This window comes from Melopsittacus undulatus, chromosome 6 (genome assembly GCF_012275295.1).
Source record: "Melopsittacus undulatus isolate bMelUnd1 chromosome 6, bMelUnd1.mat.Z, whole genome shotgun sequence".
In the NCBI taxonomy this organism is placed as follows: domain Eukaryota; kingdom Metazoa; phylum Chordata; class Aves; order Psittaciformes; family Psittaculidae; genus Melopsittacus; species Melopsittacus undulatus.
The window spans coordinates 6,538,064-6,659,110 of NC_047532.1; the positions used below are offsets into that span (position 1 = coordinate 6,538,064).

At 55.8% G+C, this 121,047-nt stretch overlaps 11 protein-coding genes across 14 annotated transcripts; 4 read left to right on the plus strand and 7 right to left on the minus strand.

Moving 5' to 3' along the window:
• Window positions 1–13,277: 13,277 nt before the first annotated feature.
• DRP2 (dystrophin related protein 2) lies at window positions 13,278–31,548 on the plus strand. Of its 3 annotated transcripts, none has more exons than XM_013129541.3 (23): window positions 13,278–13,385; window positions 18,201–18,334; window positions 19,089–19,245; window positions 19,825–19,945; window positions 20,378–20,646; window positions 21,122–21,268; window positions 21,758–21,836; window positions 22,962–23,022; window positions 23,416–23,477; window positions 23,717–23,791; window positions 24,451–24,652; window positions 24,806–24,891; window positions 25,580–25,737; window positions 25,820–25,986; window positions 26,275–26,386; window positions 26,763–26,899; window positions 27,159–27,224; window positions 27,840–27,905; window positions 28,163–28,306; window positions 28,848–29,085; window positions 29,219–29,339; window positions 29,479–29,565; window positions 30,352–31,548. In XM_013129541.3, the coding sequence occupies exons 1-23, from the start codon at window positions 13,278–13,280 to the stop codon at window positions 30,369–30,371; spliced, it is 2,817 nt and encodes a 938-aa protein (XP_012984995.2). In that variant the 3' UTR covers window positions 30,372–31,548. The 3 variants fall into 3 exon arrangements, with proteins under 3 accessions (XP_012984995.2, XP_033919769.1, XP_005151275.2); XM_034063878.1 differs by lacking the exon at window positions 30,352–31,548 and adding an exon at window positions 14,593–14,650 and having other exon boundaries at window positions 13,278–13,373; window positions 18,208–18,334; window positions 29,479–29,999; XM_005151218.3 differs by lacking the exon at window positions 30,352–31,548 and having other exon boundaries at window positions 29,479–29,999.
• Window positions 31,549–31,739: 191 nt separating this feature from the next.
• LOC101874380 (aryl-hydrocarbon-interacting protein-like 1) lies at window positions 31,740–36,592 on the minus strand. Its single transcript, XM_034063503.1, has 7 exons — window positions 36,497–36,592; window positions 35,783–35,962; window positions 35,396–35,584; window positions 35,155–35,331; window positions 34,908–35,049; window positions 34,120–34,389; window positions 31,740–31,864 (listed from the first exon to the last, which is right to left on the minus strand). The coding sequence occupies exons 1-7, from the start codon at window positions 36,590–36,592 to the stop codon at window positions 31,740–31,742; spliced, it is 1,179 nt and encodes a 392-aa protein (XP_033919394.1).
• A 513-nt stretch (window positions 36,593–37,105) lies between these two features.
• On the minus strand, window positions 37,106–43,234 carry TAF7L (TATA-box binding protein associated factor 7 like). The gene is made up of 11 exons (XM_034063681.1): window positions 43,014–43,234; window positions 42,061–42,139; window positions 41,769–41,902; window positions 41,263–41,389; window positions 40,994–41,052; window positions 39,939–40,011; window positions 39,434–39,544; window positions 39,056–39,244; window positions 38,843–38,955; window positions 38,017–38,076; window positions 37,106–37,483 (listed from the first exon to the last, which is right to left on the minus strand). The coding sequence occupies exons 1-11, from the start codon at window positions 43,077–43,079 to the stop codon at window positions 37,439–37,441; spliced, it is 1,056 nt and encodes a 351-aa protein (XP_033919572.1). The 5' UTR covers window positions 43,080–43,234; the 3' UTR covers window positions 37,106–37,438.
• On the plus strand, window positions 43,224–46,889 carry LOC101877745 (magnesium transporter NIPA2-like). The gene is made up of 5 exons (XM_034063680.1): window positions 43,224–43,421; window positions 44,067–44,123; window positions 44,794–44,884; window positions 45,025–45,185; window positions 45,650–46,889. The coding sequence occupies exons 1-5, from the start codon at window positions 43,283–43,285 to the stop codon at window positions 46,276–46,278; spliced, it is 1,077 nt and encodes a 358-aa protein (XP_033919571.1). The 5' UTR covers window positions 43,224–43,282; the 3' UTR covers window positions 46,279–46,889.
• An 845-nt stretch (window positions 46,890–47,734) lies between these two features.
• TIMM8A (translocase of inner mitochondrial membrane 8A) lies at window positions 47,735–48,969 on the minus strand. The gene is made up of 2 exons (XM_034063682.1): window positions 48,780–48,969; window positions 47,735–48,535 (listed from the first exon to the last, which is right to left on the minus strand). The coding sequence occupies exons 1-2, from the start codon at window positions 48,897–48,899 to the stop codon at window positions 48,374–48,376; spliced, it is 282 nt and encodes a 93-aa protein (XP_033919573.1). The 5' UTR covers window positions 48,900–48,969; the 3' UTR covers window positions 47,735–48,373.
• Window positions 48,970–49,134: 165 nt separating this feature from the next.
• On the minus strand, window positions 49,135–56,830 carry BTK (Bruton tyrosine kinase). The gene is made up of 18 exons (XM_034063604.1): window positions 56,472–56,830; window positions 56,250–56,348; window positions 55,948–56,016; window positions 55,384–55,465; window positions 53,817–53,945; window positions 53,666–53,733; window positions 52,984–53,159; window positions 52,656–52,718; window positions 52,387–52,441; window positions 52,054–52,136; window positions 51,828–51,955; window positions 51,614–51,688; window positions 51,133–51,304; window positions 50,677–50,893; window positions 50,118–50,182; window positions 49,575–49,693; window positions 49,336–49,493; window positions 49,135–49,261 (listed from the first exon to the last, which is right to left on the minus strand). The coding sequence occupies exons 1-18, from the start codon at window positions 56,610–56,612 to the stop codon at window positions 49,190–49,192; spliced, it is 1,971 nt and encodes a 656-aa protein (XP_033919495.1). The 5' UTR covers window positions 56,613–56,830; the 3' UTR covers window positions 49,135–49,189.
• A 2,364-nt stretch (window positions 56,831–59,194) lies between these two features.
• Window positions 59,195–62,371, plus strand: RPL36A (ribosomal protein L36a). The gene is made up of 6 exons (XM_034063504.1): window positions 59,195–59,306; window positions 59,831–59,937; window positions 60,204–60,309; window positions 60,420–60,487; window positions 62,106–62,228; window positions 62,309–62,371. Exons 1-6 carry the CDS (start codon window positions 59,195–59,197, stop codon window positions 62,327–62,329), a joined length of 537 nt encoding a protein of 178 aa, XP_033919395.1. The 3' UTR covers window positions 62,330–62,371.
• Window positions 62,372–62,779: 408 nt separating this feature from the next.
• Window positions 62,780–68,297, minus strand: GLA (galactosidase alpha). Its single transcript, XM_034063605.1, has 7 exons — window positions 68,128–68,297; window positions 67,715–67,889; window positions 67,347–67,524; window positions 65,871–65,962; window positions 64,824–64,985; window positions 64,095–64,292; window positions 62,780–63,925 (listed from the first exon to the last, which is right to left on the minus strand). Exons 1-7 carry the CDS (start codon window positions 68,295–68,297, stop codon window positions 63,662–63,664), a joined length of 1,239 nt encoding a protein of 412 aa, XP_033919496.1. The 3' UTR covers window positions 62,780–63,661.
• A 6,113-nt stretch (window positions 68,298–74,410) lies between these two features.
• On the minus strand, window positions 74,411–80,406 carry LOC101875410 (glycine receptor subunit alpha-4). Its single transcript, XM_034063965.1, has 8 exons — window positions 80,279–80,406; window positions 79,892–79,959; window positions 79,039–79,262; window positions 78,840–78,922; window positions 78,543–78,683; window positions 78,246–78,460; window positions 77,849–77,998; window positions 74,411–74,782 (listed from the first exon to the last, which is right to left on the minus strand). Exons 1-8 carry the CDS (start codon window positions 80,355–80,357, stop codon window positions 74,495–74,497), a joined length of 1,248 nt encoding a protein of 415 aa, XP_033919856.1. The 5' UTR covers window positions 80,358–80,406; the 3' UTR covers window positions 74,411–74,494.
• A 14,120-nt stretch (window positions 80,407–94,526) lies between these two features.
• Window positions 94,527–100,969, plus strand: PLP1 (proteolipid protein 1). Of its 2 annotated transcripts, none has more exons than XM_034064040.1 (7): window positions 94,527–94,659; window positions 96,827–97,013; window positions 97,408–97,669; window positions 98,400–98,568; window positions 98,741–98,814; window positions 98,910–98,975; window positions 99,422–100,969. In XM_034064040.1, the coding sequence occupies exons 1-7, from the start codon at window positions 94,656–94,658 to the stop codon at window positions 99,491–99,493; spliced, it is 834 nt and encodes a 277-aa protein (XP_033919931.1). In that variant the 5' UTR covers window positions 94,527–94,655; the 3' UTR covers window positions 99,494–100,969. The 2 variants fall into 2 exon arrangements, with proteins under 2 accessions (XP_033919931.1, XP_030906652.2); XM_031050792.2 differs by having other exon boundaries at window positions 97,408–97,564.
• A 5,278-nt stretch (window positions 100,970–106,247) lies between these two features.
• Window positions 106,248–111,753, minus strand: RAB9B (RAB9B, member RAS oncogene family). Its single transcript, XM_031050871.2, has 2 exons — window positions 111,696–111,753; window positions 106,248–109,319 (listed from the first exon to the last, which is right to left on the minus strand). Exon 2 carries the CDS (start codon window positions 109,282–109,284, stop codon window positions 108,679–108,681), a length of 606 nt encoding a protein of 201 aa, XP_030906731.1. The 5' UTR covers window positions 109,285–109,319; window positions 111,696–111,753; the 3' UTR covers window positions 106,248–108,678.
• Between the last annotated feature and the right edge of the window lie 9,294 nt (window positions 111,754–121,047).

Below are 121,047 nucleotides of genomic sequence, written 5' to 3' on the forward strand. Positions count from 1 at the left end.
CTGCCAATATGTGTGCTACTGAGCTCTTCTAATAACATCTCACTGGTACTAAAGTAAAATTCACTTTGCCCTTTTTAGATGGTTAAGGTTTTTGTGCCTCTACCCAGCGTCTCCTCATGTGGCTCCCTTTGTCTTATGGGTAAAGCTCAGTTATAAACCCCAGCTGCTGTGTCAAAGTGGTTTATCACAAATCTTTGCATAGGGGAGAAAAGAGTGAGGGGAAAGTGAGGGATCTGACCTGGCTGAGGGTTCATCTTCTCTAAAGAATCACAGCACAGCCAAGCTCCTGTCTGGCTGCAGCCTGGGATCCTCTGATAACTACTCATTAATAATACATGTTGGACAGCTTCTATATGTAGTGCTATGGCTCCTGAGAGAGTATGTGAGTGAGCTCTTGATGTGCTCTTTAGTCAGAGGATACATCCAGTCTGAGTGAAGAACAACAGGCATCAGTAAGAGGCTTGCTCTGGAGGGTATCTTGAAAGAACAAAGTCTCCAAGTATTTTCTTCCAGGAAAGATGGTTTATGTTGTGCCAAAGGTTTTCCCTCATTATGGAGTTTAGTATAAAAGCCATAATGTGATTTTAGTCTGATGATGGTTTGATTTCATTGAACTTTGCTTTTGACTAGAAGGTCTTTTATGACTTTAGCATATGATGATGTGGTTTTCAGCACAGGATTCCTGAGATCTGTACCTGGCTGTGAGACCTTCCCAAGTTACTCCCAGCTGGCAAGGGAGGTACTGAAGTACATAAATAATGCTCAGTGAAGCATGTGTCTTATGATGCTGCTTCATTTCTCTCAGTTTCCTGTTGTAGGAGTAAAATGTCTGCATAGCAGAAGGTAAGATTAAAAAACCAAACCCAACCTTAATTATTTTGGCATCTAATTTCCATTTTCAGGCTCACCACAGACAGAAACTGACACAGTTGGGCTTTAAAAAAACCTGCAGGTGCCTTACACAGACTCTAAACACTACTTTAACCTTGACAGCATTCAGAGATGTGTAGGCTCAGACATGATCATCCCATTCCACAGCTTAATGAGTGAGCTTGCACCAGGCAAGCTGTGGTACCTGCCAGCAATGTGGCACAAAATGGACTGTTCTAGCCCAGGCTGGGTAATGGCACGTTAAGTCACTGTAATGTGGCTGAGCTTCTGAGCCTCAGGCACTGGATTTATGTGCAAATTGCCACAGATGCACATTTATTCTCTGCCTAAATCATTTGGGCTCTTCCTTTAAAGGATTCAGTGGTAAGCTGCTTGTGTATTTCATATGCAGCTCTATCCCCATGCAGTTTGACTTGCTCTCCTCTAGCATCTGTGCTGCCTGTAAGTCTTGAGTGTGCTCTCTGCAGAGAGAGGCTGCTCGTTGCAGGTTTCCTCCCAACCCTCTAGAGTCTCTAGGCCTGTAACATTCCCATCATGGTTTGCTGTACACGGATCACCAAGCAGTTTCCTTTCTCTTAGGGCACCTCTGTTCTATGTCGGAGTGAATCTTCAGCAGCTCCTGTGTGATTGCTTTCCTGCTCCTTTGTGTGCACAGCCCAGTAAATAAGCAGGGGGATGGAAAGCACATTGTAAATGTGTTGACAGCTTTTGGAGAATAAACAGCCCTGAAAGCCGCCTCTCTGCCTTCTCCCCTGCTGCTTTTGCTTTCTTTTCTATCATTTTCTCTATTTTCTTCTTTTTTTCTCTCTCCCCCCTAAATTCTTATGCACCCTTTTGACACCCACCCCTGTTTCCTTTGGTGCTCACTGCTCTCTCCCCTGTAGTCCTCATTTCTCACCAGGGTGCTGTTTCAATCCCTATGCAGGAACAAATGAAAAGGGGGATTCATCCTGTTTCTGAGTGTGTCTGTTTGTATGTGTTCTCTCCCCATTCTTCTCTCTCACCCCAGGTCCATGCTTTCAGTGAGTGTCCTGCTGTTTTCCTAAATGCTTTCAGCAGGATAGAGTGTGCAGGGGGTATTTCTGTGCTTACAGATGCTAGCAAAGGAGGTGTTGTTATTTATTTGGCATCAGGATGATACAATATCTGAGCAACTGTTAGATTCTGCTCAGGCTGTAAATGAGTCCCTAATTCTAGTTTTACTCCTTCTTGTTGAAAAAAGGCTTTTTGTGCTTTGCTTACAAACGTGCTTGCTTATCTAATACATTGGAATTGATGGGCAGGTCTGTCCCTTTGTGTGAGATCTCTTCCTTCTGGCTTTTCCTTCACAGCATAACCACTGAGACCAGCGATCCTGCATCAAAACTGAGTAACTGTGGTTTTGGTATGGATGGCTGTGTGAGAACTCAGTCTCACCTGCTACTTCAATCAGGACAAGACCCAGATGATGGAGCCCTGTGTTTTAGGGAAACATAGATTCTCAGGTTCTTGGGGAGAAATGGGATTTCCTCAAGCTGTAAAGAATCTTAGCCTGGCTCAAAAGCCTTTCACCAAACCCTTCTGCAGCAGCTGGATCCACAAGGATACTGTTGGTGTTGTGTCTCTTCCTGTATTCTCCTTTTAGCAAAGAGATGCACTTTCATATATAATCTCAGTCAATCTGTGTTCTTTGGTTGACGTATTTGAATGTGTTTAGGTGTTTGGTTGAGGCTATAAAAGATGTCTTTCCTTATGTATGGAACTTCATAATCTCCAAGTGCTTCTCCAGCACTACATTTGGGCATCAAACTCCATCAGGCTTCACCGGGGGCTTTTCTGCTTACAATGTTGTGTTGGTTCCTTATCACAGGTTGGCTGACAGAATGCTGCAGCACATAGTCCATGAATACCAGCTGAAATTCAGGTGTATGAACATGCCTTAACCTACTGCCTCCCTTGCTGCTGCGGTGTTTGAATCAATGTAAACTGTGTTCCCTGAAGCTGCTTCGCATTCTCAGTGTGTATCCTTGGTATTGCTCTATAATGAGGGACTTCCGAGAACTTCACACTGGTAGACTGTAATCTTCCTTGCACTACCTGTGTAGTTCCTAGGTAAAGCATCGCTCTCTGAATTACTTTAATTGGGATACACTGGGATAAAATGAGCTTTACTTAGAAAGGGAAAGAATCAGGCGAAGTTTCCAAGGGAAAACAAGAGAAATGAGATTGTAAAGGAGGGAAGTTGCAGTGTTTGAAGGGGAGAAAGTGTGTGCATTTTGGGAAACAGTTCTCTGCAGTAATGACTCTTTTAGAAGAGAAAGTTAATGAGTGGGAGGTTATGAGAAGCAAAAGAAGTACAAGTGGGAGCCGTTACCTGTACTCGCACCAGAAGTATTGTGATGGAGGTGCAGATGCTAGGATTTACTTCATGTTTTTATTGGCTGGTAATGCAAAGCACTTGGTGTTATGGGTGTTCCACTTACAAGTGATTAGGCCAAACACAGCCCTTCCAGCTCTGTGAAGTTTTCAAGCTACAAACACTGTTGGTGCATCTCCATATAGCCCAGTGTTCACCAGTCATCCTCAGCAAAGGTGTTTGTATTGAGGGCATTCCTTTTGTGTCTTCATGTGTTCTGATTTCACAAGTTTAAACTGGAGGCTGTTGCAATGAGTTAAACTGATTTAAACTTTAGTGTTTTAAAGGGAGAGATTCTGCTGTAAACCTGAATCTGACTTCAAAATCATGCCCATGCTTTATGAAACCTGTCTTGAGTTTTATCTGTCCTATGTACGCTGTGTTTAGCACTGTGCATACTGAGGTGCTCCTGTTGGGTAGGTGGAGGGAGTTCTGCTAACAAGGTACGTATTTGCCACTGCAATGTTCTGTTAGGGCAAGGCAGACAGCAGGTACCACCGTGCTTCTGGAAGCTGGCTTCTGGAAATGCCCTGGGAAGTTTCTTGGACTAAGTTCTCTTCAGAACTCAAAGCACACGGAATTCAGCATCCTGCCTCCTCAGCCATCCCATACGCTTCAAAAAGGTGTAGTTCTGTGAGAAGCTGTGTTTATCACAGATCTGAGTTTGTCTCCCTGATTTCCTCGGAGTCCTGAATTGCTCAGCTGTTTGTCCTAATTATATCCTTAAACCAGGAAGTATTGGGAGACTCGGGAAGATGCTCTCAGCCGCGGAAGCAGCTCTTTCACCAGAGATTCTGGTTTGTCTCAGAATGTATCTGAACTGACACGAGAGACATTCTCCTGCTGAGCTTCACTGTCCCCAAACTATCAATAATTGAGGATTCATGTACTGCAAAGCACCTTCATTTTGTGATTCATCCTATCTGTTCATGTCTCCGTGCTGAAGTCTGTCTTGTGTGCGTGTGCATCTTGGCTTGATAGGGCTCCTGTTGTTTATCCATGTTGTCATGTCCCTCATGGATACTGTTGGTGACAGATGCATGCTGCGATTGGATTTGGTCATGTGTAGAATGGTATTTGGAGTTGCTGGATATCCCTTCCAGCATTGTTTTTCCCCTTCACTCTCCTTACTTAACCCAGGGTGTATTATTTTTGTGTGTGTGTATGCACAGAAATAACCCAGCAGAGCCCCTGCTTGTTTCTGTCTTCCAACCCAGGTTTCTTTTTGGTCTAAATACAGCTTTCCAGAATGAGTTTTGTTGCATCAGTACAGCTGTGGTGTAAACAGAAGCTATTGAAGAAGCTTTTAAAAGTGGAAGGTGTGTGGAGTGAGAGCGTATCCTTGGGTTGGTACTTGAAGTATCCAGCATTAATGCTTTTAGAACCACCTATAAAGGGGTCTTCATTTAGAAAGCTCCTTTCAGTGTAGGTACCTGAGGTTTCTGTGCATCTTACATCACTGTGTGCTCAGCTCCTCACTCCTGGGTCACCTGCCTCGGTTCCTCAGTGTCAGCGGTGACCACCATGGGGAGCACACTGGTTTCTTGGGAGCTCTCTCAAACTGGGTTTTGCTGAAGATGAACTACATTTTGACTTCTTTCTCCAGGTTTAAATTGGTGACCTAGGAAAGCTTTTGATCTGCCCACATCCACCTTCCAACAGTGCTGTGGGATTAGAAAGCTTCGCTCTTAGGGTCCCCAAACTGGCAATGAACCTGCATTGAGGGACACCCGACCTACTGTTTGTGAGGAGTAAATGGATGGAAGCAGGCAGCATTTAGAAGCAGCGGTGAGGTTCATGTAGAACATGACTGTGTGAGCAGGAAATGAGCATCTTCAGCCTGTCAGCTCTGGGAAAAGGAGGGCTCATTAAAGGTTGTTCTGACAAGCACCACGCTGGTGTTTCCCAAGTTCTGATTTTCCCAGGGAGAGGCTGTGAGACATCTCATGGGCTGGGATCAGATTTGAATCCTTTTTCTAACCAAGTCACTTATCTCTGTTCCTTTTTGTGTGATAACATCACTGGCACCTTGAGCAGTTTGAAATCCTCGGGTGGAATGAGCTGAACAAGTGCAAACTGTAATGTATGGACTGAAATCCTAATGCCAGGTCTGCCTGTGTCCTCAGCCAAGGTAGGAGCTCAAATCCTTCTGGTTTTCATTAACTGAGATGGGATAACTTGACATTTAAAAGATCTTGGATCAGGATTTCTCCCCAGCTTGGAGAACTGCCTCTTCCTTTACTTATCCTTGTTTCCTGAGACCAATAGGAAGCATATCCAAAATGAAATTATTATCCTATTTTGCTCCTTAACTTTAATTTTTAAATGGGCTATTTCTAAATTACCACAGCATGCACCAGACACCCAAATTGCTATTAAAGGAGGTGAATGTGTCTGGCATTTTCCAGCACATGCATGGCCATATCTAACCTAAAATGAGAGCCACCAGTCCTGAAAGGCAATGAGGAGATGTCTGCAAGCAGTGGGAAGCATGTCTGAGCCCAGCAGCCTGTGTCGGGTCTCTGCAGGTCAGACCACAGTGCCTTTTGTGCATCTCTGTTTCTCTCCCCCTCCCTTTTCTTTCTCCCTTTCCATGTGTGTTTTGTCTCCTCCTCCTGTGTCTGTCTTTGCATCTCCCCTCTTCTCCCTCCCCTCCTCTGGATCGATTGCTGGCCAAGGAGACCTCCAAAGGGCCGGGCACTTTGTGGGATCGTCCTTGTTCCGCCTGCGTTTTCCGAGTCAAGGGTATCTCTTTGGAGGCTCGGAGGGATGCTGTTACTCCTGGTGATGTGATTGCATAGCAACACAGCAGCGCGGTCGGTGGAGGAGGAGAGGCAGGGAGCGTGCAGACAGCAGCCTCAGCATGCATCCCTGTCACAGGGACTCCTTTGCTGCTGATTCACAGGCAGCCCCAGTCCCTGCTCCTGAAGCCTGGCATCCGCTGCTCCCGCGTCTCAGACCCGGTGGACTCGGAAGGTAGGCCATGACTAGGATTTGTTTCCCACTCGGATCTTAGTTGGGCTGGGAAAAGGGAATGTATTGACAGATTGATAACCTTGGAAATGCGCTCTTTGGGTGTGTGTGTGTGTACATCCCTTCATGGTAACACTGTGTATGTGTGGGTGAGGAAACTTGCAGAGAAGAATAGAAGGGTGTCAGGGGGACACAGTGGGAGCAAGAGAGGTGGACAAGGCTGATTCCACAAGGGAGAGGTTGGGAAGCAGTAAGTGATGCGGGTTCCCAAGGCAAACAATAGTAACCAGCATCCCGGTTTCACCAGCTTTGATTCTTTGCACATGGAGGCTCATTCACTCTGAGCTCTGGGGAGGGTGTGTGGTGGCCTTCCAGCATCCTCCTGGGAGGATCAGGCAGCAGGGCAAGGCAGGGACCTGAACATAAGCTGGGATCAGTCTCTAGCCCCAGTCTGCCCTTTCCATTCCCTACCTTTCCCAGTCCAGCCTTGCTCCTTTGTGTCTGCCCTCCCCTCCCCCAGCTTCTCCCTAATCCCTTTCACTTGCTCATCCTCCTCCTCCTCTCTCAAGGCCTTATATTGCCACCGCTGACCTTCCCTTTGATGGGGTTGGCTGCAGAACCACCTGCAGGAAGCATGGGACCTCTCCTGCTCCCCAGGACTCCGCAGCCTCCCTCCCTCTCCATGCCAGACAGGGCAGTGCTTCCCCAGGGTTCAGTGCTGCAGGACAGGTTATTACTGGTTCCCAGTCCAGCCCATTCCCTTCAGTCTTCCCTCTGGCATGGCAGGGAGGGGGCTGCACTGGTGGCATTGCCAGCATCCTGTCCATGGGGTCTCAGTGCTGAGGTTGCCCATCCATGCAGGGTGTGGAGCAGTTACCCTTAAACACTGGCCTTTACTGCCCAGCCACAGCACCCTGCACCATGAGGAGTCCCAGTTACAAGGCTCAGCTGTGCTGGGAGCATTCCTGCTTTCCCAGCTGTGTGCCTGCCATGGCTCTGGTGCTGTCTCGCATCCTCCCCTGCCAGCTCCCTGTGTTCAAAGCTGCTTTCTCCTCTGCTGCAGGAATGGGCCAGGCAGGGCTCTGGTGACAACAAGCGTGTGCTGGCACTTTGGGAAGGGATGGAACTATAGACATGAGATTCCAAACTATCTTGGTTCACAGCACTGGGCCCAGGAACGTGGGTGCCTGGAGCGCTGGGTGGGAAAGTGTTGGAGTGGGTGCTGTGATGTGATGCTGTGTTCAGGTCTTCTTGGTTAACTGGAGTAACTAAGACGAGGACCAGCTCTGTCTGGATTAGTACCCGAGATGGATCAGAGTTGGATCTGAGATGGATCCATCCAACCCGCTTGCCCATGACAGGGGGGTTGGAACTGGATGATCTTAAGATCCTTTCCAATCCTAACTATTCTATGATTCTATGACTGTAACCATGAATGGGGTTGCTCAGGTTGGAGTGACTCTTTCCAAAACTAAACACAGTGAGATAGGGAAGGGATTAAATGAATGGGTTCAAACAAAAGCCCTGAGTTCTGGAGGCATACGGTGAATTTGTGATTATAAACCTACTTCTAGAAACATATTCCAGGCCTCCTCTTTAGGCTGGATGATAGAAGAGGAATTTTAAGTCTCCTAAACCAAGACAGAATTCAGACTTCAAAAGCCCCTCATTTTCACAGGTGTATAAAGGTGAAATGGGGCTTTTCACAACTGAGCCAAGAGCCCCATCCCATTTTCCTGTTCTGTTTCCCTTGGCATAAGAAAAAGGTCGCTGTGATACATCTCGAGAAAGGAAAGGAAATGTGACTTCATGTGTCACACAGAAGGCCAGAGAACCCCACGCTTTGACAGGGAGGTTATTATAAAGACAAGCTTGTTGTGGGCAAGGCAGAATATTCAGTACAGAGAAAGAGATGTCAGTTTGACACTGAGAATGAGGAACAAAGCATGAAGGAAGCCAAGAGTTAGGACAACGTTACCTCTGCTATCACTGTGAGATGGGTGGGCTCTTCCCACTGCTGCTCCTCAGTTATATGGGGTGGTGAATGGGTGATGTGTTTTCCACAGTGCAGCAAGGTTTGTTTCCTGCCTCTAGCAGCAGGGAAGGAAAAGTTCAGCTTCTTGGAGGAGAAAGACAAAGACAAAACTCGAGGGTTTCAGTGGGTTTGTTTGGGCAGGTTTCAGGGCTACAACTGAACCTGAAGAACTGGGTTCAGTTTGTATGGCTGGTGCAACCTTCTTTTACTTACTAACCAAGTTATTCCTCCCTCTCCACTGCCCCTTTTGGAAGGCTGGAAGATGTTTGCTCCTTTTGTCTGTCAGGTCTATCAGACAGCAGCTCTTCTGTGTCCAACACAGCAGGGCTTTGTGTTTGCAGCTGGGTCCTCAAGGTGCCCAGGTGATCATCTGCAGTACTTCTCTAATGGAAAGAGGAGGGGAAAGGATGGGAAGAGTTTGCTGGCAAAGTGAGTTTTGGAGAGAGCAGCTTAAAACCCAGCACATGGAAACATGTGAAAGACATTTACACTGCAGCCTTCCTAACTGAATTCCCACAGGTTATTGTTAAGCAGAGCAAGAAGCAGTCAGCTCTGCATGGCCATGCTGGGGCTGTGGCCTCACCTGGTTAGCTGGGCACATCATCATCCCAGGTTCCTGGTGCAAGGCTGACTGGTGACATCTTTCAGCTTCAGTTTTTGTGTGCAGCTTGCTTGGAAAATGGCAAGGGAATGAGCCAGTGGGAGGGATGCTGCTTCTATGGCACCTCTGTATCCATAGAGCTAAAATGACATTTGGCCATGAACTCAAAGTCCAAGTGGTCATTTAAGAATGCAGTTTGTTCAGTGTGAGTGCCCCACATCACCCACACACAGTGAAGGGGGCATCTCCTGTGACACTTGCTCCCTACCAGATACAGCAAAGGTTTTGTGTCACTTCTTAAGGTTTGCTACTTAACTGAAGGACCTTTCATTGTAACACAAGAGGGGCCCTTAGGTGACAGAGGCCCAGCTGCAGCTTTGGCATCTGGGTGTTTTAGCCCTTGGATGACAGGGTTGTGCATGCCCACTGATGTGGAAGGTTGCTGATAGTCCTGTACCCCTTGCACAGAGGAGCAAGCAAGAACCTGTGTTTGGGTATCTGCTTCTGGTTTGTAAAGAGATGGAGACCAAGAGCCCATGTTCCAAGAGGGTTGTGCTGTGTGTATGCTTGGTCCCAGTGGGACGAAGACTTCTCTTCCTTCTCTCTCAAGAAACCTTGACCTAATGGGGTCTTGGGAAGTAGGTCTGCTGGCCCTCAATCCCAGGCTTAAGCTGTTTACTTAACATGTGTAGGAGACAACTTTTGCTGGGACAGGATGTGCACTGTTGAGGGAGTCCTGCTGTCTGCCAGCTTGGGAATGCTCCCTTTGTAAGCATTTACATGGGAGCTGAACTTTGAAATATCCACAAGCCTCCCACCTTTCCCCTCAAAGGACAGGGAGCACACTGAGCCTTAGCTTCTCTTGTACAGGGAGTTAAACAACAACAAGGCCATTAACATTTCTAGCAGCAGGGAATGTGTTTGTATTTCCATTCCCCTCGTGGGGATAAAGGCTAAGCTGCCTTTCCTTAGAGCACTGCCATATTCTTTCCTTGAAGGCCAAGATCTGAAGTGGAAAGTTTCCATATGGAAAGAACATTTTGGGGGAAATTCGCAATTCAAAGCATAAACTTTGCGATTGAGAGACCTCTCGACCTAAATGTCACATCAGACATTGGGCTTCCTTGGGTTACCTTTAGTGATGGAGGTCAGCTGCAGCGTGGATTCCCTTGGTGTCTGGGAGAGTTTGTATCAGGAGGGTTTTAACCAAACGCAGTGAACCAGCAGGAATACCCAATGCAGGATGTGCACTGGTGGGGAGCTGTCCCCTTCCTGCTGGCTGGGATGCAGAAGAGATGCTGCAGGAGATGGGACACAACCCATACACCTGAGCGCTGCCTCTCCAGCCAGTGCTGCTGCTATGATGGGTCTGTAGGAAGAAAGCAAGAGGACACTGAGCACTAGGTTGTGTGATAGGGCTGAAGCAGGATGGGCAGTGGCCATTCCAGCTGCATTTGTCAGACTGGCTGGAAAGCAGAGCCGGGATCTCCAGTGCTGAATTAGTAACAGGTACAGCTCAGGTAGGAAGAGGAGAAAGGCAACTGCTGTGTTTTGAATGCACCCTAATGCCCAGTACCCCCTAAAGCATTCAGCTGTTGAAATGTAACAGTAAGGTTTTTGGCTTTCTTATTTTTCAGCCAAGGGTTCATTGTGGTCTCCAGTTGTGTCCTGGTTAATAAACTGGGAGCTGTAACACAGCACTGTGAAATGCTTTGTTTCCTAAGGTGTAATGGGAGCAGAGGCAGGAGCTGGGTGTTTTTCATGGGCTGGTTTGCATTCTCCCACCTTCCAATGAGGGATTAGAACCTTCTGAGGAGGTCACCTTTGGGCCTGGAGTGGGAACCTGCAGCAAAGACCATGTGAGGGACACCATTGGGAAAGGTTTCAGTTCTTGCTGCCTCCACTGTAGGGGTGTAACGCCTCAGTGCCTGCTCTGTGGTCACTCCTTGTGATGTCCTCCTCCTTCTGCTCACACGGGCCCTGAGGTTTTAGCTATTCACACAGGAACGTGCCAGGGGATCAATGGCACTGTCACCCTGATGGCACTGCCTGCTTACACCCAGCCCTCAAGGAGGAGGTTCCAGCTCCTGTTCAACTACAGGCCTGTGTCAGGCTGCAGTGATGGCAGTTCCAGTTGCCAGCACTCTCCTCTTTTTGTGGTTGATGCTGTCCCTTGGCTCTAGCTCCCTCAGTCTCCAGCACCAACCTAGAGCAGGGTGCAGAGGGGAAAGCTGCCTTGGGAGAAGCAAGGTCCTGTTCTCGACAGCTGTATGCATCAGGCAATAGCTGGGAAGCACCCACAAAAGGTCCATCCACAGCTGCAGTGCCCAGACATGGTGCTGTGCTGAAGCATTGAAATAGCAGTGCAAGAGCTGGAGCTCTTTTGTGTGTTGTGGCAGAGGAGCAGAGCAGATCAAGAGCCTGGCTCCTGTAATGGCAGGGAATTTGGCAAGGGATCATGCGTATCTGATGCTTTGCTTGCAATCGTGCCTCACCAACTGGTTGTTTGTCTCTCTCCCACCAAATGCCCTCTTTTGCTGCTGTGTGTGGTGCTGGAGACCAATGGCATTCCTCTAATGGAGGTTTTGAGTAACTTTTCATGTCCTGAGAATTGTATCTCTGCTGGGTTGAGCCTCATCTAGAGGTCATTTAGAGCATCAGGCTCAGCTCAGACCCCAAATGGTACAAGCGCTGGAGGAACAGGACATGGCATTACCTGCTGTCAAAGGCAGAAATCACCTGCTGTGCCCTTGGAGCTGCCCTATGAGGTTGGGAGGCTTTGAAGTCCCTGGAGTCTATAACTGTTCATATGCCTGCATGGGGAAGGAGCAGAGCAAGGGTGCTGCCTTGCACCGTCTGCGATGTTCATGTTGCCAACAGGCAGGAGGGGTAGGAGACTAGACTTGGATTAACAGTGTGTTGTTGGAGAGCTCAACACAGGCTGCTCTGCTGGAGAGGGAGAGAATTATGGCTGTGCAAATTGCTCAGGGATTAAAACCACCCATCACAGGATAAGCTGTGCTCTTAATGTGTGTAATGGAAGGGGAGAGGCAGGGAAAGCTCAGGCAGGGGAGGGAGGATGTGACAGTGTGAGAGATGGACAACGTGCACCATGGCCTGAGGCTTTCTCAGTGTGACTGCAGGACACGCTGCCTGCTCCTGCCCTGCCAGGAACAATCAGGAGGTTTCTCAGCTGGTCCAAGGGGTATGAAGGAGCCAGTGACCTTCTTCCAGCATGTGTACCTTGGAAGCAGCCCTGTCTCCACATGGACAGGAGGTCTGGCCATAGAGCCAGGTGGCAGTCACCAGGTTAGGCAGTGTGTTGGGTAGGAGACAGCACAGTCCCTCAGCACTGCCCTGTGACCCATCACAGGCAGTACCCAGAGCATCACTCATGAGGTCAGATGAGCAAATCAGATGTGCTGAGTCTGGTTGGGCAAAGCCCTGCACGGTGGTCACTGCTTTAGGTGCCCATCCTGCCGTGAACATGCTGGTGCTTAGCTCCTTTCACAGCACTGCCATTGGCCAGATGTAGAGTGGAGGGATTGTGGTTTGCCAGATTCAGGTAAATATCCTGCACCATTTTCTCTGGGCTTTATTGTCTTATGGCTTTCTGTAAAGCTGGGGTGATGCTGGCAGTGGGATAAATCACTGTGTATTCAGAGTCCAAACACCACAAAAAGCAGCACTGTGACCAAAGGTCGTGTTTCCCATCCATAGAATAGACAAGGGGCCACAGCTAAGGGGCTTTTTGGGCAATTCTACAAATGGAGTTAAAAAGAGAGTTTCATAATGAGCTCAAACTCCTAACAAGGCAGATGATGACAGTGTGAGATACACGCATGGGGACTGTGCAGCTCCAGGCAGATTTCCTTCTGAACATAAAAGGAAAAAATGATGTGTTTGAAAATATTGTTTGCTATGTAAATGTATCTCTTTTGTCTCCACATAAGTGGTTGTCCTGGATTAAAAAAGCCCCACAGTAGCATAGCAGCTATTAGGAAGCAAATTGACTCTCCAGGCTGGAACCAGGACAGTGGTCATGGCAGTGAGACCCTCCCTCCCCTCTTCCATTAAACCCTGGGTATCTCCTGTAGTTCCAGAAACCCAACCCTCTTAAAACTGCAATGTGGGCCTGGCTGACACCAAATCCAGTCATAGCCAGTTGTGTAACTGGATGCACATAAAAGAGCTGGACATTTAAAAAGGCTGCAACATTAGTACAAATGTGTTAAGAAACAGCATCCTTTAGGCTTTGTGAAGGCAGCACAAAGGGAGGGGGTCAACTCCATGAGGAGGTGCAAGCTGACCCTGGCACTCTGATGCTGCTTTTCAGGTGCTCGTGCCCAGAGCTGTCTCCATCCCCATGAACATCGGTTCTGATGCAGCCCCTGGTGATGCAGGAATGGCCCTATGCCCTCCCACAATGTCCTGAGTGGCACGGCACAGAGCAGGTACAGCACAGCAGCACTGCCCGTGTGCTGTCTCAGGTAAGAGCTGGGTCTGGGAGCCTTCCTTGCTGCAAGTGTATGTGGAGCAAACTGGGACCTCTGTTCCTGGTGGAAGGGAAAGCTGCTAGCTCCAGGCCCCCATCTGCTTGCACTTAATGAGAGCATTGGCTCTCCTCAAGCATTTTGGCTGCCAAGCGTTTCCCAAAGTAGATGAAGAGAGGCAACCTGCAGAGCTGCATTTCAAGCCTCCTTCAAAATAAAGAGGAAGAGGCCTCTGTTTGCAGCTCTTTGTTGGGTTTATTCTGTTCCTGGAAGTCTGGGAGAGCATCGGCTCCTTCTGAAAATGTAGGTTTCTCACTTCCCTGCTTGCAGAGAACAGCTTGGAAACCAGCCCCTGGCAAACGCTGTGTGCAGAGGAGGAATCTGACCTCTTTCTGGTCTAATGTCTTGAGGAATGGCGAGTGGGTGCTCACACTGTTGGTCTCCCTCCTCCGAGCCAGCCCAGGCTCCTCACCGAAGCCAGGCAGGGAGGTGAAGGTCCCTGGGTGAACGGCAGTGCAGAGGGAAGGGGAAGGGGCTGTGAGTGTCTGCAGAGCTGCCCATGCTCCGCACTGAGCAGCCACACGCTGGCTGAGCACCTTGCTCTGGGGCACTCAGGACAGCAAGGCTGTGGGAATGCTGGAGCATGGAGCATTCCCCTTTGCTGCCTGCAGCTGTTGCCCCAGGGTACCTCTTGCCTGACAAGAGACTGATGGATGGAGCTGAAGTTCTCCTTGGATGCTGGCTCATAGGGGGAATGAGGGGCCTGGCTCTGCCTCTTTTCCTTCATTGTGCTTCACACATGAAGAGCGAAGGCTGAGGCTGGGTTTCCTGCCTGGCTTCCATCAGCATGGATTCATCCTGCCCCAGAGAGCTGCGGTCTGCAGGAGGGAGGCAGAGGTGTCTCTGGAGTGGCTCCAGCATGTAAGGATGAGGCTTGCAACTGGGGCAGGATCTTGACAGCTGAGCCAGGGCTTATTTGCCCTGTGTTGGAGAGCTGCTACCAGGCCAGTGCATAGGTGGTTAATGAACAGCCCAGCAGCTGAAGCGAGAAGGGAATGGGATACAACAAGATGAGTAAATGCCCTCCTGAGCTGCCTGAGGAGTCCAAGCCTCTAACAATGGGGTCAGAACCCTATGGGGTCTGCTGGGAGAGGGGTGATGGTACAGAGCACCCTGTGGGACCCACCAGCAAGACAGAACACAGGGAGGGTGCAGACAGCCTCAGCTCGGGTCATATCCAGCACTGGTTTCCCCCAGTCCCTGCCTGGGCCTGGCTTTGTGCTGTGTGGGTATCGGTGTGCTGGGTGCTGTGCACCATGTGCCTGCTGGCTCCTGCAATGGTAATGACAGCTCGACTCATGCAAAGGGCCTGCAGTGCCCTCCTGCTCACAGGTGAAGGTGTTGCCAGGGTGCAGCCCTCTCCTCTTGTCCTTGCTTGTCCTGAAAATTCCCTGCAGAATATAGAATTATAGAATCATGGAATAGTTAGGGTTGGAAAGGACCTCAAGATCATCCAGTTCCAACCCCCCTGCCGTGGGCAGGGACACCTCACACTAAACCATATCACCCAAGGCTTCATCCAACCTGGTCTTGAACACTGCCAGGGATGGAGCATTCACAACCTCCCTGGGCAACCCATTCCAGTACCTCACCACCCTCACAGTAAAGAATTTCTTCCTCATATCCAATCTAAACCTCTGCTGTTTCAGTTTGAACCCGTTACCCCTTGTCCTATCACTACAGTCCCTAATGAATAGTCCCTCCCCAGCATCCCTATAGGCCCCCTTCAGATACTGGAAGGCTGCTATGAGGTCTCCACGCAGCCTTCTCTTCTCCAGGCTGAACAGCCCCAACTTTCTCAGCCTGTCTTCATACAGGAGGTGCTCCAGTCCCTGATCATCCTCGTGGCCTCCTCTGGACTTGTTCCAACAGTTCCATGTCCTTTTTATATTGAGGACACCAGAACTGCACACAATGCTCCAGGTGAGGTCTCACAAGAGCAGAGTAGAGGGGCAGGATCACCTCCTTTGACCTGCTGGTCACACTTTTGGTGCAGCCCAGGATACAAGGATCCCATCCTTAGTTGTGTCCTGGCCTTGCTGGAGCCTCTTTCCCCAGTCTGGGAGCTGGTTCTCCATCAGCCTGAGAGGTGGTGGGAGAGGAGGCTGGTGCTGGTCCCAGAGGGAGGGACAGCAGCTGCCAGATGTGCAGGCAGGGAAGGAGGGGAAGAGAAGGAGAGATAGAGGGAGCTTTTGATTCCCTCCCTGTAGGTGGAGGAGAGCATGGGAACAATGCGGGCGTCAGGACTGCGGGGGGCACAAGGAGCCAGCCCAGAGCCTTCTGGCAAAAACAAACCATTTGCACCCAGTCCAGGCAGGCAGAAACATCTGGGCTGGGGCACGTGGGGGCATCTTCACTTCTTGGGTGTCAAGAATGTGACTATTTCTCTTCCAAGCAGCCAAAGCTCGATGGGGACCACTCCCTGGGTCAATCTCTTCCCTGCCAAACACCCCATCTGCCCTGTGTGTGCTCCAGCACCTGAGGGCAAGGTCTCTGCTTGTACCCCCACCCCAGCCCCACCATCACCGCTGCAGGGATGGATTCCCCCTAGCTCCCGGCGCACCCCACCCGGGCCAGCTTCCTGCACGGAGCCTTCCCAGGCTGGGATGCCCTGCAGCCCTGTCCCCTTGGTGCTGTGCAGGCAGCCCCGGTGGCAGCAGCGGGTTAAGGCAGGTTGGAGGCTGCCGGAATGCCACCGGACAAAGCTGGGATTGAGGCTGGCTGCGAGGCGCTGCCGCCCCCCTCCACATTCCTGGGGGGTCAGTGCTCGGGCTGCTCTGCCGAGCACACGGTGACCGGCTCCTTCCCTGCCGGGTGCTGCCTGGCAGCACCCGGAGGGGTGGGAGGCGATGCCCGCTCTCCTAAGGGAGCTGAGTGGTCCTGCGGCGGATCTGAGGCTAAGCACAGGTAGATGCGCCTGGAATTGCGTTCAAGGGTGGAGAGGGAATGCGGCTCCCGGCGCTCTGGGGAACGGATGCTTCAGGGATGCTTCAGGGATGCTCGGATGCTTTTCCCCTCTGCTCGCTTGCAGGGGCTTTGTGCTAGGGGAGCAGATGCTTGGCCACTGCTATTGGCTCATCTACTGGGCATGGTCTGTGAGCTGTAGGCTTGGTAGGCTTTTAGCTTCTTAAATGAGGCTGGGAGGGCTGTGTTGTTTGCTGAGCTGTGCACTTGCACCCAGGTAGAGCTGATCCCTCCTTTGGTTTCCCCTGGGACAGAGGGGAGGGCTGGGTGTCCACTGGCAGTGCTGTGAGGATAACCTGCTTCAGGGTCGGGAGGATCTGCCCATGCACAGTATTGATTTTTCTATGTGCCAGCAGCAGTTTTAGCTGGAGCAGTTTGTTATTCACGGCCCCAAGGTTCCTGTGAGTTCTGTGGGTCACAGTTTTCTCTGTTTCCTCGATGCTCCCGGAGCAGCAGGATGGCAAGGCAGAGAACAGGCTGGTGTTTGGTGCTTTGGGATGAATCAAACCCAGAACCAGTCTTGGGGACCATTTGATCTGAGAACTATTGTGGAGGGGGTATTGGTTTAGTGGGCAAGCTCCTTGTCTGGTGGGTACCTCCTGCCTGTTGTCCTCCTTGGCTTAGCTGGATTTGTCCCCTTGTCATCTCTGGGAGCCCTTGGACAGGACAAGTATCTGCACAAGAGCTGCTGCTCTTCCCCAGCGGCAGCTGCCCTTCGCTGGCAAAGGGGTGCCTGTTGTATGCGCTGTTTCGAAAGCGCTAATGCAGTTAATTACGGCTGATTAATCACCTGGGGATAATTATCACAAATGAGCTCTACTATCAAAGCAGCATTAGATCGAAGCGCTGCCATTTCCCTAACAAAGCACATCAACGTCTCACTTGTGGGGATGAGACGTGTCCCTGTGCTTTGCACTAGTGCTTTCCGAGAGGAAATCCCCCCTCACTCGCTGAGTCCATGTGAGATGCTGCTTGTCCTGCTGGTGTGCGGTGCTGTTGCCAGCCAGTACAATGATGTCTTCATTGGCATCATGAGCAGGAGCATGACAGAGTGCTATGGGCTTAGGGGAAGATTTCTCCCCCATCCCCTGAGGGTTTGTTATCCAGGGATCAGCACCCGGTTTTCCAGGCTGACTGATGAGCTTCCATTGTGTGGCTGGGTTAGGGTTTGCTGCCATCTGCTCAGAGCATCCTTCTCACCACTGCCCGTTCTGGAGAGCTGCAAGGGAGAAGCAGCATCTGGGGAGGAATAGGAGCATCTGAGATCTCCTGTGCAGGCAGGGAATATCCTTGTGCTTGTGTAGAGGAGCAGGTGGCAGCTCCCAGTACTGGAGATGGCGCAGAAGAGGTTGGCAGGTCCCCTTGGTCCTAGGAATAACAGGATCCATGGTTCTTTCCTTTTCTCAAAGGCACAGCAGTCTGTATGGCATGGAAAGACATCCCTTTTAGCCCTGCAGGGACTGTGACACACAAGGGGCAGCTCTGATTTAATCCTTAGCAGTGAGATAAGTTCATTGCTGGATAAGTGATGAGCAGAGATCCTGCAGAAGGGAGATATACACTGAGCCCTTCCTTCAGCCTTTGCTTTTGGTGCTGCTGGAGCTGGCCCTGCATCCTTCTTCCACCAGCTTCCCTGGAGCTGCTCACAGACCCCTCTGGGAGCAGGACATCCCCTTGCCGGTTGGAAAGCCAGGCAGGGTCAGAATGAGCAGGGTCCGTGTCCCCAGGCAAGTGCCATAAGCATAAGCCAGCGCTCTCTGGATGCAGCCTGGTTCTGTTTCTGCCCAGGTTGAAGCCCCACAGGATGGTGCAGGACCCTCGTGTGTAACCCCCTGGGCTGTGAGTGGTGCTGCAGGGCCCAGGGCCCCTCTGGAGATGAATCTTTGCTGGAACGAGATCAAGAAGAAATCCCAGAGCCTGCGGTAAGAGCTCCTGCCCGGAGCTAAGCCTGGGGCTGTGCTGGGCTCCCAGTGCTGCCTGCTGCAGGTGCTTGGCAGGAGGGCTTGAGCCTGTTTGCTTGATGAGCCACATGAGTTCAGTGACCTTGGCTTGGTCTTCCCTCTTGTCCGCAGACCTCTGGGTCTTTCTCCTTGTGCTGAAAAGCATCCCCTCAATTTCCGCCCATCCCATCCTTTCCTTCACTCCTGCTCTTGCTTTCCTCTCCTTTCTCCATCTTCTGCCGCTGCTGTCTTGTCTCTTTCTGCCCCATTGCCTTGCTGCCACCTCCACTGCACTTGTCCCTTTGCTGGGAGCCATCTCCACTGCACATGGGGATCGTGACTTCCAGGCCACCAGAGGCTGCGGCTCCAGAGCCAGCACAAACACAGCCCTTAACTGGGGCATGTTAATTGTCTCCTGCCTCAATGCAAAGCTCCTGGGAGCTGCCCAGTCATGTAAATGCTGAGCCAAGCCCTCCGTGTTAGACCCACAGGCAAATGCAGTCACTCTGCCCCTTGCTCTGGAATCCAGGGAATAGCCTTAGGGTTTCCTCTCCCCACTGCATGCTTCACCCTACCTGGTGGTGCAGTGTCTGTGCTCACTGAGGGTCATGCACAGCCCATGCCGGTCCCTGGTGGGGTTGTGTGTGTCCTGAGATCACCCCAGCTGTGGTGCTGTGCTTCCCAGGGAGCCTGCTCCTTTCCTGTCCATCTGACCACTGTCCTGCTCTGCTGCCAGGGCTCGGCTGGAGGCCTTTTCCGACCACAGTGGGAAGCTGCAGGTGCCTCTGCAGGAGATCATAGACTGGCTGGGGCAGAAGGATGAGGAGCTCTCGGCACAGCTGCCCCTGCGAGGGGACGTCGTCCTGGTGCAGCAGGAGAAGGAGACCCATGCGGTACGTACGCCTGCACCTCCCCTGACACCGGTCACTGCTGTGATGGGCTGCAGGTCCCATGGCACTGGGACCCCCGCTTCATGTCACTGCCGATGCCCACAGCCATGAGCCCACCAGGCTGTGGACAGGACATCCCAAAGCAGCCTGTCTCTGAAGCCATCTGTCCCGGCAGATCCATGCTGCTTTGGCACATCCTGCTGGTCCCCCCCTTGCTCCTCCAGCAGCTGAACAGCTGCTGGGATGAATGTTTGCATGACCATGCTCTTGCTGCATAAGGAGTCTCCAAGCAGTGCCTATGAGGCATCATCAATAAAGCACTTCATTTTGCACAGCCCTGGCTCAACAAACCCTCCTGAGCTCCCTGTTCTGCCGCCCCCCTCCAGCAAAGCTGCAGTGCAGAGCTCTGCAGCAGCCACCTTCTTGCAGGTGGTCATTCCTTCCCCAGACTGCAGGAACACTTCTCTGTTACCTCCTCCATGTGTCTCCAGTGGGGTTTGGGCTCTGCAGGGAATGACTCCCAGCAGCACTTGGCTGTCCATTCTCCATCTGAGCCTGCTGTCTCTGTGCTCTGCTCCCCAGGCTTTCATGGAAGAGGTGAAGTCTCGGGGACCATACATTTACTCTGTCCTGGAGTCAGCACAGGCTTTCCTTTCCCAGCATCCCTTTGAGGAATTGGAAGAACCAACTTCAGAAAGCAAAGGTCTGTGGAGAGCCCCTTTCCTTGTTCTCCGGGAGCACAGCTCCTCCTGGGTTGGGCTGAAGAGGATGGAGTGGAAGTGGTTGGTTGGTTGGTGTGGCACGAAGCGGCACATCAGTGCTCTGCTCCCAATCCCCTGGCCAAATGACAGGCTGGCAGAGAGCAGTGCTTCTGTCCTAGACAAAGGCAGAGGCTGTTGATGGAGCCCATGGTGGGTACATCTCATTGGGCAGTATCAGATGTGCTCTGGGGTAGGTGTTTGAGGAGCTGGTGCAGAGATGGATCCTATTATTACTTGGTTTCCCTCCCTCTTCCCAGTTTTCCTTAGGTTTGTTTAACCTCCCTTTCCCCTGCCCTCCCTCCATCTCTTGCCCACTCTCCTTTGGGCTGAGCTCTCACTTTTCTCTCTGTTCCCCATCTGTTTTGCCTTCACAGATGTGTCTCCCCGGCACCGCATCCAGAACATCAGCCGCTTTGTCTGGAAGCAGGCGAACGTGGCCAGCGAGCTATGGGAGAAGCTCACAGCGCGTTGTGTGGACCAGCACCGACACATCGAACGGACACTGGAGCAGCTCCTGGAGATTAAAGGGGCCATGGAGGAGCTCAGCACTACACTGGACCAGGCTGAAAGCGTGCATGAAACCTGGGAGCCCATTGGGGACCTCTTCATTGACTCCTTGCCAGAGCACATCCAGTCGACCAAGGTACTTCTGGCTCCAGCCTTCACTGCAGAGGGGTGAGATGCTGCTTCCCAGGAGGGCAATGTTGCTTTTCCTGACGTCTCAGCCCAATGCAGCCTCATTACTTGGGGTCTCAGGGAGCAGGTCCTCCCTTTGACAGCTCCATAGCTTTGTGAGGGTGGATTTGTCCCACAGTGTCCAGGCAATTGGCTGTGCTGAGCCCCTTGTCAAGGCACAGGCCTTCCACAGTACAGTGGCTCAGCATAGGTGAGCTACTGCTCATATTCCACTTCTCATCCAATGTGGGTGATGTCCAGACTGGCTGGGCTTTGGTTTTCCTCTGCTAAGGTACTTAGTGGAGGGTCGGTCAGCAGTGTCCTGACACCCACTCGCCCACCCTAGCTTGTACACATCAATCAGATCCAAGTCCTGATTGTTCTCCTGCTTCTTCTCCTTCTTGCCCTACTCTGTGCCTGTTGCCCTGGGCCTGGGGCTCCAGCTGTTCAAAGAGGAGCTGTCCCCCGTGAAGGATGGGGTGAAAGTGGTCAATGACCTTGCACACCAACTTGCCATCTCAGATGTCCACTTATCCATGGAGAATTCCCGTACCCTGGAGCAGATCAACACGCGCTGGAAGCAGCTGCAGGTGGGAAGGAGTCAGGACCAAGCACTGCAAATAAAACACAGGTGGGAGGATGCTGGGGAAGGGCTGATGCTGCTGAGCTTCAGGGATGATGAGTAAGGCTTGACATAGCAGGGATGGCATAGCTGGTGCTCCCAGAGGGAGAGCATCAGTTTAGTGTGAGGAAAGGTGCTGGTAAATCTATAGAGGTCTTGAGCAGGAAAAGGAAATGGGAGGAATAAGGATGTTCTCTGAGGAGAATCAGGATCTGATGGGGATGAGTCAGCACCAACTGTGGCTGTTTTGATGTCTGTCAAGATATGGATACAGGTGAGCTGGAGATGTGGCTTGTGCTGCCTCAGTCTGTGGGAGGAGGTGTAGAGGGCTGAGCAGACTGGGGAGTGCAGATACCAATGCAGGTGAGGAAGGAAGAGGACCTGCCTGCTGGGGCATGTCTGAGCCCATCCACAAGCACAATGGGTGACCACTGAGTTCTTCTGTCCCATTCTCCAGGCCTCCATAAACGAACGCCTGAAACAGCTCCAAGATGCCCATCGGGACTTCGGACCAGGCTCCCAGCACTTCCTCTCCTGTACGTGAGTGGGTCTTCCTGGCTTCCCACCTTGAGGCTGCCTCTGCAGGGTGGCTCAGCATGGGCTGTGGCACAGGAGAATGGGATACAGAGCCCTGTTGCTGAGCCCAGAGCCACACACACAGCTGGAAAAGGGCTCAGTGCCTGTTGCACAGGAACCAGAGCAGGAAGCATCTCCCAGAGTTAGCATTGTGCAACCTCACCTTGCGGGACCAAGGGTGGGACATGAGTGTGGTTCCCCTTCAGAATGCAGCTCCCAGATGATGCTATGACCGTGCCAGCCTCAGAGATTGGGTAGGCAGACAACAGGTATCAGAAAGGGGCAGAGCCCTATGGTGTTAATCGTTTGGAGGCCAAGAATGTGCGTGTTAAGGAGGTTTTCGTTCACATGTCAAGGCAGAGGGATGCTGTTCCCACAGGTCTGAGCTGCTGGTGGCTCTCAGACCTGCAAAGGATGGGTAGCAGGTTGTGGAGGCCACCCTTGGAAATACTGAGCCCTGCGGGGTCTCCAGGTATCAGTGGGGTTTGTTGGCCTGTGTTTGTATGCAGACCATGTCTTCCTATCTGAAAATAAGAACAACTTTCCTAGTTGCTGGAATTGGTAAGCTGCCTGTGACAAGGGAAAATAGCTGAGGGTGATAAAAGGGCTTTCATCCTCTAGATAACAAACATAGGGTGGCAGGCAACTGGTACGGGATGAATCCTCATCTTCCTGAGATACTGCAGCTGACACACATAGCATGAGTAATGGGAACAGCAGATGCTGTGGGTGCCCAAGCCTGGCCATAACAGGCAGTGCTGCGTGTGTGCCCAGATCCCACTGGTGACCACAGCATTGCCTTGGGCACCACCAAAAGCATCGTGAAGTGTCTCTTGCTGAGTTCTGAGCTCAGCCAGACTAAGAGCCCATCTCAAGAGAGGCAAGATGCCTCTACCAAGGCCAGCAGTCTTGTGTCTCTTATAGGTAGCATCTTCTCCAGCCCCCCCAGGTGGTGATTTGGGAAGGCAAAGCCTCTTCAGAGGCACCTTCCTGCTGACAAGGTCCCGTTGGGCTTTCATCAGAAACAGCATCAGCCTAAAGGAGCATTTGGTGTTGGTCTGAGACCTGTGTCTTTCCCGTTGCAGCCTCCGTGCAGGTTCCCTGGGAGCGAGCCATTTCCCCCAACAAAGTGCCATACTACATCAAGTGAGTGTGCTCCCAGCCCGTGGGCTGCTCTGCTCCAGTGGGAACAGGAACTGGGGACCAATGAGGACGGGGGGGGCAGTGAGCAGGCTGCCCTGAGCACTGAGCTCTGGTGAAGTGTGTTGCCCCAGCCAGGCAGAACCAGGCTTACCCTGCCTGCAGAGGGGCCCCAGAGGATGGGGAACAATGACTGGAAGGGGTGGGGGGCTGGTAGCCAGTGGGGGCCTCCTCCTGTGGGCATCCTGCATGGTGCTGTGTGTGGTGCAGCAGCCCCAGCATCTGCAGGCACTGGGGGACTCACTCCTGGGGCTGGTTGGGTCCCTTGAGCAATCTACTTAATTAAGCAGCTGCTTAATTCCCAGTTTGACTTTTGGCTTCCTTCTATTCCCCTTCCAGCCACCAGGCCCAGACAACGTGCTGGGACCACCCAAAGATGACGGAGCTGTACCAGACGCTGGGTAAGGAGCCTGCCACAAAGCCATTCACTGTGGGGTGCTATGAGAGATCCCCCCTGCTCTCTGTGGCACTGGGACCCCCAAAGCCATGGGGAGCATCCCCCTGCCAGGCTCTGCCTCTCCTTCTCCCACACACACTCTGCTTCTGCTGGTGGGGCTGGTGCCTGGGACCTGCAGCTGCTCATTGCCCTGGAGATGAGGATGTGGAGCTGCAAGTTCATTCTTTTCCTGTGTTATTGCAGCGGATTTGAACAACATCAAGTTCTCAGCCTATCGGACAGCTATGAAACTGCGACGGGTACAAAAAGCCTTGAGATGTGAGTGCTGGAAGCATTTTCCTCCTGCTGGGTTTCACTCGATAAAGGCATTAAACTAACACAAGCTTTTAACAGCACATCAAAGGCAGGAGCCCACCAGGGGACAGGTAGCTGAGGCGAGAAGTGCTAGGAAGATGAGCCTGTGGCTGGGAAGCTGAGCAAATCAACTGTGCCAGTGCCTTTCTTTGCAGGCTTAGGGTGGAAATGCCTCAAGGGCAGGTGTTAGTGAAAGGTATTTGAGAACAAAGTGATCCAGCTCCGAGTTACAAAAGCTGTGGGATCAGGCAGGAGCTCATCCAGGAGCTCTAAGAGAAGCCATGGATGTAACTGAGAACAGAAACCAACCTTGCTGGCAGGGGCAGGGAGGGCTCCGTTAGTTAAAGAGGAGGAAGGGAACCAGTAAACCTCACTCTGGTAAAACTCCAGTTAAAAGGTGTCCCAGCCTGTGGCAGGAGGTTGGAGCTGGATGAGCTTTAAGGTCCTTTCCAAACCCTTCTATGATTCTATGTGGGTGTTTTAGGAGGGCTTTATGTGTAAGAGCAATTCTGGGAGCTGTGCCCATCCTGCAGTGGGTCTCACACTGCTCAGGACAGGGCTGCCTCTCCCCTCTCCTGTTTCCCTCTCTGTCTCTGATCCTTCTGCCCATGCTTTCTGCACAGTGGATATGGTGACCCTGGCCACAGCCTTGGAAATCTTCAATGAGCACGACCTGCAGCCCAGCGACCGAGCGATGGACGTGGTGGAGGTCATCCACTGCCTGACCACCCTCTATGAGAGGCTGGAGGAGGAGCGGGGCATCCTGGTCAACGTGCCGCTCTGTGTGGACATGAGCCTCAACTGGCTCCTCAATGTCTTTGACAGGTACTGGTCTGCATCCCCCTGTGCTGCTCTTGCAGCTGGCAGTGCTGCAGGATGGCCCTGGCCACTGGTGAGGTCCATGCTTGCCTCACTGACCCCCTGCCATCCAAACCCATCCGGAACAGCAGCAAACCTGTGCAATGTCTCCCCTTGCAGTGGCCGCAGTGGGAAGATGAGGGCTCTCTCCTTCAAGACGGGCATCGCATGTCTGTGCGGGACAGAGGTCAAGGAGAAGTTCCAGTGTGAGTCCCTGCCTGCCTCCCGCAGGATCCAATGTGCAGTAACATGGGGAAAGCAGGAATGCTTTTGTTTCCTGGCTTAGCCCTTGTTTGCCCACAAAGAGCAGAGCAGCAGCTATCCTGCAGTTACTAATATGCTTGCATCACCACCTTTGTCTCCCTTCCTCCTATGCCACCTAAATCAGAAGGCATTTGTGCAGACTAACTGCTGCTCTGGTGATGTTGCTTGATTGCACTATAAGGAACAGTGCAGAGAAGGCAAACAGGCAACACTTAGCCAGTGCTTCCCAGAAGGAATACACCTGGGGCTGCACAGTTGGGGTTTCAACCAAGGAAGCAGCTTTGCTCACTGCATTTTAAGCATGTCACTTTCTGCTGTGGGATACTACAGAGGGGTTAGCACAGGAAGCATCAGGGGGTTAAATAAAGGGATTGGGCAGCTTCATAGAGGACAGGCCAGCTGTGGCTCCTAAAGAAGTGATGTATGTAATCTCAAGAAGACTCTAAGGTCCTGGTTGTTGGGAGCTGGAAGGGTACTGGTAAAGGTTATTCAACCATAGATCAGTTTCTGTCTCTTATGTGAGCTCCCTGGTCTAATCCACGCATCCCACCCCCCGTGCCAGCATCCTGCCCATTGTGTCGGGCATCTCCCATGTATCTAACAGGGCTCTGTGTGTGTGTCCTGCGGCAGATCTCTTCAGCCAAGTGGCCAATGCTGGGGGGCTGTGTGACCAGCGGCACCTCGGTGTCCTGCTGCACGAGGCCATCCAGGTCCCACGCCAGCTGGGGGAAGTGGCAGCGTTCGGAGGCAGCAACGTGGAGCCCAGCATCCGCAGCTGCTTCCGCTTTGTGAGTAGGGTGATGGGACAGGCTCCAGAGGTGGTGAGGAGCTTGCACCCTATCACAGCAGCCCCTTCCTCTCCCCTCACAGAACAATGGGAAGCCCACCATCGAGGTATCCCAGTTCCTGGAGTGGGCCAACCTGGAGCCGCAGTCCATGGTGTGGCTGGCGGTGCTGCATCGGGTCACCATGGCTGAGCAGGTGAAGCACCAGACCAAGTGCTCAATCTGCCGGCAGTGCCCCATCAAAGGCTTCAGGTAGGGGCTGTGATACCTCGGTCCCCAAGGGAAGTGTGTGCTGTCCTGCAGGATGGAGCTGAATTTGCTCTCTGCTGTTGAGGGGACCTATTGCTCTGCAGCAGCAGGGCTTCAGGCAGGGTGCCAGTGGAGGGGAGGGAGCAGGATGTTCTTTTGGGCACTTCAGCCATCAGTACTGTGGGTTTAATGGGGTGCAAGAGCAAAACAAATCATCTTTGCCTCCTGCTGATCCAAAATGAGGTGGTTTTGCTGCCTCCCTGCCTCCCTACGGTCTCTTGATCTCCCCAGGTATCGGAGCCTGAAGCAATTCAATGTGGATATCTGCCAGACTTGCTTCCTCACTGGACGAGCCAGCAAGGGCAACAAGCTGCACTACCCCATCATGGAATACTACACCCCGGTATGGAGCAGGGCTGGGCTGGTCTTGACTCAGAGCAGGTCCCTATTGACAGCAGCAGCCTTGTGGTGTTGAGGCTGGTGCAGCCCCAGAAGTGGATCCCTTTGTATGTTTCTGCTCCCCTCTGCATGCAGAAGGCTGCCTGTGTCCCTACTGTGCTGGGGCTCCTGGTGAGCACAATGGGCACCCAACAATGTCCAGCTTGGCTTGTGCCAGGCCCAATGACAGGCTGAGAGAACTGCCATGTGCCCTCCTTGCTTCCTCGGTTGTGTCTGCCTCTTCCTCTGTGGAGCTCATGCGCAGCCTGAAGGGACTTCTCCCCTGCTGTGGTCCCCACTTTACGTTAAGCAGCACCTTGGCAATGTCTGTGTCTCTGCAGACCACATCCAGTGAGAACATGAGGGACTTTGCCACAACGCTGAAGAACAAGTTTCGCTCCAAGCAGTACTTCAGCAAGCACCCACAGAGAGGTTACCTGCCCGTCCAGTCCGTCCTCGAGGCTGACTTCTCCGAGACGTGAGCTGGCTGCACCCGGGCTGTGTCTCTTGATCCTGTCTGATACATGGGCTCTATAGATGGAAGCAGCATCTCAGCTGCAAGACAGGGCTCCCATGGGAGGGTTGGAGCGGGCACTTGCTCTTGGGGTGATACAGCTCCTAGCTCTTGCTGGAGCAGAGATTGCAGTCTCCCTCTCCAGCCTGTCCCTGGCTCTTCTCAGTCCTGAGCTCTGAGGGAGGGCTGCCAGGCCTTGCTGACCAGTGTGCATCTCTTCCAGACCAGCCTCCTCCCCGATGCTGCCGCATGCCGATACCCACTCCCGCATCGAGCACTTTGCCAGCAGGTATCACCATGGGCACTGCTGCCACGCCAGGGCATGGACTGTGGCCCTGATGGGTGCAGAGCGGTTTCAGGGCATACATACAGTGAGCTCCTGCTGCCTGCATTCCCCTTCATGCTTCCCAGCACATGGGGTTGGCTGCAGTGTGATGGGAAGAGGCAGCTCCGGGGCCAGGCAGACCTGCCTGCACCGCTTTGCTCCTGCCTGGGATGCGGCTGATGCCACACAAATTGGCAGCAAACACCATGCATTTGACAGCAGATGTCTTAGTGCTGAAGCAGCCTCCATGCACCCTCCTGCTCTTTCCTCAATATGAGCTGCTGGATGGGTTCCTCAGCACCTTGCTCTGCCCATGTGCTCCCCCGTGCTGCTGCCTTGAGGTCTGTAACACCTCTGCCCTCAGCATGGGTCCAGGCAGAGTGTGGGGAGCTGAGGAGCACAGGGAACATGCAGCTCATGTAGCTCAGGGCACACTTCCACCCCTCTGGTTATGTGAGAAGATGCTGAGCTGGCTGCATGGCAGAGAGGGGGCTGGCAGGGGCTGCTGTAAGTAGGGCGCATTAAGCAGACATTCAGGGTGTCTGTCACCACATCTGAACCTGTTTCTCTTTCCTCCAGGCTTGCAGAGATGGAAAACCAGAATTGTTCCTTCTTCAGTGACAGCCTGTCCCCTGACGATAGCCTGTGAGTTCTGCCTCCTTTCCTTCCTGCTGAATCAGGGCTCCTGTGGCTCCATCCCTGCCTAGCCAGGGCACAGAGATGCTTTTCTTCCCAGCTCCTTTGAGTCTGAGGTCCTTGGCTACCAAAGGTCCACTTGTGGTAGCAGCCACAACAAGTTTCCATATGGAACCACCTCCCTCCAGCCTGTCCTTCCCCACGAGCACACAAATCCTATGTGACTGATGTTTCTCACTAAGGTGCTTCTCCCCCTGCTGCTACAGGGATGAGGACCAGTACCTGCTGCGCCATTCCAGCCCCATCACTGATAGAGAGCCTGGGGGCAGTCAGCCTGTGCCGGGAAGCCTGAACATGGATGACAAGGGAGAGCTGGAGCGAATCCTGGCTCACTTAGAGGATGAGAACAGGTAGGGGCATGGGCAACTCTGAAAGGGGGGTTATAGCCTAAGGGAAAGGGGCTGGGGGAGCCTGACAGAGCTCAGAGTGGAGCTGGAGATAGATACTGGGGCCGGAGGAGGGATTGGAGGAGCTGGTTTGGAGCCCTGAAACCTTCACTGGAGCACTCAGGGTGTGCTCTGAGGGAGGTGGAAGACCCAAAACATTCCTGCCCCATGCCCAGAACCTGCTCCCCTCCTGAACCCCAAAGTGGCTGAAGTGAGCCCAGGGCACTGCTGTCTTCCCCTGAGCCCCTCACAGGCAGTGGTGCTGCTGCTCTGGATCACAGGCAGGGCAGCTCGACTCAGAAGGAGGTGATGCTTTCCCTTGCTCTCAGTCTCTTAGGAAGCAGTTGCATGGCCCTTTGTTAGGGGGGCAGAGCTGCAGGAAGGCTACCCTGTGGTGGCAGGGATAGGGTCCAGGAGCATGCAGGTCCTCCAGCTTCACAGCAACGGCTCCAGGTGTGCCTTGTCTCTGAGGAGAGCAGTGATGCTGATGCAGGTTATCCCGCAGGATCCTCCAGGGAGAGCTGAGACGTTTGAAGTGGCAGCATGATGAGGCAGTGGAGTCTCCAACCTTGGCTACAAGCTCCCCTGAATCCATGCAAGACCCATGTAACGATGAGCTCCTGGCGGAAGCACGAATCCTCCGGCAGCACAAGAGCCGCCTGGAGACCCGCATGCAGATCCTGGAGGACCACAACAAGCAGCTGGAATCCCAACTGCACCGGCTGAGGGAGCTGCTGCTGCAGGTACTGTCGGAGCAAGGATGCAGGGAAGCCCATCCTTGGGGTGGGCTTTGCCATAATGGAGCTGGCAGAAAGGGATGGTTGGAACTGGGGCAGGACAAGGACAGAGTTGTGACGATACCCCTTCTCTCACCAGCCTCCAGCAGAGTCAGAGGGCAACGGTTCAGCACCCTCTTCCTTGGCTTCATCTCCACATCAGTCTGAAGGCAGCCAGGCAAAGGAGAGAGATCACAACACCCCTGACACTGAGACTGCAGGTGAGGGCTGGGGCTGGGCTGAGCTCCCCCTTGGTTCAACGCTGCAGGAAGCTGCCCGGGCCCTGCCATCCTGCAGGAATGCTGGTCAGAGGTGGATGCCCATGGAGCTGCTCACCCCCTGCCCTCTTTCCTGCTGCAGATGAGGTGGAAGCCAAAACCCAGGAGGTCAGCGTGTGCCTGGAGGACATCATGGAGAAGCTGCGCAGCGCCTTCCCCAACGCTCGAGGTACCCGAGTGAAATCCCCCTCTCTGGCCTCTTACTGCTCCCTCAGATGAGGTTTTCCCTCGGAGCCCTGTCCCGATCCCAGCTTCCCTGTGATGGCCGATCCCCTGCAGCACCTAAAGCCAAGAGCTCTGCTGCCACAGTGCTGCTGGGACTGGTGTGCAGCCTGGGCACAGAGAGGATGAGGAGGAGGTTTTATACCCGCAAGGAGATGCTGCCAAGAGTATGGACCAAACAGACCCCTAATAAGCCACAAGGCAGCCTCTGCCCTGCTGGGGACCCTGCACCCTGCAGGGCTCCCATGGCAGGGATGGACGGACCTGCCAGCATCGAGTCTGCAGTGACCACCTTGAGCCACCTCTTTGCTCCATCCCTGTCCAGACCCTTCTCCAGGACACGTCGAGGCCCTGGTTACTGGGCGAGATGGAAGCAGTGGTGCGAGCTCCCCTCGGTGCTCATGGACATCTCTGCACAGCAGGGATGAGGACTGGGGGATGTGTGTGTGGATGGCACTTAACTTGCCAGTGGGTTTTGGTGTTGGTTTTACTGCTGTTCCTCTGTTCCATCCCAGGAGCAGTACTTGGTCCTGCGCCCAAGCTGCCCATGCGTGTGCTGAGGGAGGCACTGCTTGGTGCCAGCACTAACACACACAGGGGAGAGCTTCCCTCTCTGCCCATCCCCTGGCCTGCTTTCTGCCACCCCTGAGCCCGATCCTCCTTGGCTCTGCAGCAGCCCAGTTCTAACCAGGTGGCTCCAGGTCTTGTCCTGACCTCTGTGTTTCTCTTCCAGGTATGACCTCCCTTATCTAACACCTCCCGTGAGCCAGAGGCTTTTCCTAACCAGCTGCCTGGCTGCTTTCCTCCCCTTCCCCTCCCTGCCACGCTCCTTGTGCTGCAGCAGACCTCGCACAGACTCCCTGCGAGCCGGTTGTGTGGGATACTTGCCATTCCCAGAAGATCTCAGGGGAACACAGGCCAGGCAGGAGTGGGACTGGGATCCCAGGAGGTTGGCTTGGTCACAGCCACAGTGCCCAGGCCTGGGTGGGAAGGGTCAGAAGGAAGAACTGAAGCAGCAGCAGCTGCCTGTCTCCCCTGGCACTTGCAGGCTGCTGCCTTTCCCTGCAGCCCTTGGGGGATGCAGAGCTCAGCATCCCACTGCTCTTCAGCTCTGCTCTGGGTTTATGGGCACCAAAACACTCCTGGAGGCACCCAGGTTTTACAAGAGCTCTCTCTAACAGCATCCAGCTGCCAGCCTTATGGATTGAACTCTTTCTGCCAGCCAGGGCTCTGCAGCCAGCCAGGAACGTGCTGCCTGGTGGGGAGAGGCTGGGAGGTTTATGGAGTAGGGATGAGTCCATGTGAGAGCTTCAGCCCAGCTAGTAGCCTTATCTTGAGATGGTCTTTATAACAGAGCCTTATCATCTAATTTGCATATATTTCTGTATGTTATATATATATATTCTGTACTTAAATACTCTCATGGACTCACTCCATTAAATTCTAATACTGTAAGTGCAGCTGCCCTTCACTTTCAGTCCAGCCCAGGCTCTGCTCCTGCGGGGACCAGCACCCCCCCTGATGCTGCTTTGGAGCAGGGCTGCTGTGAGGGGAGCTCAGTGCAGGGCTGGACCAGCAGCAGTCCCCAGTCCTGCCTGGTTTGCTGGGGAGCTGTGCCTTTGCTGTGACACAGAGAGCGTGTCCTGCCTGGAGGCACTCGGAGCCAGGCAGCAGGGAGGAGGATGCTCTGCAATGGGCAGCAGTGCAGTGGTGCTGCTGGTCCCAAAGCTCCCTCAGGCTGACTGTCTCTTGCTGTGTTATGTCGAGGAAGAGGTAGAGGCAGGTGCTGAGGGGTGCCCAGAGTGGGGCTGAGGTGGCCCTGGTGCTCTGGGGACACAGTGATGTGATGTCTGAGCCCTCGGGATAGGGCAGGGCAAGGCAGGTGCTGGTGTGAAGCATCCTGCCCAGAGCAGGGCTTGCTGGGAGGAAGGGATGGGGCTGTTGTAGTGCACTGGGGTGGGATGTGGTGTGAGCTGTTTGGGAGGTGTGGACCAAGGCAGTGCTGGCAGAGGTGTGAAGCGGTGGGGATTGGGCAGTGTGAGCCCTATGGCCCCGTTTTTGGGGTGTTGTGCTGCAGTGTCCACTGGCAGCAGTGTGAGTTGCTGTCCCTGCTGTCCCCTATCACACCCAGGTGGGCAGCAGCCATGCAGTAGTGGTGGCATTGACGCTAGGCTGGCTGTAAGCATGCTGTGTGTTCGGCTGCAGTGAAGGACGGTATTCCAGCCTGTGAGACCGGGCTGGATCTCCTATTATTCCAATGGCAGGAGTGGGGGATAGGGGGAGGAACAAGGTTTTGGCCTGAGGATGAGGTCAGGAGTATCCATCCAGAGGGGAGCTGAGGGAAGGAAAAGGCAGGATGAGGGCAGAGCAGCCGGCCCTGGTGCCAGGTGCTGGGTACCACAGGGCTGGGAGCTGGGATGCGGCAGGGAGGGGAGCAGGCTGGCTAACGCTCTGGTAACCACGGTGCTGCTGTCCTCTCTGCTTCGTGCATCTCTGCTCTGGAAGGAGAATAAATTTGTACTCATCCTGAGACCCGGATCAGTGCTCTGGCCTCTTCTATCCATGCACCTCGGCTGAGTCAGGGCAGCTGCCAGCACTGTGCCACCCTGGCACTGCTCCTGCAGGGCTGCTGGGACACAGATGTCCCTGTGTCCACACCATTGGGAGCACAGCAGGAGCCCTGGGCTCCCCGGACACAGATGTGTCCTCCAGCCACCATCTTCCTTCATCCCCTTCCAGCAAGATCTGCTCAGGGCCATGTGGCAGCCTGGGACAGGGGCTGTGTGGGGACAGTCCTTCCTCAGCTGGGAATATGTGCTGTGGGAAACCCTTCAGCCCCAGGAAGGATGCAGGCAGCAGAGGGATGCAGGGTGGGCAGTCCTCTCCCTCCGTGTTTTCTCCTTGGAGCCCCATCAGGTCTCCAGGGCCCAGAGGTGTCCGGGTGCTTCTGCCCCATGTTCCCTGTGTCTCCACTGCACAGTGAGGGCTCAGCTGGTTCATAGCCCAGGGCAGGGCTGGGGGCTCCCTGCCCCACAGGGTGAAGCCCAGCCTCAGCTGCCATATGGAGCCTGGCCAGGACTGACCCTTGTAGGGCTGGACCTGCTCTCCCCCCTGCCTGGAAGGACTGGTGCTGCTGTGCCAAGGCCTGACCCGATGCTACTGCACGGGGACAGCTCTCACCCAGGAGACTTCTGGAGCTTAAACAGTGGTGAACCGCAGCCTCCATGAAGGGTGGCACAAACTGCCCCATCCCTGCGCGCAGGCTCCAGGGCAAGGCAGGAGGTGATCAGGGAAGCTGGTCCCAGCCAGGAACAGATCCAGGCCATGGTGCCAGGGAAGAGCTTTTATTCCCGAGCCAGCAGCGCTCAGTGGTGCCCGGTGCTGGAGCCGGTGAGTCGGACAGGGCGACAGGGAGAGCACAGCTTTGTTCCCGTGTCAGTGCCCGGCCATGCCCCAGCCCTGGGGCTCCCCTCTCAGTGTACAGCATCCCCACCGCCTGTGCTGTGCCCCTGCTCAGCGCTGCCCCCGAGCTCTCTGCTCTCGCTGCAGGGCCCTGGGGGTGCATCCTCCCCTTCCCTGGCTGCTGTGGGGCAGGGGGGTAGCCCTGTACTTCCATGCAGCGCATCCCCTGCCCCTGTGTGCCCAGCCTGGAGCTCTGCCCCTGCGGGGATGGTGTCTGTGGGGACGGCACCATCCCCTCTGGCAGTGCCTGCTGCCTGCTCCCTGCTGCTCCCCCCTGCCAGCACCTCCCCGGCTGCTCCATCCAGCTCTGGGGCTCTGCCTGGCTCAGCCCTGCCCACGGTCCCTGTGCCAGTGTCCCGTGCCCCAGCGGGTCCCTGCTGCAGCCCCTGCCCGAGCCCTGCTGCCTCTGGCCCCCGCGCTGCCCCGCAGTGCCCTGCAGGCAGCTCTGCTTGTGGGCTCTGTTCCTCTCTGTCCTCCTCTACCTTCCTTTCGTTTTCTTCCTCTCTGTCCTCTTTTACTTCCTCTTCAATCTTCTCTACTTTTCCTCCCTCCTCTTCTTCCTCTTTCCCCTTCTCCTTTTTCTCTGCTTGTGGAGTCTCTTTCTTATTGTCCTCCTCTTCCTTCCCTTCTCTGTCCTCTTTTTCTTCCTCCTCCATCTTCTTCCCTTCCTCTTTCCTCTCCTCTTTCTCTGCTTGTGGGCTCTCTTGGTCCTCCTCTGTCTTCTTTTCCTTCCCTTCCCCTCCTTCCTCTTCTTTCTCCACCTTCTCTCCCTCCTCTTCTTCCCCTTCCCTCTCTTCTTTCTCACCTCTCTCCTCTGCTCCCCTCTCTGCTCCCCAACTTCCTGGCTCTGCCCCAGAGGTGCCCAGGTTCTCTTCTTCCCCCTCTGCTGTCCCATCCCTCCCCTCCACCTCTGCAGCCTGCCCTTGGGTCACATCTGGTGCTGCCCCTTCACCCTCAGCCCTGGGGGTGCCTTGTTCTGCTTCTCCCATCCCTGTGCCCCACTCCTGCTGCCCAGGGGTCTCTGGGACCCCAACCTCACCATGGGGTGCCCCTTCCTGCAGCACCTCCCCGTTCCCCTGCCCCTTGCTGTCCTGTGGCCCCCGGGGTGTCTGGAAGAGCCCTTGGTAACGCTTCCGATCCTCCACGTGCTTCTTCCTCATCCTCTCCCCGAGCTGCTTCAGCTCCTTCTTCACAGCAGCAGCCATGGAGGGGTCGAGATGAGCCACCCGCAGGAAGTCCTCCCGCGCCTCCCGCTCGTTCCACACAGCAGCATGAGCCTTCGCCCGCTTGAAATAGGCCTTGGCATTGTCTGCCAGGAGAGGAGAGCCTGGGGGGTCTGCAGCTCAGGGCCACCAGCCACAGGAGCTGGAGACCATGGGAACCCAGGGGACACGGAGCACGTGGAGCAGGGGTGGGTGCTGCTGGAGGTAGGGGCAGGGTTACCTGTGCCACTGGGGGTAGAGGGTGCAGGGATCATCATGGGAAAGGGGAATCATGGTGGGCGGGGGGATGTGGATGATGTGGGATGTCATGGGTTAGAGATAGAGAATACAGCAGGGTGCAGATGCCATCATGGGCAGGGAGACCTGGGACATGGGTTCTGCAGTGGCCATGGGGATCCAGATGACATGGGCACCATCACAAGCAGAGGGATATGGGATGAGCATTGTTACGATTGGGAGATCCATAGAATCATAGAATAGTTAGGATTGGAAAGGACCTCAAGATCATCTATTTCCAACCCCCCTGCCATGGGCAGGGACACCTCACACTAAACAGAGTGCCTGGGGTGTGTTCACAGCAGGGTGGGATGCAGGGCGCAGGTACCTTTGTGTTTCTGCAGGAGCTCTGTTGTGTGCTCCAGCACCTCGTAGTACTCGCCCAGCTCCAGCTGGCACTGGCAGTAGTTGAGCACCAGTGGTGTGACCAACCTCTCCAGCTTCAGCCAGCCCTCCTCCCATGGCTTCTCCTGCCCCGGGGAGCCACAGTCAGTGGTTCATGGCTGTGCCCATCCCCTCCCTGGCACACTGAGGGAACCAAGCAGGGAGCACAGGAGGTGCCTGGTGCTGCTCACCTTGGCCTGCAGGTTCCTCAGGCAGATAACAGCCTCCTGGTACTTGGCTGCTGCCTGTGCGAACTGCTTGCGGAGCACGAGGCGGTTGCCCTCGCTGTGCAGTACGGGCACTGCCGCCAGCTTCTCCTCCTTGCTCATGGCCCACGTGTCCCGTTTGTAAGCCGAGGGCTCCTCTACCTGCATGGGCAGTGGGAGCTGAGCTGCTGCCCCGGCCATCCCCCCATCCCCACATCCCCCTTACCCGGAACAGCTCCATGATGAAGATGAGGGGCTGTGGTGTCCGCTGCAGCTCATCCAGGTCATCGTAGCCCGTGCTATGGTAGTCAAACATGTTGCCCATGCCACAGCGGTGCTTCTGCCCTTCCAGGGGGTCCCGGCCCTCGGCGATCCTCCGCATGCCCCTGGAGACCAGGGCATACATCCCTGTGTGCTGCAAGGAGAGGGGGGACCCTGCTCAGCCGCATGGGACACCTGCACCCATTCCCCTGCAGGTAGCCCACTGGTGCGATGGGGACACCTGAGTGCTTGTGCTTGCACCAGGCAAGGCTGGGGTATCTCTGGGTACATGGTCCTGTGCCCTGGCCCTGCAGAAAGGAGGGGGGTAGGTGCCTATGGGCCCCTCACTCACAATGGCATCGCACCAGAACTCGGCCACTTCCCCTGTTCTCATGGAGCTGAGCAGCGTCTCCCAGATCTCCAGCTTGAACATCTTGCCCACGATGATCTCCATGGGGATACCAGCTTCCCGGCTGTCATCGATGACCGTCCGCTCAAAGTCATCCTTCAGGGTCTGGAAGTGGAAGGTGATCTGCCCCAGAGAGGGCTCAGTGTTGAGCAGTGAGAGACCTCCAGCCCCTCACCAGCCCCAAACCCTCTGCCATGGGACCAGGATCTATGGCCAAGCTTGCTCCCAGCAACATGCTGGGTTGACTGGCAGCTCTCTGTTCACAGCAGGAGATTGTGCCTCCTTCCCTCCCGTGCCTCTTACGACAGCAAGCAGATGGTGGAGTGTCTTAACACCCATCAGTGATGTATCTTGCTGTTCCCTTTGGATCCCACTTTATAATCCACAAAGCTCCCACAGGATACACCAGGAGCTGGCAGAACCCACACCCATGGACTGGGCAATATCAGAGACCCCCATCAGCTCCCCACTGGCACCCTGTGGCTGTCTGTGCCCAAAACAGCCCTTCCTGCACCTTGCCCTTGAGAGATGTCCTGAAGATGGGATCTCCCCATACCACAGACCCAAAGCAGAGGATCTAACCATAATGGGCAGGGATGGTGCTGTTGGGCCCACTCCCCTCTCCAAGGGCTTTGGTGTAACAACAAGGCACCTTACCTTGCTCCCATCCTGCAGCTTTGGCAGCTCCCCTTGGCCTCCATGAAGAATCTTCTTCCTGACCCCTTCCACGTTCAGCAGGTAGGTTTCCTCCATGGCTGCTCCTGCTGGTCCTCAGGAGCAGGTCACAGGCACACGGCCACGCTCAGGCCCTTCCTGAGCTCCACGTCTGCTTCAGGGTCTCCCCCTTTCCTATCTGCACACACATGTCATCTCCCAGGGCTGCTGCTGGTGTTCCCAGCTCTGTGCTGGAGCAGAGCTTGGAAGCCTTCTCCCCTTCCCTTGCGCTTTAGGTTGACAGAGGGGTGTCCTACCGTGGCACACCCTTGGTGCCCTCTGCTGCATTCTGGAGCTGCCTTTCTAATCCTCTTCCCACCCTGCCAGGTTAATCTGGGATTTGCCTGCCCAGTCTGTGAGGAATTAAGGAAACTCCCTTATCAGGAGGGCTTCGGTCCTTCCGCAGCCTGACAGCCACAGGGCTCCCTTCCCCAGGCTTCCTTTACCCAGCCACTGAAGGAGCACCTCAGTGAAGGAGCCCAGAACTGCTGTGTGTGGTCAGAGGCAGTCACAGGCTCTGTGCTCTGCAGACCACAGAAGAGCAGACAAGGGTTGGAAACAGTCCTTTATTGAGTCGGATTTGCTATTCCTTGAACACAAGAACAAGTTCCTACCTGGCCACAGCCCATCAAGATGCAGAAAGCTGCCCCACGGAGGGCCCTCTGGCACAATGGTGCTGAATATTTACAGTAAATCCTATATTCTGGTTGCTCTCACAGGCATAGTTCAATTCTTTAGCTCCACAAACCAAGCCCAGAAAAATACATGTGAGACCAGCACTGGACATGCCCAGCAGCAGAGGTGTGTGACTAGAGCACCGACTTCAGCGTGGCAGATAACACCACTTCCTGCTCTGCTCCAGGTACAAGGACCCTGTCCTGCTCCTCACTTCTCCATGAGGGACTCCAGCTGCTCCTGCAGGGATGTCATCTGGGAAGAGAGAATGAGGCATTGCAATATGGCATGGCAGGGACTCCTGGTACCTCCAGCCCAAGCACTTGTTTCTGTGGATCTTCCACCTAGGTTGGTGCTGCTTTGCCTGTACATTGCAGGGAGGCATCCCTGGGCACCTCTGGGGCACAATAGGAACATGGGAGTGGGAACCTCCTGCCTTGGTACCTGGCTGAAACTCAGTAGAGCTGCTCAGGCAGGAAATGTGCCCAGACCCTACAGCTACTGCCCTTCTTGTACATGGCTTTCTGTGCCAGGTTTTACCCCAGGCAGCAATCCTGGCAGCCTTGGACTGTTTGTCCATGGTTCTGGGTCACTGCTTCTCCAGAAGAAAGGCTGTAATCAACCCCATCTCCTACACCTCCTTGTGCTTGGAAGCTCTTGCAACTACACATAAGGTACAGGCACAGCTGACCCGGTGTAGTACAAGATTCAGGAAACTTCATCATAGGTCAAGCCTAGAACCACATCATGTCCCAGTCCTTCCCCCTCCACTGGGGGAGCTTCCTCACCTGCTGCTTCTCTCGCTCCTCCTGCTGCTTGAACTCATCCAGCACAGCTTGGAGACGTGTCTGCAGACACAAACATGAGACACCACAGTCACCCGTCTGTTCTCAACTGAGTGGGTGCCAGTACATCATGTCAAATAGTGCGGCCAGCCCCAGGCTGCACGGACAGCCAGCCCTGCAGTTGTGTGCAGTCCCAACCCCTAAAAATGGATGGGCCCTGACAATATCTTCCGAGGGTGTTAAGAGAGCTGGCTGATGTTGAAGACCACTCTCCATAGTCTTTGAGAAGCCGTGGAGATGAGAGCACATCCCAGGAGACTGGAAGAAGGCAAATGTCACCTCCATCTATGAGGAGGCTTAAAGGTTTTTTCAGCCTAGAGGAAAGGTGGCTCAGGGGAGACCTTATCACCATGGTTAAATTTAAAGGGTTGCTACAAAGAAGATGGAAACTTCCTTTTTACAAGGAGCCACAAGGAAAAGACAAGGGTTAATGGGTACAGGTTAGTCCCAGGGACATTCCGGTTGGGCACAAGGGGAAATTTTTTCCCAGTGAGAACCATCAGCCATTGGAACAATCTCCCCAGGGAAGTGGTGGATTCCCCAAAACCTTTAAGACTCAGCTGGATGGGGTGCTGGGCATCTTGCTTAGACTGCTTTTGCCAAGAAAGATTGGATCAGATGATCCTTGAGATCCCTTCCAGCACAGGATTCCATTATTTTAAGCCCAGACCCATGCCTTTCCCAGGCCAGCAGCAGATTCAGTCTGCTGGATCTAATGGCAATCCAGTGCTAAGCAGAAGACCTGAAGAGCCCCCAGGAGAGCTCTCACCTTGAGGGCCAGGTTCTCCACTTTCATGATGAGATCTTCCTGGCGCTTCCTCCTGTCCTGGGTCTCCTGGAGTTTACTTTTCAGGTTGTCAATCTGTTTCTGGATCCCCATGACTGGAAGAGAGAGAGAGCTCAGACCCACAGCAGCAACAGAGCAGGGCAGTGCAGGCTGCCTGGCACCCTGCTGATCCTACTGTGCTCTGCATCCACTCACCTATCTGGTTGGAGCCCTCATTCTCCTGTTGCTGCCCATCAGACTCATTCAGCTTGTCCTGCAGCTGCCTCTCCAAGTCATCCTCAGTGTCCATGATGTTCAGGTCTTCGTCGTCATGATGATCCCTCTCATCTTCATCTTCACTGCTGCTGCTGATGTCATTAAATATCTCCCTTAGTTCATCATGTTCTAAGGGGAAGAGAAAAGGCACAGCTGATGACCTCCTCACACCCTCTGCCTGCCAGGGACCATGTCAGTACTGGTTGTCTCTCTCTACACCCTCTCTCCTTCGCTCTGGTTAGGGCTTACCCCAGAGAGAATGGGGCCAACTGATTTACTTAGTGGCTAGAAAGAAAACAACAGCCTTGCCCACTGCACCTGAGGAGCCTTGCTTATGTCCTGACATCCCTGGGGAGGAGATGTCCAGGCTGGTGAGTGAACCATGGTTGTCTACTTCTTTTGTTTCATCTTCAGCAATGACTTCCCAGCCTGACAGCAGGAACAGATGAGTCAAGGGAAAAAGAGGAACATGAAAGATGCAGTGTGATGGAAGAATGCTAAAACCTGCAGCGGATCACTGCCCCTCCAGCAAGTCTGGCCTTGCAGCTATGGTTACCCAGCACAAACCACCCCAGCCCCTTTGTTTGATGCCTTCTCCTCTGCCATTACCTGCTCAGTACAATACAGTCCAAGGAAGGTCACCATGAAGAAACAATGAGCTCTGAACAAGGCCAAGATGAAGCTCCAAAACTTCAGTGCCTCTTGCACCCCTGTCTCACAGCCTCTCACACCCATACTAAGCTGAACTCTCCTTGCCAGGACCCCCACGTCACACACAGTGCCCTGTCCCCCACTTAGGCTTTTTTGTCTCCTAAAAGGATACGGACACTGACAGCTTCAGCATCTGTGCTCAGGAGACGCTTCACCTCTTTTTCCACATCAGGAGACTCTATATACTGGCCAGAGAGGGGAAAGAGAACAGAGAAATTGTTAAATGCCTTATGCACGCTGCTGCTGTTGGCCAACTCCAACCCTCCACCTCTGCACAGAGCTGTTTCAAGCCTCTCTTATGCTTTCTGCTCAGCCTTTGCTCATCCTCACCCTAGAAGTAATTTATGCTCCTCTTGAAGGCAGCCCATCTATTTTGTACAGGGCTCCTTGGTGCGCTGTGTGCTCTCACTTTTGTACTGGGCTATGAAGTAAGACTTCAGGTGTGTATGCAGAGAGTCTTTGAGGAGCTGTACCTTGATGGATGGTCAGCTCAGCTCCTTCCTGCCTCAGTCAAAAGCAGGTTTAACTTTTCACGTTTCAATAGGCCAGGAATCTCAGTGCAGTGACATCAAATCTTTCCTGTGCGCTATAAGAATGTCTTGAGTAATTCGTTTCCCAAATGTCATGCAAAATAGCATGGAATAGTGCTCAGGAACTGCAAAGCAGAGAAGAACAAGTCTTCTCAAGCTCACAGCGCTGCCTCTCCCCAGCACCTTGCCTGGTTTGTGCATATGCACAGAGACAGTCTCTGAGCTCCATCTGTTGTCACTCCCCCAGCTGAAATGCCAGTTATTCTATTTGTAGCATTGCCTGTTGGGGAAGGGAACAGGTTATGCATAGAGAGAAGATTTCAGCTGGGAAAGCAGGAATGAGCGGGGCTTCATTTCCATGCAAGTCTTCCTTCCTTCTATAGGAGCAGGAAGAGATGCACTGTGGCAAGGCAGACACAGGAATGGGGTCCAGCAGCTCTCTGTAAAGAGGATCTTCCCTTTAGGAGCATCTTGGAAAACACAGAAGAAGCACTCAAAGAAGTGTTTAAAACTACTACTGATCCTTCACCCTCATCTTGGGCAAGGAAATACGTGAAGCAATGTTCTCTGGGCTCATAGAGAGGCACAGCCCTAATGTCTCTGCCTGGTTACTGTATCTGTGTGAGAAGCAACTCACCTTCTTCTTAGCTGTCTTCCGGAATCGTCTCTTCCGTACGTTTTTCAGGGGAAGAGTGACTGTGACAGAGGAAACAGATTGCATGTGTCAGGCAGACGGCCTAATGGGAGAGCTGTGTGCCAACAGGGAGAAGATCCCTTCGGGAACAGAGACAGCACTGAAAAGAGCAGCACCACAGGCGAGACGTGGCATTGGTGAGTGCCCTCAATAGCTGTGGGGACCCTGGGGTGGTGGGATGGAGCTGTTTGTTTGGCACAGCCTCTACTCACTGCCATGGTTCCAGATGAATTTCTTCTCTCTGTCCTTGTCCTTCTTCTTGTTTGCCTTGGGGTCAGTGCTCACAGTTTGCTCTTCCAAAGGGGGGTACAGATCACCATCCACAGTGCAAACAAGCATCTGGAATCCCCACATAGACACAAAGGGTGCTTATTGTTACACAAGGACAAAAGGATGTGAAAGCTTCTGTGCAAAATTAAGTGGCTGCCCACTGCATGGGTGAGCCAAAGGGATTCCCAGGCACGGGGTACGAGGAACACAGTATTCCACACCCAGCTCACTTCATACCCAAGCACAGCAGCAGTTAGGCTGTTACAAGGACAGTCACGTTTCATGCTTTGCAAATGGGATTTCTAAACGAATTTTAAGCTGCTGATAGTGTGAGAGTCCCAGAATTGGCAATGTTATAGTGGGTGTTCAGCTGCCAAAGTGTACAGGGGTTTTCCTGGAGACAGGAGCAAGGAATTAAGCTTCTGGGGCAGACGAGGACAGCCCATACCTGGCATATATCTGCTGTCTTATAGAAGGTTTTCTTATCAATGGTTTTTAAGCTCTCAATGATGCAGGGCAGATCCACCAGCTTGGCTGCCAGCGGCACCCGGTCCACACGGACAATCCCATGGCGCCCATCCCCTGTGGAAAGCCATGGGACAGGTTAGCGCTGCCACTGAACAGTCAAACCGAGCAACACATTCCCGGGCAGCAAAGACATCAAGGGAAGACACAGGCAAGTCACACAGCTTCACTTGTGGACTGTCAGAGGAGTTATAAGATGCCCTGATCCCACTCACCGTGTAGCTCAATGGTGAGCCTGTCCTTCAAGTTGACATTCCCAGACTGTACCGCTCGCCGCACAGTGGAAGCATATTCCTGGGAAGGTTGGAAAGCCTCATGTCAGGACTGGATGGGCTTCTGAGAATGCCCAGCTTCAAGCACCCCTCCATGCCAACACAGACAACTGCAAGAGCTGCAATGAAAACGGCACCCTCCTCCCAGTGCATTATCCCTGTGGCTCTGCTATTCCCAGTGCCCTTCACACCCCAGGCCATGATGCAGCGTTGGCAGCAGGGTGAAGACCCGGACTTCAGCATGATTCCTGCCGGGGACACAGCTCTGGGGGCAGTTACAGCTCCCATCACCGAGCTCTTGTGGTCCCAGCATGACACGGGCTCGGCTTCAAGCATCCAACCCACAGCACCGAGCGCACTGACAGCCACAGCAGCTGCAGAGCCAGCACCCGCCGTGCCTCCCCTGATCCTCTGCATGGCCATGGAAAACCAGCCCAAAGCAGTGGGAACGGGCTGCCCAAAGCAATGGGAACGGGCTGCCCAAAGCAATGGGAACGGGCTGCCCAAAGCAGTGGGAACGGGCTGCCCAAAGCAGTGGGAACGGGCTGCCCAAAGCAGTGGGAACGGGCTGCCCAAAGCAGTGGGAACGGGCTGCCCAAAGCAATGGGAACGGGCTGCCCAAAGCAGTGGGAACGGGCTGCCCAAAGCAATGGGAACGGGCTGCCCAAAGCAGTGGGAACGGGCTGCCCAAAGCAGTGGGAACGGGCTGCCCAAAGCAGTGGGAACGGGCTGCCCAAAGCAGTGGGAACGGGCTGCCCAAAGCATCCAGCCCGTTCCTAGGTCCCTTTCCGGCCCCACCTGCCTATCGAACCCGTGTCTCCAGCCCGCTGCTCCCCCAGGAAACGGGAATGAACCGCACGTAACGCGATGGCTGTCCCGGACCGAACGGCTCTTACCGGCGGCAGCCGCAGCACGAACTGGCTCTCCAGCTCATGCGGAGCATCGTCCTTGCCCTTACTCATCTCCCCCTCTTCGCCTGCAACACGGAGCCTGAAGCCCAGGCTGCCGGCAGCCCCGCGGGGGGGACCTGCGGCCTGTCCGAGCCCCGGGGCCGCGATCAGTGCCCTGTCAGCCGGGCGGAAGCCAGGCTCGGTGCGCCGGCATCAGCCCTCCCCCGGAACGGAGCCTGCGCCGAGCACCGGAAGGAGCGGGCGGCGGCGCTGCCATGGGGCTGGAGGGCGGGCGGCCCCGGTTCTATGTGGGGCTGGGGCTGGCGCTGGCCTCCAGCGCCTTCATCGGCGGCAGCTTCATCCTCAAGAAGAAGGGGCTGCTCCGGCTGTGCCGCCGCGGCCGCACCAGGGCAGGTACCTGCGGGCCGGGAGGGACGGGGAGCGCTGAACTGTCTGCCCCTTGCTTGTGGGGCTGCTTGGTCCAAAGGGAGGCTTCTTCCATCCATAGCCACACAGGCGCGGTCATAGAACGGACCTTGGAACGGCTCTTTCAAAAGCAAAATCGGGGTAAACTCTGCTTTTAGGGTAAAGGAATCAGTGCTGGCCGTGGCCGGTGTGGGACAAGGCAGCCTTGGGCTTGGAGATCAGGCTGATCCCACTTGCTCGCTTCCCCACGGCTGTTCTGCCATGATAATCCTGTTGGGTAACTTATGGAGTCATAGAACCAGCCAGGTTGGAAAACACGTTTAAGATCAGGTCCAACCTTTACCCCAGCACCGCCGAGGCCACCACTGACCTATGGCACTGAGGGCCTCGTCTACACGGTGTGTGAATGCTTCCAGGGACTGGTGCCCTGAGCAGCCTGTTCCATACCCGATCACCCTCTGGGGAAGGAATTGTTCCTAATGTCCAACCTAAACCTCCTCGGTGCAGCTTGAGGCCATTTCCTCTTGTCCTGTCTTGTTACTTGGGAGACCAACCCCCACCTTGCTACAACCTCCTTTCAGGTACCTGTGGAGAGCGATGATCTGAGGTTTCTTGTTGCTCTGTCTTCCCTAGGACAAGGAGGCCACGCGTACCTGCAGGAATGGCTTTGGTGGGCAGGACTGCTCTGCAGTAAGTACCTGCTCCAAAGCTGTGCGAGGACACACGTACGAGTGCTTTAGTCATGGTTTCCTTGTGTTCTATTTATTATGAACATTGCTTGATTTTTATCTGAGGATGCTGTTGATCCAATCATAGCTCTGTGTAGTCTAAATTCTCCTGCAGTACCAGGTTTCTTTGCTTAAACAGGAGTTGAGGAGCTCGTCTGAGTTAAGTGCTTCTGACGTGGCCTGCCCAGACAATGTAGTTATAACTGCACATCCAGCACTGTGGGTTTAGTGCCACAGCAGTTTCAGCAGCTCTGGTTTACACTTTTCAACGTTAGGAACCAATTTTACTTGAGTTACCCTTTACAAAGCTGTAAAAACTTGTCCTGGAAGGACAAGAACATGACTTAGAAACATGGCTCAAAACTCCTTTTAGCTTTGAGAACATTATGGAACTATTTTCCTGTGGTTCCTGCTAATGGGAGCAAAGATCACCATGCAAAACCACAAAGCCTTTGCAGGAGAACCTGTATCAGGCTTGTTCCTGCTGGTGCTGTGCTGTCCTGGTTGCACAACATAACCTCAGAGAAACATGGGCTGCTCAGGTAGGAACAGAGGCTCTCTTCTGACTGCTCTCAGACTGTACTGTGCTGAATTGCTCCTCTGATGCTCACCTGACAGTGTCTCTCTTGCAGTGGGAGTTGGAGAAGCAGCAAATTTTGCTGCTTATGCCTTTGCCCCTGCAACTCTGGTAACTCCACTGGGTGCTCTGAGTGTCCTGGTTAGGTAAGCAGCCTCAGAAACACCCTGACCTCCCTCACCTTCCAGCCCTGAGTGCTGAAAGCAGCTGCTCTGCTCTGCTCTCTCCCCTCAGGTACCCCATCTCTTGGCCTCATTGGTTTGGGGTGTTTTTTACTACCTTTCAGTGCAGTTTTGTCTTCCACCTTCCTGAATGAACAGCTGAATGTTCATGGGAAGATCGGCTGCATCCTGAGTATGCTGGGCTCCACAGTGATGGTGATCCATGCTCCGCAGGAAGAGGAGGTTTCCAGCCTGGAGTCAATGGCAGAGAAGCTGAAAGATCCAGGTACTTAAAGGGTCCTATCAATTCAGGCTTGGAAATTACAGTAGAAGGTAGGATACAACTTGGATTGGGAAGTACTGAACTAAAGAGTAATTGAGCTGTTTCTTATTCTGTACCTCAATGGAGGAAACATTCCCCTGTGTCAAGGATAGCTTGTGGGTTGCCTTCTGTGGTGGGAAAAGACTGGGGTCTCCACACTTTAAATGTGAAAGAAACAGCACAGGAAAGGAACAAAGCAAACTAACAGGTAGATGCTGCTGCTCATTAGAGGAAGTTCTGTGGCAGGGCCACGTACTCCTGTTATCTGGTGCTTTCCTCTTTATCCCACCACAGCCCACAGAATTCAGGTAGGGCTTCCCAAGCCTTCTGCCACCTCCCTAGACCTCCATCTCTACTTGCTGTTCAGCTACAGCTGTCACTGGTGCTGCTGTTCTCTGCTAGAGATCTTTAATTCTTCTTTCCCCAAGGATTCATTGTATTTGCTGTCTGTGTCCTGGTGAGCACCCTTCTGCTTATCTTTGTGGCCGGCCCCCGTTACGGACAGAACAACGTCCTGGTTTATGTCCTGGTGTGTTCCTCCATCGGCTCGCTTTCTGTGTCCTGTGTCAAAGGCTTGGGAATTGCCCTGAAAGAGTTGTTTTCTGGGAAGCCAGTGCTGAAAGAACCACTGGGCTGGGTGCTCCTTGTGTGCCTGGTGATCTGCATCAGCATCCAGATCAACTACCTGAACAAAGCCTTGGACATCTTCAACACATCTGTGGTCACACCCATTTACTACGTGCTGTTCACCACAGCAGTCATGATGTGCTCTGCCATCCTCTTCAAGGAGTGGCAACACATGGTACTGGACAACATCATCGGCACCATCAGCGGCTTTCTCACCATCGTGTCTGGCATCTTCCTCCTGCACGCCTTCAGGGACATGCCCTTCAGCCCCAGCCTCCTGCCCCTCTTCCTCCAGCAGGGCAGGACAGACCTGCATGCCTCATGGAGGAGTGCAGACAGACATCAGTCGTGTTCGCACCAGCCTCTGCTGCCCTCAGAGGACAAAGGTGCTCAGAGCACAGAAGAGGAGGAGGAAGGTGAGGGCATGTAAGGAAGCCTCTGAACTGCCAGCTTCTGCTGCCTCAGCTGCTGCTACAGCAGCCTCAGGTGTGATGGGGGAGCTGCCACTGCCAGGAGGCAGACAGGGACAGCAGCTTCCTGTGGCTACACACAGGAGCCTTGGGAACTGCCCAGCTCCTGGGATCTGGTGCCTTTTCACTGTTCTTACATGTGAAGGATCCATCTGTCCGTTATCAGGACACAGGCTTCAGCTGCCCAGGGGCCTGCAGCACTAACACAGTGCTAACCCTTACCGAGTGTGGACACCACACATGTGGGGAGGCCTCACAGCCCTTTCTAAAGAGTAGATTAACAGGTACAAACTAATCTAAGCTGATGCTGAGATGGCAGGGAGAGAAGGTGGCTGGCTGGCCTGAAAAGATGACATACCCAGAGTATTCATTCAAGCACTTGTTTTGCTCACTCTGCTAGAATTTATTTACAGATTCACATCCAAGAACAGAGTACAGCCAAAACGGGAAAACTGTGGTGCTGCCACTGCTGTGGCTCTTACAGAAGGACCAACCTCTTCATACAGTATCTGCTGTGCAGGTGATGCAGCACCTGCTGCCTGTGTTCTATTAAAAACCATTCAGTTACTGAGTGGCTCATGTTCCATTTGTACTGAGAGCTGGGCCATGCTGAAAGGCCTGAGGGGTTACAGGGGAGGAAGAACCGTGCCGATGCTCCAGGGAAACTCAAGATGGGGACAGGAGAGGGAATCACTTTGGGAACAGGAGCGACCTAAGAGTCCTTAGCTATTGAGGTAAGTTTCTTAAAGATAACTAGACAGCCATGTCCTCACTTACGTGGGTTTGTATCTGCATAGCTCTGCTGAACACATCCTGAAGTTGTTCCCAAGCCACCCGTGCTAGGTACTCACACACCATGTCCAGCCACCCAGGGCAGATGGACACTTGCAGAACTGCTTTAGCAGGTTCCTGTATAGAGCCCCAAGCCACTGCCAGTGGTCATGCCAGGCTTCCCAGAGGCATGCAGTATGTAAGCGCTGCTGAAACGCCATGCTGCCTTTCCATAGCGCAGGTGAGGAGTTTGCTGTTTTTCCAGTTAGAAGCTACTCTCTGTGCCTGGGGGACAGAGGTCAAGAAGACACAGCCACAGGCTTCCCTCCAGTCACCTCCACAGGTAAAGGTGCATGAGGTTATAAAGTACCTGGTTCCTTATTTCCTGCATTTAGTCTAAAGAAACTACTTTACAAGGCAGCAGAAGAGGAAAAGCCACAGCCTCTCCCACAGACAAGTTTAGATTCATGAGATCAAACTAATTGAGCAACAGGTCCCAATTCAGAACTACCTTCTAGCCAAGAGATAATTATACCCCTCCCTACTAATTGTACAATAAGCAGGATCACTGGGAAGGAGGGGGAGTAGCAAGGCCAGATTTTCTGTCCTCAGTGGCCATCTACCTGAACAAAGGAGAATCTCATGTTAGAAATTGACCCAGTTAATATTTATTACGTTGACCAGGGGAAAGCAGTTAATGGAGCGAGTCAGTATTGACAGAGTTGTGCTGCAGCGTGAAAACCTGTCGCTTTGGCCACATGAATGATTTACCTGTGGAAAGTAGTCCCCAGTAGTGATACTGCCTGGGATGCTCACTGTGCCCAGCAAGCTCTTCTCACTAAGGGTACCTTTCCCAGATTGAGCAGCGATGACACCTACAGGGCTCATGTCTACCCAGGAGGGTCCGTTTTGTTCAGCACCATTAAGGCAGCGGTCACGGGCTGGCCTCATGCAGCACTGACGTTCACATCAGCACTGGGAGCACCCCCAAACGTGAGCATCACCGCCCCTCCATTCAGCCGAATGGGTGCATTCCAAACGCTCCCTGCGGAGCACCGGGAGCCCTGGAGTCCCAGCACAGAGCCGGCTGCTGGCCCGAGGAGCCGGGAGCAGCGCATTGCCCCGGGGAGCAGCGACTGTGCCTCTGCCGTGGGCTCTCATCTGCCTGCAACTTCCCCGAGCCTGGCATTGAATTAACCCCTAACCCCCGGAGCCTCCGTGGGCTCATTCGGGGACCAGGAGCCGGCGGGGGGTGGCCGGTGACCCCCGGGGCGCGGGTCCCGCTCAGTCGGACAGGCTCTCCGAGAAGGCCGACTTGGACTTCTGCGTCTGCTCCAGCCGGTTCAGGATGAACTGGCTCGTGTCGATGAATCGCTCCACGCAGTTCACGAAGCAGGTCTCGGCCCGGCTGTCCAGCTTCGGGCCCGGCTTGTCCATGCACTTCTCCTGCACACAGCGGGGGGGACCCGTTGGTCCCGGACTTACCGCGGCCCGACACCCACCCCCCCCCAGGGCCCTCCTCCAGCCCATCCAGGCCCGGGACTCCCGTTCCCCACGAGCTCCCCCCGGGACCACAACGCTCCCATAGCATCTCCATTTTGTCCCCGTCTCCCTTCTCCCTCTGGGGACAAGGGTCCACCCGCCCGCCCCACCACCACCACCACCGCGACCGGAACCGGGCGGCCCGTACCCAGCAGAGCTCGGTCATCTGGTGCACCAGCTGCTGGAACCGCTGCTTCTGCGTCTCCACCTCGATGAAGCGCTGCAGCTGCGGGTCGGCAGCGCCCAGCCCTGGGGCGGACCCGTCCATCCCGATACCGGTGCTACCGGTACCACCGGCGGCCGCCGCGCCGCGACCTTCACGTGCCGCGCCACGCCGCAGCCACCGCGCCTGCGCCGCGCCCGCCCCTTCCGCGCCTGGCGCGCCCCCTGCCGGCGGGGCGGTATCAGCGAGGAGCCAGCGTTCGGAACGGTTTATTGAGCGGTCCCAGCACCACGGTTCGGTCCTGGGCTCGGTGGGGGGCGGCCCTGAGGGCCCCTCCGGTGCCGTGTCCCGTATCCCGTATCCCGTTGCCGCAGCCCCGTGGTACCGGCCCGCGGTCAGGGCTCCTCGTCCGTGATGTCCCGGATGCCGGCCAGCAGCGCGGAGAAGGTCGGACGCTCCTCCGGCTTCTGCAGGGAGACGGGAGAGCTGCGGAGCCGGGTCCCGGCAGCCCTGCGGTGGGCGCCGGGCTGGGGCCGCTTACCTCATGCCAGCAGCTGTACATGATGGTGTAGACCCGCTCCGAAGCCTGCTGCGGGCGGTAGAGGCGCAGCCCCTGGATGACGTGCTCCGTTGTCTCGCTGTTGTTGAAGCGCTCGTAAGGCATCTTTCCCAGCGAGTACACTTCCCACATGAGAACGCCTGGCACAGGGAACGGCAGGGACGGTTCACGGCATGGAAGCAGCGGTGGCTGAAGCTGCTCCGAGTCATTCACGCTCTTACCGAAAGCCCAGACATCGGACTTGCTGCTGAACTTGCTGTACAGGAGCACTTCAGGGGGAGACCACCGCACTGGGAACTTCGACCCCATGGAGCTTGTATACTCATCATCTAGGACGTACCTGCGGGAGGTAAATGGATCAGGGTGCCTGCCTTGCACTTCATAGTTTACTGCTACATGCAATCAACGAAGCCCAAATGGACCTGGCAGCTCTCGGAGTGACAACAGGTTGGCCTCCACATGGGTTTCAACAGGGAGAAATAGGGTGACACAAAAGCATAGCCACAAAAAAGGGGATGTGGAGAGAAAGCTGCATTCAGGAGACTAGAGGTGGGAGAAAGAAGCAGCAAAGAGAGGGGGATAAGGGACAGGGGAAGTAAGAAAGGGATGGTGGAAAGTGGAGAGGTGGGAGGCTGAGGCAGATAGATGAAACAGAAAGACAGAAGACAAAGGAAAACCAGAGCTGAAGAACTAAGATGTAGAAGAGACTGAAGGAGGAGCTGCAGGATTGGGACAGGAAGGTGACACAGACACATCCACCAGACCTGGAAAGGCCAAAATCCGACACTTTCACAATTCCTTGCTCGTTCACCAAGCAGTTGCGAGCAGCCTGTGGGTGGAGAGATGGAGGCAGTCACTCCTACCTGCTCCTGCCTCCAGCATCCTGCTTATCTATAGAGGGGCAACTTCTCTGCTGGCACTCTGAACAAAGCAGCACCAAGAGGAGATCAGGTACAGCACCCAGCAGCACCACAAGCTAGTGATGCCAGCCCAAGGCTGACAAAAGCAGGCTCAGCTTTTGATGGGGATTAAGAGGTCCCTTTCATGTCTGAGCCAACGATGCTGGCTAACACACACCTTGCCCTAGCCACAGACTGATTTCCCATCTGCTGGAAAACTCTCCAGTCCTGCCCTTTCTGCAATCACTGCTAACTCACTGCAGTGACTTCACAGCATCCTGCCCATGCTCAGGTGGGCAGGGAAAGCTTAGGGGGATGTGCTGCAGAGCTGCCTCTCCTCATCCTGATGAGCTGGACCCTGTCTGTCCAGGACATGCTGTGGCTGCTGCTCAGTTGGAGATGTGTCCTTCAGCCACAGGCCTACCAGGTCCCGGTGCAGGAACTGCTTGGATTCCAGGTACTCCATAGCTTCACAGACATCCTTGCACATCTCCAGCAGCTCGGCAGGCTGGAACCGCCTCCGAGGTTCCTTCAGGAAGTTCAGGAGGCAGCCGTTGGCCATGTACTCGGTGATGATGAAGATGGGATGCTGCTTGGTGCAGACCCCATAGAGCTGCACGAGCTTCTCATGAGACAGGTTCCTGTGTTGGGGATGAGAAGTTCTGAGCATCTAGAAGGCCAAGCAGCAAAAGCAGCATCCATGAATAAAGAGTGTGGGAAGGGAAGGTGCTCCTGGCCCAGGTGATGGTGGAAAAGCTCACCAGGGAATCAGGACAAAGGCAGTAGGTTCTTGGATGCATCTTGCATCCACGTCACCCAGGGGTGCAGCTGTTCTGGCAAGGCAGGTCCAGCAGTGACCTGCAGGCTGCTCACTACTTACATCATGACTTTGGCTTCATCGATGAACTCGTCCTCTGACATGGAGCCCTCCCTGATCATCTTGATAGCAACGTTGAACTGGCCTCTCCACTTCCCGTACTTCACCACACCGAACTGCCCCGTCCCCAGTTCCTTCAGGAAGGTCAGATCCTTTGGGTCAATCTCCCATGACCCTGGGATAGAGAGAACAAGCATAATGTGGGTGCGGGTGGCCTCCCTGATCTAGCAAGCTCAAGAACAGCTCACAAGCATTTGCTGCCTGAAAAAGCATCCCAAAAATCCCTGAAATCTGAGACTTGTTCCTCCATGGGATGGGGAGCAAAGTAGTTTATGGCATCTCTTGGTCAGAACCATCACCAGAGGGCCAGTGAGTGCTGGGACGTGATTCCTGGGAAGGCTGTGAGCCCTTGTGCCAGGAGACAGGCAGGATCCCAGCCTCAGAAAGCCAGTGTGGCAACCAGGGAAGTGTGAGGCCAGCTTACCATAGCCGAGGCCTGCTGTGGAAGGAGCACTTCTCTGGTGCTGAGACACGGGGTACTTCAGTCTGGATATGAGCCCTGAGACACAAGAAGGTCAGATTGCCACACCACACTTATCTAGCAGGGAACACGAGCCTCCTGCCTTCAGTGTGGGAAGGTGGGGATACTGTTGTGTCAGTAAACGCACTGCTGGCCCCACTGTGTCCCCAGTACTGACCGGCAGAGTTGTGCTGGTGGTAGGTGATGAGCTCCGGGATGGTGTTGAACACGTGCTTTTCTGCCAGGTAATACTGATTCTGGGGGGTGCAGCACACAACATAGTGGCGGATCATGCCTTGGGGGTCACTGGAGAGACAGTATGAGGGGTCAGCAGTGTGGGGAGGACAGGCAGAGGGTGAGGGGTGCCTCTGAGGTAGGAACAAGCTGTTCTCGGACCCACTTACACAGAGGACTTGGCATAGACGGACACAGTGTATTTCCCCATCTTGCTGGTCGAATCTCGGACAATGAAGCCTCCTTCCTTACCCTAAAAGGGTATAATGACAGGGTGGTTATGGGGTGGTGTAATGTAACAGGCAAGACATAAAGGGAGTGGAGTCCTACTTCCAGTCCCTGCCTGAGGGGACGTATCCTGAAGAGGTCACGCTGGGGTACAGATGGTTCCTGGGGCTGTCGGGGTGATGCTCACCTCCCAGCACAAGCCAGGCTGGTCCCATGCAACACAACGTGAGAGCTGCCCATGGTGTGCAGAACCAAGCCAGGGAGTCAGCACTTACCTCCTGTTTGAGCAGCTGCTCTGCTTGACTCCGGGTGATGTTCTTTGAGTACCACCTGCAACATGGACACGTGTCAGGGAGAGCACTGCAGCCACTGCTGTCCCAGCCTGCTCTGAGCCTGGCCCACAACAGGGATGGCTCTAGGCTCTCAACGGGTAGGGAAGAGGGAGAGGGACCCAGCTGGGCTTGCAGGCTGCGTGTGTTTAACAGAACTGCATGTAAAAAACTGACCATGTGCAGCTTGCACCATCCTTGGGCCCTCTACTCACTCAAAGATCTCCAGGGAATTGCTGGTTTCAGTGACATAGTTGCTGGGGATGTATCCTTCCCTCCTGCAGAAGAAAAAGGGCCAGTCACGCACTGATGGAGGGGGCCAAGGGGAAAGCAGGTTTCTTCTACTCAGAAACGGGCTCAAAAACCTTGGTGCAAACCCATTTGGGTTCATGCTACCACAGCCTGCTTTAGTCTCCTTCACTGTCCTCATGTGCCACCCCACACGGCAGCCTGCTGACTGTCCTCACCCCCAGGCTGCTGAAGAGGTGTGCTTGTCACCAGTGCCATGGCACCGTGAGAGGCCACTGCAATGGGAGCTCTTACCCGTTCTTGTCACGAGCCTTCCACCAGGGCAGGTGGCTCTCCTCCAGGATGAGGTACTCCTCACCCTTCTGCAGCTGCAGGTCCTGTGTGGTCATGGGCACGTAGCTGTACAGGGCCACCACCTTCTTCATCTCTCCTGCTGTGCTGGGGGCTGGCTCGGGAGGCAGCGGCTTCATCTTCCCAGAGCAAGGGAGAGCATGGGACAGGTGAGGCTGGCACACACACAGTGCCCATGAGACCCTCCCCAGGCCTGCTGGGCATGGGCTCAGGCCAGTCAGTGCAGTGATTGTCTCAGCTCCCCCATCTATCTCCAACAGGAGACCAATCCCCCCCCAACCCAGCACTTCTCATTGCAACATTTCCACCTTGGAGACCCGTCCTCACTAATGATAAGCGTTTTCTCTCTACCTTTTGGCTCAATCTGTGACTCCTCCACCCTATCCTAGGGCTTCTCCATCCTCCCAGCTCCCCCTGCGGAACCTCAGGGGTGAGATCACTTGCTTTTCCTACAGGCTTTTGATTCAAGCTCCTTCTCCCTCAGGGTACCCCCTGACACCCCTCTCCAGAGCAGGGCCCTGGCCTGTACATCTCCGAGCAATGCCATTGAACATGTTGGCTTTTCCCAGTTAGTCCGTTCCCTAAACAGCTCGGAGCAAACCCACATGATGCTGCTGGCCCCTACCTGGTCCTCCTCAGGAGTGGGGGGAAGAGGCTTCTTTGTCTTGCGATGCGACCGCCCAACTTTTAAACCTTCCGAACAGAAAAGGGACTTAAAGTGAGGAAAGATGCCCTGGCCTGGGGACAGGGCAAGGGGAGGGTGCCCAGTGTCTTACTGCCATTCCTGCTCTCCAGGATCTGGCAGCCCATGGCATTCTTGGCTGTCTGGGAGCAGCACAGGTACTGGCCATCGATCCAGAAGCAAGGGTGATACTTCTGTACCAGGTCACTGTTGTACCGGATCACTGTGGCAGAGAAGGGGGGATGAGTGCTGTGTCCCTGGCTCACTACAGAGAGCTCTGTGCTCCCTCCATGCAGATGATCAGCCCTGTCAAGTCATTCCAGCCTCTGCTGTGCTGCTGATACACAGCCACATGAGCCCTGCTGAGGGTTCACCTCAGCTCATTGCTCCTGCAGCCAGAATGTCCAGCATCCCCCAGGCTCTTGAGGTTTGCAGCTGTTTTGAACCCTTGATCTTCAGATGTGGGGAGGGAGGGAGGCCAGTGCTGTGCCTGGCTTGTCCAAGGGGACAGCAGGGCACTGCCACCATCCCTGCTTGCTCAGGCTCTTCCCCTGCTGGGATACCGCTCCTTTGCTAGGAGACAACCAGCTTCCTTGTGCCTCTCCCCACGCTAGTAGGACAACTGGATGTGCCTGAACACCACAAGAGCCCCATGCTGGCCCACGGCAGCTCTGTGGGGATGAGGGCAGGATGAGGGCATCCTGGCACCAAAAGACCAGCATTTCCTCCCCCCTTTTCCCTGTGGATTTCCCACTGTTTCAGCTGCCCCAGCAGCCCCCCTGCTGCAGCAGGGAAGGGGGAGAGAGCTGCTGCCTGCTGGGGAAGAGCTGCAGGGCTCTTGTGAAGGAACCGACTTCCCCGTTATCAGCCTGCATGGCTTCCGCTTGGCTGGGGCGAACTTCCCTCTGTCAATTGAAGCAGCTAATCACCCACCAGCACGAAGCCACAGAGATGCACGCACACCAAGAGGCAGCTCCAGCCCCGGGCCGTGAGCAGTGAGTCCCTCAGTGGGGCTGTGTATCAGGAGAGCAGCAGAGGCTGAAATGATTTAACAGGGCTGATCGTTGCATTCAGGGAGCAGAGAGAGCTCTCCGGAGTGGGCTGGGAGATCCTGGCCAGCGTTAAGCACCCCAGCAGTGCTGCTGCAGTGCTCAGCTCAAGCAGGTAGCACCTCATGCGGCAGTGTTAGCTTGGCAAAGCTCGGGGTGGGTTGGGAGGGATGCTCCCTGGCTTCCCGCAGGCTCTGGGGGCACTGGGGGCTCTACCCTTGTGTTCCATGCCAGTACAGCTGGGTGGCCACATCTGCTATTTCCTTTTGCCCTCAGTAACTTCTGAGCCTGCTCAAGCTCATTTGGAGCAGGCTCGTGAGAGGACAAGAAGCCTGAGCCGTGGTGGCTATGGTGGAGCCGAAGTCAGAGGGTGATAGAGGCGAGTGTTCATGTCCCCAGGCAGGAGCAGCTCAGGGATGCTAAGCAGTGGATGTGGGGCAGGGTTTTAGGAGTGCTATGGTCACAGGAGAAGTTTCTGATTGCTCTTCTGCAGCCACGGGACAGCGGAACCACGAGATAACAACCCCGGAAGCCTGGTGCTCTGGGTCACAGCACGCACACAGCTCCTGCCTTGGGTTTGCTTGGGGGGGGCTGCAGAGCCCCCAAACTCACCACTCTTCAGCTGATGGATCCAGCGCCTGCGCAGCTCCTCCGTCGGGGAGAAGACGTAGAGGGGCCCTTCATCATAGACCACCTGCAGGACCACACAGCTCAGCACCCACCGGGGGGTCTCTGGGGAGGATGGGGGGGAGCTGAGGCTTATGGCAGAGCACAAACTGTGCTGCCCTGCACGCTGCTCGCGGGACCGTGACACAGAAGTTCTAAATAAGCCCCTTCCCCTGAGACTTTCCACTTCCTTCTCTGACTTTCAGTGTGTCCAGAAGGGGCAGGCAGCTGGGCTGGGCACCCTGCAGACAGCATCCCTCCAGCCATGGGGCCGAAAGAGGCACAGCATTGCTCGGAAGGTGGTTTGCATGTAAGCAGCCCCCCTTATAGAACTGCCCAACCCCCCCGGGGCTCACAGTGCTCACCTGCCTGCCCTATGCAGCACTGACTGCAGCAGGGTGTCCCCAGATGGGTGAGTGATGCCTGACATGGGGGCAGTGATGCTGGGTTGGGCACCAGGTCCCCCTCTGCAGTCAGAGTGGACCCACAAAGGGGGCAGTGAGGACTCACCTGGAAGGGGTAAGGGAACCGTTCAATGATGGAGATCTGCTCCATGTTGGTGCAATCCTCTCCTTTCCTCTGGAAGAGAGAGGCAGAGACATGCTGGCATCCTGCTGCTCGGCTGCTGCCGTCTCCCATGGCACCCACAGCCTTTGGCATCCCCCTGCCCTGCATCAAGCCAGACCCCTGGTATGGGCTATGGGTGCAGAGCCCCCATGCCAAGTAGGGCTGTCCCCCATTCCCACCAGCCCAGAGCAGGGTCCCTCTCCCTATTTCCTCAGTGATGGGACACAAGTGGGGCCCCTCCTCACCGGGACCTGGCGCTCAGGGGGAGGGTTGTGCTCAGGCACCACTGTCTCCACACAGGTGATCTTCTCAATGTCCACTGAGCCCTTCTTGCTGCCCCGGCGCTGCAAGACACAGGCTTGGTTTGAATGATCATCAAGGGAGGCTCAAGCCAACTACTGTCCCTGTCCAACCACCCCTTGGGCTGGCAGAGGGACAACTGGTGAGCCCTGTGGCTGCCGACTCACCCCCCGTTCAAAGTCATACTCGTAGTAGGACAGCTTGCTCTCTGTCAGCAGGAACAGGCGCTTCTTGAAGTTGAGGGGAGAAGTCTTCTTCTTCTGCTGCGAGCGCTTCAAGAAGATGCTCTCCAGGATGACACTGGCCATGTCAGCCCTGCCGTCCTCCTCTGTGCCGTGCACCAGCACAGTGCTCGCTGCTGGAGCTCACTTGGGGCACTGCCTCCGCCGACCAAGGGGAGCCTGGAGGTGCTGGGACCACCACGGCAGGGAATCAGCTGCAGAGGTGTGCGGGCAGGTCAGTGTGGAGGGGCTGGGATGGGACCTCTCCCTCTCCTGTCTCCTCTCCAGTGCCAGGCTCTGAACCAAGCCACCACCCGGATGGCTTCTGATGGATGCTGGAGGGGCTCCGCTGGTGTGCCTATGGACAGACAGACATAGATAGAGAGGGAGGAGCGCAGAGCCTGAGCAGCAACACCCAGAGGGCTCCCTCCTCCCCTCCAGCATCATGTGTGTTTGTGTGGGCCGTTTCCTCCTGCCATAGCACAGGCACTTTGTGCAGGGATGTGCTGAACTGCCTCTGTGGACACCAGACCCTAAAAACTGTGGGTCGGTGCTGGCCTCAACTGGCTGCTGAGAGCACAGAGTAGCCCTAAAGGCATCCTTCCCACTGTGTGCATGGAGCCTGCAGGAGAGCAAGGATGATGCTCAACATTCCTCCTCCTCCAGGCTTGAAGGGCTGCCTGCAGCCAGCAACCAGAGGGGTTTGATCCCCTCCTCAGCAAAGCTCTTCCCTTGAGCCTCTCCAGGGATGGTCCAGGCAGAGAAGGGCACAATTCAGAGCACTACATTCCACTGCTGCCCTGCCTCCAGGGTGGCTGGAACTGCCCCTGGCCCATCTCTTGGAGCATCCTGTACCCTTTCATGCTGCACTGCAGCACACAGATGGTTCCAACACCACACAGAGCTCCGGGCTTCTCCTCGGAGGGCTGTAACCAGTGCTTCATTCCAGACTGGATGTATCAGGGAGTTCATGAGCTACATGGGCCACTGCTGAACTGTGACCTGGAGCTCTCCTCCATGTCTCCTGCCCTGCCCACCTATGTGCCCTGCTCCTGCTTCACCTCCACCTTCTTCCTGTTTGCTCCTACAAACATGGCTTTAGAGGGTATCCCAGGAGAAGTGGTTTCCCTCCCTGCTGCCCTCATCTCCTCTGGGGCAGGCTCAGAGGAGAGCTGGAGGTAAGGGTTGAGCTCCCTGATACCCAGCCAGGCAGCACGTCCCTTCCCCTCACACATGCTCAGCCATGAGAGGGACCAGGTGGGGATCAAATAGGCCAGGGACTAGTCCCCATAGCTGTGCCTCTCTGTGGGGCATGCCCAGCCTGGGGGGCAGAAGCAGGGGTGTTCCCCCATGCGCTGTTGATGCCCAGACCCTTCCAGCATAGATCCTGCAATCCTGCCTCACTGCAGTGGCTGTAGCCAGAAAGACTGGGAACAAGCAAGGTTCCTGCTCCTAGCATCCCCTTTCCCTACCCTTCTGGCCCTCACAGGTCTTTTCTGCTTGTTTGGGTGGTTTAACAAACAAAATAAAGCAAAAACCCCTTAAGCAATGAGTTGTTACCCCCCTGTAGCCCCATGCCTCAGTTTCTCTAGCTATAAAATGTGTCTGCCATTGTTTGTCCCCCCTGACACAGCCACAGGGGCTGAGCAGAGCAGCCTTTGGGCTCCATCCCATCTGCAGTGCTGGGTCTCCAGAAGCTTTGCCTTGATTCACAGAGCCAGGTCACCACCAGCAGTGCTGGGCAGATGGGGCACATCCCATGTCCTCTAGGACAGCACTGACATGGGTATCTCAGGGCATGGCACAGCCTCCCTGTCCCTGGCCCTGCCACCAGTGCTGCTCTGTGTCTGGGGCTGGTGGGCTCCCAGTGGGACTCATCCTGCAGCCACAGCCGCTGTGCTGTGACAGAGCAGAGGTGGGAAGTGGGTGGCTGGAAGCATGTCCTGTGCGTGTCCCCAGTGTGTGTGACTTCCTGCTGCTGTCACACCCCAGCCAACATGCTCTGACCCCCCCACCAGCCCCAGCACACGCGGTGGGTGCTGTGCCCCACCATGCTCCCTGCACATGTCCTGATAAGGAGCCGAGCCTCTTGGCCACCACTGTTTGATGGGGGCTGGCATACCCAGAGCAAGTGGGAAGGGTGACAGTGAATGACAAACACCACAGTCTCTGTGTGTGAGGTGCAGCCTGGAGGGTGAGAACAGTGAAGAGAGGGAATCTCCTGCGTGGGACAGGCTGGGGAACAAACCCAGAGCTGTGCTCCATCAGCATCTACTGCAAAATGCACAGGCAAAGAGTGCTCAAAGGCACTGCCAGCACCACGACACCCGGCTCTGCAGCACTGCTGGGTCCCTGGCACTCACCCCCCACCCTGATCCCATGCTCTGGAGCCCCGCTGGGGTCCATAGCACACACACCACCCTGATCCCATGCTCTGGAGCCCCACTGGGATCCATAGCACACACACCACCCTGATCCCATGCTCTGGAGCCCCGCTGGGGTCCATAGCACACACACCACCCTGATCCCATGCTCTGGGTCCATAGCACACACACCACCCTGATCCCATGCTCTGGAGCCCCAGTAGGGTCCATAGCACACACACCACCCTGATCCCATGCTCCCCTGCAGCCCCAGAGCCCCCCGCACCCACCACCCTGCTCTGCCTCATGGTACCTGTCTCCTCCTCGTCCTGCCCGGAGCCGTCGGGGCTGCGGGACAAGGCTGACCCTTCCCAGCCCACCCGCTGCTCGCAGCGTGCTGCCTGTGCCCAGGACAGAGGTGCGAGGCCACCAGCAGGCACCACCCGGCTCCCTCCTCCCTACGCTGGCAGCAGGGCACCGCCACCCTCGTGTTCCAGCCCTGTCCCCACACGGCATTCCCGGCCCCCCGCCGTGCCCCACCGCACTCACCCGTCCCTCCCACCGCCGCTCCGGCCCGCAGGGGTCCGGCCGTGCCCGCTGCCCGCCCGGGGTGGCCCAGCGGGGCCGGTGGGGTGGCTGCAGCGGCGGGGACGCGCAGGGGGTCGGGTGCGCAGGAGGAAGGACGGCCCCGGCCAACAGCCCCGTTTCAGTTCCCCTTTCCCTGCTCCCTGACTCAAGCAGCAGATGGGTTTCCTCCTGGGGCAGCCAGGGCTGCTCCGCACCGAGGGGACGAGGGGCACCCACATGGCACAGGGCAGAGGTGCGGGGCAGCGCCATGTGCCCCCTTCACACCCCGCACTGTGCGCACCGCTCAGGGTCACCCCGTGTACCCGCACCCCCCGCACCCCCAATCCCCCTGCCCCGCTCTCCTCCGGCCGCAAGGTGGCGCCGCTCTCGCTCCCTGCGCTCCTCCTCTCTATAGTTCACCCCCTCCCATCCGCTTCCGCTTCCCGGCCGCTCCTCCTCTTCGGGCCGCAGCCGGCAAGATGGTGAGTGCAGGCCGCAGCCGCCCTGTTCTATCCGGTGCCATCCGCCTCCATCCGCCCCGGGAGAGGCTCGCTCCGCCCGCCCGAGGCGCCTGCCGCTGCGGGGGGTGCTCGGCCAGCGGTTAGGGCAGGGTAGGGCGGCGGGGGGAGGTCGTAGGTCCGGGGTGACGGCGCGGGGCCTTACCGAGGGGAGGGGAAGGGCGGCCGGGCTGAGCTGCAGGCCCCGGCCATTCGTGGCCCCGGTGACCGGGTTCCCCCGTCCCCTGCAGGTGAACGTCCCGAAAACCCGGCGGACATACTGCAAGAAGTGCGGCAAGCACCAGCCGCACAAAGTCACCCAGTACAAGAAGGGGAAGGACTCGCTCTACGCCCAGGGTAGGACTGGGGGCACTGGGGCACGGCTTGAGGGAGGTGGTGTGGGACCCGGGTGGTGCTTTGTTGGTTGTCTTGAATCATTGCCTAAAGAGAACCATTTCTGCCTATAGGAAAAAGACGCTACGATAGGAAGCAGAGCGGCTATGGGGGCCAGACAAAGCCCATCTTCCGTAAGAAGGTGAGTGCTGCTTCTGGAAGGAGGACCTGAAGTGTTCATGGTAATCCACATACCAGTTAAAGAGAGAGGCTTCAGCCTCCTGCAGCCTTGTGCTGGTCCTGTGCTCAAGCCATGTTATGGCAGCTCTGCGGGTAGTGGTGTCGGGGAGTGTAAATTCCTCATCCACAACTTCCCTGCTGCTCCTGTTCTGTGTGATGCTCCTTTTGTTTTCAGGAGTGACGATGCAGCATGTGTTTGCACAGCAGGTTGTGCTGGGAGCCTTGATGCTGGAGGGGAGCAGGATCTTACTGGGAGTGATGCTTTTAATGAAAGGAGGGTTTTCTTCATTGCTTGCCGGTACAGCAAGGGGAAAGGGAGGCTGCTGCTTGCTCTCATTGTGATCTTGGAAGTGGCAGTAGTTTCTCATTGAAACTTGCTGGGTTTGTCAGGCTCTGCACAGTGATGGTGCTGTCTGCAAGGGTATGGTAGAAGCAAAGCATGTGCAGCTCCTGGGGCACTGCAGGACACAACATGGTTTTCTTGCAGCCTGCTGGCTCCAGGGAAATCCGTATCATTGAGCCAGTACAAGAGAGCTGCTGTGTTAAGCCTTCCCTGAGAGTTTCAGAGCAGCAGTGCATCCTGTTACAGATAAGCTGCAGGGAGCTGCTGCAGTCATCCTCTGTCCTTTGCAGTGTGTGGATACTTGGGGCTGTGGTCTTGCCTGTTTTCCTTCTGTGCCTCTATGCACATCCTGCCAGGGAGTTGTAGGGGCCCAAAATCTGTGGTATTTGCAGCAGGGAAGCAGAACCCAATGGCTGATTTGCTATAGTTTTTGTGTGAATTGTTCAGTTACTTAAGGAGCTGCTTGGCTCATTGCTGGAAGGTCCTGGTGTTGTGCTGGAGATGTTCAGGAAGTCTTCCATCAAGAAGAAAATGAGATAGCAGTTCTCCCAAGTTGATTTTCTGCCAGGAGGTGGGGAGACCTTGTAGAAAACCCTGCTGCAATAGGTACACAGAGCAGCTGTACTGCTGCTGTGCTCTTTGGCACTCTGCTGCTATGCCCTGCCATCCCCATTCCTGTTTCTTTCTAGTCAGTGTTATATGGGTGATTGGGTGAAGCTGGTAACCGGTGATTACAGGTCTGTGTAGCTGCTACAGCAGCTCTGGGTTCTTCCCTCTGTAGTCTTGGAAGTTTCATGTGACTTGTCAGTAGCTGCAGGTCTGCACTGAGCACATTGTGTTCTGGGGAAAGTTGGTGCTGCTTCCAGATGTGTCTGCCCAGGATTCTGCTGAACTCCTGAGTGCTGCTGGTCTGTTCTCCCACACTATCAAGTGCGTGTTCCCAGTGCCTTCACTGGCATGGGCTTGGAGCATGGCTGAACCCTGCAAAAGCCAGCCCTGCCCCACTGAACCAGTGTTCTTTATTGTGAAGTACCGATCCAGTGTATTCCTATACTGGTCCTTACGGTGCTGCCTGGTTTTTAATGGAGGGAGCTTAACTCTGTTGGTAGTCTTTTTATCTGCACTGCAAGAACAAGCTGCTGAATCTTCAGTAGTGCAGATAACATGCTTTTCCTGACAGCAGCAGTTTGCTTGTGGATGTTTTGTGCATTGATACACTCTGCTCCTCTTGTCCCAGGCTAAGACTACAAAGAAGATTGTGCTGAGGCTGGAGTGTGTGGAGCCCAATTGCAGGTCCAAGAGGATGCTGGCAATTAAGAGGTGCAAGCACTTTGAGCTGGGAGGAGACAAGAAGAGAAAGGTAGGTTTGCGTACCACGGGTAGATGAGGGTGGCAGCATTCAGTGGTGAATAAACTTACTCCATCTCTTCACTCTTACAGGGCCAGGTGATCCAGTTCTAACCTGCTCGTTGTTATGGACCATATTAAAGTATTTGGAAGTGATCTGTTGGTTTGGCTTTGTATCTTCTCCTGGTGGTAGGGTTGAACTCACACCTACATCATCCCAGCAGGAAGGCACTGCTTGCAGAGCTGCTTAGTAAGTGAACAGTTGCTATCTAAAAGCCCTGCCAATGGCTGGAATCTCCTGACTGTCTTCCCAAGAGCTCTTCTAGAATGTATGTAGAGCCTGAGGCTCTGATGGATTTTTGCACCCATGGCTTCTCAGTGTGACCTCTGCCTGCAACAGGGGCTGTATGGCTGCATTGTGTCAGCTTTACTGAGTGCTCTTTGTAGTGAATCATTACAAATCCTACAAGAACCTAGTGACTGGAACAGCTGTGCTGCCATCTAAAACCTGGTTTCATTTCAGATACTAAGCTGCACTCCTGTATAGTGGAACTCAGAAAAAGCTTGGCCTTTAACAGGGGTATTTTAATCAAAATTATTGATCACAGAAGTAAGAACAAATCAATATACCCTGATTGTGCAGTAATCAGAAGAGAACATACTTGTACATGATAGCTGCAAAAGTGATTAAGTATCCATCTCCTGTCCCAGAGGGACCTGTGTTATTGAACCTAAAGGTTACTGCAGCAGTGGAAAGCAAGCACACAGGTACTTCTGGGAGGCACCTCACATGATAGTATCTCAGTTGCATCATGGAGTTGTCATCTAAAGGGCAGTGTCCATCCCTGGTGAGAGACTCCTGAGTAAGGAGAAACCTCCAACAGCTGAGTCCCAAGACATGATACTTACATTTTCACTAAGCAGGCAGCTGTTAAGAAAGCAGTTGCTAAGAAGTGCAATGATTTAAGCCAGTCCCTGAGTGGTAAGAAGGTAGATGTCCATGCCTGGAAGGAGTGTTGGGTTTCTTGTTCCTGAACTCTACGCCAGCCTGGCAAAGCAAGAGCAAGGCGGCCAGGGTGTTTCCCTGTTGTCCCTGAAATGCTTAAGGAGAGCTGTAAGATGCTGCATGTGTCCTCTGCATTTCCTTGGTAGTGGCAGTAGGTATGACCAGTTGCTACCCTGCTGCAGTCCTTAAAGCCCCTTGGGGAAAGAATTAGGTGGGTGAGATATGAGAGAAAGGGTAAATGAGAAGCAGCACCCCTTTCTCTGCTACCTCTTGGTAATGGAGTGATGGGTATTTGTCACCTTAGGCTGAAGGTTTAAAGTCCATGTAGAAGCACTTGAGTAGCAAATGCCTGAGGAGAGAACAAAGGCACCCACCCCACTTCTTTTGACAAGAAGTTTAGAAAGAGCCTGAGGCTTACAAAGAGATTGCCTTTGTGCCTCCTATACTGCCATGACTTTGAGCAGCACAGTGCCTGTTGGGTTGACCTCCACGCTCAGCGAGGACACCCAGCTGTACACCCCGCAGTCCCTGCTGGCTGGCAGGACCTGCCACACGGAGCATGCTGGGTTGCAGGCCAGCCCGTTGCCAAGGAGGGTGAGGGGGAAGGTGAAGTTTCGGGGTCCCCCAATCTCCTGCTGGTTCAGCACTGCCACGGCATAGGCTTGGCCAGACAGGGGCCGCTCCCACAGCTCAAAGTTTTTGTCCTGCCAAGGAGAAAATAAACATGTCAGGGGAGGCAAAATTGATGCTCTTCCTGCCTGACTAAGAAGGCTTCAGGAATGAGTGGGCTCACTTGGCTCCTGTTCCCAAACCCTAGCACTCCCCTATAACCCAATGTATCCCCTTTATGAGGAGAGTGGCTGCCTGCTGTACCTTGGTGATCTGGTATCCCTGCTTGCCCAACGGATCCTGGTTGATGGCGATCACCTCTTTGTTCTGGAGCAGCCACTTGGCCTCAGGACTAATGTGCCGCAGGTCGTTGGACATGAAGAGGGGAGCTGCCATGATAGCCCACATGGCCATTTGAGTCACTGCCTGGTCCCAGCTCAGCCCGAAGTTTCCAATCACCAGCTGTGACAAGAACACAAAAGCACCTGGTAACACTGCTTGTCAAGGAGAAACTGGGCCACCAACATAAGCACTGGTAAATGGCCGGATGCTGAGGGTGGGACCCCTGTTTGGGAACTGGTTATATAGTATGAGTGCCAGGAGCAGGTTGGGGAAGGCAAGGCATGACTACTGGGGCAATTCAGGATGAACCACTGGTAGGTACAAGCAAAGAAAGATCCTCAACTTGCTAGGCAGCATTTCAAAATCTGCTATTGGATGCAGCTATTCCTTCCTTACAATGCAGGGGATTCCCTCTATTGGGAGATGAGCACTTTAGAGACTGTTTCCCACTGCCACACTTCTTGCTGAGGCTGCATTACAGAGACAGCACTTCCTTGGTAATGTCTGTAGCTATAGTTCTCTTTCCCTTTCCAGCCAGGGATGCTCTCATCAAGCTCCTGATCCTGGAGCCCTGTTAGAGACCCTCCCCTCAGTGTTTCCCCCTTCCCATCCCTCTCAGCCTACACCCGAGGCGGGTATTGCCCTACTTACCATGTCAGGATCGTTCCAGCCCCCTGGCCCAGCTATCTTCACAATGCTGTCCTGGTGAAGTGCTGTCCAGTCCAAGATACTCTTGATGCTGCTCCAGGAATCATAGACATCAAAAAAGTTCCTCCAGTGATTGCAGTACTGTTTGATCTCTGTGTAATTGGGCTGCCAGAACAATGAGTGTGATTAGCCACAGAGCCTGACTGTACAAGACCACACACAAGGCTAGATCAGATGAGGGATAATCTGGGGAAGAACTGTGATAACACATCAGCAACCATCTGGATGATCTAGTTGACTCCCTAGGTTGCCTTATGCCGAGTAATTCCAGGCTGCCGTGCTCCAGGCAACACTATTGCCTCTCTTGGGAGAACAGTTGTGGCCATCCAGCTCTGTTAGAAAATTCCTTTGAGCACTATTTAACTGAAGGTAGGATGAGGCCAGTGGAATTCAACTGTGACATCCCTGTAATTACTGTCATTTCTGGGGTTTCCACCCTTTGGTGACTAATGCATTAATTAGGATGGAATGGCACCATCCTGTCATAGTGGCACAGGGGAAGCCAGCTATGGGTGGAGAGTCTGTCATGGATCCTGGGTGGCAGAAATCTGTTGGTAAACAGTGTGGAAAATTCATGTTGAATAGGCTTTCCTAAAGTCTCTTTCCTGGTCCCCAGAGGTGATGGTATGGCTGAGTCCTTACACTTATTCCTTCCACTCTGTCCAGAAGGAATAACTCCAAACTATCTGCTAGCTGTGTCTGCACTACCAGTGTTTTCATGCTTGGCTCCTTGGAGACAAAGCAGATGAATGCTGCTGTGCTCTCTGGCATGCTCCAACTGGGCTGGGTCTTCATGCTGCAGGATCCTATTGAATTCAGCAGGGTAATGACTTGCCTCAGGTACACTTCAGGGCTCTTAGAGGAAAACATGGTTTTCCTACACTTCACAGTCTTGTTCTCTGTCAGATGGGCAACAAGTTTCTCAGGAGGCTGTTCTGCAGTCTTAATGGTTAATTTCTCCCAGGATAAGCCTTGAAAAACACTCCTTACCTGCTTCACAGGCCTCAGATAGAAAGGCCACTCACAGGAGTACACAATGCTCCTTCCAGTCCTGTTCAGGGCCAGAGACATGCGTCTGTAACCTAAAGGAAGAAGACAGACAGAGGTTACACAATCTCCCCGGTCAAACAGAGAAACTTAATCTGACATTACAGGTTCAGGTTTCAGTTTAACTCTTGCTAAATCAAGGCTGAACCCATTGCAGCAGGAACACCCTGGGGGGGACAGGGGAGCTTATAGTCTGCAGCCTTCCAAGGACAGCTGAGCTCCTTCACAGCTTTGCTACAGGTCATGGGCAGGCTTATTGCTCTGATTGCTGATCTCTGTACATCCAGCCATGATAAGAAGCTGGGGTTTTGCTGTATGGCTTTTTTAACTCTAGATACCTGGGAAATAGAAGTCTGTATCTATCAAGCTGCTGGGTACAGCTGCACTGGGTTAATCTTGTCGGAGTATGTTCTTATGAGGCACTTGTGCCAGTAGGAATGCAAAACCACTTGTTTTTCCTGTCTTTGTCCCCAGACCGCCCCGTTAAGTCCTTTTGAATCAGCAGAGAGGGAATGAAAAGTTTGCTTTCTCCCCTGGAACTGCTTCAATACAACTGGATTGTAGCTTGGTTACATCTGATCCAACAAAAGCTTTGAGTTCCACTATCATGGTGCTGAGCTGTGCTCCCAGCTGCAGCAGCTGGCATATGCCCCACTAACTGGCTCCTATGGGATTGTTACTTGGGCAGGTTGTCCCTGCCAGGCTGAGTGTGCAGGATTCCTGCTGCCAAGCACCATGGTGCTGACTGTGACAGCAGCGAGAGCCCAGGCGGAAGAAAATCACGGTCTGAGTTGCACCACACTTCCCACAAACCTGCTCCTGTGGCACTGGATTCGCTTGTGCTTGCAGGAAGTCTGTACCAAGCCCCCCCAGTAGAGTGAACTATGGAGCTTTCAGCTGCTGACTTGCCAGCCTGTGTGCAAATAACTTCTGCACTAGGATTCGCACTGCTGGGCTTTAAAATCCAAACCCCATCAGGAGCTTAATGCCAGAATTCCCTTTATTTTCTCCTGTTAAAAGCCCTGGTAATTGCCCTCTTTATGGCTGACACATGCTGCTCTTGCTTCAAGCTGTTCTACACTGGCACAGCCTCAGCAAAGGGATTAAGGGTTAAGTGTGCGGAACATTCTGAGCTTTCCAGTAAAAGCACTGCAGAAGGTCAAAGCCTTTGCTGTGCTTAGAGCTGAGGCAGCATTCTGTACAGAGAGCCCCCAGGAGGGTGAGCAGGTAAAAAACACTAGTGCCAGCAACATTCACTACCTTGGGAACAAAGTCTCATACCTGCTTCTGTAAGCATATTCCTCAAATGAGTACACGCAGGGAAAAACAACTCCCTGAAGCCCACCCTGGGCCTGGAATTGCTGCTGCCTGCAGAACATTCCCACCTGTGGTGCACTGCAGCCTTGAGCCCATGCCTACCTTCTGCCAGCAGCTCCAGCGTGTCAGAGTTGCAGCCGTCAAACTTCAACAGGTCCACACCCCAGGAGGCAAAAGTTTGTGCGTCCAGGTCATAGTGGTTGTAGCTGCCAGGGAAGCCAGCACACGTCTTGTTCCCAACATCACTGTAGATTCCCAGCTTGAGGCCCTTGGAATGGACCTGCGCTTGCAGACAGAAAGAGAACTGGGGATGATGCAGGTGTAAGGCAGGAGGGAGTGAAGCAAACCCCACTCAGCAGCTACACAGCCATTCCCCACCCAGCCTTCCCTCTCCTCCCCTGCTCCCAGCACAGCTGCAGGTCAGGTCCCTGCCTGCCATCACTGCCTGCACGGTGACGGGTGGCACTCACGTAGTCAGCCAGCTTGCGGATCCCACTGGGGAACCGCTTTGGGTCAGCCTGGAGCCTGCCGTGCTCATCCCGTGTCGGAGCCATCCAGCAGTCATCAATGCAGATGAACTCATAGCCTGCATCCCTCCAGCCCTCAGCAGCCATCACATCGGCCATCTCCACAAACAGCCGCTCGCTGGGCACAGGGAACGAAAGCAGAGAACGTGGCAGCCCCATGTCAAGCATCGGTACCTCAAACGTGCCGCCCTTCCACGGCAGGGGTTTGGTACCGGGTGATCTTACGGTCCCTTCCAACCCACACCCTTCCATGCCCCCCCAAGGGACAACTGCGGAGCAGTGAGGGCAGGCCCGCAGAGCACCGCACCGTCCCTGCCCCCGCGGTGCCGGTACCGGCGCTCCGGGGCCGGCCGTACCTGACGCATCGGTGCGGGTCGGAGCCGCAGTCGGTGCCGCAGAGGAAGCGCTCCCAGTGCAGCCAGCCCATCGGCGGTGTCCGTGCCAGCCCGTTGTCCAGCGCCAGCACCGCCGCCATGGCCGCGGCTGCCAGCAGCACCCACCGCACCGCCGCCATCGCCGCCGCCATCACCGCCGCTGCACTGACGCGCTGTCCCGACAGCCAATCACGCCGCGGCGCCCTCCGCCCTTCCGCCAATCACAGGGGAGAGCGGCGCACAGCGGCCCACCCCCTACCCGGCAGTCATGTGGGTTGGCGGTCACATGAGGGAGGTGAAGGGGTGCGGTGCTTGGCTCCTGCGGTGGTGCTGGGTTAAGTCCGTGTTTCAGTGTATAACCGGTACCGGATTACGTTAGTGTTCCACTGAATGTAGCCTTGGACTGAGGTACTGGTAAATGGCTGCAAACTGGGGAGCCTTTCAGGGTTGTGAATTACACCAAGTGAGAACCTGTGAGGACTAAACATGCACCCCAGTGTCCTTAACTAATGCATTTCCATCAAAGGATGCAATGAGTGGGGGTATTTCTCCCCAGACGACCATCTATGACCTCCAGAGACCAGTCCTCAAAATTTACCGTGCCTGCACCACAGTTGTATCTACACAGATTACCATATGCAGCAGGTAACATTCCATTGAATTATAATGGATGTATATATAATAAAGACACAAACTGTCTCTTCTCAGTGTGCATGGTAGGCACTGCTGCCCCAGTCTGCCTTCACCCCTCCAAGACACACTGCTGGGTTCGTCTTCCTTGCTTTGCCTTTTACCTTGAGCACTCCCACTCCTGACCGTGGCAGCTTGTCCAGCAGCAGTGGAGGAGGAAGGCTTTGGTGTCACAGTGTTTCTGCAGACAGCACCCTGCAGCCCGGCTGTGGGAGGTGCTGGAGCACAGGGCTGTCCAGTGCACTGAGGGGCTGGAGGGGTCTCTGCCATGAGCTCAGGGTGGTTTATGGTGCTGTAGGATGGGAGGTAAGGAAGGGGAATGGGGTTTCTGCAGAGCTTGGCTCTCCTCTTGAAGTGATCCAGCACTGGCAAGTGGCTGATGCATGGGGTATGGGTATGGTCAGGCTGTTTGCTGCTGCTTTGCCTGCTTATAGGATCCTTGTGGGGCAGGATCCAGCGCATCTGCTTGGGGTGCCTGGGCCCATGCAGATCTTTGCACTCAAATACTGTGGTCCCTCTTCACGCAATCACAGTAATTGGGAATTGCCCCTTTTTGTACCAGCTTGAGTGGGAGCTGAGATGTGAACCTCTAGGACTGGGCAGTGCTGGTGTCAGCAGGACTCAGGAAGCTGTAAGGGGGCACCTGCATCCCCATCCGTGTTTCTGAGATGAGCTCCATATGTAATGCTTGTGTCTGTAGGATTCACACAGCAGCAGCATGCGTGGCCTATTGGGAGCATGGAGGCTCTCACTGCCGGGGCAGCAGTGAGAGCAATGGGAAATGGGACAGGAGCTGATTCTTCACCCCTGTGGATCTCACCCAGGGCTGGATCAGCCCCTGCAGCCCTGCTGGAGCTCCCATCGTGGCTCCTGCCACAGCAGGAAGATGGGAGCAGGATGCGGCCGCTGCAGGGCCGGGGCTGCCACAGCTCTGGCCTCTGGGTGCCGCTGGTGTGTGAGGCCATGGAGGCACCTCGCTAGATGTCCTCCGATCCCTGCGCTGCAGCAGCCGGGGAACAAAAGCTCTTCAGAGCCCGTGGCTTGAGAATTGCTCCTTGTTTCAGTGCTGGGGTCCTCCCCCTGCCCCTTGAGGGGCTGAAGCGCAGAGGCTGCTCAGAGTCGGCCAAAACAAGGCACTTTGGGGCTGGAAAACCTCATCGCTTTGTCTTTAATGGTGTAAAACCACAGCCCAGAGCCATGCAGTTGTCCTCTATTCCCATATCCCAGAGTTTAGGAGCACCGCAAGGCTGATCCCTGCTGGTTTCCACGTTCCAGCCTTCCCTCACTGCCCCTTCCCAGCAGTCCTGCTTGCCCATGGAGGTACCTGTCTCACAAGCACCCCTTGGGCTGGGGAGCATTGGGGTGCCCCATGGCCTGTGTATGTGCAGGCTGATCCCAGAGCGATGCCAGGGGTGTGGATGTGGCTGTGGGGTTTAGCAGAGCGCTGGTGAAGCCCCTCTGTGCAGGTGGAGGTGATGGGCTATAGTGATGATGCTCCAGCTTAGGTGGCAGGGCTGTGCTGGGGCAAAGCGTCCTTAGGCTCCTGGGGCTCATCTGCCTGGGGTCAGCACTGGCAAAGCTGTGAGGAGGACTCGGGGCCGGCACAGCCACACTGTGTGAGTGCCCCACACCTGGACCTTCCCCGTGGTGGATGGATCCTGCCCCACAGCGGGTCTGAGGTCCTCTGAGGACCCCATGCACTGTGGCATGACCACAGCAGCACACGTTGCCAGTGAAGCTCCTGGTGCTCCACTTGCTCCTCACCATCCCTCGGCTCGCTCAGGACTCGTTGCTGCCTTTGGAGCTTGGTGTTTGCTTTTAGGAAACCCAGACCTGGGCAGTGTGTGCAGGGCACGGGGCGCTCAGAGCCCTGGTAACCTCCTGCCTCTTCTGGCTGCAGTGACCTCACTGGGCTCCAGACCTGCTGCCCCACACAGCAGCAGTGGGCATCGTCCATGCGGACAGGGTGGATTGTGGACAGGGCTGGAGCCCCTGCTGAGGGAGGGGACAGGTTTGGCATTCCCGTGCCTCCAAGCACAGCAGCAGAGCTCGGCTCCAGAAGGATCAGAAGGAGCTCAGATCCAGAAGGATCCACTGCTCCATGGTTGGCAGGGGAGCCTGGCTTACATCAGTGTTCAAGGCCAGGTTGGACACAGGGGCTTGGAGCAGCTGCTCCAGTGGAAGGGGTCCCTGCCTGTGGAAATGGGTTGGAGCTGGGTGAGCTTTAAGGCCCTTTCCAACACGAGCCAATCTGTGATTCCTTGGCCCCATGCAGGTGCCCCAGGGAGCCCTGAGGCTGATGGGGGTCTATGCTGCCCAAACCTGTGTGTGCCAGCACTGGGCATGCTGCTGTCGGGAAGCTGCCAGTGCTGATGATGCTCATTTTACTGTCTCGGAATCCCATTACCCTGCTGTAACTCCATTAACTTCTATTTAAACCAACCATTAACCTGGCCATGGCTGTTGGTCCCATGCCCACAGCTGCTTCCCAAGGTAGCTGGGATGTGTCCCCCAGTGCACAGCCTCAGGCAGGAAATGGAAAGCCAAATCCATCCAAAGGCAGGGGACAGAACAACCTGAATTGTCCCCCGGCATTGTTGTGACCTTCAGGAGGGCTTGGGGCTCAGCACCTCCAGCCTGGGCACAGCTGGAGCTGTGTGCTGGAGGGCACTGACAGCCCTACCCAGGGGCTTTATCTTAGGAAAAGGGTGTTCTACCACTGCCATTCCCCAGGAGGTGCCAGTCCCCAGAGCCAGGGGTCTTAGGGCAGACCCCAGCATTTACCCTCAGACAGATGCAGGGTGCCCAGACCTGTTTGGCAAGGAAAAGGTGAGCAGAGAGTGCAGGAACTGAGCACACCTCACTGCTCCTCTCGGCTGCATCCTCTCGATGCTGGGGTGGGTGCAGCACCAAGACCTCATGGGGGGGGGGTTGGTTTGTCCCATTTCGACACCACCACCATGGGTACCCCTTGCTTTCTGTCCTCCCTGCCGCAGCAGAGCCCGGGCGGGCGACAGGGCTGCGAGGTACCAACAGAGCCGGTCTGTGACACTTGGCTGGGAGGACAGAGGGAGATTGATGCTTGCTTGGGTGCGCAGCCCTCAGCTGCGGGCTCCGCCGGCCCCTGCGCCAGCTGGGGACAACAGCGCCGGCCCCGGCTGGCACTGGGGGCACTGTGGGGCTGGCGTAAGCCCCCCGGCACAGCTGGCAGCGCTGTGAGGCTGGCGCCTGCCCAGCGGGATGGCACCAAGGGGCCGTGCAGGGAGGTTCACCCCTTGGGGTGCTCGGCCGTGCTCGGGTGTCTGAGCTCCAGTGCGGAGCTGGAGCCCCCCTTCCAGCCCCACATCTGCCCCATCGTGGGTCCTGTCCCCTGGCCAGGGTGAAGAGAGCTGCGGAAGCACCCCACAGAGCTGGGGTGGGGGGGTGGAGTGATGGAGTTTGGGGGTAGGAGCTCATGGGGGGCTCCTGTCCACCTCTGTGGCATCTCCTATGACAGTCCCCACCAATGGACATGTGTGGAGGTGAGGGCAGCTAGGTGTAATAACAACAACTGCAGGGCTGTCCCCACAGGGCTGTTGTGCCTTCATCCCCACATCCCCCCCACATGTGAGGGATGCTGGAGCTGGCCGCGGGGTCCTTGGCAGACACAAACCCCCAGCACACCACTGAAAATCCCAGAAAGGCTTTATTTATCCATGTCTGTATGTAGGAAGGTTGATGCTGTTTAAAACCCCCCCACTGCTTGCGGCTGCTGGGGTGCCCACTGGCACCCCTCTGCTCAGCACTGCCCCAGGGGGGCTGGGTGAGCCAAGGACAGGGGGTGCACCCCTTCCTCAACCTCCCAATGGAGCCTCTCCCCAAAACCAAGGCTTGAAAGCCTGCCCTGGACTCACAGTGCAGCCCCACCGTGACCCCCATGTTGGCATGCACAGAGGTGGCAATGGGATGGATGGAGATGCCTCAGCCCATCCTGGTGGGTCCTGGGCATGGCCTGGGCTGGTTCTCCTCTGCTCGTTGGGTCTGTGCAATGGGTGCATGCAGCTGAGATTGAGGGGTTGAGGGGAGTGAGGGGGGAGCCGAAGTCATGCAGGGAGAGGGTGATGCCTGCCCGAGGAGTGGGGTCCCTAATGGCCATGGTGGGGGTTTCTGTCCGGGTCTGCCTTCTGCAAGCAGTGCTGGCCTCCTACCCATGTTCCCCTGCCCCACGGAGTCCCTTTGCCATCACAGGTAGGTCACCGAGGCCCTTGCCATGCCAGGGTACAGCCTCCAAGGAAAAGGGTGAATCCCATTTCCATGCTGACCTGCCTGCAAGACCCTGTGCCCTCTCCTGCACTTGGGGCTGCGGAGGGACAGACCCTGCCAGGATGCAGGTCTGCCCAGGCTGGCTGTGAGCAGGGGCAAAGCAGAGCATCAACACATTTCTCTCTGTAGGACCTACATAAACGTCACCTACTGCTTTTATTTCCTGCTAAGCATGGAGGATATCCGGGTCTGGAGGGCTGGCAGCCTTGTTGAGCGTGTCCTGTCGAGGTTTCAGATGCTCTCCTCTCCAGTGGAGGCGCAGCAGGGGTGAACCTGCCCAGGGAATGCTGCACCCGAGCACCAGTGTGTGGAGGAAGCAGGGGAATGGGGTGGTTTTCACCTCAGGCTCTCTGCTGGCACCATGGGGCTGTGGGTCTGGGGATGCCACCACTTACTGTTCCTCCAGAGGCACTGCTCCAGCTACCCCCATTACTTTCATGCCATCACCAGATGTGCTGTGGGCCCTACCCTGCAGGCAGTGCAGTGCCAGCTCTCTGGTGCCAAGTGGTACCCATCAGCAGCTGCAGTGCCCGTCTGTGCCTCTTCACCATCAGCAAGACCTCGGGCCCCCCTCCTGCTGCCCCAGGGCTGGTGTTTTCCCAGCAGAAACAGAGCCTCATGCTCAGTGTCCCTGCCACAGCCATGGGCACCATGGGCAGCCCTGGGCTCTGCAGGGAAGGAAGCATCCCTGACCCACTGCATTGCTGTGTGCTGGGGCTGGGGGCCTGTCTGTTGAGGGACTGGGGGCTATGGAGCCATAGCCAGCACCACACACAGTCCAGGTGCAGACAGGGGTGCTGCTTGCTTTTTCCTCCAACCCACAGAGAACTGCAGCTTCTCATCTGGCTGCTCATGGCCCATGGCCCAGTGATGCAGCCTGGAGAAGCAGCAGCCTGACATGGAAGAGGTGGAGGGTGTTTGATTGGAAGGTGGTGTTTGCTGGCCACCAGCTGTGCAGCATCCCAGAGTATCAGGAGCTCCCCTGTACCATAGCAGCACAGCATCCCTGGGTACCTGAGGCTCCCAGCAGCACAGCATCCCTGGGTACCTGAGGCTCCCCAGCAGCACAGCATCCCTGGGTACCTCAGGCTCCCCAGCAGCACAGCATCCCTGGGTGCCCAGAGTTGATGCCATGCAGGAGGCAAGAGGGGTCCCTCTTTCCAACCTGGGGTTGCTGTCCCTGCCTCCTCAGTGCCCCAGCATCCACAGGGACATGGGGGCTGCCATATGTCCAGGTTCTGAGGCCCAGCCTGGCTGTGCCGCTGCTTCAGGACAGAGGGGAACATGGTTCTGGCTGAGCTCGTGGCACCCGTGCACACTGAGGGGGCAGACAGAGGCAGTCCTGCTTTTCCAGCCCTCAGGGCACCGAGTGGATGTCCTCTGAGCGCAGCACTTTGTAGACGACCCAGTAGAAGATATTGAAGACCAGGAAGGTGAAGGGGAAGACGGCTCTGGAGATGGTGTCGATGCGCTTGGCCCGGTCAATGTAGCGCCGGTGGAGGCTCTCCCCTTCCCGCAGCAGCATCCCGGCTGGGGGGGGGCTGTAGATGCTGGGGCCCTCCCCAGCCCCATCCTTCGGCTGCAGGCAGTGGCTCAGCCCATAGCCTCGCAAGTAAAAGCGGCTCTCACGGACAAGCTCTTCCTCCTGGTGGAGGGAAAGGCTGTCAGCCTGTGGGTGCTGATGCTGCAGGGTGAGCAGGAGCTTGTGGCTGCATGCCCTATGCACCCACCTGCTGGGCAATACAATCACTGAAGTGCACAGCACAAGGTTAAGTGCTTTTTCAGGCATCCCAAACTGAACAGGGATGTCTGAAAGCATGGGGCCAGCAGGCTGCAGGCAGAGGCAGGCAGCAGTGTGCGTGCTGCTCATCCAGCATGTGTTTTAAGGGTGCATCCAAGGGTAACCTGGCAGCCCCACACTGATCCCCCCAGCCTCCTCCCAGCCCTGGCTAGAGGCCTTGGGAAGCCCGGCTCTCCGGCAGCTCGAGGGACAGAGGTAAACTGGAAGGGGTGGTTTGGATACATGGGGGTGCAGGGCATAGGAGTGCAGAGTGCATTGGGGAGCTGGGAGCTTGGGGGTGCAGGCACTGCTGTGACAGCAGGGTGCAAGCGTGCCTGTGCTGGTGAATAGGAGGGGGCAGGCAGTTTGCTGGAGCACAGCTGGGCAGGGATGCAGGAGCCTGGCTACCATCAGGGCTTGCAGGGCCCCCCAGTCACTCCAAGGGCCCAGAACCTGGTTCTCCCTTCAGGAGCTTGGCAGGAGCTGCCCGGTGCAGGAGAGAAGGAAGGATGAGAGAGCTGGACTGCTTGCTGCTTTCTCTGCTATTGCTCACCCCATCCCTGCTCTAAGCTGCTGGGTGCTGCAGGAGGACAGCATGCCCACGGGGCTGCATGCCCATGATCCAGCCCCCAAGAGTGCTGTGAGAGCCGGGTGCCCGTCCTCACCCGTGGGTCACAGCCCATTGCTATCACTCCCAGCACAGCCCTGCTGCCCTCGCAGCCCCTTGGGTACCAGCCACGCTCCTCCCCACTGACAGCCCCTTGCCTCATCACACTCGGTTATCCTCGGGGGAAGCTGCGTGTGCAAAAGGGACCAGCACATCCAAGCCTCCATGTCTGGCTTCTCGCCGAGCCCTCGGGGCACTCATTTGGTCTGTGTCTCATCCCCCCAGCCCTACTGGTGCCGTATGTGGCTGCAGTGGGTCCCTACCCCCAGGGAGTGCTGCAGGCTGGCTCCGTGCCTCATGCCTTGGCCATGCACAGCCCTGGGGCTGGATCCCCAGCGCCATCCGGAGCGGCGCTGAGCCCCCTGGCTGCGCTCAGCCGGAGAGCGTGCGTTCTGGCATCATTTAAGTCAGCAATCCAGCAGGATCTCCCGGTGGGAAGAGCAGCTCCAGCTCAAACTGCTGAGATCAGCTCTCATTTGCAGCAGGGTTTTATTCCCCTGCCCCAGGCTAAGCGCTTGCATCCGCCCGGGGGAAGGCGGTGGGGAGGCTGCCGCTATTCCCTCAGCACAGAGGGAGAGCAGGGCCTGCCAGGGCATCCCGGAGGAGGAGATCCAGGCTGGGAGTGCTGCTCCTCCCACATGGGACCCCCTGCGCTGGGGCAGCCCCACGGTGCTTACTGGGGCTGGAGGCAGGGAGCTTCCTGGGCCTGGCTTTGTGGGTGCATCTCTGGATGCTCCTGGTGCATCCCTGGGATGCTACACCCCAGGGCAGCTGCACTCTGGTCTGGTTTAAGCCCATACATGGTTCCTGTGCTCACTTCCCTGCCCTGGCTGGTGGGTGATCATCTCTGGTAGCCATGCTCAGGGGCTGTGAAAGGCAAGGAGTAAGGGAATATGCTATTGAGAGCTGGGAAACCTCTCCTGGCATCCAAGGGCTACTGATGGTGGAGAGGAGGCTTGGGGCAGCCAAGTGCCTCAAACCTGCCTGTGCCAGACCAGGCAGAGCCCTCACCCTGCTAGAGATGAGCACAGCCCAGGAGCAGCCATCGGTATGCTCCAGCATCACTTGCTCCTCAGCAGAGGGATCTGTGCTGCTCCTGTTTCATGGAAGGGCAAACTGAGGCCCAGCATGGGGATGTCTCCACTGAAATCTGCTCCATCACTCCCTCAAACCTGTTTTCAGCCCAGGGAGCAGCAGCTCCATCCTATGGGCACCTGCTCTGTGCAAACACATCCCTGCCCTGCTTCCTCCGTGCCGCTGGGACCAGCACCCATGGGGAGCTGCTTTGGATGGGGGGTGAGGCTGGCTAGGGGTGCTCTGCCCTATGGGGTGCTTCTGGGGCTCATGCTTTACCCGGGAGCTGGAGGTCAGCGAGAGCGTCGCATAGGTGTGCTCACTGCTGTGCCGGCCGCTCGCCTGCTGCAGGGACTCCAGGCTGCCCGTGCCGCTGCTCAGCACCTTTTGGGGTCCCACAGTGAGCACCGAACAGAAACAGGACATGGGTGACCCCCCAGCCCCGGGGACAGGGGCTCAAGGCCCCGCCAGGATGGGGATGGCGAAGGGAGATGGGGGCTCTGGGTGTCAGGGAAAAGCCCCCCCAGACACTGGGATCCATCTTCAGCATGTGCTGAAGGGGTCTGGCTGCACAGGACGCTGTGAGCCCATGTGGTGTGTGTGTGTACTCGTGTTTTCCATGGAGGTCTGGTGCTTCACAGTGTGGATATGGGAAGGAAATGAGAGTGGGTGAGCTGGGTCTTCCCCTGATGGGCTGGTGGAGGACAGGGCTGTGCTGCAGCATGGAACCCTGCTCTCCAGGCCATGCTGTGTTCCCTTCTGCAGCCCAGACCCTGTCCATGGGTGCTCCTTGGTGCTTCATCACCCTGATGCAGCCATGAGCCCCTGTCGTGGCTGCGGCACAGTGAGGAGCCCAGGTTTGGTGCTGCAGGCAGGGGGAAAGGCTGTTTCACCAGCCCTTGCTGCTCATTGTTCTGCTTCTTTAGAGAAGCAGAACCCGAGGATGTGCTGGCAGGAGGAGGATGGCACCATGGGTGTGTTTGTGCTGGGGCACCCATGGGTGCTCTGAACTGTGCTGCTCAGGCAGGCAGAAGCTCTGTGATGCCCCTGGGTCCCTGCTGTGCCGGAGGGTCTGGCTGCAAGCCCTGGGCAGCAGGACACAGCCCTGTCTGGTGCTCGGCTGTCCCTGCAGCCCCAGGCTGTCCCCTCAGTGTGAGGATGGGCACATGTCCATGGTGGGAAGGACTCACCATTCTCTGCCGCCGCTGGCGCCGGCGCAGGCGCATGAACTCCTTGTGCTGGCGAGAGACGAAGTTGACGGCTGCGTACTCCAACAGGGCAGCGAAGACAAAGAGCAGGCAGATGGCCATCCAGATGTCAATGGCCTTCACATAGGAGACCTGCGGGGATGCGATGGGGCTCAGGGACCTGCTGCCCCCTGACTCCTTTATCCCACCTCATGGCAAGAGACACAGAGTCTCTCTTAGGTAGGACACATGGGTCAGGGCTTGCCCACCAAGCAGCACTGTGCTGGCAAGGCTATGGAGCCAGCCATCCCCAATGGAATGCTATCCTTGGGACACTGGGGTAGCCCATGTTCCCTGGTCAGGCTGCAGTGCAAGAGCCCAGCATGGAGCTGGCACTGACCTTGGGCAGGGAGGCACGGGAGCCAGCGCTCTGTGTGGTCATGGTGAGCACAGTGGTGATGCCCAAGCCCACCCGGGCTGGTGCCGCATCCATGTTGATCCAGAAGGAGACCCAGGAGAGGATGACGATGAGCAGGCTGGGGATGTACATCTGGATCAGGTAATAACCCATCTGTCTCTCCAGGTGGAACTTCACCTCGATGCAGGTGAACTTGCCTATAGGAATGGCAGCCTGATGGGTGAGAGGAACCCTTTGGACACGGTAAGAGGGTGGTAGCAGGTCCCTGAGGTCCCCTACCTGTGTTGTAGTACTTGGTGCAATAGCCCAGGTCCTTCTCATCCCTGAGGATAAACTGCGGGAGCGTCAAGCCCTCTGCCACCTGCACGGCCTCCTGCTCCTCCAGCCACTTGAAGATGAGGTCATTCATGGTGTAGCCAACTGGAGGGGATGGAAGGAGCCATGGGACAAGGTGGAAGATGCACCCTGCTCATCCCCACCCTGAATGACCATTCCTTCCTGCTCACCTCCCTCAGATGGATGGGATGGGAGAGGATGGAGGGGCAAAGCAAAGCTTGACCCCCCCCAGGTACTCACAGCTCTCCAGCTGCATGGTGCAGGTCTGGATGTCCATGGGGAAATTCTTGAGGTCCATGGGGCAGGACAGGATCAGAGTCAGCCTGGAGGAGGCAGAGAAAATGAGGGGGTTGCTGGGGGCTGGGACAGTTGGCAGGGGGAATGAAAGGGAAGCTTCACCTCCCTGCCCAGGCATCGCACCAGGGGAGCAGGGCTCTACCTGATGCTGTAGAGCACGTTGCCGTTCTTGAAGATGCGCAGCAGCTTGTTGTCAGTGGTGACCTCATGGAAGTTGGCCCCTTTCTCGTTGGCGAAGAACAGGTCTGGCTTCCAGATGGAGTCGAGCATGGAGGGGTCGAGGTCCAGGGAATCGTCGGGATACTCACGGTAAGCCAGGCGGGGATCGTTCCATTGCTGCCGCAGGAACACGTTCACCCGGTAGTCCTGGGGTGGAGGGCACCACGTCAGCTGGGAACACCTCACAGGGCCCGAGGAGGAGGAGATGGAATGGGAAGATCGGATGGAGAAGGAGGTGAAAGGGCCTCAGCCCTGCAGGAGCTGCCTGCCTGGCACTAACCACGGCCGGGCAGGGGCAGCTCAGGAGCCTTCCCATGCTGTTGGAAGCCAGATACATTAAAGCCACGGGGGCTGGGAGGAAGAGGAGGACCAGCAGCTGCTGCCTGCAGTGTTTGTTGCAGGGCTCTGCGGGGGGCTGATGTGGCAGTTTATGGTATTAAGGCTTTGCAGCAGCACAGACAGGGAATCTCTAACCCTGGGGCTTCCCCGTGCACAAGGAGAGCTGGGGATGGTGGGGACACAGAGCTCACTGGCACTGTATGGCACCTGCTGAGCCTGCCACACTGTGACCCAGCTCCCACAAAGCCCAGCTCTGGATATGTGATCCCGGAAAAGCCACAGCCGTTTGCTGTGTCCCCACTGTGGTGCCAGGGCTCACAGGACCCCTGTAAACACAGACACAGGCTTGGCCACCGGGATGTGCGCATCCCCATCAGAGCCACTGCCAGCCCCAAGGCACTGGGACAGCAGCCTCCTTGTGCAGGCAAACCCCTCACCATGGTGGTCTCGGTGACGGAGCCGAAGCTGTTGATGAAGATGTTGCAGGTCACGTTGACGGGCGGACCTGAAAAACAGGGTGAAGCCTCCTCTTGCTGCTGGCCATGGAGACACACAGGGCAGAGCACCCCCTCCTGCATGCACTGTGTGAATGGATGCACATGAGCATCCCCTGCCTGCTGAGGGCCCCCCATGGGGTGTCGGTGTGAACCCCACTATACCCAGGCGCAGCGGGCACATGCAGGGTGCTGGGATTGCACACAAGGAGGGTGTTGGGATGGAGGGATGTGGGTCAGGGTCCTACCGACACCTGCCCATTCCCTGGTTTTGGGCAGCCATAAGTGTGGGTCTCTGCCAGGTTTGGGAGCCTCGTGTCCTCCTCTTACCTTTGAAGTTGGGTCGAATCCGGGCATCATACCCTGACGTTCGTCCCATAAGCTTGTCCAGGAAATCAGAGGGTGACATGGGCTGGGATGAGCCTCGGGAAGCAGCTTTGATTTCCTCCCTCCCTGAGACCAGCCTGTGGGGCAGAGGAGGCAGGGGAGCTGCCTGCAGGTGCCTCTCAGCACCCTGCAGTGCCAGCGCCCAAGGAAGCAGCTGTGCCCACATCGCATCCACTCCAGTGCCATCAGTGTGCTGATCCAGGACCTGCTCCCCATGTCCTCCCCTCTCTGCCATAGCCTGAGTGCTACATGCTGGTGTTTTGCCTGTCCCCCTGCCTGCTCTGTCCCCTGACAGGGTGTTTGGGGACAGGTTCCTCCCACCTGCGGGGCTGTGATGGGGACAGGGCACAGCAGCTGGGCTCTGTGCTGGTGCTGGAGGGGCAAAGTGTGGATGGTCCCTCTGGGTTCAATCACCAGCCCTGGCTTGAGCCGCTGAGCAAACATCTGTACCTGGCAAGGACTCGTTGTTTGGAGGGCCTGAGGCTTGGAATGAGTGAGGCAGTGCCCAGGAGCACAGCTGGGCTGTGACACCTTGCCAGGAGCCAAGAGGATGTGGCAGGAGTGGAGCAGCAAAGCCCACCTCCGCACTGGCCGTGGTATGGAACTGACATGATCTCTCCCATGTAGCACTCCCAGAGATGATGGAGTCTTATTTAAACTGACCCTGGGGGCTGTTTCCATGCACACATCTCAGCCTGACAGCTTCTCTCCTTCTGTCAGTCTATAATGATCATTCCAAGAAACAATGTGAGAGACGCTCGCTCACCACATTGCCAGGCATGTGGCGGTGATGGAGAGGAACTGGTCAGAGACCTCAGACACAAAGGGAGCTTTGAGCACGCTGCTGGTGCTGCTGCACACTGCTTCATAACCCCACCAGGGCCATGCCCAGGTGGGTCCTACTCCTGTTTGGAGCTACAACCCCATTATCTCAAGCAAGAGGATGATGCTGAGAGCTGGGACCCCCTGGGGTCCTTCTTCCTACCTCCTTGTTCCTACCAACACACCTCTTCTTACTTCCTCTCAGGGGAGCAGGGCTCATCCTGGAGGGGCTTATGTGCATCCTTTGCCAGACAGAAATGGCCACAAGGGCCATTCCCAAATGATGCAGCTAGGCATGTTTTCCCTTATTGTAGATGGGTGGCAGGGAGAACCTGAGGCTGGTCCTGGCCAAGAGCAAAAGGCAGGAGAAATTCCCCCTCCAGGACCTGCATTAGGAAGCTGCACCTTTGGGAGCAGGGCTGTGAGAGGCCAGGGGAGCAAGGAGTTAAGTCAGACCTCTGCCTGCCACACATCTGTGCAGGCTTCCTCCTCCATTGCAAAGGAGGTTGAGGGCTCTCCCCTGGAGCATGTGGGAGGAAGGCTCCTTGGGGAGGCTCAGCTGAGCTGCAGCCCCAGCCATGCTCGCACCTTGAGGACTGCAGGGGTGCAGGAACACCCCAGTGCAGCCACCTCCAGCGGTGTCACTGGCAGGGCCATGCTGGCACAGAGCCCCTGGGCACAGCTCTGGCTCTCCTCAGTTTCAGCATCGCCTGCTCCGAGGGGACTCTGCCGCTAACGTGGTGCTGGAGCTCAGCACCTTGTGGAGTGAGGGGATGGTGGGGCTGGGAAACACTCACATCTGCCTACAAATGCCACCCCGAGACCAGCAGCTCCCACACGTGAAACGAGGACATTTTGATACCGTTTCCCCCTCCCCACCACAGATGCCGCCGTTCTCCCCCTCGCTGCTCCAACCGTTCTGTCTGGGTAGTGGGGGAGGACGGAAGCAGGGAGAGGGCTCAGCCCAGGAACTCTGCAGCCCCCCAACCCCTCCCTGCCTGGACCCTTTTCCCCTGCATCCCACCTTGCCCCAGGTAGCACCCAACGTGGCCAGAGAGGGAAAAAGGGACCTGGGAGCTTTGGATATTCTATCTAAGTGAGCCAAGAACTGCTCCTGCACCCATGGGATGTGGGGCATCCCCTGGCCTGGGTCACACAGGGGATGGGTCAGGGATTGTCCTGAGCCCCCCCCCCCCCCCGACACCCTAACCCGGTAGAGGATCTGGGCATCACAGGGGCTTTGCCGCACTGGAGAAGGGGCTGCTTGGGCCATCACCCGGCTAGGATCACCCCTTCTCCCACCGTGGCAAAGGTCCCCAGCTTGACTGGGGCCAGAGGGATCAGCAGGGACCCAGCACTGGGGCAGGGGCTGCTTGGGACAGGGCAGAGCCAGTCTGGGGCCGGAGGGGGAAGGTCTGGTGGGTCCATGGGGTGCTGGGTCAGGGTCCCAGGGATATGGGGGCGCTCCGGCAGCCTACGGGGAGGTCCGGATTGGGGCTGTGAGGGTTCTGGGTGCGGGAAGCAGCCCCTGAAGAGAGGTCCGGATCGGGTTTGAGGGGTCTGGGAGGGGATGCCGGGTCCCGCAGGGGATCTGCCTCCGAGAGGGGATGATACCCGGGTCCCGAGGGAAACGTGGCCCCCTGGGAGGGGATGAGGGTCGGGGTGCCGGGGGAGCGGTGCGGAGAGCATCGGTCCCCGCAGCCCCACGGGCCCCCCGCGGGACGCGCAGCTCCGAGCCCCGCTCCGTGCGCTCACCTGAGCGGGCCGCGCCGGGGCAGGAGGCAGCTGAGGAGGAGGAGGAGGAGGAAGGCGAGGGCGCCGGCCCGGAGCGCGCCCATCCCGCCGCAGCCCGCAGCCCCACCGCCCCGGGCGCACGGGCATGACCCGGCCGGCGGAGCCCCCGGTCCCGCTGCACCGGGGCCGCTGCCGCTGCCGCCGCCCCCGGCCCGGTCCCGCTCCTCATAGTCCGAGCGCGCCGCAGGGTGGGTGCGGGCCGGCTGCGGGCCCCGGAGCCGGGCGGAGCCTCGGCCGCCGCGGCGGGGAGGAGGCGGTGCGAGGCGGCGGTGGGGGGCTCCTCTCCGCCCTGCCCAGCGATAGGGGAGCTCCGCCGCCCCGTCGGGGCTGCCCCGGAGCCACACGTCCCGGTGCGGGGCGGCTCTACCCCGGTGCTGTGCAGGGGTCGGGGGTGCGGAGGGGCGCTGGGATCGAGGGATGCGCTGGGTGTTAGGGATGTGGATGGGTTGATGGCTGTGCGGGGATCAGGGGTGTGCAGGGCGGAGGGATGCTCCGGGGAACAAGGATGTGCTGGGATCAGAAGACGTGAAAGGCTGAGGGATGCTCCCGGGGACAAGGAATGTGCTGGGACCAGCGATGTGCTGTGCCGGGGCAGAGGGGTGCTCCGGAGGTACTGCCCGTCCGAGTGCCAGGGGAAAAGCCGGGCCCTGGCTCCTTCCTCCCTCTGCCCGGCCTGGTGGTGCCCGTTTCAGGGCCGCAGCCAGGCTGGGGCTCAGCCCCACTTCTAGGACCCCTTTGATTGCCTTTCCCAGAGGCTCAGCGAGGGGCAACCCTCGGTAGGGGCAGGTAAGCTCCTTGGAGGAGGCAAGAGGAACAGTTGTGTCTGTGTGATGTGGGAAGCTGCAGTGGCTGCGAGGGAAGGGGAAACTGAGGCAGAAGGAGGAGAGCTGCTTGTTAACCAGGGCAGCATAGGCAGGGCTGGGCTGCTTGGCTGCCTTTGCTCTGTTCCCTGGGGCCACCCGGCCCAGCCGCAGTCATCTCTAGTCCTAAGGCAATCTTTGATTAACTTGCAAGGACATGAATAGTATTAAGAAGAGAGAAAAACACAGAATTAATGATTCCGGCAGATTTCTGTGGCTGCCCCATCTCGTTTGTTCGTATCCATTACAGCCTGGTAATGGCTAGGAGCTGCTGTGCAAAGCCATTGCTGCAGGCGTCCACAGAGGAGCATCTCAGTGGAGGAGAAGAGCATGGTGCCCCCAGGGCAAGTGAGGGGTTCAGGGCTGCGCTGGCTTCTCCTCGGCAGAAAGCCAGAGGAGGATTTCCAGAGCTCCGTGCTGAGTTTGCTGTGGGGAGGCAGCATGACCGAGGGCTGGCTGTGTGAAGCTGGGCCTGGGGCACCTTGTCCAGAGCAGGGGAGAAGACAAGGGGCTGTAGGCAGCAAGCACTTAGCTGTGAGGCAGCGTGCAGGAGCCCTCATCCCCACTCACCAGCTCTCCTATCACCAGGAGCTGGGAGAAGTCTCCTCTGATTACCATTGCCATTATGGGGCTGCGGTGCTGGGAGGTGCAGGGCAGGATGTGGAGCCGTGGGGCGTGGAGCCAGCGCACACTGTGTGACAGTTTCTCATCCAGAGGCTGTCCGAGCTAAGTGGACCTGACACCGCAGGAGGAGGGGAGCCAGCTGCATCCTCTCTGCCCTCTGAGGGAAACTGAGGCACCCGCACGGCATCCCTGCATCCGTGCCTGCATCCTCCAGGGGGATGGATGGATGGAGTGGCCATGGGGCTGGTTCTGCGGGTGGCCACGAGCACGGGCTCTCAAGGTAACCATCCACAAGCCTCGGCTGCAGTCAGCAGGGCCCTGGGGCAGTGCTAACGAGACCCGTGGGGAGGCAATGGAGCCGATGCGTCAGCGTGGCTCTTGCTGGGCAGCCCTCCTGCCCTCCCTGCAGCTCTGCAGGCAGCCAGAGCGGTGAGCAGCGAGGCCATGCTGGAAATCAGCTCTGAGACAACGCAGTCGGTGAGCATCCCTTCCCACCGGGAAGGCGAAGGCAGTGCTGATTTGTTGCCAGCACGGTCAGGGGGATGGAGCAGGAGCTGTAAGAGCAGAGCCTGGCTGTGCCCAGGGGACCCCCAGGCACCGTTCTGCATCCCGGACAGGGGGTTTTGGGGGGTGACAAGCACAGGTTTCTCCCCATGTTCCTTAAACAGGAGTGTGGGGTTGTTTTTCTGTAGAGAGCAAAGATTCCAGCCTGCAGGAGCAGGCTCCTGGAGAGTGGATCCAGTGCTGGGCTGCAAGGAGCACATCACAACCAGGCTGGGGGTAGCAGCCGGGTGTAGTGCCCAGGGCTGGGACTGGCATTGCCCTCCCCTGTCCCTGCCCCGAAGCTGTCCCCATCACAGTGCCAGGCTGGGCTACTAGCAGAGGAACAGGTAGCATAGGCTGGGGTTGCTAAGGCAGGGAGGAAAGTGTGATAGATACCTTCTGTTGTCTCTGAGCCCTTGTCAAGCTGTTCCCATAGGGCTTGGACTCTGACCTGCTGCGGATCTGCCTGGATCCAGAGCCTGGAGGAGGCCTGTGCCAGTCCACACAGCCTGCATCCAGACCCTCTCTGCTGCTCAGCCCCCACATTGACACATCTATATATTTAATCCTGCCCGATAAACCCTGTAGTGCTTTTGCAGGCAGTATGATTCCGAAGGGCTGTGTGATTCAACCTCTTGAAAACAGGGTTGTTTTTTTCCTGGAGAAAAGGTTGGGAGGTGCTTGGGCTCCATTTTGGGGTGAACATCCACCTGTAAGATCAGTTTTGTGATATCTGTGTTGGGAGTGGGTTGGAGGGAAGGCAGTGAACGAAGCAACATGCTTTGCTCTTCACCCCAGAGGCAGGAGATCCTGCAGCACCAGGAGGGGCAGAAGCTTCAGGTGGGCACAGATTTGTGATGGGCTTTAATGGGCTTTAAGCAACTTGCTCCAGCTCCTCTCCAGCAGGCACAGAGGGATTGAGGGGCTCTGGGGCACGGGTTGATAGCAGCTTAGGGGCAGGTTTGGGGCTGTCGCATGCTCAGCATCTCACCCACTAAAGACAGGACAATGGCTCTGAGATCCATCAGGCAGAGGCAGCTGCTCTCTGACACTGCTTATTTTAATCAGAGAGCACCACAGCAGGCACCTCCGTTCCCCATCTAACTGCCTCCTGCCTTCCGTCCCCTCTCCCAAGGCTCCCAGCCAACCCAGCTGGCTCTGGGCATCCTCCTCTCCCTTTTACCCTGGGACTGGGATGTTTTTGCAGGAGCCAAGGTGTGAACCGGGTCGCTGAGCGCAGAGGGCTCTGCAGCCAGCGTGCTAGTGCTGCTCTGCGCTGCTGCTCTGCACCGGGTGCTTAAATGCTTAATGAGCACTGGGGAGCAAAGTGTTCCTTGGGAAAGATTCAAGGCCTCTGTGCCTTCAGTTTAGGGATACGCCAGTTCCCCTTCCCGTGTTCTAATCCTCTGAGAGTGAAAGAAGGGAAAGCAGACACAGTCTCTTGGCTGTGCCAAAGGAAAGCAGCAAATCAAACAGGAGCCTCCCTGTGTTCAAGGAGAGGAGAGCCCTGGGGTGGACACGGTGACAAGCTCCCCCCGAACAAACATTGTGAGGCATTAATCAGGTGTGAAACTGATGCCATGGACAATACATTCTCAATGGCACACTGCTGCCAGCCTGCAGCCTTCCCTGGTCACCCAACGTGTGCCCAGCTTGGGTGCTTCATTCTCTTCTAAGGGCGCATTAATCTTGTTCCCCAATGTGGTGCTCATGCCTGTCTTTCCCTGGAGAAGCTGTATAAAGGGCTCTGGGTGCCTTCCTTCCCTAGCAGGAGCAGAAATCAGCTCAGGGTGATAAATGTATGGCTAAAGGATGAATAACTGCGGTGGTGCTCTGCTTGGGAGACTTGGTTTGGCTGGCACCAGGGCATGGGCAGAGAGCCCTACTCCCCTTACATCTCACCATTGGGACCAGGCAGGATGTCCCCACAGTGGTCCAGGAAGGACATTGGAGGCTGCTCCTAGGGAAAGGTGGCACCATAGGAGGGGGACAGGATGGTGGTGATGCTGGGGAGCCCAGTGTGTGCTTGGTGCTTACCCATCGGTGCTGGCAGGGACCCAGTGCCTCAGTGAGGTGGGCAGGGTGACCTGGAGGAGACTGCAAGGTGAACCGAGACGTTGGTCCCCACTCCAGCTAATGTCACTCTGTGATATTGTGGCGCTTTTCCAGGCTAAAAATACCCCTGCCATTGGTGCGGCACGGGGCGGGCAATGCATGCAGCCACTGTGGAGGGATGCTCTGTGCTATGGGACCGGCCAAAGGTGGGGCTGCGGTGGCCCTGCCATAGGGCTGCCATATGGTGGCCCTGCCATAGGGCTGGCCCTTCCTGTGCCCCAAGCAGCCAGGCACCCAGGTCACCTCTTCTCTCCTCCTGCTCCAAGGTGACTGAGCACCACTCTCCAAGGCTGTGACATGCACCCACTCGGCCAGAAGTCTCCAAAATACCATGTGAGGAGCTCAGTGACCACTCTGAGCTGGTTTTCAGCCCAGCACTGGGGCCTTTGCTGATCCCAGAGGGTCACAGAGCTTCTATGGGTGCTCCTCAAGGTGTGTATGGCCCACCAGGGGACCAGCCTGGAGGCAAGATGCTACAGCAGGTCCCTAACAAGGGGCATCAAGGTCTGAGGAGCTCAGCCCATCACTGGCTGTGGGGTGCTGCATATGCTAAGGGATGTGCTCCCAGCCCTTTTGTACAGCTGGGGATATAGCATCATCAAATGATGCTGTGTGTGTGAGCTGCTGGGGAGCAGAGTGTGGGGCACATGAGGGGACAGGGTTGACAACCCTGTTCCAGGGTTGGAGGCAGTCCCAGCAGGGCAGGATCCAGCTGGGCCAGCCCCATTCACCTTCACCACCCTCCTTGCCATGTGGGGCAGCTCAGCTCTGTCCTCTCTGCTGTCATGAGTGGGTCACTCAGAGCCAGGCAATGAGAAATGCAGGATCTGACCCTGTGCCCATGTCTACATCCATGACAGGACTTTCCCCCTATTGAGCTGGTTGCCACCTGCACAAAGGCTGCCTGAGCTCTGCACAGCATCCTGGAGACCTTGGGCATCCTTGGTGCAGGTTGTGGGGTGTTTCAGATGTTGCTCTTCTGAAAGCTATGTAAGAAGGGTCCAAGACTTGTCCCTCATCTAACAGGCTGTTATCTTCACAGGTCTGACATATCTCTGATAGAGCAGGTTGTCAAGGAAGTATTTCATGCACTCCTCCCCATCCTGTACAAGCTGGGGACTCCCACCCTGGCCTGAAGACATGGTATAGATGGTCCTAACTTGCATTTACCCATCCATGGGCTATAGACCGTATGCCTCCTGCTCCTCTGCTTTGGATAACCTACGAGGATCGTATCTGCAGATAGAGCAAGTGTGGAGGGAGCTGCAGACAGGGGGAAGGCTGAAGCAATGCTACCGGCTGCTCCCGTGACCTTGGCAAGCTGAAGGGAGAGATTTAATCTAGATAAGTGTCAGGTGAGACTCTTGGGGCCAACAGCAAACATTGTACAACCCTCAGTGGATGCTTCGCTCTCCCAGTGTGACATCTTTGTGTCCCTCCTCTTTTCCTGTGGGTCACCCCTTTGCTGCTTGTCTTGTCCCCAGATCACACCTCAGTGTGGGCTTGCTCCCTCCTGAGGCTGCGGGAGCAGGAGTGGAATTAGAGGAAGGAAGCCTGGACTGGAGCAGAGCTCTTTCTTGGCTGAGGATGCTCCCGTGTTTGCTCCCAGGGTCTCTTCTTGGTGAGGATGGCAGTTGGATGGGGTTGGGATCTGCTATGGGCTGCAGGGAGCAGTCCTGGTGGGACAGAACTGGCCTGACCTCTGCTTTGGCTGCCCCCAGCATTTCCAGTTACTCTGGGGAAAATCTGCTGGATTTTGGCACTGCAAACCCCCTCTGTCTCCCCGAGCCCCCTCCCCTCCATGGTTCTTCTCTCCTGGGAAGGAGAGGAGCTGCTGTGCAGGACTGATGCCACAGCCAGTGCCCGGTTCAGGGGTGTTGTATCAGCAAAGGCAGGTGGAGGATAGGGGACAGAGCCAGAATGGTCCCCCAGTATCCTCCCTACTTTGGGGTACCCATGTGCTCTATGCATCCTTGGCCACAGTTGCCATGGTGATGCACATCCCTGCTGCAGCAGGAGCGCTGCCGGGGTCTGATGAGCACTGTTTGCTGTTCTCGCCTTCCTGGCTCTCCTGCCCTCAGCCTCAGCCGTCTCCAAGTGTGACAGTGGAAGAGTGGAAGGAGATCACCAGGAGCAATACACGCATCCGTGTTGTGTGGCGTTAGCTGCAGCTGCCTGCCTCGGCCTAATTGGATGGGGTTATTTTTGTTCCCAATAGAGACCCCCAGGAGGGACAAGTTTGGAAGCATTACACATCTGCAGCATCAGGCAGCGAGCAGGAGGGAGAGGGAATGAGAACCCAGCCCCTCTGATGGATGCCCCCTCCACTGCTTCCCCCTGGCACAGCCACTGTGGTGGGGATGAAGGATGTGTTTAATTAGATGGCAGATGCTCCCACTGCTGCACTGATACAAACAGCAGCAGCTCAGGCTGCTTCCAGCGGGAATCTTGGCTATGGGTGTCTGGGTGCAGTGCTGCCGTGGTCCCCATGGAGCTAATGGGTGTCCCGGTGCTGGTGATGCTGTGGCAGGGGGTGACAGCATGCTGGGTACCACCCTTGTGGTGGTGGTGATGTGGCTCAGAGGATGGTGCTATGAGGAGCCTTGTGTGACCCCAAGTTTGCTTCCCATCTCTGTCCTCTGCCTCTCACGCTGTTGTGAGCTCTGGGATGGCTGTTGCAGGGTCCCTGCTGCAAGTGGCATCGTGGCCAAGGCATCCCATCTGTCCCCACATCATCACCTCGCCGTCCCCATGGCACGAGGCTGCCTGTCCCTGTGCAGCTGCTGGCGCAGCAGCATCACCTCTGTGAATGTCACAACTGGAGCAGCTAATGAGTCCCCTGTGCCCAGAGCCTGTGTGGTGTCTGTGGGTTGTTTCTGCTGGGTACAGCTGCAGGGGGGACACAGGAGGGATGTGTGGTCCCTGGGAGGAGCATCACACCTGGCACATGTGGGCGAGCTGGGACTGGCTTGGGGATGGGCAGGAGAAGGAGCATCTTCCTGTGCTCTGGAGGGAAATACAAGGAAAAGCTTCCTCTCTGAGTATAGATCCAAGACAAAACACCACGGGCACAATCTCTGCTGTGCAGGGACTGCCTTGGCTAGCCCAAGAGCTGCCTCAGCATCACTCTCCCTCCTGTGGGCTCAGGGAAAGCATGGGGACGAGTTAGCATCAATGTGGCTGTTGGGAGGAACACAACCTGAACCTTGCAAATTGCTGCAAGAAATCACTGGGGGTGCCCCAGAGCTGAGCCTGGCCCCAGTCCTGCAGCATCCTCCTTTTAGAGCCTGCTCCTTTTGCAGGGGCTGATAGAAGCAGGGTGATCCTGAGCTGTACCTGCGCTTCTCAGGCACCACCAGCTCCAAGGAGGCAGAACAACATTTGTCTTTCCCTTCCAGGCTCTTCTGAAAGGTAAATGAGAACAGTTCAAGAATATGACCCCACGAGTGGCAGAGTGAGAGAGTAATGAACAGCCCAGAGAACATCAGTGTGAGGCATCTGTTCACCCTCCTCTAGGAAGGAAACCAAGGAGAAAGGCAGTGGATGTGAAAGGCAAATCCGCTGGCAAGGCTGTCATTGATGTGGGGGACTCACTGCACTGAGTGAGAGTTTGGGGGCAGCAGTGGGGCTCCTGCATGCATTCTGGGGTGACAGATGCCCTTCTCTGCTGCCCAGGCTCACGGCTTCCCCTACACCAGTGAGCCCAGTGCAGGGGCTGGATGGGGAGAGCCTTCCAAATGATAAAACTTGGTCCTTTTAGAAATAGTGCTTCATCATGGGAAAACATGAGCCAGACACAGCAAAAGGGCTCCTCTTCCCTAAAGGGTGATCAGGTGGGGAGGTGAGCTCAGCTCGGGCATCATCTCAGCTGCTGCAGTGGTCCCAGATGAAGGCAGGAGCTGGGTGCTGGTACCAGCCAGGAGGGCTCTGCCTTGGGTTACCTGGCAGGGCTCTGCCTGCAGCCCTGCTTGCTCTGGGGTCCCTGCGAGCCTTGGAGCATCCCTGAGGGACTCAGGGCATGGGGCCCTCTTGCTGCCAAGACTGGTACCCACTGTCCAGCCCTCAGCTGAACCTGGTGAGGGTTTTATCCTGCTCCTCTCAGGAACATCCCTGCCCTTCCTCTGCCATCCTATGACCCTGGTGTGTCTGTCTGTCCTTCCGCATGCCAACCTCCTGTTTGTTTTAATTGAATTACCACATTTCTCAGCCTTGCCTCAACCTGGGAATGCAAACAGGACAGTGAATACAGCCAGGCCTGGGCAGCGGTGCCTGTCCTTGGCAGCCCTGCAAGGAGGCAGCTGGACAGATGCTGCCGGGGCCACTGCAACCTTCCTGCGGTCACCATGTCCTATTCCTTTGGATGGGCCTGCCTGGGAAATCAGGACATTGGCATGGCAAGAACATCCCTGGGATGCTGCCTGGCTCACCCTCAACACAGGACACATCCTGGGCTCCCCATCTGGGGTGGTTTTGCCCCCCTGATGGGTGAGCAGAGGCAGTGAGGTGGTGGAGAAGGACAGTGGAAATCAGCAGCAGATAACAAGAAATTCAGCACGGCCAGGGAAGCGGCTGCCTAAAAATAGCAGCAAGGTTCTCAGCTGTGACAGGATACACAGGGATTTCTCCCTCTGCCCCATTTATAATGGATAAGGGCGCTGCATGTGCTGTCACTGGCTCCTCTTGGGTGTACCGGGCTGTGCCTGCATTTTGGGGTTGCAGGATGGAGGGTGTGTGTGTGTGTGTTTTCTGTGCTTTGCAAGGTCAGCACCCACTGCTGAATGTGATTTTGGCCACCATGTACCTTTGACAATCCGGCCCCATGCCCAGGGCAGTGCGGAAAATGAGTCCATTGGGATATAAGCAAAGGAATCAGTTGAGGGGGGGGAAATCCTTCCTGAACCTGCAGGGCTGATGCAGCTGGGAGTGAGCAGGGAATCTTCTTCTCCCTGCTGTGACTGGCCCCTGGGTAGCTGCAGAGAGGGCTGCCCGCCTGCCCAGTGAGTGCCAGGGGCCAGGGCAAGCAGGAGGCTGTCCCATGCCATCAGCATGATGGGAGCGGGTATGACAGGCTGTCTGCGGTGATTATGGATGAGGTGGGTGCATACAGGGATGGGGACAAGGAGGATGCCTTGGTCCTCTGCCCCATATGCTCCTGCTTGCTCTCCCATCTTGCTTCTCTGCCCTAATGCAGGGGAGCAGTGCACGTGTGGCTCTCCCTTTACCATTGCTGTTACCTGCTTGTCCCACAGCCCCAAACTTGCCTTCCCTGGCAGAAAGCCTGAACCATAGCTGAAAAGCATGGAGGATGGAAGAGAAAACCCCACAGACATCCCATAAGGGCCTTACCATGCAGGAGGAGTGTTTAGAGACATGTCTGTGTGTTTTCCTCCAGATACTTCATTTTGATGCAGCCCATTCCAATGCCTCAGTGCCAACTGCAGGTGGCTAAGAAAGAACAGCCTCACCAGGGCAGTCCCATGCTCTATTGATGAATACAGGTAGCTAAGTCCTTAACTGCCCTGTGGGTGTCGGACACAACTGGCAGAGGGGCAGAACAAATGGGAAGGTGATCAGATTGATTTATAAGCATGTTTATTTTTACCAGCCTGGCATAGCCTGCTCCTGGCTGGCAAACAGGGATGTGTCTTCCCTTCCCTGATGGAGAAACAGCATTTTCTCTGGCAGAGACAAGCCAACAAGGAAACCTCTATGCAGGCTGTCAGGCCTCCTGCAGCCACACGGTGCCCTCAGGGCCTCATCCAGGGACAGCCTGAGCTGCAGCATCGCTCCGAGTACATGGAAGTGTGCGGTTGTGCACTGAGGGCTGGTGGGAGAGGCGCTCAGAGCCTCTCCAACTGAATGGCAAAGGGAGAGCATCCCTGTGGCCACACGTAGCCCTGGGGAGCGGGACTGGTCCCTACTGCCAGCAGGTGATGCTGGTGGCATCCTCCTTCCATCCCAGGAGGGAAATGTGTGCTGATCAATAGTGCCAGATCACCAGGAATTCTAAGCTGCTTTGTGCAGAGCTCACAGCCCCTGTCAGTTGCCACCTTCTCCCCAGTGGGCTACAGCTGCCACTTCTGTCCCCAGCGTATCAGAAATAGCAGAGATGGGAACTTCCATGTAATGGAGAAAGAGTTATAATTCCGTTATTCCCAGTGCCATATTTTTACATATTCCATTGTATTTTATACATTATATCTGTGAATTGATGGCTTTGATGTTGTATTTTTTCTCCCTGTGGCTGGGGTGCAGGCTGGGCCCTGCTGGTTCCCAATGGCCATAGGGGTTATGGGTTATTTCCAAGGGGATGTTCCAAGGCTGTCACCCTCCCGTGGCCATTGCAAGGCGACCATGGCTGGGGGACATCACTGCCAGGATACTTGGGTGTTACCTGGAGGGCTGAGGGATGCTCCCCACAGCAGTGGCCGTCCCTGCTCTGCTGTTCCCCCCCAGGCCTTCCCATCCCACAGCTGGCTGGCACCCCCTCTGCCACACTGCCTTGTCATGGGGAAACAAGGCAGGGAGCGATGCTGTGGCACCAGGAGCTGTGTCCCATCTACGTGGGGTGCAATTGGGCCCACACAAACCTCTGGCAGCATCTGCCCAAGTAGTGCTTCCCCTCAGCTCACCTGCAGGCAAGCCAAGGGGTGGCTGTTTGGGTGGGCAAGGAAGGGGCAGGGGCTTCACAAGGTGGCCCACCCCACTGCTGCTCTGCTACAGCCCCACAGGGAGCCACCAGTGTCCCCAGCCCCAGGGACAGACAGGCCCTGCCACCTCGCTGCCTGGCACGAAGCGGGGCATTGAGGGACACAGCAGGGCTTTGTCCAGCCTGTGCCTGCTGGGAAGGAGCTGGTTGCCCTCTGCAGGCTTCCCTGGCCACAGCACCCAGGGGAGCTGCGGTACCCGTGGGGCACCCAGGAGAGCTGTGGTACCCATGGGGCATCCGAGGGAGCTGGGGTAGCCACAGGAACACCCAAGGGACCTGGCTCCATCTGCTGCTCCATCTGCTGGAGCCATACCCATCACTTGGGCACCCCATGGCTGTACCCACCCCAGTGCCATCCCCCCATGGGGCCAAGGATCCAGGAAAAGTGGCTGCAGGATTCCCATCACAAGGAGGAAAACTCCCAGTCTGGAGCCCCTAATGCTCAAAGCAGGTCCCCATTCCCCACTGGCAGGTGCTGGGGAGGGGACATCACTGCTCCCACCCTGCCACAGCGAGCAGCCGGGGGCAAACACAGCCCTGGGGGGTCCCCATAGCCACCAACGAGGGGACACCCCATGGACACCCCCAAAGCCCTGTGCGGGCCGCGGGGCAGCTCTGGCCTGAGCACCCCCGGTGCTGGCAGCCAAGGGGTGGCGGGGCGGCCGGAGCAGGGGCGGGTCCTGTCCCTTTAAGGGGGGTGGCTGTCACTCACAGAGCCCTTTTCTTTGCTGGAGAGCGGGACAGGCACCCAGAAGGGGAAATACAGGCGAGGGACCACCGGGCAGGAGGGCTCCAAGGCACTGCACCGAGGCAGCCGAGCGGGCGGGCGGGGGAGCTGACCGAGACCAGCGCCATGGGTGAGTATGGGCTGAGGGTGGCCGGTGGTGGCTCTGGGGTGCCACTGCCGGGACCCCTGGAACTTCCCTCTGGCAGCAGTCGGGTACTCGGGGCGCTGGTGCCGCTGCTCTGGCCGTGGGAGCTGCTGAGGAGGATGCCCTGGTATGGGGGGGACTTTCTTTCCCGGAGTGGTTTTCCACCCCTGTGTGCCCATGTGCTGTCTGTGGGGATCCATCCCCATGCCATCCCCATGCCATCCCCATGCCATCCCCACCGCCTTCCCACCAGAGCCCTCGCCACAAGGGATGGAGAGAAGAGAGATGAGACACTCCTTGTACCTCTGCTTCCCTATGGATACACCAGAGCTAACACTTACTGGTATACCCCTTAGGGCATCGGGGTGCTCTGTTCCCAGGGGTGCCATAGGCTGTTCTGCCTCCTCCTCCTGTCTGTGGTTCATTATCTTTTGGCTCCAGCAGCAGCTGAGCCTGGGTACAAGGCCTGGGATTGTGCAGCACAAGGACTCTTTCTCTCCTCCCTTGTCCTCCCCAGGCTACCCCAGCCCGGCTCCCCAAGGCTGGAGGTGCAGGAGTTGTGGCATCCCGGGATGCACAGAACCCCCAGACTGGAACCCCTCACCATGCCCAGACCCAGGGCACCTTCCATGCCACTTCCCAAGTGGCCACAAACCAGCATGAACCCAGGCACGTGTGAGCCAGCACCCGCTGGGTGTTCAGGGCCATTCCCATAGGTCCCAGTGAGGTTTCAGGGAGCAGCACTGGTCAGGAGGAGCAGGACCCCCCTGGACCTGCCCTGTCCAAGGCAAACAAGCGGGAGGGGTTCCAGCGCTCCCCATAGCGCTGCCTTTGTTCCCTGTTTGCTCTCTGCACGCTGGGGTGGCAGTGCCAGGACAATCCCCCTTTGTCCTCGGTGCCACCATTGACCTTGCTCCCCATGGGGAGGGGAGGGCGCTGCTGGCCAGGACCCCATGCTTGCTTCTTGTCCTTCGACGGAGGAGATAAGCACTGTGGGATGCGTGGAGGGGACGTGGGTTTGGGAACGCTTCCCATGAGTGCCTGTTTTGGCATTCAAGGCAGAAACGCTATGTACAGATGGGATGTTCCCGGGCAGCCGCTGTGCCCAGGACAGTGGAGTGCCCCAGCCTGCATCCTGGGGAAGGGGAGCTGAATCCCTGTGCAGAGGTGTGGTACAGCCAGGGCTGAAGCTTATCGCAGCTTAGAGCCAAACTGATGCTCCAGAGCCAGATGCTGGTGTAACCCATCTGGCTGCTCATCCCCAAACCAGGTAGGAGAGCTGCTGGTTGAGCACCTCCAAACCCAGCCCATCAGGACCCTGAGCTGCACATTAGATCCCTGACATGCAGAAGGAGCAGGTTCCCATAGCCCCACTGCTGAAAACACTCCAGCATTCAGGCAACCCATGGGGCACGCTGGCCCCTACCCTCTCTTTCCCCACCAGCATACTGGTACCCGAGCCCTCTTGCCAAGTATCTGTCCTGGAGGACTAAACCCATTACACAAGTGCTATAACTAACATGACTCCTCTCCATAAGCACATCTGCTTGCATAACAGGGCTGCTGCAGCCCAAGCTGCCCTCAGGGTGCCGCAAGAAGGGACAAGTGCCCCCCAGAAGCCCAGGATGCTTGGGGTGCATACCAGCTCCTCCCACCCTCTCCCATGCCAGGATACATTGCTGGGTCCCCATTAGGCTTGTCTCTCTGGAGATGCTGCGTTCCCCTCCATCTTCAATGCCAAAAACAAGACGTTGGTATTGCCTGCAGCTGGGCTGTGCCAGCAGCAAGGAGCTCATTAGCAGCTTGTTTGCTGGGTCCCATGGACATTGTGCTACATCTTCTTGTATTTCCACTTCATTTTGTGGGGGTCAGACAGGCTCACCCCAGCTCCCCGTCCATTGCACACCCAGGAGCTGCTGCACAGCCCCGGTGCTGCTGTCCCCCTGTCCCTGCTTGGGTGCAATCCTGCACTGCTGCTTGGAGAGCTCTTGGTGAAGCTGCTCTTGGGCTCTTCAGCACCGCAACCAACCCCTTCTGGGTTTCCCTTTAAGCTGCTTCCCTCCTCCTGCCGTGCTTGTCTGCTCCTGAGCTGCAGGCTCCGAGCACTCCCCATCCCGACTGTCCCATCCCACCTCACTGCTCTTGTCCCCAGGTTTGCTCGAGTGCTGTGCCAGATGTCTCATTGGGGCACCCTTTGCTTCGCTGGTTGCCACTGGCTTGTGCTTCTTCGGGGTAGCGCTGTTTTGTGGCTGTGGGCATGAAGCCCTCACAGGCACCGAGCAGCTCATTGAGACCTACTTCTCCAAAAACTACCAGGACTACGAGTATCTCATTGAAGTGTAAGTACCCTGCTGCAGTGCATCGCCCTCACATCAGAGCCCTTTGCGTCTCTGCCTTGCTCTGTGCCAGGAGGAGGCATCTGGCCAGAATGATGCTCTCACCATGGAGACCCCAGCTTGCATTTGCCATGTGCATGTTGCGGCTGCATGAAACAAGTCCAGAGGTGACTTGTTTGTGTTACATGCTTTTATCTGGCCCTGGCTAGAGCTGGACCCCTGCATGGGTAGGTATGGAGGGCACGGAGGAGCTGGCAGTGGCCCACGGTGCTGCTCAGCACAGCTTTACCCCAACATCCCCTTCAGTTTGGTACCCGGGGCTGGCACGGGCAGGGTAAGTCATGTTGGCCACGCTGCATCCAGGGCTGAGCTCCCTGCCCATTCCTCTCCCTGGCAGCATCCACGCTTTTCAGTACGTCATCTATGGCACTGCCTCCTTCTTCTTCCTCTACGGAGCCCTGCTGCTGGCCGAAGGCTTCTACACCACCGGCGCCGTCCGGCAAATCTTCGGGGACTACAGGACCACCATCTGCGGCAAGGGCCTCAGCGCAACGGTAACTGGGGGCCCGAAAGGGAGGGGAGCGCGAGGCCCCCAGCGAGCTCACTCGTTGCAGCGAGTGTGTCAGTGTTTGGGAAAGTGGCTAGGACATCCTGACAAGGTGATCTTAACCGGGGTTCGGGACCCCCTTCGCGCGCCCGCAGCGGGTTCACCACGCGCAGCGTGGGCAAAGGGCAGGACACGTCCGGTGTTTGGGGTATCCCAAAGGGAAGCGCAGCCTGGACACCCTCCCCCAGGCTGGCTGTGGCACCTGGGGACCAAAAGCAGCCCACATGGACACGTTTAACTGCTTCGTGTTTAAGCGTCGCTGAGGAGAGCCATGAGCATCCTCACGGTGGCAGCATCTCCTGCCCCTGCTGTGCTTGGGGACCGTGACAAAGGGAGCCCGTGGCCTGGGGGAGCGGAGCGGGGTGGCTGCGGTTCCCTTAGGGGCCCATTGGGGTGGCACCGCGGAGGGAGGGCAGGAGAGCCCCATTTACACACCAAGGTGGGTTTGGCAGCTGCCCTCCCGCAGAGGCCAAACCCTGCCTGGACGTGGTTATCCCCGACTCCATGGGATGCGGCAGCCGCCGGTCACCCCACACACGTGTACCCCACCTGGGGCTGGGGCTGGCCCTGAGAGCCGCAGGGAGCACGGCTGTGCTGCTGCTCCGTGCTGGCTGCTTGGGGACATGCCGGGTTTGTGGCAGTGCAGAGCCAGCTGCAGGCAGCATCTCTGTCCCCTGCCTGCCCTACGCTCTGTCCTGCCTGGGGACCCTCGCGCTCCCCTGTTCATGTCCCTGTCTGCTCCGTAACCACGGCTCTGCCCCGGCTTCTGCTGCCCCTTGCAGTTTGTGGGCATTACCTACGTCCTGACCATCATCTGGCTCCTGGTCTTCGCCTGCTCTGCGGTGCCCGTCTACATCTACTTTAACACTTGGACTACCTGCCAGTCCATTGCCAACCCCAGCAAGACCTCGGCCAGCATTGGCACCCTGTGTGCAGATGCCAGGATGTACGGTGAGTGCCAGCATCACTGCCCCAGGGGGTGCAAGGTGGAGGATTGGGAATGGAGGAGAGAGCCCAGGCAGATAAGGCTGGGATCAAGCAGAGGGAACTGCTATAGAACACCAGTGTGTGTGTGACTGTGGGATGCTGTGTCCCGCTCATCCGGCTCCCTATGTCTCAACAGGTGTCCTGCCCTGGAACGCTTTCCCCGGCAAGGTGTGTGGCACCAACCTGCTCTCTGTCTGCAAGACCAGCGAGGTGAGTGCCTCCCATCACCCCACGTGTGCTCCCCTCACTGTGCTCCCCAGCCGGTGTGCATGGCCCCAGGAGCTCACCCTGCTCTTCCTTTGCAGTTCCAGATGACTTTCCACCTCTTCATCGCAGCCTTTGTGGGGGCAGCCGCCACGCTGGTCTCACTGGTGAGTCAGTGCTCCCCCTGCCCGGCCGTTCTCCTCCGCCTGCCGAGGAAGTGGGGGCAGAGGACAACGGAGGTGGCGGGCATGGATGTGACAGAGCCTGTGCTCGTGTCATTCTCTGGCACATAAGTGCGGATGGTGAATTCAGGCCATAAGAAGGTAGAGGTGGCTGCTGGAGAGGATAGAGAGAAGCTTTAGGAGAGCACCAGGGAGAGGTCCTGCTGCCTGTCCCCTGCCTTTCCCTGGCTCTCCTCTTGCTTTACACCAGCAATGAGACACTGCAATGTCCTGCTGGTGCAGCGGGGCCATGGGGCTCCAAAACTGCCCTATTGGGGTGTGGGGCTGGGGGATGCCACCTCACGTGTACCCCAGCACAGAGCCCACCCTCTTTGCCCATGGGATCTTCATCCCATCTCGTGCCCCTTCGCTCACTCTCTTCCCACCCACAGCTCACCTTCATGATTGCCGCCACCTACAACTTCGCCGTCCTGAGGCTGATGGGCCGAGGCACCAAGTTCTAGCCCGTGCGGTGGAGCCCAGCCAGACAAACGCCCTTCTTTTCTCTAACCCCGAGGCTTTAACACTGCAGCCACCCGACACCAGGTCTCCTTCGTTAACTCTGCCTCCGCCGCTGACTCCCCTCCTCTTCCTCCCTCGCATCCATCCTGCCGAGCGTGACCAGGAAGGAGAGCTTCCCACCAATGGACGTCTCTTCATGCACTTTTCTCTCTCTGCTCATCCGTAACCGGTTCGCTCTAGGGGCCCAGCCAGAGAAGAGGAGGGACTTACTCCAGTGTCCCGATGTTGCCTAGGGATGAGCAAAGGCCTTCATGCTCTTGGGAGGAGGAAATCTGTGTAGGTTGCTCCATGAGTAGCAAGAGGCTACCTAGAGAGAAAAGGAAGTTGTCCCAGTCCTGGTACCATTGCTAGAGACTCTCCTGGAGCTGTCTGCTGTCACCACCGTGGATGGAGAGTAAGAGAAGGATTTTTATTTCTCCCTTAGCAAAGAAAGATGAACTTCCCCCACATTACTGCTGCAGCCAAGGCAAAGGGAGTTCAGGGCAAGGATCTTCCCACCGCGGAGAAGAGAGTGCTGACCCCAATGCTAATAAAGCCCTAACGCAGCTGCTCCTATTAAAGCCTAAAGGAGTTTGGTGTCTCTGTAGACAGGGGGGACTCTCAGCTTTACCCTCCAGGCAGCAGATAGGTTTGACCAAGGGGACATCTCTGTGCCGTGCCCTGGGAGCGTAAAGCCAGAGCCACCCTCCGCAGGCAGGGAGAGCCCTCTGGACTGTGCCTTGCCGCTCGCTCCGGTCCCTTCACAATGGTGCTCTTTGGGGTGACGTCTGCTTTCTAACCTCCGCTGCGCCGGAGAGCTTGGTTTGTTCCTCCCCGTCTCAAACCTAACTCTTCCCTTGTTCTGTCCCCTTCTTCCCCTGTGTTTCCTGCAAGTCAGGACGACTGCCTTGTGCCTGCCAGGGTGGGAGGGACTGGCAGCATCCCGCTGAAACCCATGGAGGAGTTGAGGAGGGAAGGAGAGGGGGCTGTGTGGGGGTCATGGGGTGCAAACACACCCCTGCAACCCTATGGTGCCAGTTCAGTGCTTTCCCATGGAGCGGGGCAGCAGGGCGAGGGATTTGGTGGACACAACCTCTCCCCCATGGCAGCTGGAGGAAAGCCCTCTGAGCGGGTAGCATGGGTCCAGCCGGTCCCACCAAAGCGCTGTTTGCAGTCCTCTCCCTTCCACTGGCTCTTTGGTTTGCTCTTAACGCTAATCTTTGTGTTAATTTATTGGAGAAACTCCTTTCAGTGGCAGCATAGCTCCATCTCACATGGGTTTGTTTTTTACCTTGGTCCGTAGTAATAGTATATTTTTGTTAGGAGCTGGTTTCAGCAGGGGCAAGGATAAAGGAGCAGATCTGCTGAGCAGAGCATTCTGAAGGATCCTTGCCGCTGGGAATGCTGAAATAGGTTGGCCAGGCTACCAACGCACATGGGCTGGGGAGGGGGGAGATGCCAGGAGGGAGGGCAGGGTGGGCTGGAACCAGCCCACACCAAAGCCATCTCCTTTGGGGGTTTGCTGGGGTATTTTTGGTATCCATTTAACAGAAATAACCAGATCCTCCCTCCCACCCTTGTCTCCAGACCCCAAGCACACACACACAGACACACGCACACACGTGTGCACACATGCACGCACGCAAAAAGAGTTAATCGACTGAAAGTGTTTCCTTCATGTCTGATCTAGAATTTCAACTTGTTAACAAGCAATAAAAAGGAGCAAGTTTGTAGAGACTTATCTCACAAGGTGTATTTTATAAAAATTAAAGAAAATCGATTAAAATTAAGACCATTCTGAACGAGATCTGTGTCTGTGTCCGTTTGTTCTGCTGCCTGTCCCACCTTTCCCCAAAGGAAAAAGGAGCATCCATCCCAAAGGGGAGGCTGCAGAGAAGATCCCAGAGGAGCAGCGCTCAGTGCCCACAGGACGCTGCCCACCCCTCCTTCCCATCCCAGCCATTGAGTTCATAACCCTGCCTTCAAAGTTCATTCCAAGCTGGAGAGCCCTTAAAACCTGTTTTTCCTCCAGCCACCCAGAGGAAAGCTGGAGCCTTGTAGGAGCCACTTGCTTGTGTTCAGTGATGTGATACCAGCCCACATGGTGACAGCATCTCCTAATACAGCACCTACAGCATAACCACAGCAAAACCCATTAGCATGGCCCAAGCAAAGCTCAGGGGCTCCCATCAGGCAATGCACGTGGTACAAGTACACCCAGAGCCATGCAGAATGGGCTATTCTCTTGCTTGCACAGAGCCTTGTGTGAAATAGGACAGGCCTGTTTAGGCACGAGGGCGGACTTCATTGCAGGGCCCTACATGTCCTGTCCACGTGCTCTGTGGGTGGTTGTGTGCCATTTGCTGCAGGGTCACTAACAGTTTGCACAGTGCTGGTGCACGGGGAGATCATCGCCTGGTGTCTCTCTGCCCTGACTCAACACTACCCTTAGATTCATGTTTCCACAGCAGTTGGTCACGAATTATCCATTCAAATGTTGCTTCTCTGGGCAATTCCCCCCAGGAACTGTGCTCAGGAGCACCTGGGGGAGCGAGACCATGAAGGGATGCTCTCTACCCAGGCACTGCTCCTAAGAGGTAGATTTCAGGCATGGGTAGGTACCCATGGAGCAGCAGAGCAGGTGAGCACCAGCACGCTGTTACCTACCCACAGCCTGGACCTTTAGTGCTCTTCCTAAACAGGGCTCTAGCCCAAATCCCACTCTGTCCCATGCAGAGGAGGTGTACCTCATGCATCGCTGCTGCCCTGGCTCAGTGCACAACTGTGGCTGTACCCCGGCCTTGCCCCAGCTCACAGAAACCCATGGGGCTGCAGGCAGCATCAATGGGGCCCTTTATTCCCTGCGTTCCCAGATGCCATCACTCTCCTCTCCCCATGCTGAAAGGGCCCTGTGTGTGCACAATCAGGCCCTGGGCAGGAGCGAGCCAGGGAACAAAACACCATCTCTTTCCCCTGGCAGAGACTGGTGCCCCTCTGCCGGGGTGAGGGCTGGGGACAGCAGCACGAGGTGGTGTGTGAAGGCACCAGGACACTGGGCAAGTCCCAGGCCAAAGGACACATGTAGGCTCTTGCTGGTGTGCTCTTGGCAGTGTCCTGCTGCCACCCCACGAGGGGACATGGGACCTGCCCTCACAGCTCCTGCCCTGGGCACCCAGTGTCTTCTAGGAACTGGGTGAGAAAGGACAGGGCATAAACCCTGCCCTGTACCAAACCTCATCCCTGTAAACCACATCACCAGAGCTCCGAGGAGTGCAGTCAAACACTGTCCCCCTGTCTAGAGGCTGAAATGTGGCTGCAGGTCACTCCCACAAAGGCTGGACCAGGTAGGAGCCTTGTTCCCAGCCCTTCATCCCCTGCCCTGCCGCTCTGGCCCCGTACCGCTGATAGCAAGTGAGCCCTTGGGGCAGTGAAGACAGAAACCTGGGATAAACAGGGAAAGGCGAGGAGTGCTCGGGTAGGGATGGACACGGGTCCCCAGCCCTCCGCTGAGACGAAGCTCCCCAAGCTCGATGCTCCTCCCGCATCCCTGGTCCTCCGTCTCCTCCCCGTGGCCGCCGGCTGCAGTCTCCCTCGAGTGCATTTCCCCTGCGCTCAGCCCTGCTCAGCCCATCGAGAGCAGCGATGCAAAACGTACCCTAAACATCCACATGCTGCCATCCAAACCCCTGTGCGGCCCCCAGCGACAGCGAACCCCCCTCGGAAGGCACATAGGGAGCATCCTCTGCCTCGCCCTGAAGAGGGTACAGCAAAGGCACACTCATGATGCTCCTCACCTGCAGCTCCCCCAGCCCTGGCCTGGATTCAGGTGCAAGCGATGCCCTGTGGGGCCATGGCACGGTGCTGCTCATCCGCCCTGGGGGGAGGTCTCACTGCCAGCTGGTTCATCTCCATTTCTGCAATGCTTGGCTCTGATGAAAACGTACCCAGGAACAAAGAAGGAATTGCAGGTGGGAAGCCCTCATGGAAAGAACTAAGGCTGACAATAGCAGAGGGAGATGCTGTACTCGGCTGCTCATGAAGACATGGCCACACGCACCAGCACCGAAATGACCCCTTGAAGCCACCAGAAAGGAGCAGCTCCACCAGCCAGGCAAGCACCGAGGTCAAGAGGTATCTCTGTCCATCTCCACTCCCTTTAGCAATAGCCTCAGCAGTCACCCACAGTGTCACTGACATCAGTGATTGTCCCAGATCCCTGTCTCCATTCAGGGGACTCTGACTCACCTTTGGGCAACTGCTGTCAGAGCTGCCATCACCTCCCACCTCGGCAGACCTGGGAATGTTCCCACTCCAGAGCAGATCCCACCAGTGCCCCAGGTGCCAGAGCTGCAACAAGATCCCCGTTCAGAACCGAAGCCTGAAGCAGGGTTCAGAGGCTCCTGAAAGGGTATTTTTATGCTCTCTGTGTCGTGCTCCTCCTCAAACACATGTAAGAACATGCACTCCTCTGAGATCCTGTTCCCATAAACTTCCTTACAGCTGTACTGCTGTGAGGAGCCAGCCTCCGGAGCTCAGGAGAAGCTGCACTCAAATGGTGTGTGAGCAGCCTCGGATACCCAGAGAGCAAACGGGTGCACCTACAGCCATTTGGGGCTCCTCAGCTTGTGGTCACAGAGAGGATTTCGGTTTCCAGGCAGCTGCACAGCCTTACAGGTGGCACAGAGCAGCAAAATCATCAAGAAAGCTGTGGGAGAAAGGGATGGATGGGACCAGGAGACTCCCCACCTCTTCTCTGCCCTTGCAAGCACACAGGAATACATTACAGCATTTGTTCCATGCAGAAACAGCTCACTGTTTTCCTTTGGAGACATTCCTTTGCCCTCCAGGGATCCATCCTCTCCCAGCTCATCACAAAATCCTCTCAGCCCTCTGCTATTGCTCACAGTGGCAAAGTAGTGGATGAGGGAACAGCATCACTATTGCTCCTGCCTCCGTCGCGCTCCAGTGCATCACATCAGGGGAGTTGGTTCTGATGGTGTTAGGCAGACCCTCATTGATGTGACAGAGCTCCCCTCAGCCCCATGTGGCTGGAAACTTCTCCCACCAGGTCATGGTTGCTGTGTTTTGAAGCAGCTGAAGGAAGACGCTAAAGGCCCTGAGATACTCCAGCCTACATTTACAAAGCAGGATTTCCAAGGACTCGAAGTCCCACACTGCCTCTGGAAGCATGGCTAAGCAAGCAGGCATGGGAGAGTATTCTGCCAACAGAAACAGCAGGCACAGACTCTGCAAACACAGAGAAGGCTTCCCAAAATAAGTGCCCATCGTGGCAGGACAGCGGAAGAGAACAGTCCCCATATGCTGCTCTTTTCCTTCTCAGCATCCTGAGGAAATCATGCCTGCTTACAGCCCCCTGCAGCCCGAGGGACTGGTTCCAAGACTGCAGGAAGGAATCAAAGGGAAGTACCCAGCTTGCTGCTGAGAGCCCAGGCTGAAAATGGCAGAAGGAAGCAATACGGAGTGTTTCTGTTATGAAAGTGTTTCTGATATGCTCTTAGAGAGACATAACTGGTCAGTGGGTTGGTTCTGCTGGTAAAGCTCTATTCCTTCAGCTAGGAACACTCAGGAATAACCAACCCCTCTGATCCCTTTGCGACAGTGCCAGATGCTATAACCAACCTACTTCCACATACCTCAGGAGAAGAGAGGCCAACATGAACTCTGATAAATGAAGACAGACACTTCCTGACTTCACTTGAATACATCCAGGTTTTATTTGCTTAAATAAAGGTAGAATCTTGGTTTTACAATTCCAGTTCTGTAGCAACAGCAACAACGGCCGCAGCAGGAGTGCACACAGGGAGGGGATGTCTGCTGGCATGGAGTTCTGCAACAAAATCCTGCTCCTTTGTGTGCATCTTTGAAATAAATCAAACCCTTTCAATATACTTTTTAAAATGAATTTTAAAAACATGAGCCTAATAAAATACTCGTGGTTGGTTTGGTTTATAAAGTCAATGATCCAGTGTGTGTTAGGAATAAAAGACGCTGTGTAACACCCTCTGTACATACAGTCTGCACAGGCTGTGTATGATGAGGATCTTGAGCTTCAGCTATCAACATGCACCCAAGGTACAGCTAACAGCACACTGCACCCTCACCTCCGGCACTGCAGCTTGTTCAGTCACAGAAACACCAAATCATAGAATGGGTTGGGTTGGAAAGGACCTTAAGATCATCCAGTTCCAACCCCACTGCCATAGGCAGGGACGTCTCACACTAAACCAGGGCACCCAAGGCTTCATCCAACCTGGCCTTGAACACTGCCAGGGATGGAGCATTCACAACTTCCCTGGACAACCCATTCCAGTACCTCACCACCCTCACAGTAAACAATTTCTTCCTTATATCCAGTCTAAACTTCCCTTGTTTAAGTTTCAACCCGTTACCCCTTGTCTTCTCACTACAATCCCTGATGAAGAGTCCCTCCCCAGCATCCCTGTAGGCCCCCTTCAGATACTGGAAGGCTGCTATGAGGTCTCCACGCAGCCTTCTCTTCTCCAGGCTGAACAGCCCCAACTTTCTCAGCCTGTCTCCATACAGGAGGTGCTCCAGTCCCTGATCATCCTCATGGCCTCCTCTGGACTTGTTCCAACAGTTCCATGTCCTTTTTATGTTGAGGACACCAGAACTGCACACAATGCTCCAGGTGAGGTCTCACGAGAGCAAGTAGATAGGCAGGATCATCTCCTTCGACCTGCTGGTCAAGCTACTTTTGATGTGACCCAGGATAAGGTTGGTTTCTGAGCTGCCAGAGCTTACTGCATCCAGCTCATGTTGTTTCTCATCAACCAACACCCCCAGGTCCTTCTCCTCAGGGCTGCTCTGAATCTCTTCTGTGCCCACCTGTAGCTGTGTTGGGATTGCCTCAACTCAGGTTCAATCTGTGCCCTCTTCTACAAGAGGTCTCACACAGATCCCTTGGAAGCAGCAGTTTCACCTGCAGGGAGCTCCCTCAGTGGCCCCTCTGGCAGGGCCTGAGCCTGTCCCAGCCCTGGACCCCACACAACCAGCTCTGGGGGAACGTGTCTGTTCCGAGATGTAAATCAGAACCACAGGTTACAGAGTGCGGGATCTCGAAGGAAATGTGAGGCAGTGTTAAACTGAAGAAATCTAGAGGCCTGGCAAGGTCACACATTGGTAAGTAAATAGTAACAACAACCTTAGTATCCTGTAAAAATCTGTTGCACCTACAGAGGCAGAGCCTTCTCTTATACCTCCAGGGACCTGTTTCCCAGAGACTGTAAGCACTCCCTATCTATTCCTGTGAATGTGAGTGTTCAGCCTATAAAGAAATCAGATCCTTCCAAAGCACTTTGCATTAAAGATTCAGTCCCTTCCACAGATGGCTACCCTCCAGAGAAGGGCAGGATCACCCCGAGTTCCCCCGGAGGAGGATGCCTGCATGCTCAGTCACGGGGATTAGCTGCCACCAGGCAGCAGGAGGGCAGTGCCGGGCTCTAAAGCACAGCATCGGTGATGCTGCTCAATTAGAGCTACAGAATTTACCATCCAGTAGCTCATCACAGTGGGAATTACACTCAGCAGCTAGAGAATATGGAGTCAGGGAAGCTCTCCCTGTGGCAGGCTCTTATGTGCTTGTGGGCAAAGTCATAGTTTTGGACAAATGCTTGCATGGGAGGTTGCAAGACATGAGGTTTTAATGGTAAAGACAGCAGTCAGCAAGCATTCATCTCTTTGCTACACAGATAGCTTGGGACTAACACCTAGTAGGGGGCAGGAATCAGGATCAGTGAAGCCTGATGTCCTTTTCTAGAAGGTTCCTTCCCCCCCATACCACTTTCCAGACACCTTAAACAGAGGTGGAACTGGTGCAGTGGCCACTAACAAAGGCCAGTTAACCAAGTGGACATCCTCTACAAATAAGGTCTGTTATATGAATTACAGATAAAACATACTGGATTCCCTGGGTACGGAGTAAGGGCCAGGACAAGGCTATGTGTTCACTGTGCTCAGTAGCACTGCACCTGACAACAGGTAACACAGTGAACAGTTCTAAGTTGCAGCACCCAGACGGGAACATCGGTGCTAAAGCAGCTGCAGATGCTGACCCACCAGCTAACAAAGTACAGTGGTCACCAGCCCTGGACACAGAGTGGGTTTAGCAGCTGACCACGCATGACTCCCTCAGCTACCTGCACACCCCAGAGATAGCCCACCTCCATCCGCTGTGCTAGGGTATAACATCCAGGCACAGTGATTACTTGTGACAGAAAACAGCTGAAGTTTCACGCTCCAGATCTCCTGAACTCCTGAGTAACTCTAAACCCTCTGACATGACCCAGCAATGTCCACATCAGTATTTTTCATCCAGGGCTTCAAGGTATGAAAAGCAAGATCCAGTGTTAGGCCTCCACAAGAGACAAGGAAACGTATATTAAACAAGAAGCAGTCTCTCCACAAGGTAACATTCACACAAGACAGAGTTAGAGGTGTGGAAAAAACAGATCAGGAATAGGCAGCTACAAAGAAGCAATGCTGCCACATTCGAACACAGGTCCATCCCTCCTTCATGTGTTGCTTCACATCAGAGCTATAACAATTCCCAACACAAGTCAGTCTCAGGACAAAATGCACTTATCCCAGACAACAGATACACTCATCTCAGCCACTCTGGTATTTGGCATTCTCACAGTTACATGGGCTACAGTCTCTACAGCAGGCTTCATTCAGTATGCTGAGCAGACGTTCCTTTGGCAGTAAGGTCATGTGTTTAGTGGGTCTAGTATTTGAGTTCAGGGCTAAAATACTTCACAGACTGTCTAGGGTGCTCTCAGCTGTGTTCTGCAGGCAGTTCTTGGTACAGATCAGATCACTATTGTCTTTAATGAATTTAAAGGACTTTAACCCAGTCCTTTAAACCTGCTACGACAGGCAGAGATGGAAGCAGGACTACATTCACGTGCTCTTTAACAGCTCCCTCCTGCAGATACATGCTCTGTGCCCAAAAACTCCAGCCAGAACTCGGATGGTAAGGCTGCAGCTCCCCAGTGAGCAAACCACCTATTGTCCTTGTGGCCACGCTCCTCAGAGTGCCCCAGAGCTGCCCATGCTTGTTCCCATCCAGCCGCTGGCTCAAGCGATGCTCCCAAAACAGCAGCCGCTCCTAACAACAGGAAGAGCCTGATTTGGAGCTGGAGTGCAGGTCAATGGTGTGGCCCAGCATGCAGTGCTCCAGCTGCTCCTCCACTGCCAGCACTTGTCGCACAGCCTCCTCAAAGGCCACTGCCACGTTGGTGTCATCCTTGGCACTAGTCTCCAGGTATGGATAGTTACCATTCTCCATGCACCAGGCCTGGGCCTCCTCTGTGCTCACTTGTCTCTCAAGTTTGTCTATCTTGTTGCCCAGGACTACGAATGGAAAGTGTTCAGGGTCCTTCACATCAGCATAATAGATAAACTCCTTCTGCCAGTTACTGAGGTTCTCAAAGCTCTGCCTGTCATCCACACTGAAGGTCAGCAGGCAGCAGTCTGCTCCCCTGTAAAAGGGGGTTCGCAGGCTCTTGAATCTCTCCTGTCCCGCAGTGTCCCAAATCTGGAGGGTCACAAAGCGTCCGTCCACCTCCAGGTCCCGGTTTAGGAACTCCACCCCAATGGTGTGGAAGGCCTGCGAGTCAAACTTGTTGGTGACGTACCGGTTCATGAGGGAACTCTTCCCAACTCCACCATCCCCAAGGAGAATGACCTTTAAGAGCAGGGACTTGCCACTCATTGCAGCAGGACGGACGGGTGCAGGACCAAGGCAATCTGCAGGGTTCAGAAACAGTACAAAGTAGCTGTTTGACTCACAGATTCTGCAGAATGTCACATACAAAGGAGCAAAATATGGCATTTCCATCCCCATTTCTGAAGGAGTTTTGTATATAAGAGGTAATCTCCCTTATTAGAAAGATTGGAGCTGGGAACTGGACAAGCTTTCAGGGATACAAATCCTTCACCAGGTCCAAAACGGAAGCAGCAGATCACTGCAGTAAGTATAAGGTAAGAACAACTGTTGAGATTTTAGTAACAATTATACTACTTTTGGTGAAAACTCTGTATCTGAAAGCTCGTCTAGTTTTTCCCAACATATTAAGCATTTCTTCTGGCTGTGTTCTCACAGAAACAACAAACCCACCAGGGATCACCATCACCAGGCCTTTCTTTCCGTTGTACAGTCACCAGCTGAATAATTTCTCCTATCTGACTTGCTCTACTGGAAGGATGTAAAATATGCACAGGCCTATCACCAATACAAGTCATCAGGCAACCCAGGTCTTAATCACCCCAAGAACGCTGACTCACAAGTGGAGTGGCGCTCGTTTTCTGCACATGATCCCTACAGCTCACAAAGGTTTCCAAGACACAGACCCAGCTTCTGTGCTGCTTTTCTCTGCCAATGCCTTCCTGCAGGCCAGTTTGCCAGGGCACAGATGAGAGTTCCCATTGACACCACAGATCCCCTAATAAGCAGTTGCAAGAGAAAGGCACTTGCCAACCTGTCCTTCCCATCCCAGGGACATTCTGTAAGTGAAGGTAAAGGCCTGATGCTTGTTTGGCTGCTGTCTGTACTGTACCTGCTCTAGAAATACAGCACTTCTGCCTCTGGGACTGTCCAGGGAACACCTTTCTCCAGCATCAACAGTCACTATATACCAGTCAGCAAGGTTGCCAGAGCTGTGCTTGGTGCACTGCCTTTCAATCTGTAACACTGACCCAGGCTGGAAGAACAACAGCAGAGGTCTAGGAAGCTGGAAGTGCAGCACTGACAGCTGGAGTAAAACAGGCAAGCACAAGGTGCTGAGCACAGAGTTTCTGTTGCCCTAAGTAAACTGGAACACAGCCCATTTTTTACCAGGGCAGAGTCAATACATTATGGATGCTGTACCCAAAGTGAGGAAAGGATAAATGGAAGGAGCTCTGGCAGGAGTTCACAGGCTGTGTAACCCGTGTTTCCCCTCACTCCAGGGGATGTTAATAGCTCTGACCTGCTTGGCCTGCTTACCCACACACTCTGGGATCTGAGGATTGAACACGTACCTGAATCTGCTAATCAGAAGAATGAGGCACCTGGAAGTGCCTGGTGTGAAAACAGACAGGATCTGGCTTGTTACACCTGCTACCAGCATTGCTGCGAAGGGTGTGACACACAGCACTGCTCAGTGATGACACCAGACCAGGATGGGAGCAGTGACACCATTCAGATCAATGAGCCCACCTATTCCTTCCAGGCCAAACCCCACTTTCTGCATCAGTCACAGCGGGGGCTGCTCAACTTTGGTTCTGCTGTTCTCGAGGTTCATTCAACCAGTGCTTACCACAGAGCTAAAATCAGGAACTTCTGCTTCCAGTTCCCTTCTGCAGAAAGGGCTCCAGTTTCACTTCCCCTGCACACAAACACCCCAAAGCAAGCACTGCTGAACTAACTTGACGGGCCACAGGACACCTGTGAGGCACATGTGCAACCCCATAGTTCTAACACCCCAAGAGACAAGCAGGAACTGCAGCATAATGGCTTTGTGCAACTGCTCTGAGCAGGTGAGATGCTCAAAACACTCGTCCTTCCTTTCCCAAGCCCTTGCTGAGGGGGTTTAAGCTGGTCCTGTCACCAAAGCCCTTCCTTACAGATGCCATCAGCCCTGACAAGTTACTGTTTAGAGATGCTTTGTTAGCAAGCGACCAGCAGATGCTTTATAACGACCAAGGGGTTACACGGGGCTACTCCAGAGCCTGGCAGGTCAGCAGAGCACCGACAGACACGATACCCACGACACCCGCGGGTACTCTGCCACCCATGACACACGTTAGCAGCGCTGTCCGCAGCCTGCATTCACCAGAGCCCTTTACAAGCTATTGCAGACACCAACCTCGACTCGCAGCGGTACCGACGCCTGCAGGGACCCGCAGCGGGGTGCGTGTGTGGGACCTGCCCGCTGAGCCCCGTGCCCCAGCACTGCCTCCCAGCTCGGCAGGATGCGAGACCCTCCGGCAGGCCCAGCCCGCACCGGCTGTGGGGAGCGCAAGGAGAGGGAACCCGACGGAACAGGGAGCGCAAAGCCCCATAACCCCGGAGGGGGCACCGGGGGATGGAACCGAGCCCGCCCGCCCCAAGGGTGCATGTGTGCCGAGCCCGCCCGCACCTACCTCCCTCCGCGACCCGCCGGGCGCCGGTGCCGGCTCGCACCGCGCCTGCGCAGCGCACGCGTCCTGCGGCGGGGCGGGGCCGGGCCACACCTCCCCTCACCTCAGCCCACGCCCATGGATGCTGTGGTGGATGTGGACCGGTCCCCGCGGCCGCTGTGGCCCCACCGAGGGACACACAGCCCCGGTGTCACCCACCGCAGCACGGCCCCGGCCCCGCACACCGCTCCTGGTGCGGGCGGGGAGAACAGAAACAGGTTAATAAATACCCTAAATGGCTTCTCCTGCATCCCCCGTTAGCGCTGAGGGAGGCAAATGGCCGACAGCTGCCTGAAGGAGTGCGACCCCCTACCCGCCATTGCCACCACCCGCGGCACAGGAGGAGGATGTGTTAAAGAAGGAGGTTTCTGCGGCAGAGCAGAGAGTACAGGTGTTTTACGTGGTTGAAGAGGGAAATAGTGGTGATGTGTCGTGGGTTGCACCGCAGCCTGAGGCGGGGGGAGAGGGGAGGGGAGACCGGACCCCCAGTGCAGGGGGCTTGGGAGAGCGGGAGGCAGCTTCCTCCCTGCCGGCATCACCAGCTCTTCACACCGCTGCCTAAAGAATGGGGATGCCTCTTGCTGGGGGCTGTGTGATGTCCTGAGCACCTTCCCATGGGAGCAAGAGTGGGGACCCCTCCAGAAGCCCAGGGTGTTTTGGCTCTCTGAGCCCCAGGGCCGAGCGGGTGCGCTGACTCCATGTTTCCCCCTGGAAAAGCATGAGATGGAAGGAGGATTTAAATGAAACTAGGGATTATAATAATGCCAGCTGTGGTGATCTGTTGGAGGAGGTGGGGAACAAGAGAAGCATTGTGGGGTGAGGAGGGAGGCAGCAGAGCAAGAGCCCAGGAGCAGAGGTTGATGTCAGCCTGTGACCAGGGGCAGGTGGGGTGTATGGGGTGCTCCTTGGGGCTCCCTCCAAACAAGTCCAGGTCCCTGTGACAGCCCTGCCATGCTGGAGTGAGCCTCTGAGCATGGCACACTTCCCTGCCAGCTCCTGTAGCCGGGCAGCCTTTTAGTCCCATTATTCATCATTACTTATTTATTAGAGATCTAATTCAGTGTGTAAGGATACCAAGGACAGGAGGGGCAAGGCACCCCCTGAGCAAGATAGAGCCACCAGGACAGAGCCTGCTAAGGCAAGATGGGCACAATGCTCTGCAGCAGCACCGTGCCATCTCCTGACCCCCTGGTCCCCCCCGGGCAGGAAAGCCTCAGGGGATGCTGCCTGCAGGGCTTAGGAAGGGCAGCCAAAGATAACAAAGGGCTATGGCCCCAGCTGAGCCTGATGGTGCTCGAGGGAGCCCCATGTTCCCCTGGGATGAGCCGCAGGCACCAGGAGGGAAGTGCTGGGGAGTCACCTGGCTGGGATGTGCCTGGGCAGGCTTGGCTGCAGGTGGCTGTGCTGAGCTGAGCTGGGACACAGCCTGTTTGGCATCTGTAGTGGGTGCCTGCTAAGCAATACCAGGTGCCCACCAAGCAGCTCTGTCACTCACCCTCCTGGCATGTGGGAGCACTGCTCAGCAGTAACCAAACCTCTGGTGTGTTATCAACACCTTTCTAGCACAGTGCTATGAGGACTGTTAAGGGGGAATTAACGCCATCTCAGCCAGACCCAATGCTATCTCCATCCCTTATTCCATACCATTTTTGTCATGCTCAGGTTTCACATAATTTAATACATACATATATATATAGATCATCTAACTTTCCCATTGTATTTAATTCTTACCACTGAAATCCCTTCTGACCAACACGTAGAACTCACACTAGATACTTCAACCATCTTCATACCCAACATACAGATTTATACATTCTCTTTACTATCCTCTTTCCTTCAACTGATAGATACTATTCTCCCATTCAATGGCCTTCCTCCACTTCTCCAAATGGTTGTAAGAACAAGCTCTGACTTGGGCACCAGCTGGCAAGATGGGTGCTCAGAACAGGAGAAGCAGCAGATTCAAGTGCTGGGCATCAACAGTGGCTTGATTGGGTCAGTGTTGCACTTAAGTTCCTTGAGGAACTCACTCTTCATTGGTTCAGGTATTTCTTGCTACAATATACAACTCACATCACAGATTATCCCTCCCCCCTGCCAAGGTTAAATCTCCCTGAGGCACACACCAAGTCTCCCATCCTTCTGCATCACCCAGCAAGTACACCCAGGTCCTTGAGTGAAAACAGTCCCACAAATGAGTTTGCCTTTTCCCAAGGGAGGAGCAATCCACACTGCCTTCCCCAGGCACTTCCGTATGTGCACTGTGGGGACCTTATCTTCTCCCACTGCATGTAGGGGTTTTGTCTGGGCAAGACCAGGATGGTTAGCAGATCCTCTGGTGTTAACCAGCCACGTGGCTTTAGCTAAATTTATACCCCAGTGCTTCCATGTCCCTTTGCCCAACGTTCTCAGCATAATCTTTGACACTATTATATCTCTCAACCTTGCCAGAGGCTTGTGGGTGATGTGATATGCCCACACTCAATGCTGTGTTTCTTAGCCCAGAAATTTATGAGGTTATTTTGGAAATGACTCCCACTGTCTGATTCAATTCTTTCTGGGGCCACAGAATTTCGTGTTGCCACAGAATTTGCCTTTCAAAGTCCTAAGATGTGTTTAGACCCAAGATGGTGTTTAAGCAGTGGCTTGGTTTACAGACTTGATTCACCTTCTCCTTCAGTGGCTTTGATGACTTGTCTTGGGAGACTCCACACAGCAGTTTTCCACTTCGGATGGTTTCCTCCAACACTACAGGACCCATCAACAAACAAAGCACAACTCCTTCATCTTCTGCTAATTCATTATATGGTGGTGCCTCCTGGGCGTGAGCCACATCCTCAGGCAGCAACCCAGAACCATGCAGCCACTTGCTCACACCCCCCCTCTTTCTCGCCCTGCTCCTGGAGGGATGGGGAGGAGAATCAGAAGAATGTAACTCCCACGGGTTGAGATAAGAGCAGCCCAGTAACTCAGGTATAACACAAACCACTGCTGCTGCCACCAACAATAATAATGATACAGGAAATAACAAGGGAAGAGAATACAACCGCTCACCACCTGCCGACTGTTATCCAGCCTGACCCAAGCAGTGATCTCAGCCCTTCCGGGTAACTGCCCCCAGTTTATATAGTGGGCATGACGTGCTGTGGTATGGAATACCTCTGGCTAGTTTGGGTCAGGTGTTCTGTCTCTGCTTCCTCCTGGCTTCCCCTCCTCCCTGGCAGAGCATGAGACTCACAAAGTCCTTGGTCAGACTAAACATCACTGAGCAGTAACTAAAAACATCGGTGTTATCAGCGCTGTTCCCAGGCTGAAAGTCAAAAACACAGCACTGCACCAGCTACTAAGGGGGAGAAAAATGACTGCTACTGCTGAACCCAGGACACAGGATTCCTGGGCTGTTGGGTTTCCTCAGTGGAGCTCATTGTGTGATCAGCTTCTGATGTTTCCTTTGAACAGCCAGTGTACCACAAGCAATTGTGTTGGCAAGAGAAGATGTGCTTCTGTACCAATAACTTCTGAAGTGCCTTAAACCCTGTCATGTGCTGCTAGTATCTCTTTTTCAGCTGGGATACAGTGGGCTTCTGATCCTCAATACCCCTCAATGGCTCCAAACCCATAATGATTAACCTTTAATTTCTCCTGGTGTTTTCTGCCAGCAGCTCCAGATGAGACCATGCTGCAGTGTGAAGTCCATTTTGCACAGCTGGTCCTGTCTGGACAGGCCCCAAACCACAAGCTGTTTCCTGTTTGATATGCTCAAAGGCTTGTTGTTGCTCAAGGACCCAGTCTAAATAGTTCCTCTTTCAGGTTACTTGGTAGAGAGGACTCACAAGCTGACTATAACCTTCAATATGCATTCTCCAAAATCCCACGAGGCCTAGGAAAGCTACCACTTCCTTCTTGTTAGCTGATGGAGGCATGGTTGTTGTCTTGCTGATCACATCCATAGGGCCATGATGACATCCATCCTGCCATTTTATTCCCAAGAAATTAATCTCCTGCACACGTCCCTTGACCTTACTTCTTTTTATGGTGAAATCACCTTTCAGAAGAACCTGGCCTGCTCTTTTTCTTTCTCAAGCACTTCTGTCTTGTTGCCCCACATGATGATATTATCAATGTATTGTAGGTGCTATGGGGTATCATGCTTTTCCAGTGCAGTCTGGGTCAGTCTGTGACAAACGATAGGGCTGTGTTTCCACCCCTGGGACAGTCGGTTCCAGGTGTATTGGACCCCCTTCCATGTGAGAGCAAACTGTGTCCTGTGTTTCAGTGTTGAAAAACCCACACTGGCAATGTCAGTTGTAGTGTACCACTTGTCTGCCTCTGACTCCAGTTCATCCTGGAGCTCTAACGTGTCTGGTACAGCAGCACTCAGGGGTGGTGTGATTTCATTCAGGCCATGATAGTCTACTGTTAACCTCCATCCAGACTTTTGCACTGGCCATATGGAACTATTTAAGGCTCAGTGAGTATTTGTGATCACTCCTTGGCTCTGCAATAGAAGCAGGCAGGCAGCAATCCACTCACCTGGCTGACAGATGTAACCTTCCTGTATGTCTCAAAGTTCTGACGAGGTCAGGTCTGAGTTTCCACCAGCTTCTTGATCAACCCCCTCCTCTTCTTCCTCCTCCCTTGCTTATCGATGATTTGGACCCATTGACCTCCTTGTGCGCTGTTTTTCACCACTGGGACAATTACTGTTTGTTGTTGTTTGTCTTCTAGCACAGTGCTAGAAGGTGCTGGTTTGCATTGAGGTAGGCAAGGCACCCTTCTGTCAGGTGGTGTGTCAGTGTGCCAGGGTTACTTGTGTGTTCAGGTGTAAAGTCCCAGGCTATGAGAGGTGATACCTGCCCATGGCACCTACCCAAAGCCTTCCACACACTCTGCACCCAGGGACTGGCCGCCTCAGGGCACATTTCAGTATCGCCTCACCCAAATGTTGTCTTCTCTTGCACCAGGACAACACCAGATTCCACATAACCTGTAATGTGCCATAAGTGATCATTAACATCAGTAAACAGCTTACATAAGGGTGGGGAAGGACCTTGGGAGCTGAATAATAAACCCACCCACATCAGTGCTGGGTAGGAAGAGGGAGATGTGTTCCCTCATCCTCTCCACAAGATAGCTCCCTCAGCACAGCAAGGCCACCAGTGCCAGGGCAAAGCACACAGCCACTGTTTGTACTGACAGCTCAGCAGGAGTTAAGCAGTGCAGCCAGCAGACTCCATGACCTGCACATGAGCTTGCTACTTAGCTTAACAACAGAACTGCTGCTGCCTGGTGCCCTGGCTTGGGTGCCAAAAGGGATTGTAGTGGGTTGAGCTTGGCTGAACACCATGTGCCCACCAGGCCGCTCTGTCACTCACCCATCTCAGCAGGGCAGGGAGGGGAGAAAATAAGATGGAGAAGAACTCGTGGGTAAGATAAAGGCAGTTTAATAAAGCAAAAGCAAAGGCTGTGTGCGGAAGCAAAGGAAAACGAAAGAGTGATTCCCTACTTCCCACCAGCAGGTGATGTCCAGGCACTTCCCAGGAAGCAGGACTTCAGAAGACAAACATCCTAATAACAAATGTCCTCCCCCGCCACTTTTATCTTTTACTGCTGAGCAGACATCGTGTAGTATGGAACACCCCTTGGGTCAGCTGTCCTGGTGACACAGGAGGTGCATTGCAGAGGCAGGGCTCCCTGCTGAGCCCAGTGCAGAGAGGAGCATGAAGGAGGGGAGCTGCTGGAAGGGCTGGAGCTTCCCATGGTGCCTGGCTGGGGGGGAAGCCAAGTCCTGGGATCAAGAGTGAAAGAGGAACAGGATTATCTGGGCATGACCTGGTGCTCACAGGAAGCCTGCAGGGAGCCAGCACCCATGTAGGATCCTGCCTACGAGCCCTGGGCATCCACACTGGTTGCTTCAGGGGTTTGGGCTGGACATGGGGATGCTGCCCCGGAGCCAAGCGGAGGGGTGCCAGGGCAGGGGGGCAGCACCAGGGCAGTGAGGCACTGACTCTGCAGGGTGCTGGGCTCCTGGAGCACTGGAGGTTTTACTCCCCTGTGCTCCACCCTACATGTGCCTGCTGCCTGGCTCCCACTCCCAGCTCTGGGTGTTACAGCAAACATAGGGAAGCTGGTGCCATAAGGAGCCCTGATACAGCTCGTCCCTGTGGCCAGCTCATGCTCAGATGCACTCATCACACATCCCACACTACAGCTGGGGCTGGGGCCTCTTTCTTTGTTCCAGCCCCATTCCTGGCCCTGCAGCTGCTTCTCCAAAGCTTGTACAGCAGCTCCAGACCACAGCATCTGCTCTGAAACACTCCCTGGCATGCGTACCCCCTGAACAACCTTGGCACCCCTATTCCCCTCCAGCCTGCAGCTCTCAGCAGTGGCTGCCAGGCACCCTGGCACCCATTTCCTTTCCCCCAGGACCAACATAGCTGGAGCAGAGCTGGGAAGGCTTCTCCCAAGCATTTCCCTTAAGCTGCCCTGAAGAAGTGCCCTGTGTGGTTTCCATGAGCTCATGGGCTGAGGCAGGGAGGAGAGGAACGTGCCCAGGCTGCCAAGCTGCCTCTCCCAGACACAACAGTGCAAGTGGGGGCTTGTTCCAGCTCCACTGCAGCCCCAGGGGTGTTAGGTGCTGAGCTGCATGCCGCTGCCCCAGCCTTTGCCCTCACCCATCCCTGCCTCATCCCAGAGCCCCTTGTCTGGCCATCAGGGGGGTGTGTTGGGTGACAGGGCGGCTGGGCAGGTACCACCATAGGAGGAAGCACCAGCCATCATCTCACCCAGGTGCAGGTGCGCAGGCAGGCCGGGGCTGCGGGAGACAGCACGAGGTGCCTGTTGCAACACGCTTATCTGCTGCCCATCACCCTGTGCCGGGCCTGGAGAGCCGCAGGGGCGGCTGAGAGGCGCCAGCTCCCAGCCTTGCAGCCCTGCTCCAGCACAGGGGCACGGTGGCAGAGCAGGCTTGGTGGCAGCAGTGACACAGGAGGGGGCAGAGCAGCACATGGCATCTCCCTGCTGCCTCTTGGCAAGGGAAGCTGGACCTGCTCCTGCTTCAGGGGTGCCTCTGCCCGGCCTGCAGGTGGGTTTTGGGGATGTGGCAAAGGGATGTATGCCCATGCTGACCCCAAGCTCTTATTGTGAGCTCATGTCCTGGGCTGGGTTTTGGATGCATCCCCGCTGCCATCACTGTTTGAGCCCCCGCCTTGTCTCTCCTCCATCTCCCTGGGCGCCATACCCCAGCTGCTGCCTGCGGAGAGGAATAAATCACCGAGTGGGGCTACGCATTGGGAGCAGGGGAACAAAATCGCTTTTCATGCCATAATCCTTTGTAATAAAGCACCAGAGGAAGCAAGACGATAAACAATGTCTCCTGTGTGAGCCAGCTGCTTCCCAAAATAACACACTGCTCTCCGGCATCAGCTGCCCCGGCTTGGCCACAAGTGTGGGCACCACCGCACGACACCAGAGCTGCGTTCCCGATGGGATCAAGCTCTCCTGCAGCTCCCAGCATGGCCCCACAGCCTGTGGGAATCTGCAGAATGCAGCTGGGGGGTCAGGAAGGAGCAGGTCAGGAGGGGGCTGTGAGGGGCTCAGCACCGCAGGCGCCAGCCACACATGCACCACTTGGCCTAGGCATGCGACAAAGCTGCTCCCACCTGCACCCAGCAAGTGCAGGGGGGGTCGGTGTGGGACTACCTGGCTTACCCAGAGCTGGGGCTGGCAGGAGCCTGCTCCTCGCTGCAGCTCTGCAGGAGAGGGCAGGGAGCGCTCCTGGAGCACCATTACTGGGGCTAAGCCCTCGCTGGCAGGGGGTGAGTAACTCGTGCTGGAAATCCTGACCTCCCGGGCACTGCTGGAGAGCTGCAGCACCTGCCCTGCTGCCGGGGCAGGTGCTGGGGTGTGCTGAGTGTTGTGTTTCCCAGTGCCTGGAGGTGCCTGGCTGGCTCTGCTGGTGCCTTCGCACCCATGAGGCAGGGATGGAGCTTTCCTGCCCCAGCGCCATCATGGGCTCTCTGGCCACCACAGGATGGGGACAACTTGTGTTTTATTCCCCCCCTATCTCACTGAGTGTCCCCAGGGCATGGCCTGATCTACAGTACCACATTGGCGGCTTCCCATCAGCTCCATTCCCAAAGGACCGTGGGGATCAGCTCACACAACACTTTCATTTCCCCGTGTCTCTGCTTTCCTCTTTCACAGCCAAACCTAAACCTATCCCTGTGCCCCCATAGACACACGTATCCCCCCCAACAACTCCCATCTGAGCTTTCCCCTGGCAGCTCGTGCTTGCTGCCCCTCACCTCCCCTCTCCATTGTTGCCACTGTGGGATTTGAGCTCTGCCCTTGGCCATGTGTCCATGGGGGAAAGGCTGACCCCAATGGTGCAGAGGAGGTGACAGGTTTTCCCTGGGGATATAGGGAGTGGTGGCTGTGGGAGCTGCAGCACAGCCTGGCCACACTGCCTGGCTTTGCCTGCTCCTGTTTGCTCTGGTGATAAGCCTCCCAATGGGGTGTTTGTTTGGGTGCCTGGTGCAGGGCCATGCACGGGAGGACTCCCTCACCTCCTGCAATGATGGTCCTCCACACCAGTGTATATGATATGGGGCCAAATGGTCTCCTGGCTGAGTCAGAGGGGATGGAGCAGTGGGGACAGATGGCAAGTCCTGATCTGAATTCACCCCATGCTGCTGATCACCAGGTATTTGCCCAAATTCCTGCTGTGGGTGACTCAGCCTCCTCCTCCCTCCTCTGCAGCCTGACCACAGCTCACCACCCAACCCAGGGATGGGAGGGAATCGCCCTGGGAGCAGTGGAATGGGGCCCGGCTGGGGCTAGGGAGAGGCATGGATACTGCAGGAGGAGCTGACATGTATAACTTATCTGGTGTCTAGCGAGGGAAGGTGGCATCGAGCCCTGCCAGGAAGGCCCAGCTTCAGGATGGCATCCTCCAGGCATGGGTAGCTGCTGGAGCCACCACATTCCTAGGGGATATCAGCCTGGCAGGCATCCTGGCCTCCCACACCACTGGCAGCCCTGTGCCCATGCGTGCCAGGGTGATAAAGGGAAGGTCCAAGGCAGGGAGGGAGGGAAAGTGTTGATCTAAAGGGCTTTTCTTTAATGGCTTTCCCTTTGCTGGCTAATCCTCTGCTGGCAGCAGGGACATGTGGGGCACTGGGCTGCAAAGCAGCTTTCTCTTTATCCTCAGACCCAAGCACACAGGGTCTGGGTGATGCGTGTGCCCTGTGCACCATGCTGGCAGGGATGTGGGTGGCACAAGTGCCGGCACTGCTCTCATTTTGAGTGGCCACAG

Excerpts from the sequence above, each read along its gene's own strand:
- RPL36A (XM_034063504.1), top strand. The coding sequence starts at position 59,195 with ATGGTACCTGTCTCCTCCTCGTCCTGCCCGGAGCCGTCGGGGCTGCGG. Across the intron at positions 60,310-60,419 it reads GGACTCGCTCTACGCCCAGG|GAAAAAGACGCTACGATAGG; the intron begins GTAGGACTGGGG and ends TTCTGCCTATAG. Across the intron at positions 60,488-62,105 it reads AGCCCATCTTCCGTAAGAAG|GCTAAGACTACAAAGAAGAT; the intron begins GTGAGTGCTGCT and ends CTCTTGTCCCAG.
- PLP1 (XM_034064040.1), top strand. Across the intron at positions 97,014-97,407 it reads TACGAGTATCTCATTGAAGT|CATCCACGCTTTTCAGTACG; the intron begins GTAAGTACCCTG and ends TCTCCCTGGCAG. Across the intron at positions 98,569-98,740 it reads TGCAGATGCCAGGATGTACG|GTGTCCTGCCCTGGAACGCT; the intron begins GTGAGTGCCAGC and ends ATGTCTCAACAG.
- LOC101877745 (XM_034063680.1), top strand. The coding sequence starts at position 43,283 with ATGGGGCTGGAGGGCGGGCGGCCCCGGTTCTATGTGGGGCTGGGGCTG. Across the intron at positions 43,422-44,066 it reads CCGCGGCCGCACCAGGGCAG|GACAAGGAGGCCACGCGTAC; the intron begins GTACCTGCGGGC and ends TGTCTTCCCTAG. Across the intron at positions 44,885-45,024 it reads GCTCTGAGTGTCCTGGTTAG|TGCAGTTTTGTCTTCCACCT; the intron begins GTAAGCAGCCTC and ends ACTACCTTTCAG.
- DRP2 (XM_034063878.1), top strand. The coding sequence starts at position 13,278 with ATGCAGCCCCTGGTGATGCAGGAATGGCCCTATGCCCTCCCACAATGT. Across the intron at positions 26,387-26,762 it reads TCATGGAATACTACACCCCG|ACCACATCCAGTGAGAACAT; the intron begins GTATGGAGCAGG and ends GTGTCTCTGCAG. Across the intron at positions 26,900-27,158 it reads GAGGCTGACTTCTCCGAGAC|ACCAGCCTCCTCCCCGATGC; the intron begins GTGAGCTGGCTG and ends CATCTCTTCCAG.
- GLA (XM_034063605.1), bottom strand. The coding sequence starts at position 68,297 with ATGGCGGCGGCGATGGCGGCGGTGCGGTGGGTGCTGCTGGCAGCCGCG. Across the intron at positions 64,293-64,823 it reads GCTGGAACGATCCTGACATG|CTGGTGATTGGAAACTTCGG; the intron begins GTAAGTAGGGCA and ends TTCTTGTCACAG. Across the intron at positions 63,926-64,094 it reads AGGGATACCAGATCACCAAG|GACAAAAACTTTGAGCTGTG; the intron begins GTACAGCAGGCA and ends TCTCCTTGGCAG.
- TAF7L (XM_034063681.1), bottom strand. The coding sequence starts at position 43,079 with ATGAGTAAGGGCAAGGACGATGCTCCGCATGAGCTGGAGAGCCAGTTC. Across the intron at positions 41,903-42,060 it reads GCTCACCATTGAGCTACACG|GGGATGGGCGCCATGGGATT; the intron begins GTGAGTGGGATC and ends GGCTTTCCACAG. Across the intron at positions 38,956-39,055 it reads TGAGGGCTCCAACCAGATAG|TCATGGGGATCCAGAAACAG; the intron begins GTGAGTGGATGC and ends TCTCTCTTCCAG.
- LOC101875410 (XM_034063965.1), bottom strand. The coding sequence starts at position 80,357 with ATGTCACCCTCTGATTTCCTGGACAAGCTTATGGGACGAACGTCAGGG. Across the intron at positions 78,923-79,038 it reads AACGTGCTCTACAGCATCAG|GCTGACTCTGATCCTGTCCT; the intron begins GTAGAGCCCTGC and ends TGCCTCCTCCAG. Across the intron at positions 78,684-78,839 it reads CACCATGCAGCTGGAGAGCT|TTGGCTACACCATGAATGAC; the intron begins GTGAGTACCTGG and ends CATCCCCTCCAG.
- LOC101874380 (XM_034063503.1), bottom strand. The coding sequence starts at position 36,592 with ATGGAGGAAACCTACCTGCTGAACGTGGAAGGGGTCAGGAAGAAGATT. Across the intron at positions 35,332-35,395 it reads TCATCATGGAGCTGTTCCGG|GTAGAGGAGCCCTCGGCTTA; the intron begins GTAAGGGGGATG and ends CTGCCCATGCAG. Across the intron at positions 35,050-35,154 it reads TGAGGAACCTGCAGGCCAAG|GAGAAGCCATGGGAGGAGGG; the intron begins GTGAGCAGCACC and ends TCCCCGGGGCAG.
- TIMM8A (XM_034063682.1), bottom strand. The coding sequence starts at position 48,899 with ATGGACGGGTCCGCCCCAGGGCTGGGCGCTGCCGACCCGCAGCTGCAG. Across the intron at positions 48,536-48,779 it reads AGATGACCGAGCTCTGCTGG|GAGAAGTGCATGGACAAGCC; the intron begins GTACGGGCCGCC and ends CGCTGTGTGCAG.
- BTK (XM_034063604.1), bottom strand. The coding sequence starts at position 56,612 with ATGGCCAGTGTCATCCTGGAGAGCATCTTCTTGAAGCGCTCGCAGCAG. Across the intron at positions 53,946-55,383 it reads GATCCATCAGCTGAAGAGTG|TGATCCGGTACAACAGTGAC; the intron begins GTGAGTTTGGGG and ends TCTCTGCCACAG. Across the intron at positions 49,262-49,335 it reads TGTACAGCTGCTGGCATGAG|AAGCCGGAGGAGCGTCCGAC; the intron begins GTAAGCGGCCCC and ends GTCTCCCTGCAG.
- RAB9B (XM_031050871.2), bottom strand. The coding sequence starts at position 109,284 with ATGAGTGGCAAGTCCCTGCTCTTAAAGGTCATTCTCCTTGGGGATGGT.